Genomic DNA, 144,179 nt, shown 5'->3' on the forward strand with positions numbered 1-144,179 from the left:
CCGTGTTTCCCCACACATCCACACACACTATCTCAAATGATCTATTACAAATACTATTGATCTAATGTCAAAATTGAAATGCACTGAAATGCTTGTTTTTAACAATATGAAACGTCTTTCTGTTTTAAACATGATGTGGACAGCAGTCATGATTATGCAGATGGAAAGAAGTGAAAAATCAATAGGTAAATAGGTTACGTACAAAAGACAAAATTCATTTTGTTGGGTTACTCTTGAGGATTCAGGGTTGTGCTTGTAAAATTGAATGTCAATTTGCCCCTAGTGACAAGGGAGTCAATAGCAATAATACCTTAGTAGTTCTTGTGTAAATAATAGGATACATTTCCTTATGCGCGGCTACAATCCCTCCTATTGATTACAGATAATATTCTATTTATCACCCGTCTCTCCCCGGGCCACTCCGTTTTTGTTTTTTGTTTTTTTAAATAGTTGTAAGATCTTACAGTTGTCCTATTTTTTTGCAAATCATTCCATTTATTAAAGCAATACAGAACTCTCAAGTGCAGAGGCAGAAGCCTTGTCGTGATGTACTGCGCTGGTGCAGCTGACCTAATTTTGGAGAATGGAAAAATTATTTTTTGTCATGCTGAGATAATGAGAGAAACATGCAAAGTTTTACAATTGGGTGGTCAGGTTTGGGAAATGAAGGAAATGTAAAAAAAAAAAAAGAAGACACTTGGTAAAAGAGAGAAAGTGAGTTGTGACTTGAATTATTTAAGGCTGTAGTTGTTACTATTTGAGGCCAGTAGAGGGTGTCTGCAAAATTCATGTTGCCATTCATCACTGCAGTTGTTCAAACCACCAAGGACCATCAGTGTAGCTCCTGAAGAATATAGAAGATTCATTTGTCACCAAAAGGGCAATGAATCCCTGCAAAGACGTCCGATTCTAAGACGTGAAATCCAGTAATTGTCGTCAGAGTCATTTAATAAAGTACAGTGAAGTCACAATAATTGACTTGCTCTAGTCAAGGCCTTGCACGCTGGTGTCCGAAGAAAACAACCACTGTTACTTTTCTATTGTGACTTATTTATAATACTGGGCTTGTGAAACACCAATTCAGACCATTTTCTTTGTGGCTGTTCTCAAGACATAGCAACCAATTTTCAACACTTGGCAACCGCTCTGTCCTTTTTCCAACATCGAAGACAAACAAGCATCCCAGAAAAACTCAGTGACGAGACTCTCAGTTTGTGAAGTAAAACATCAATGTTGTCGTTTTTTTCCTCCTCCCTTTGTGGATCATTTCTACCAGGATCAGCAAAGCTCTGAGATCAATTTTCATTTCACTCGCTAATTTGTAAGTCAGAGAGAGATTGTTGAACGTTATCGTCATTTATCAAATGAGTCAAACTAATGTGGAAAAATTGAGAGTGGGAAGAAAGAGAATTTTTTATTTTTGAAGGAAACCAGCACGTGTGCATGGATGTTCAGTTTAATTGAATCCATAAGCTAAGATGTACAGTATGCTAAATGTTTATTATCCATGCAGAGGATAATAATACACATTTTTTTGCCATTGCACACCCAAGGTAATATATCACTTTCATTCTAAATGATGGCTGCAGCACTAATATCTTCTGGCTCCTGCACTGTCGTCATCAAAGCAGGGTTGTTTTTCATCATAAAATCTGGTTTTCGTTGCCATGGGATTGGCCCATTGTTAAATTAGAAGCTACTTTCATGTCCTTGTTCTGGCTGAAAAGAGCACTGACAACAGCACACCCCCACCCCCACCCCCCTCGATCCAACTCCTGTCTTGAGTCATTAAAATTAAGATACGTCTGACTTTTGTCAATAATTCACAAGTTGCTGCGTTTACCTTCCTCCTGGCAGTCGTCGCTGGCGTTCCCTTTAGGCACAGGGCGACTGCAGGAGTTGGCAGATGTTTGGACGCATGGCCACACAATGGTGAACAAAATAAGCTGTCAGAGAAATGTGTCCTGATAAAGGAAATCATCTAGTCAGCACCACAGCACAGAGATGCATCCTCTGTGTTGTACGGCACAAGCACAAATTGGTACTAGTACGAGGGCATAGGATTATTATATGAATGTATTACATAAACATGCACACATGTCGTTTTTTTTCCTCATTCATTTGTTCACATGTGTGCACATGCAGGAGTTTACATTGACTGAATGAAGTGCAATCTTAAATCTTAAACTGACAATTTTTTCACATTTTTAGTATTGAATAGCAATAATTGTGTAGAAGTCACAAAAAAGATTGAGTTTTTCTTTCATTTTTGTTCATAAAAACGAGCCAAGTGAACTTTGAACTGTGACGTTTTTCCAAATTTCACAAATTTTAAACATTTTGAGTACTTTTTGCTCAGGTGTGTTTATATAGTTGGTGGAATGACATTTTTTAAATCAGATTACCTTTAGTTGTGCTGAAAAAGAGGATATACGACACTACGTTGCACGCTCTTATAGCCTCTGTATATACTGTATGTTTAATCATAATGAAAAAAAAAGCAGCCTAAATGCTCTGTGTTCTAAGGGTTAAGGAAAATAACTTTTTAAAACAGCACATCTGCTGTGAACCATTCTAATCTCCAGTTCTCTCTGTGTGTGTCACTTATAGCACACACACACACAGTGATGCCCTAACGGATTTTTTTAAGTTCATTTTAATGTGAAAAAAAGACGATTGTTCTATTCAGTCAGTCAAAAATGAACGAGCCTCCATCTTTGAACTCATTCACTGAACTATTTCTAAACGATGACCAGAATCCACACTGAATTGATAAAAATGTCAGTGTGTTAATTACTTCTTTTTCCCTTTTGTGTGCTGTGATTGCAGCGATCAAACTTTCTCAAAGTCAGCGAGTGGCTTGTTGACTTATCTTGTCTTATGTGCCTCTCCAGCAAAAAACCCTATAAATGTGTCTAAATGGAGGTAATCACATTTGGTCTCTGACTTCATTTCAGCCCCTCCCTTTGTCTGAAACCTAACCCCCGTGAACCTAGTCCTCCGATTCATTCAGTCTCACCCATATTATGATGATACTGATTCCGACATGCCGGACCTTTGAAATGCAGAGGAAAGTGTAGGGAAATGATTTAAAAGTGACGCACCATTTCAGAAAGTTCTGTCCTCGTAAAACCCCAGAAACGTATACAGCTGTATGCATAATGAATAATTAGAAGTAATTCATGTAAAACTGAGTGATGAATATTTTAAAAAGTCTGCTTTTCAATCACTAATCTGAGTGTTAAAAACGCTCCGGCAGAATATGAATGCAGCAAATCACTGAGCACAAAGCCACCGCAGCCAAATAGTGTTGCTGGTCAGGTTCCTGGATTTCCATTTGCGCAAAGCTCTTATGAAAATTGAAGTTAAGTAGATGAACAAAAGGGGGTTTGCTGTTGGGAAATGTGTCATCATCATCTCTTCATATCGTGCACAACAGGAAACAAAGGGGGGGGGGGGGGAAGCATTCGGTAGAAACGGCAGCTCTGTGTTTGTGTGAATTGGACATAACGTGAAATATCTGTTATAATCGACCCAATCAAGTTAAAAGAGTAGAAAAAAAACTAAAATAGTTCTGGACAATGGCCACACTTGGCCGTCCCTTGTATTAAAGACAAGGTCAAACTGTGTTCGGAACTATATGAGTATGAATTAGACTCTTTAGTCTCATAATGAAGCCATCCGTCTTTTCTCTCTCTCTCTCTCTCTCTCTCTCTCTCTCTCTCTCTCTGTTGTGTTTAATTAAAGTAAATTGTCAAATGTCTGGACACCAAACTGTCTTTGTAATCTCTCTGTGTTTCTGTGTAATTTGAATATTCAAACCACAGGGGATGTTTTAAAATGATCAAAACATTTACATACAGAAGAAAATTAGGGTCACGTGTAAAAACAAACAAACAACAGCATGCATTCTGAGATTAAAGTCAGAACCCTGAGATTAAAGTCAGAATTCTGAGATTAAAGTCAGAACCCTGAGATTAAAGAAAAAGTCAGATTTCTGAGATTAAAGAAAAAGTCAGAATTCTGAGATTCAAATCAGAACTCTGAGATTAAAGAAAAAGTCAGATTTCTGAGTTTAAAGTCAGATTTCTGAGATTAAAGTCAGATTTCTGAGACTAAAATCAGAATTCTAAGAAAAATGTCAGTATTCTGAAAAAAAGTCAGATTTCTGAGATTAAAGAAAAAGTCAGATTTCTGAGATTAAAGAAAAAGTCAGATTTCTGAGATTAATGTTAGATTTCTGAGATTAAAGAAAAAGTCAGAATTCTGAAATTGGTCAGATTTCTGAGATTAAAGTCAGATATTTTTTTGTAATTCATAGTTTTCCTGACGTCTTCCTTTGACTTCAGGCTGTGGGATTTTTTTAAGGAATATCAGATAATCATTGTAGGACGTTACCCACATCAATCATGTTAGGATTAAAGATCACCTTTGTATATTTATGTCTATTTTATTTGGCTAATTTTTTAGTCCATTGTGTAGCAACAGTGTGAAAATAAAAAGTTTGAGACCACAGAATCTTGGCTCCCACAGTATATTATACTCAGAATGACGGGAAATAAAATCTCAGCTGAATCCCTCAGAAACTTTTTAAAGTCAATAAAACATTTTTACATTGAACTGACAATTGTGTCTTGACTGTGGTTTTTATGTTTCCCTGAAATTGGAGGAAATGGGTAACTGGAGAAACTCTTCCTCACATGCAATAATCTCCTGTGGAACAATCTGCACTCTTTCTTCATGGCTTCCTGCCGGTGTGTTACTGTACATAAAGGGCAAAGGAAGGATAATATGATATGATCACTCACTGCAGTGAAGTGTGAGGCTGCTCGACGTCTGTATGTGGGACATGTGATATCATTTAGGAGGTCAGAAATCTCTTCTACCATCGGTGCAGCCTTTACTGTTTTGTTTTACAGGCCATAAATTGCGGTGTACTCTGTTTCCTCAGTAGTTTGCTTAATGAAAACAAATTGAAATCTATGCGTGTGACCTTTTTGCAACATGTTTTATGCAGTGATGTCTGAACAGTATGATTTAACACCACCCTGCTCTTTATATTTAAAATATGTACATACAAATTTGAGGCGTCTTGCACATGTAATATGTGATGCCTATATATCTAAACACCTCGGTGTGTTAAGGTTAGGTGCCTTGACGAGCACTGTGCACGGTGCTGCTTCCACACATGCCAAAGATCATTTTCTGAGCTCCTCTGGTGTGTTGTGCCTCACATCCAGCACATGCTTTGTTTTAGGTCCCGGAGGAAAAAAAAGAGAGGGATCCAAAATCCAAAGAGTTGACAAATGGAAGCTTTATCAGCATGCCAGGATTCTACCTTCAATTGGGTTTAAGCTACATTATTGAAAGAACAGAGTAGTAGACTGAGACTAAATCAAGCTTCTATTGTACTTTGTATTGAGTACAAAACACGCACAAGAATACAAAATACTACGATGCTCCAATCTCTAATGCCATCCTATTTTGTTGCACTTAATGTAAAATTAGCTTCCAGAAAAAGCCTCACCAACTGAAGTAGAAATCTAAATGTGATGAGGAAGAAAGACGCTCACATTGATTCAGGTTTTAATGCCTTTTTCCTTTTAAAACATACAGTACATAAGAATGTGCACCATATAGAGTATCTTACTTCCTCTTTATCAGCACAACCTATAGGCAATCTGATGACGTGATGTTCACCAACTATAATAAACACACCTGAGCAAAAAAGTATTAAAAATCACATTGAATTTGTGAAATTTGTGAAATTTGTCCGCTTTCCTTGTTTTTATGAACAAAATTAAAAGAAAAACCCTCTATTTTGAGACTTCTTCACAAGTATCGCTATTTCCGGTTTAACCCTTAGAACACAGAGCATTTCCGCTGCTTTTTTCCATTACTTTGTTAAAATGTACAGTATATACAGAGGTTATAAGACAATACTGAGTGTCTTATATCCTTTTTTCAGCATCATTTTGGCAATCTGATGAAAATGAATTTCTTTCATTTTTAACTATATAAACACACCTGAGCAAAAAGTACTCATAATGTTTAAAATCAGATTGAATTTGTGAAATTTGGAAATATGTCACAGTTGAAAGTTCACTTGGCTCGTTTTTATGAACACAAAGAAAAGAAAAACGCTCTATTTTGTGACTTCTGCACAACTATTGCTACTTTATATCACAACTAAAAATACGATTAAATAAATGAATCATAACTTTTAAGTCAACTCATTAAAAAAATGCATTTCTTTAAAGCCTGAATATGTGACCTATAAACACACACTCCCAGGAAATCCATATAAGGACTTGTGTATTATTCCCACTGCGATTTACCAAGGGTGCGCCATTGACACAGATCTGTGAGCACTAAGGGTTAAAGGACAATTACTAAAATGCTCCAGTTTTTTGGTCGTTAAAAAATCTCTTATCAACTTGTAAAATAACCTCCAGGAAAAAGCCTCCTCCAACTGAAATAGAACTCTAAATGCTCCAGGTAGAAAAACAAACACATCTATTCCATGTTCAAGCTCCTCTCACAGCAAAAAGTCAGGCACACGTTGTTGCTGCTGATGCTGCTGCTGCACACAAAAAGAAGTATAGGGCCTCATTCTGCAGGCTTGCATAGAGGCCTGCATACTGAGTATAGATTCAATATAATCTGTGATGGCAGACGTGACAGCTGAGAAAAAAAACAATACACTCCTGATGCTCCCCGAGCCTTTGTTTTATCGACCAGCCTCCCCCCTGCAGCCGCTGCACAGTCAATAATAAAAATGCATCGGATGCGACTCCCTGTCCTCAGCAGAACGTCACTCAGGGGACGGCGTGTAGACCTTTATGAGAGCTAATGACCCACGACTTTTAGAGAACCACAGCCATCAGCATAATTAAGTTCGGTGTCTGTGCTCAACCTTTTGTTTATGCTCCCCCTGAAAGCAGAAATGGCAAGTGATATTGACAAATGAACAATGAGATCTGACACAGGTGGCAGAGACAGGGAGTATTTTAGGTGGTGCCGCTGATAACAGTGTAAACTGTGAGTTGATCACACTGAACTTTGAGATAACTAAATACTGTTTGGTATTTAGTTATTTATTAGACGTTTATGGAAATGTAATGAACTGGTGCCAAGAACAGAAGCAGCTCGCAGTTAGGACTTTAATTCTCAGTGCTCATGTGGCACGGATCTGTGCCGCAGGATTGCAGTGGGAATAATACACAACTCCTTATATGGACATGGGGTGGGGGGGTGTTTATAGGTCTCAAAAAATGCTTCTTATGTGTTGTTGAGTCAAAGTTATGAATTATTTTATATCGCATTTTTAGTAGTGATATAAAGTAGCAATAATTGTGCAGACGTCACAAAATAGGCGTGTTTTTCTTTCTTTTTGTTCAAAAAAACAAGCCAAGTGAACTTTGAACTGTGACACTCATTCTTATAGCCCCTGTATATACTGTACGTTTAAACATAGTGATGGAAAAAAACACCCACAATGCTCTGTGTTCTAAGGGTCAAACAGTCAGTGATTATAGAGTTACACACCTATATATAAAATGTAAATGGATACAATAACAACATTACTAAAATGTAGCATTTAAATGATAAAAAGTCATTAATCAACAATGCTTTATATTATGTGTAAATGTGAAGTATTTGAAAATGTGGATGTGGATATTATATAATATAATAATACTCATATGTCAGTTAAGGAATAAAGATAGATATTTAGGCTTCTTACGTTTTGACAGTAGTATATGAAATTATTGTGACATAATCTAGCAATCTTATAAATCATGCTTATAAAATCTAATTTCAGAATTCTTCAGTAAAAGTGATTTTTTTAACCCTTTAACACCCGAGTCTCAAAATATCCGTCTAGACTTTTTTTTTTTATTGCTTATTTTCACCATAAAAGGGTCAGAACATGTCCTGTGAGTAAGTGCTTTTGCCTATTTTTCCAGACTAACTTTCAATATCTGGCAGTTATATACAATTTACATGTTCATTTCAAATTTGAACAGTATAAAACATGTTTAAAATAACATTTGTTTGAGTTTAAAAACAGTGTCAGGTGATTCACCGGTTTCCTGCAACAGCACGAGTGAAACTACCTGAATAACCACATGTTGGCTTTGACGTGCAACTTATCAGCTTTCAGAAATCATTGGAATTTTTCCAATAGCACAAACCGTTGTAACTCAGGTAAAACTAAAATAAAGTTGATCTCATTTTATTCTGACTGTAGCTCACACACTTATTGACTCACTGTTAGAAAACGTACGTTGTTAATCGTCAACTTTTGTCTTTTCCTTTGATGAACAAAGGAAAAGCCTCAGTTACAGTGTTACAGTGCAGTCCATTAACACACGGGCAACAAAACAAAGTACAACAAAGTCAAAGTAATTATACACACTTACGAGGGCGTGTGTATAATTAGCTTCCACTGTGAGGAAAACATGTGCAGAATAATTAGTATTTTCTATAAACGGTGCAAAATGTCAAATCAATGAATCATCTCCTCATTTAACTCTGTGACACTCAATTTGCACAAAGTATACAAGGTATTAACGCATTAGCTGTTCTGTGCTGCTCACGGAGGAATTTATGTTTCTCCATGTGATCTAAATATATAGATTGCACAATGAATTATGGATGTGATCCCTCATGACCCACACACACATACACCATCATCAAGATGCATCAAGAGCAACAATTAGCACTGTGTACTAATCTAAGAGTTGCAAAGTGTTGCAATGCAACAATCTGTAAAGATAATCAGGTCATTTGTTGTTGTTGTTTTTTTTTTTAATTATCGCCTTTTATTTGAGTGTTTTGTAATTATGTCATTTTGGTAAAAGTTTGAACTTTCAGCTGCTTTTTTTCCATTACTATGTTTAAACATACGCTACAGAGGCTATAAGAATGTGCAACATAGTGTTTTATATCCTTTTTTCCAGCACAACCTAGGTAATCTGATTTTTTTTGAAGTAATTTTCACCAACTATATAAACACATCTGAGCATAAATTACTCAACATTTTTAAAATCAGAATGAATTCGTGAAATTTGGAAATACGTCACAGTTCAAAGTTCACTTGGCTGTTTTTTTTTAAGAAAAAGGAAAGAAAAACAGTCATTTTTGTGACTATTGGGGCTAAAAATGCGATATAAAATGAATCATAACTTGACTCAACAGGATGTCCATATAAGGAGTTGTGTATTATTCCCATGGCTAATTACTATGGGTGCACCTGCAGCACAGATCCATGCCACATGAGCACTAATACAAAATATTAATAGTCACGCAAATACAGACTTAAAAACAGCATTATACCCGTCAACCATATCTTTACTAAATGCTGCTAAATAATAACATGTGCAATCATTTCAGTACCACTACAGTGCAATCTAATAATGTGCAATATTCTCTTCATTTATTCGTCCATTTCATTCTCACAGCATAGAAGGTCATAGTATTGTATTTATATTTTTTCTACATTTTATTTTAACTTTTTATTTTTACATTTCTCTTACATTTTATTTATTTTTACTTTTCCTTACTTTTATACGTGTTTTTCCATACCGGCACTGAATGTTGACACTTTAAATTTCGTTGTGCAATGCGAGTTGGACGATGACAATAAAGTTTTCTGATTCTGATTCTGATAGTGACGTTAGAAGCGGAACGTTTTCACCCTGAGTTAATAATACTTATTTCATAGATTTTCACACTGAACTACTGGTCTTTTCTACATTTCAAGGTAATGAATGTGCTTTAAAAAATATCATAGTCTTAATACATTTGTGCAAGGCTGTTGAGAGATGATAAATAAAGCAGAACAGAAAAACTGTACTTTAAAAATTGATTATTTCGAACTCTAAAGTGATATTTTGCTTGATTGAATGTCTAATGTCGGGGTGTCAAACTCTCTGTTCAGGGGCCACATACAGCACAATGAACAACAAGAACTCCAATGTTTTTTCCCCTCGTTTTACATTTAATGAAAAGTATCTTTTTACAAAACATGACATTTCTTGAAAAAAAACAAGTGCATTTTTAACGTTGTATCGTGATTTTAAATATTGAGAATAAATGTTTTTCTTTAGCTCAGCGTCTCTTGTTCCCTCTCAATGAAGTTGAAACTGTGGCTGGTGCCCGTGGTGACCAACAGATTACATGAAGTCATTGTTCCAGTACAATCATGAGATTAATGCTTTAATAGGGTTTGTTCAAAAAAAAGAAAAAGAAAAGACATTTATACACATGTTTTGAGACATAAGAGCATAATTACAGAGCGCACCATGCGGAGACTTCACAGCTCCTTTTACATATTTTACATGTCGCATCAGTATTCTGACGGGAACCATCACGGCAGTCACACTCACATTCAGACTTTATTATATGCATTGTGAAGTAACACCGGCGCAGCTTTTAGTATTTCTTCTGCCATGGGGAGTTGACATAAATGCAGCTTTGCAAGAGTCGCTCGATTTTGCTGGAAGTGCTAATTCTCTAGTCTCTAGTTCTCAGACTTCCTTGCTCCCCAAACACCGGCCGTTTGGTACCGAGCCCACAGAAAGATTGAATAAATCTTTTTTTATTGATTATCAGAGTCTGAAAGAGCTTTCATTTTTGAACAAACGCTCCTCGCAGTCATGTGATATGGTAGCTTACAACTAGCAACAATTAGTAAAAAACAACACGTCTTTGGAGGGAAAAAGGCCCACGGAGGACACAGAAGACGACGAGCCTTCGACTTCCAAGAAAAAGTAAGCTGCATTTTATAGACAATATCGGGATTCCTACTTAAAATACAGGTTTATTTCGACAGGTGATTGTCACGCACCAATATGTGGCAACAGGCTAGCAAATGAGGCTATGAAGCCTCAGGAAACAAGCTCAGGGCTCAGTAGGAAGCTCAAGAAAACTGTTGAGATCTTCCTCTTCGACTTCTTTACCCTTCACGTGAGGGTAGCGCTGGTACTGATCTTAGCTGACAGAGTGAAAGGACAGGGATAAGAGACACAGAGACAAATAACCCCCCACTCTCACACCCATGGTCAATTTAGAGTGTCCAATTTGCCTTATCCCTAAATCTGCATGTTTTTGGACTGTGTGACTTGAAACTATTATGTTCATGAAAACATAATTCTGTCCAGAGGCCACAGCGACGTTGGCCTGTCTTCTAAACAATAATTCTGTCAGTCCAAATGAATATTTGGGCCAATTTTGAAATGATTTTCACCGCTATACTAACGCACGACGTTCAAAGAACGTTCCCCTAAGGTTCTCCTAAGGTTAGTTCCAACCAAACCAAACCAAACCAAAAAAGTTTAGAAAACATTCCCTCAGGGCAAGGTAGGAGCCTAAATGTTTCCCGTTTGGTTTGTATAACTAAAAGAGAACGTTCAGGGAACCTTTCGAGAACGTTCTCTAAAGGTTGTGACAAAGTTCTAACATTCTGGGAACCAAATGTGCAACCAAAAACTAACATTAGGAAAACTTTCCTTCAGTGACCTTCAGGGAACGTTCCCCCAACCAATAGGTAACTTCAGCATTCTGAAGACACAACCAAATTATTTCTCAGTCTTCATTTGAGAGTCCAAGTGAAAGTTTGGACTGAATCTGAAGAAACTCCCTCGAGGTAGAGAGTCATTGCACACAACATGCACGTTTCATAAGGTCACAGAACCCATTTTTTTCAGTTTATCTGAGTCTTCAAGTGACCATTTTAAATTTAAAGAAATTCCCCTCAGGGTGTTCATGAAATATCGTGTTCACAAAAAGGGAATGAACAACCTGAAAACTTTATGCCTTTGTCCACTGGCTGGTGGCAGCAGTGGTGGCATGAAAACAATAGAAACACGTCTGCTGTTATAGAGACTGCTCGACAGTTCGTGCAGGCGCTCGTTTTTTTCAGTCTCGAGAAATGTGTCTTTGAATGACATCTGGGTCTGTGCCATTAAAAGCAAAGAAAGAAAGATAATACTTACCATTACAATGCAGTTACAACATGGTCGCAGCAAGGTAATCATTTGTAAAAGGGAAGTCATATTATGGCGGTTTATAACGCGCCTTTCTAGTCTCAATGACAACTCACAGCTACTTTACAGTCTTTTCACACACAGCCATCAGGAGCAACATGGGGTTAAGTATCTTGGACTATAGCGCAGGAAACTAGCCGACTCGTTCTTACCATTTACCACCGAGCTACAAGTGAAATCATTAATTCTTGATCATTTATTATAGACCACCATTAGTGAAATAACTCCTCATGAAAATGTTTCTGAAACCATATTAATGCATTATAAAGTTATGTGTCCATAGGAGAGTGAAAGCCTTTAATATACAAATTCTCAGATGATTTCATTGACATTACTCACCTGTATTTCACAACAAAAATCCCATAATTACTTCCTAAATTACAGAAAAAAGCGGTAAAAATAACGACATCAGTGATTGAGCAGGAAAATTGTAAAAAAAAACAAAAAAACAATTAGATGGATCTCATTCGTGCAGCAGAATTGTGCATTCCCTAAATTATTAAGGTTTATGACAAACGTCGCTAGATTTGTCGCTAGTCGGCACAAACGGTCGGAGATATTTCCTGAAACGATGCCGTCTTTACTGGGATATTTTTGAAAACGTTTCCATATAGATGTGACCTCAGACTTTCAGCATATTCTCACATCACAGCTTCTGAAAAGGCAGAGTTTGCTCCTCTTTGCCATGTAAGAAAATAAATTAACATCAGTTAAAACTGTCCGAACCACCAGCAATACATAATAATGGTAATAATGAATTCTCTCTCTAATAATGTAAGTATGTAGAGATACAGAATACCTCCACGCACACACACAGCTACACTTTTAAGGACTAGACTTCTATTCATTTGGACATCCTAAACAAAGCATAATCCCATAATCTTCACAATTATAGGACCATGGTCTCCGAGAGGACAACTGGTCCCGACAAGATCCGTCTTCATGCCAGAGAAGGTTTCCCTGTGGGTCGCCTTTTAACAGAGGCAGACCTGACTGAAATGAAACGCAGAGAGAGCACAAAAACAGAGGAAGAACGGAGAAGATAGAGAGAAAGAAAGCAAGCATGAATGAAAGAAAGATGAGTCTGCTAACATCTGAGAAAGTTGTGACAATTAACAGGGGACTGAAGCTGAGAAAAAGACAAACATGTTCAGATCCAGTCTGTCCTGCTCTGCAGCCTCCTGATGTTTTTCACTCCAACAGATGTTACAAGCAGTGGATCCCCCCCCGCCGCCCCGCCTCCTCGCCTCCTCCTCATCAACCAACACTTTTCCCCAGACATCTCATTCCTCGGATGTCTCCTAGGATGTAGCTGAGAGCAAGAATGATGCAAAGGTTATTGGACTTTCATCTCGTGTGACGTGACGCGACTGCACAGGCGACGTAAGCTGTCATCTCAAGTGGTCCGAAGGTCAGGCGACCAAACGTATTTCACTGGAAGCAGCTCCAGCCCGTTCTCCACCGTCTCCTCCCGGCTGTGAGAAGGTGGGAGTTTGCAGAAGAATGGCTGTATTTTTTTATTTTATTTTTTATTTTTGAAGCATTGCACAAGCAATGCTGCCAGTGTCTCACTAATCACATTATTTCCTCCATCCAACCCTCCACTTTCTTTCCTTTTTTCCCCTCCTCCCCCGGCACAAACTGTATGACTGCTCTTGTTTCTCATGTGTCTGAATTCTGAGCCGTTAAAAAACAAGAAGTCATGCTCGGGGGTTGTTTATTTTTCTCAGTCAGAAATTAAAAAGAATAAAATAGATGATTGATGGCGTTCACCTCGTGCTGGTATGCGTTGATCACAGTGAGCCTCAGATCTCCTTAATGAGCACACTTAGTCGTGTGATACAGTCATTATGAAATTAAGTCTGTTTTTTTTTTCTGAATTCCACCACTCTATGGAAGAGAGTAAAAAAAATTGAAAGAAAGAAAAAATAAAACAGCTTGAATTCTGAGATTAAAATCAGAATTCTGAATTTTAATTCTTACTTTTTTAATCGGAATTCCGACTTTATTCTCAGAATTCTGACTTTTAAAAAAAAATCTCAGAATTCCGACTTTTCTTCCTCAGATTTCGACTTCCCAGAATTCCGACCTTTTTTCAGAATTCTGACTTTTTCCTCAGCATTTCAACTTAAATCTCAGAATTCTGACTTGTTTTTAAATCTCAGAATTTTGACTTTTTTCTGAGAATTCTGACTTTTTTCTCAGAATTCTGACTTGTTCTTAAATCTCAGAATTCTGACTTTTTTCTGAGAATTCTGACTTTTTTCTCAGAATTCTGACTTGTTCTTAAATCTCAGAATTCTGACTTTTTCTCAGAATTTCAACTTAAATCTCAGAATTGTGACTTGTTTTTAAATCTCAGAATTCTGACTTTTTTCTGAGGATTCTGACTTTTCTGAGAATTGTGACTTGTTTTTGAATCTCAGAATTCTGATTTTATTCTCAGAATTCTGACTTAAAAAAAAAAAATCTCAGAATTCCGACTTTTTTCTGAGAATTCTGACTCGTTTTTAAATCTCAGAATTATCACTTTTTTTGACATACATAGGACAGTTGTACACACAGTGATGGTTGTTTTGTGGGATCCAGAGAGCTGCAGTCCCACTGCAAGCACCTGAAAGCTATTCAACCATCAACAAATCCCCCAGTGAGAAAGGGCAATTGCAGAGACATTTACAGTAGACCCAGCCCCCCCCCCCCGCCGGTAGATGGACCCCTCCTTTTTTGCTGCATGTTTTATTTCCCTGTTGTTTGCCTCTAAAAGCAAGGCTACATCTCACTGTAATTTCCCCGCGTATGGGTGAAGTTTTACAAGTCTAATTTTTGCCCTTGGATTGAATTGCAAAAAGCAGCCACAGCCACACAGTGTGTTTGTATCTGGATAACTCCATATTTTACCATCAGGGGGCCATTAATCTTGCTCTTGTTTCACATACAAATTGTTCATCAATAATGTACCCAGACAGGAGTAAGGAGATATAAATCACCGGGGTGAGGTTTTTTTGATGTATCTCACATCTAATTTTTTTTAATCAGCAAGAGAAGTGCAAAAAAATTAACAAAGGAGTTAGCCGTGATTCGGCTCCCGCTCCCATTTAAGATAAATTATGTGGTGAAAACCCATGGCAGGTTATTTCAAACAATGGTGCAAACGTTGTAATTTGTTTTTTTTATTTTCCCGGTGCCTTTAGATAATCACAGCCCTGTGCAAAGATGACAGTTACATACAGCAGCCTTGCATTTAGACCCTTTAGCCAGCTCATTTACGGCTTAATTAGCTTCCGTCAGAATCATCTGCAATTCCGAGCGTTTTCGCTGCATCTTTTTTGAGACACATTTTCTCTGTAATTTAGTTGGCTACTAATCTAATCATTACTATATCTTGGGAGTGTTTTCTCACTTCAGCGGGCAGTTAGCTGTGATCTGACAGCCTGCATTAAAGCCGCCGCTGTGACAGCAGTGTGCGACGAGTGTGAGCCACTAATTGTGGCGGTGATTAATGAGCAAAGAGTGCGCAAGTTCTTTCATTTGGCGTAATCCTGCTGAAAGATATATATATATATTTATTTATTTTTCAGAAGCAGAATGTCTCAAGCTTTGCCTTGTTATGGTAATCAACATATTGATTTCTTTGTATTTTTCAAAGCTCACACCAAGACTCAGCAGGGAGGCCTTCTGATTCATGCTCGGTGGATAATTCCTATTCAGTTATTCACCTCTCGGGCTGAATTTCTTTTTTTAATCGATAAGCTTTCATCCTTATTTCAGTGATATAACTTTGAACCGAAATTGCTGAGATCTGTGATGAAACTGTGTCTTTTAAAGACATCAAACTGCAAGGAACACAATAAGTTAGACGGGGAATTTTAAGGCGCGTGTAAAGCGAAGGGAAGATGATACGAACCAACGGAGTATGTTTGAATGAAGACAAAAAAAATCAAATCATGGAAAAACAAAAAACTCTGCTGTGTTTGAAAACGTGTGTTGGAGAAGCTGAAAACCAACATGTCCTCAACTAGTTATGTGAATAGGTATTGGTCAGTATCGGTGCGATACTGGTCAAAAATCATTGGATTGGATATCAGACGGATAATAATATAAAATCCAATGCAATCCGAAAATCCTATAAATCACATGATTCACTATACAAATGTAAATAAAAATCAAGCATTTTATCCACACGCAGCTCCCCTCGGCACCACACGGCACGGTTATTTTCCACTAGCTAAAAGCACTAGTTTTAGTACCTGCTCTGGCGAGGTTCCAGGCGAGCTGAGCGGATACTATGACGTCGTCAGAATGCCGTGCATCGATTGGTCAGAGTGTCGTCACAGGAAGAGACACAAGAATCAAAGCCGAACAATGCCGAACTGTAGAACAGTTAAAAAAAGACGCAAAAATCCTGAAAATGTGTGTTAATCTCCAACATTTAGCAAAGGAAATGTCTAAAATCTCATTATTCAACAGGAGTCTGGTGTGTTTAGCGACAGCACTGCTGAAAGGTTTGTAATTCCTGCGTATGACCCATAGTGACGTTCCTCTGGAGGACACACTTTTGTGTTTTAACCATTTTAGTCACAGTTTTAACGGCACACTGTACACAAACAGAGCTGCTGTAGCTTCAGTCCTCCATCAGAGGCACCTGCAGCATCGAGACAAAGACGTCTCAGCTCGCTATAATTATTTACTCCATAGGTGTAGTTGTGTTTTTTTTTCACATGTTCCCAGACACTATTTTCTAACATTTATAATGTGTGAAGCGGAGACTCTTTGCAGTTGCATTGCACACACTATACACTAAACACTGAAAATGTATTTTAAAAACAATAAAAGACAATGAAAATCTAGTCTTAACCCTTAGAACAGAGCATTTCAGCTACTTTTCTCCATTACTATGATTAAACATTACAGTATATACAGAGGTTATAAGAAGGTGCAACATAGACTGTCTTATATCCTTTTTTTCAGCTCAATCTGATGAACAAAAATTCATTTTCACCAAACACACCTGATCAAAAAGTAGTTGAATTTGTGACTTGGCTCATTTTTATGAACAAAAAGAAAAGAAAAACGCTCCATTTTGTGACTTCTGCGCAATTATTACTACTTTATATCACTACTAAAAATGCAATATAAAATGAAATTAAAATGAATCATAACATCGACTCAACATACATAAATACATAAGATGATGGAGACCCTCCCAGGATGTCCATATAAGGAGCTATTTAGCACCTTTCACAGATAAAATCACAAAATGCTTTACAATAAAAGTGCAGAGTGGCATAAAAGGACTATTTAACACAACATAGCATATCATAAATACATCACATCAAAAAATGTAAAACATTAAAATAGAAAAACATACCAAAAAGATAGACTCAAAGACACTGACAGAGCATTCGACAGCTGGAAAGCAAGGTCACCTCTGGTTTGGAGTTGTGCATTATTCCCACTGCAAATTACCATGGGTTAGAGACACAACTTTAACAAACACACTTGGACATGCGGCAAAGACCAGATTATTGGACCATGATGCTGAAAAACAGCCAACAGGTAAAATAATGAAGTGTCAGGGTCATACAGTAGTAATAAAGTTTATGCAGCACATCAGAACTGATTTAAATCAAGTCCAGAACGATCAATATGAGTCCAAACTATTTTACAACCTCTCACACTGAAGACTCGTTTCTAATGAATCTTGCAGACTGGGCTCTATGCAAAAACAATACGTTTACAAATGAGCGCTAAGCCATTCTGTTTTCTTCAGCTTTTTTAAAAAAAATAATGATAAATATTGATGAGAAACGCCAGAATATCATTAGTGCATATGTACCCTGGTAAATCCTCTGTAATCTCCCCAGTTCTGTCACAGTCTACCTGTTCCTTTGTCTTAACACGTATTTGTTATATGCTAATAGCGTATTCTATTTTCCCATGCACAGTGGAAACATTCCCAGACTCATTAGTTAGTTGAGATAAATCCTCGCAGCCATGTTTTGGTATTAATGTGATTCTCAAATGCTTTATCTCACATCAAAGCGGAGGAATTTGGCCTGAGCGATAAAAGGTTTCTCTGAAGAAAACGATTCTGTTGACTTTCAAAAAAGATAAGTGTCTCTCTGTGGAGAATTAGACATGATTATGAAACATTAATGAGTCTATTGTTGGACGCGAGAGCACAGATGAGGTTGCGGCTCGGTGGTTTGTGCCCACGGATTAAATATAGCTCAATCTGATCAGGCGATAATTGAAACTAAAAACAATTAAATGTTGCGACAAATAAAATATTAACGGGACGAGATGACAACATCTGACCGGCTTTGAAATCAATGTGAAGATGAAGTACTTTAACGCTTTAACGCCGAGTGTATCGCTGATATTTTCCCACAATAACTTCCAATATCTGGCAGTTATTCACAATTTACTGCATGTTAAGATACTGTTTTTTTTTATTTGAAATGTATAAAAACAAAAAAAAAACACTGCAGTTGTACACGAACAACAGAAACGATGTACAGGTGTTCTTCCCACTCTCTCCTCATTTTCGCATGTTTTTGCACATTGAGAGACAAAGAGACTCAAAAAATTACAAATACAAATTTCAAATTGAATACACAAAATCAGTTTTTCTAAATAAACCTTAATAAATACCAAATAAACTTTCTGTTTTTCTTAATTTTATTTATTATTTAGTATTTTAACATGCAGTCAATTGTAAATAACTGCCAGATATTGGAAGTTATTCTGGAAAAATGGGGAAAAGCCCTTAGTGCAGGTGCACCCATGGTAATTCGCCATGAGAATAATATACAACTCCTTATATGGACATCCTGGAGGTGTGTGTTTATAGGTCACATATTCAGGCTTTAAAAAAATATGTTTTTTCCGTCTTATGTGTTGTTGAGTCTTAGTTATGATTCCTTTTATATCGCATTTTTAGTAGTGATGTAAAGAAGCAATAATTGTGAAGAGGTCACAAAATATTCAGATTTTAAACATTGCGAGTACTTTTTGTTCAGGTGTTTTTTATATAGTTGGGGAAGTTTGCCTAGTTTGTGCTGAAAAAAAGGATAGAAGACACTTTGTGTTGCATATTCTTATAGCCTCTGTATATACTTTATGTTTAAACATAGTCAAGGCTCCGTGTTCTAAGGGTTCATTTTAATTTTCTAAATTCATATTGATGCCCACTGTGCCCACGCATGTGTCTCTAATACAACAGAAGGGAAGTGGAGATAGTTTGCCGCTGAGCAAAGGTTTACAGATACTTGGACTTGCAGTACAATGAAGCACTAGTCGAACTTGATGTAGCTTGATTTATATTTAGTGGAGGAAACAGGAAGCTAATTTATAATAATGTGAAAACTGCCAAGAGGAGCCTAAGTCTGTCTACCAGTGCCAGGTGTTAGAGTTAGATGTGTTGAGCCGAAAACAGCTTGTATTCGTTTGCTACCGCAGCAGATGGAGATTGTTTTTCCTCCGAGTGTGTCGTGTCATACGCGAGCACACTTATACCGACAACAGAGAATAAGCGCACAAGTGGAGAAGCCTGTTTTTAAGCCCACCTCGTGTAAACATGTCAGTATTTATTAAATAAAATCTAATCATGCACACAATCAGTCATGGAAGAGAAGCTGTAAATGCTACTTTAACTTATAGCATGATGTCGCAGTGGTAATTGCAATATAGTGGGACATCTGTAAATAGTTTATTCTATGTTGGTGGTATGTTTCCGCCTCTTGTTTTTCTTTCTCGCTGATTTGCAACTTTACACGTTTTCATAATACAATCAATTATTCAGATGTATCCGTCTGATAGAGGCCTTGAGGTGAAATTAATTCCAAACAAAAAATGTCAGAAAAATGACTGATAGGTAGCTGAGAGTGCTGCGTCTGACTGTGTCTCTGGGATTCATTGGAACGCGTCACTGCTGTCAGCTCAGTTTAATCAGGGCAAAAATGGCAGGCAACAGGAGTCTCAATTAAAAAGAGCCAAACACTTCATTTATATGAGCATCAACACAACCAGTGTGAGCAATAATTTAACACTGCAAGCAATGTTCTGCATGAGTGAAAGGGCACCACAGGCCTCCCATCACCAGCTGATTGACATGCAGAAAAATAAGGACCTGCCAGTGTCCTCCTCTTCTTCGCCTCAATATTACTCGTTAGATACAGTAAGGACCACAGGTGGAAAGTAATGAATTACATTTACTCACGTTACTGTGATTGAGTAGGTTTTTTTGTGTACTTGTACTTTTTAAAGTCCTTCTTTTAAATTCTGTAATTTTACTTTTACTTACATGTGTTTTTTTGGAAGTACTGTACTTCATGAGGACAGGTGAGTGAATGAGGAGGACAGGTGAATAATTGATGACAGGTGAGTGATGAGGACAGGAGAATGAATGATGTGGACAGGTGAGTGAATGAGGAGGACAGGTGAATGAATGATGAGGACAGGTGAGTGAATGAATGATGACAGGTGAGTGATGAGGACAGGAGAATGAATGATGTGGACAGGTGAATGAATGATGGCAGGTGAATGATGATCAGGACAGGTGAATGATGATCCGGACAGGTGAATGATGATAGGTGAAGGACAAGGACAAGTTGATGAGGACAGGTAAATGATGAGGACAGGTGAATGTATTATGAGGACAGGTAAATGATGAGGACAGGTGAATGTATGATGAGGACAGGTAAATGATGAAGACAGGTGAATGATGAGGACAGGTGAATGATGACAGGTGAATGACAAGGACAAGTTGAGGAGGACAGGTAAATGATGAGGACAGGTGAATGAATGTGGAGGACAGGTTAATGATGAGGACAGGTGGATGAATGAGGACAGGAGAATGAATGATGTGGACAGGTGAATGAATGATGGCAGGTGAATGATGATCAGGACAGGTGAATGATGATCCGGACAGGTGAATGATGATAGGTGAAGGACAAGGACAAGTTGATGAGGACAGGTAAATGATGAGGACAGGTGAATGTATGATGAGGACAGGTAAATGATGAGGACAGGTGAATGTATGATGAGGACAGGTAAATGATGAAGACAGGTGAATGATGAGGACAGGTGAATGATGACAGGTGAATGACAAGGACAAGTTGAGGAGGACAGGTAAATGATGAGGACAGGTGAATGAATGTGGAGGACAGGTTAATGATGAGGACAGGTGGATGAATGATGGCAGGTGAATGATGACAGGTGAATTGGTGTTAATTAAGGTCCCTGAGTGAGTCCCCTTGTCCGTTTTGCACGATAAAGAAAGAACCTCAACCTTAACTAAGTAACTTTTACTCCTAACTTTAACTCAAGTACAATTTTAGACCAGTACTCAAGTAAAATGTTATCAAAATAGTGGTCCTTTTACTTGAGTAGAATCTATGAGATCTTAAGAATCTATTCTGCACCACTGCATCACAGCACAGAGGAGATGTTCATCCACTGCTGCTTCTGTCACTGTATTATTTTGTGACTTTGGTGTTTGAAGTGTTGTTGTTGTTCAGATTTATCTCAGTCGCACAAACACTGCAGCAGTCGACGAGCAGCTCCTGTGTCTCGCCTGCTCAAAACACTTATTTTCTTTGTGGACTAAAGTGAAGGAGAGAGAGCAGTTTACAGTGGAAAGTGGAAAGTATAGGTCATTTTAGTCCATTTTAGTGTTTTGTAAAGTGCATATGTGAAGTGGTCCCTCGCTGTTGCAAGGTTTTGGTTTTAAATGTGTAAAATTCCCCCATTTGAAAGGTCAGCCTGTGTCAGGAAGTCTTCACTGGATTTCACTCATCAATCAGACTTTTTTCTGTTTTTCTTTGTTTCTTGATTTTGAATCTTTGATGCAGCGCTCGACTGGTCGGGTGGAAAACCTTTACAACACACATGAGATTTAAATGACCAAATATGCATCATGTATCAAAGCATTTAAACTGTAAATTCATGTTTAAAGTCTAATGATTTAACGATTTTAAGTACACAATTGTTTAAAGCAAGTCTTTCAAATGTGTCACATGGTTTTAACCCCACAGGTGCACCCTTTGCTCCTTATATGGTCACATATTCAGGCTTTATATAATGTGTTTTCTCGGTCTCCTTGTTGAGTCAAAGTTATGATTCATTTTATATCGCATTTTTAGTCGTGATATAAAGTAGCAATAATTGTGCAGAAGTCACAACATGGAGCATTTTTTAGTACTTTTTGAGTGAATCCGATTCTCTAGGTCGTGCTGAGAAACAGGATATAAGACACTTTATGTTGCACATTTTTATACCCTCTGTATAAACTGTATGTTTTAACATAATAATGGAAAAAAGCAGCGGAAATACTCTGTGTTCTGCGGGTTAACGTAGATTAAAATGGCGTACGAGCAACAAGAACTAGCAAAAGCTCACCGGCTGCTTCTTCTTCTTCTTCCTTGTTTGAACAGGCTTTGTTCTGCACAAAGCGATTTTGGATCCTCATTCTTCGTCAGCTCTCAATCACTTCTCAAACTGCTTCTCCCACCGCTGTCAATCTGTGAGTGTGTGACTCCAAGACCAGGTGATCAGCAGATCACCCTCAGCTGGTGCGCTCAGGCTGGAAGGGGTGTGGCCCACAGTTTCACCTGAACAGTATATCCCCGTGTGTGTGTGAGTTTTCTCTGGTTTCTTCCCACAGGCCATTAACATGTAGATTTGGGGATTAGGCAAATAGTTGGATGGACTGACGACCTGTCCAGGGTGTGACCCCGCCTTTTTTTGCCCTATGTCAGCCGAGATTGGCACCAGCAAGTGGTAGAAGATGGATGTATGTAATGTCTGTGTACGCCTGAGTCTATAAACCAAGTTTCAACCCATCAGGGACAATGAAAATGACCAAACATATTAAAATATGCTGGATTTTATCATTCCACGCCAGTTTAGCAATGATTTCTTTGCCCTCTTTTGTGTATGCTTGTACTATATGTACATATGCAGGTACCAGAGGACTTCATATAAGCTCAGGCAAGTTTCCATGGTTACAATCTTCTTGGCGTATTTCTCTCTCTTTTGCACTATAATTATATTTATCTTACACCTCGTCTGTGTGTTATTATGTGTACCTGCCCTGTGTGCCTTTAATTGCCCCCCCCCCCCGGCGACAAATAAAGTTTTTTGAATTGAATTGAATTCTTCGTAGTCTGTTTTGACCAAAACAAGAGCACGTCAACAACTGGCCTGGAAAGTGTCAGTGGGTACAGCTGGCGTGAACTCAACACAGTCCACATGGACTGAAGTGGACTTCTGTGCACGCGTGGATGTGTAGAAAGTATGATCCAGGCCTAAGTGGCTCAAATCTTTGTTGTGTGTGAGGCTGCTGGCAGCCACTGTCCACAGCCAAGAGTGGACAGTGTAACAGGCTCGGTCTTGGCGACGGCGGCGAGCTCAGCGCTGCGCTTGGCCAAGAAAGTGGTGATGATGTGCCAGCACCTGATCCAAACACACTGCAAAATACCTGAACCATCGCAGTTACTATAATGAGAATGATGGCAGCAGCCTGTCGTGTTTGGTGCAGGTTATTATACAGCTTGAAACTACTATTGTTTTAGACGTGTGACTGAAAGCAGGTGGCGTATGAAGGGGTGTGTGAGTAAGACGGTGGGTGAATACACGGAGAAGAAAACTGATAAAAAATGAGTTGTTGCAGCCGAAGTCTCACCCTGCTTTATCATGACATTTTCACAAGATGCAACAATTTACAGTATTTCACATTTTACAGAGTAATTAGACGGGTTCCTCGTTTGAATCGGGTGTGAAAGTGTCCCTGAGCAAGACACAGAATGCCTAATTCTGTCCGTGTGAATGGAGGACGAGACGTGCATTGTGATGTATAATGTATGAAAACCCCAAAACATGCTGTGCCGCTCCACACCGGTGTTTGTTGTTGTTCAAAAGCATAAGCCAAAAATACTAATCTTTATTGAAACACACCTGATAAGAATCCAATGCATTCGCTTTTGTTCCCAAAACGCTAATTAGTAAACATTTATTCAACAATATGCATGTGTACTGTGTGACAGTGGAATGCGAGACTGTGCATAACATCAGGAAGTTATTTGTCGTGTTTGCAGGTGTTTGCTTTTGAATAAAAATGTAACGCTCATTTGCAAACATAATTCCACGCGAGGTGCAACGAGGGGTTTATGGAAGTTAGGCGAGTGTTTAGTGAATAAGCAGGACTTTGGGATGACAAATCGCTTATTCACCAAATCAGGATATAAAAAGCTTTGCCTGACACTCTGCAAAACAGTTCAGTGAGAAAATGCCAACATGCCACCAGTGTTTTTCTCCCTGGATGTGAGATAGTGCTTTGGAACGGTGCGTCTCCACCTGTGAGTCGATACCAATCGCGAGCGACGGCGTCAGAATCAGCCTTTTCAAGATGTTGGCGATTAGCACAGGTTGGCCCCTCCACTAATGGCATTTCGGAGCACACGCCAATGACAATACACCTGCACTGCTCTCATTAGCAATGTAGCCACGCAGAGCCGGGGTCAGAGGTGGACAGGCGGGCGGGCAACGATGTCTGACAGCATGCCAAAAGCAGCACAGCTGTCCACTTTCCTGTGGACCACAAAATACTTAGTCATCCTCCGGAATCCTGGCACGGTCTCACTCTCTGATATGCAGGTTGTTGCTGAGTCACCCGCCGCATATATTGGCCACAAGGAGACCGTGATAAATGACGAACGAGTCAGCCGACAGGGCCTCTCTTCCGTCTGAGTTATTCCCTCTGCAGATACGGACACATCATGTGTGAGTGAGGGAAGGAGGAGGAGTCATAAGTGGACGGTACAGGAGACGAGGGGCACTTGTCGCTGCTTTCTGAGAAACGAGGCATGATTTTGACATGAGAGAGAAGCTCCTTTTTTTTGGAGTCCGGTTTTGAAAAGAAAGAGAAAAATGGAGCATTTGCTTTGATGTGCAGACGCAGTCAGATTAAAGACAGAAATGCAGGCAGTGAATGACACATTTAAAGAACGCGTGCCAGACTGTTCCCATTGATCCCCGCTGTCATATCATGTCATAGAATGTTCCTTTCATAGTGTCCTTTCTACTCTTTGTTTGATAGAAATAACGCCTTATTAAAAATAATAATAACAGGCACAGTAACAGATGTGTTGACAGATGGCTTTTTAGTGTCCACTGAACACAAAAAAAAATGAAACAGCGTCACGTCAGAGAGTAGGTGTGACTGTTTTCAGCGTCGTCACTGAGAGCAGAACTCTTATCAATTATTTTCAGCAGCAACATTGACATGGAAATCCACCCTGATTATGAGCCCGTTACCGTGGTTTTTGACCCCCAAACAGGTGCCGGCGACACAACCATATGATGTTGAGCACTTAGTCAGAAACACGATCTTCACGGTAAAAAGGTTTTAAAAAAATATATAAACTGCAAACCTGTCCTTTATAACTGACCTTCAATTTGCATGTGCCCCCACCCACCCTCACCCTTCGTTTGTGTGTGTGTGTGTGTGTGTGTGTGTGTGGGTGAGGATGTGGGTGGATAGTTAAGGGAGGGCTGATGCTCAAAATGGTAATCACATATCTCTTTGCATGTATAATGAATCATCGACAGTGAAATTGGCAAATCCACTCAGCAGACACAGTTTTTTCATTTTTACACAGCTTATGTGGGAAAAACACATGAAAGATAATTCATTTGAACGCATATTTGACATAAAGAAACAACCAAAGAAGCCCAGACTGCATGTTTACTACCTCTGCTTGAAACACTATTAAATTAAATTAAATTAAATAAAATTAAAATTAAAAAGGTGATTTATTGATCAAACTATCTGAGCATTTTTCTGTTGATAAATTATTTTTTATAAGCAAACTTCAAACACAACATGGCTCTTTAAACCACTGCAAACAACGATACACTCTGCATAACCTTTTACAAAAACAAACTAACTACAAAAACACATGCAGTCTAATAGAATTGCTCTAATAATCATGGAAAGTTTAAGAGTTTACAATTGACAAACTTGTTTTGTAATATTGTTTCGTGCCAACGGCTTCCCTAAGGGCAGGAATCAAATGAGGCATACAGGGGTGAAGGCAATTTTTTTTCAAATACTGCAGGCTTTGTTTGAGTTGTGACACTGTGGTCTCCCAGTGACTTAACGAAATGTAGTTAAATGTGTTTTGTGTGTGTTTATGAGCCACCAACATGTCACATCATGGTGTGTTATTTTCTATTTGTTGATTCGGCGCGAGCTTTTATGCAGATGAAACGCAGAGTGTGTGAAGTTCAAGGAGGAAGACAATTGTCGTTCCAATTTGTTATCGCTGTGAATCTCAGATACGAGCCACTGTATTTGCTGTGTTTCTTCACATTATTGTGTTTTTCCTACTTCTGAGTTGCCTCGGAGCTTCACACACCGTCACCAGTGTCATGACCTCATCTTTCGACTGTTCTTGACAGATCCTCCGTATGTTGCTATTTACAGTTTGGTCTCTATCTGAACCTTCGCATGTTGTTCACATGTTGTTATAGAAGCTGTTGTTGCTTTAATCAAATAAATTACCAAGTGGCCTCACTGTTGACAGTATTTCATAGTAGATGATCTCGATCCTTATTTAAATGAATCCTCTATCTACTTATTTACTCTATAATATCTTATTTAAAGCTCCAGTGTTTAACTTCTGCTAGCGTTGCTAACTCCCCCAGACTTACCGCGTGCCTCAGGTGACCTTGCACTCTAGTGTCATGCCCCGCCTTCGTCTCCTGGGTCTCTCCTGCTTCCACCTCCAGCATGCAATCAGCTCACCTGCGGCAGGAGCACACCTGCTCCCAATTCACTCATCACCTCAGCGTACATATTTGCTGGTCCTGCAGTCACTCATGAGAAAACCTCGTTTACTCTAGAGCAGGGGTCTCCAACCTTTCCTTCTTCTGAGAGCTACTTTGACAAAATGAAAATGGCCGAGAGTTACTCGTGTTTGTTTTTAATACTATTCTAAATGCTTCTTTCAACCCAAACAAACTGAATACACTGAATACACAAAAATAGTACCTAATTCTATTATTTCATTAAAATATTAATGCTGTCAAAACAGAGATTTACAAATACATCATAATTTTTTCTTATTCACTTTTTATTGTGTTATTATCTGCCCACATGTCACTGTGTCACTGGGTATTTAAATGTAGTGCGCTGACTGGCGCTGCATGGATTCAACAAGAGAGGTGTACTGTACTGTATGCTGGAGTGCGTCCACTGAAGTGTCATTTAAACGTCCACGTCCTGACAGTCTTGTTATGAACTTTGATTTGACACACACACACACACACATCACACACTGACAGCAGCGCAACTGTTTGACAACTCATTGGCAAACAATCATTTAGAGTGAGAAGGGGTGGGACACGTCTGAGTCTGGATAATAATGTAATAATGTAAGCTGGGGTATGTTTCATTATTGAAACCTTTGGCGAGCTACTTGGAAAGGGACTGGGAGCTCCTGGGAGCTCAGGAGGCACTCGTTGGAGGGCCCTGCTCTAGTGCTTACTGGCTGCTTGTTATTTTTGCCTTGTTTGCTAATCCCTTGCTCTCCTGTGTGTATGCTGCTTTCTGACGCTGATCCTCACTGCTGTTTGGAACCGATCACCGCCTCCACGACCGACACCACCACTACTTCCCTCGCGTTTGTTAAACCTTCTTGAATGAACACTTAAAAGTGCCACGTCTCCTCGCCTGCCTGCTCTTGGGTCATAAACTGAATCGTTACATCTAGATCCATATTACACTTGTTCTCGTTTCAGTACCTCACACGTTTCAGAGAACTTAGGTTATCCCTTAAAGGCGACATAGAATGCTTGTATCACACATATATGTTAGTTATGGAGGTCTACTTACACATATTAACTTGTTTTCATGGTTAAAAACCTCCTAATCGCTGCAAACGAGCCGATCAAAATATCTCCTCACTGACGGTCTCATCAGCCGCGCTGTTTCAGACCAAAACCACACCCCCAGAACGTGGACTGTGTTGTGATTGGCCAGCCTACGAGAGCTTTCCCACTGTCCTGTGATTGGCCAGGTACCTGGAAGTGACGTAATTGGTAGGCCAGCTCTCAGATACACAGCTCCCCCTCTGGCACGGTGGATGCTCTGCATCTCAGCAGCTACAACGAGAGTAGTTCTTCTTCTTCTGCGGTTGAATGTACGCAACCGGATGTGCCCGGACTAGTGCCCGCACCAGGAGGCGCTACGGTGGTGAGAGGAGTGGTGAGGATTTCTGATGACATCATCAGCATAGGGAAGTGCCAATCCGCTTCGGAGAGCCTAGGAAAACAATACAACACTATTTTCTCAGCAGTGGCTGAACTGTTTGTTCTGACACTTTAGGGTTTCATAAACGAGGTAATGACGCAGATACACACACAAACGCAGCGTTAATTGGAGCTTCCGGTCTATGTCGCCTTTAACCTAAAGTCCACTTGCAACATTTGTTTCACCTCATTCTTTTTTTTTCCACAGGAATATTTCTCGACCTAAAGTTCACTACCGTCTCGCTTTACTGGGATAGTTGTGCTTCCACATTCCCCCTATCAGCCATGGTATAAAACGCATTTGTGTCTCCACAGACACGAAAACAAAACAAGGATATATTGAGGAAAACACAGAGAGTTGTGTGGAGCTGATATTGTAAAGTTACACACCACAGCTTGAAGTAGAGGACAGCTAGTGTGTATGGATAATGTCACTAAAGCCGCTTTCAGACATGACGATTATTCCACAGTGTGAATGGATGCGCCTTCAAACTAACTCATGTGGATCCTGCTGTGATGTGAAGGCAACTGTGCTCATCATATGTGAGCAACAGACTCTGCACAATATGAAAATGGCTAAATAAAAGTGACTCTAAGACATTGTGTTGATTCTTCCACAGCCCAATTTAGACAAACTTTTAAATCAAGATTAGCTTTATTAAAATAATGTGTTTCCACACGGAACATAGTTGTCATTAATTGGATTGTTTCTACTTGAATTGATTTGATTTGAGTGATGTCCTGATCAGTCAGGGCTCACAAGCAAGATAATGAAATTATGTTGTGTTTGCATCCTTTTCTCTTTGCTGTCTTTATCTCTCTTTGATGGGATGTGATATAAATCTACTTTTTATGTCTCATGTGAAGCGCTCGGAGTCAGTGATTGAGGGAAATTCATTTATGCCACACTCTTCTATGAAACAAATATTTTTGAAAAGCTCAACATTGTTAAAGTTTGTTTCACAAAATGTGTTTATAATGGCCAGAGTTCAGTGTATTGTTTAACATAGGATGTCGACTGGTTACATAAAGCCTGAGCTACATCATCCCTTGAGTTTGTGTCCTAAGGCCATGCAGATTAATATTTTTTACTCAAAAACAACTTTTGTTTTTTATCCCTCAGAACTGATTATGATCTTTAATGTCAAATGCTTTTAAACAATTAATTCCTTCCTTACGGGGCAATATCTGCTCATTTAACATGCGTTGCGTTCTTTTTTCTAAATGCTCATTAAAACCATGCCTCGGGTTATATACACAGGTACTGTACATGGTTTACAGATATGGTTCATCACATGCTGTGTGCATCAACATACTTTGCACCTTTGAACAGAGACTCTGCGTGACAAACTCTAGAAAAAACAATTTCTGTTCACTGAACCCCGAGCAAGGTCTTTGATGTGAGAATTTACAACTATGGTGATAACTCTGTGATAATAATGATGTGCTAATCGAGGTCCAGTTTAATGCATTAACACACATATTACAGTAGTATTGGGAAGACATGTAATGCAACATGTAATGCAAATGCTTCTAGAATTAGAATTAGCATAAGTTTTTATTCGCACACACACACACACCCACCAATTAGTGATATAGTGAATTTGACCTCTGCATTTAAACCATCCTTTTCACACACTAACAGTGAACACAAATTGGGTAGGTACATTTATGGTAAATGTAAATGTGTTGTCATTGTTAATGTTGCTACCTATCTATCTATCTTGTTAGTTAGCTTTCAAGCTATCAAGCTAGAATCTATTTTTCTTGCTAGTTAGCTTGTGAGCTACTAAGCTAGAATCTATCTTTCTTGCTAGTTAGCTTGTGAGCTACTAAGCTAGAATCTATCATTCTTGCTAGTTAGCTTGTGAGCTACTAAGCTAGAATCTATCTTTCTTGCTAGTTAGCTTGTGAGCTACTAAGCTAGAATCTATCTTTATTGCTAGTTAGCTTGTGAGCTACTAAGCTTGAATCTATCTTTCTTGCTAGTTAGCTTGTGAGCTACTAAGCTAGAATCTGTCATTCTTGCTAGTTAGCTTGTGAGCTACTAAGCTAGAATCTATCTTTCTTGCTAGTTAGCTTGTGAGCTACTAAGCTAGAATCTATCTATCTATCTATCTATCTTGCTAGTTAGCATGCTCGTTATCTATGTCATAAGCCCAATTCCCCTGCACTCAGCCATCATCCATAAAGGATGAGGTGAAATAAAATAGAGGAAAGTTATATACAGTATATAGTCAAATGTAATCACACACGAACACACACACACACACAAATATTGGCATTGAAGAGACAAAAAGGAATAATATGTGCAAATATGCATGTTGCATGTAGAAGATATTAGAAATGTATAAGTGACCAAGTGGCCTCACTTTAAACACTATTTCACAGTCAGTGATGAATATTTTGTATTGAACATGCAACTGCTTCTGTCAACACGAGGCCCGGCCTTTCTCAACAGAAGGACACATTTATAGCCGACTGCTTTGATAGATGTCGCTCTATATAACTGATTAATAACAAACTCAAATCCAGGGTCATTTCCAGGAGGTTGTGGGGACCGCTTACGACCGCACTCACTACCGCTTTCCATCCATTTCAACTGCAGAGTTGTCCTTTTTTTCCAACAGTCACGTTGGCTGCAGCTGTGAGGTTGTACTGTTGAATCCCTTTACTCATTATAACTGCCTACAGTAGAGACACTCTTGCCATCAGCGTTTGACGTAGTGTTGCCGGTGGTGTCACACAGTGAGAAACAAGGACTGGACCGCACACGCTTTTGGAGACAATCTCCGTTTCATTTTTGACGGAATGTGTGTGAGACAAAGTAAATAAATATCCATCAGAAGAAATGTGGAATAGTGAAGATAAATAAACGTATAGCAAGAGAGTATACAAAGTATATATAATGATATGGATGGTGTATCATAGCAGAAAGGAAGAGGTAATGCAGACAAAATGGACAAAAGTATAAGTATACAACTGCAACAAACGTCCAACCGAGCGTATAGCAGACGACGCGGTTGCTCAAGCGTACTTTGCATTACTGCAATTACGCAATGGTTGATTTTAATTGTGTTTTATACTGTTCAAATTTAACTGGTGTTAGTGTACAACTACAGTGTCTTCTTTTCTATATAAGACTTTTGGTTTTTCTTCATTTTAAATTGTTGATACGCTATTTTAACTTGCAGTAAATTGGAAATAATATATATTTTATTAATAATAATAATAATGCCAGATATTGAAAGTTATTCTGGAAAAATGGGCAAAAGCACTTAGTCACAGAATATTTTCTGGCTTTGGTTAAAATAAGCAAGACAGACATGGTGTTAAAGGGCTAAACAAACATGTATGGTTCAATTTGACATCAGAGTCACCAATCAGATCTCAGTTTCACGAGAAACATGGGTGCTAATGTATTGATTATAGGTGTGGAGAAAATCCTGAATGCCCCTGGCGAGATTAAACCTCAGACATTATTCTTCTCCTTGATCTCCACCTTTCTCTGAGAAGATCATGACTCTCAAGGATGTGACTGTCAGGTTTTCCCACACTTCGCTTGTTGGAATCAATGAATTTTCAATATAATTTAGCTAGAATATTTTGCAGAACTATTCCACTGGTATTAAATTCATAAAACAGTTTATAATCACAAATAATCTCCTCACAACACCTAATCTCACTGAAACTCTTGACAGTCAGCACATGATTCCTGAATTTATTTGTCTCTTTCCCCCAATTTTTGTTCTTGTACAGCTTCTAAACAAATAGCTGGTGATTCACAAGGTGACACTTGCAGACCTCAGAGGCAGCCCTCTTTCAAAAGTCTGAATGATAATCTGCACTTACTTACATCATTGATTATGTCTATAGAAGAGAACGTCCACCGGGCTTGAAATCCCACTTATTGCACAGACACAGAGAAACACGAAACAAACAAGATTAATAATAGCCTGTAGTGCTCATCCCTGGGGCTAAGCAGCTAACAACTCTTGACAAAACAGGGTTTAGAACGGCAGATGGATTGTCTGTTGAAATGAAGGGAATGTGCACTGGGAGTTTAATGAAGAGCGAGAGCTGGACGCACGCTTTTCCCAGAGTCCCTTTGAAAGGAGCCTATGGAAATAAAAATCAGCCAGTGACAGTTGGAATTGAGAGAATCCGCTTAGGGACAGTGACCACAGACATGAATATACACTAATCAGCCTCTGTTGCAGCTGCTGAATAAACAAATGCTTTTAATAATCACAAACAGCACTCTTGTGGTCCGATAAAAAGACAGCCAGTGCTTTGGAGACATACCTTTTGAGGAGAGAGTGAACACAGGCATCAAAATCTCTGCTGGATGTGACAACAAATGTGAGACGCATCTATTTATAAAAGCCAGTGGAGCTAAATTGTGGAAATTACACCTTTAAAACACCTTTATGTAATTTAAAATATCTACTTCGCAGTTCCGCTGGTTCTGCAGCCGGCAGCAGCGGGTCTATTGTATGAACATCATGGGTGATCCATTCACAAGTGGATTGGTGCAGGTGTGGCGCAGGCATGACACATTAGACGTGATTATTCAGACCACATTTTATGGTAATCCCACATCCAACAGCTTGGCTTGCTGAGCTGCCTACAGTTTAAATGCGGGTTAAAAAGACATTATGCTACATTATGGCTTTTATAAATGAGAGCGTGGAGGTGAGATGTGATCACTCATTCCAGTGGAATGTGCAGACGTTTGTACACACAACTTTTTAGGTACATATCAAGGTGATAGGCTCCCAAAAGTGTGATTGTCCAGCTTTTAAATGGTTTAATTCAAGCTGAATCTCAATGTTTGGTTGATTGTAGCAAAGATGCGGCTACGATTTTTCCAATCGATGTGAATAAGATCTGATTTTGTGCAGTGTGGGCACAGAAATCTGATCGACAATTCCTATTTTCATACCAGAGTTGCCTGAATGCTGCAAATCAATCAACAAAAACAGAAGAGAGCGCTGTTCTGCAGTTTGCACAAGTGCACTTTGCAGTACCGTAATTGTGCTATCGGAAAGATTCCAACGGTTTCTGAAAGCTGAGACGTTGCACGTCAAAGCCAACATGGTTGATCATCACGGTAATTTCATTCGCACTGTTTCAGGAAGCCAGAAAATCAGAGTCTTAGTCACCGGAGAGGAAAGAGTTGGAAAAACGCCTGAACATAGTTTCCATTGAGACAAAGACTCAAACAAATTCATTTTAAATTGTTTAAACAGTATTTTAACATGCGGTAAATTGTAAATAACTAAGTTATTCTGGCTAAAGCACATTTTCCTGGTTAAAATAAGCTTAAAAAATATCTCCTGCTTCAATATCATGTACAAGCAACCACACAGACTGTTTAAAAAAGGGAGTGACGAATGTGAACCATCAAATTCGATCTGTCGTGAATGAGATTTGAACAATGTGTGGAATCAAATGTGTTTTTTTTCCCGACATTCAAATGACTCGTGCAAATCCAGCAGCAGCTCACCGTGGCTGGTTTTCTCGGGAAGCTGCTGTAAATTGCAGCTGCAACACTTCAAAAACTAGGCAAATCAAAATGACTGTGGGATCAGTGTGACACATCTGCAGCAGCAGTGAGCGTGTGTGTGTGTGTGTGTGTGTGTGTGAGATACCATTCTCCCAGCTCCCTGTCTTCCTCTGGGAGCTGGAGATGGAGTTGGTCACCGCACCGGTATGTTGTTTATCGAGGTTACATGGCACCAGGGTCCTCTATAAGGCCTAACATGTGACTGGAGAGTGATTAGTGACGCAAGTGAGTTGATTGCACTCATTAACCGCTGGGTAAACAGTGCTTACACATACAGCAGCATTCACACATGCACAAGTGACTGTGTAAAGACTGTGAGCTTGTTTCACTTCTTGTCCTTCAACAGTATAGAAACAGACTCATAATAACATTTTTGTTTGAAGCACTTGCAGATTTTATGCAAATAAGTTATTCTATTTCATTACAGCAGTGCCAACAATTAGCACGTACTGTAGATACACACGTAGAGTTTTATAGATGAACACATACGGCACATTTATTTCCTCATTGTTGTAAAATGCAAGTGTTATTTATTTCTAAATCATATGAGAAATATTATATTGTGTCATAAATTAAAGCAAACACAGGTCTATATCATCTTCTTCACCCTTATCAGGTCACGGTCATTATTCAGACAAACAGATGTTGGCACAGTTTCCCTCATTTCCTTGAAATTAATTACAAGAATTGCACCGTGCAACAAATTGGGTTGGATTCTTCTTACTGTACATGCTTCATAGTTTGGAAAGAGTTATGGGATGGGAGAGTTTTACATGTTTTAGTACAAAAAAAACCACAATAAAATAAGGTTTCATGGATGACGGATGTGCAGGTGTCAGAGCAGGGCAGGGAAGAGACTGGTTTTCACGATGATACTCGAGGAGTCACGTTTAAAGCCTGCCCCACATTAGAGGATTTTCAAATCTGACTTGATTTTAAAAAAAAACGTAAGAGACCAAAGACACAAGGAACTTTGTAACCCATTTCCAGTGTTTTAATACAGAGAAAGCACAGACTACACAGGACCACACACTTGCTGTTTAATCAAATGAATTCACCGAGGAGATTTGGGAACTCACAGAAACTCGCGTGATTTAACGTGACTTCAGAATATAAATGTAATGTAAATCTAATCCAATTCATTTATAAAGCACATTTTATAAGCACAAGGTGGACCAAAGTGTAGTACACATGATACAAAATCAACAATAAGAAGACTAAAAAATATAAGTTACACATAAAAGACACAGTCAGCATAAAACAAAACTCACTCTGGGTTAAAAGCCAAAGACAATAAATGTGTTTTAAATGACATTTAAAGACATCTAAAGAGGAGGAGAAGGAGCTCATATCACAACTGAAACAGGATCTGAAATAGAGAAAACTGTCTTGTCTAAGCGTCCGTGATGTTTTTGGGATAACTCAGAGGAGCTGACGAGCAGATCTTACTGCAGTGAGGTGAGGGAAAACAAGGATCACAAAGATTGGGAGGGGCAAGTTAATGAAGGGCAAGACAAAATAGGCGACAGTTGTCATGCTCCGCCTTCTTCTCCGCCTACATCTCCTCCCTTTCCTGCATTCACCACAGCATGCAATCAATTCAGCACACCTGCTCCCAATCTAATCATCAAGACTCTTCTTATTTCCTGGTTCTCCAGGCTCTCGTCGTTTGGTGAACTCCTGTGCTTCAGAACCTCCTCCCGGAGAAAACCCACTCACACACAGGGAGAACATGCAAAGGCCCTTGTTCCGACTGGGGCTTGAACCCCGGTCTTCTTCCTGCAAAGGCAACAGTGCAACCCATTTGTCAATAAACTGTTAAACTGCCTGCTCTTGGATCCAGCACCACCTTGTCCTAACATCAGTAGCCTTTACAGATAATCTGTGAATGTCAAAACATGTTGAATACTTAGGATTTGAAGTAGAAAAGACTTTGGTGTGTCATGTCTGTTAGATCCTCACGCTGCAGGATAATCTGTTCAAAATCAGCCGAAAATCAGAAGACACCCACGGTTGTAAGAAGGGCCAGATCAAGACCGAAATCTGCTCAATTATCCTCTCTAGTGTGTGGCAGTCTTATATTACCAAATGAGGCTTTACTCATCCAGTGACATCAGTTACTTGGCGATACATCATTATATTATGTGACCGACCAAGACCTTTTAAATACAGGTGATACAACTTGAATCCTATTATTTCTTTCACTCAAACAGTAGTAAAAAAAGAAAGCAAACTTTCCTCAGAGTCGTGGCTACGTGTGACAGAAATGTGCATTCCATGTCATCTCGTAACTTCAATCTTGCCTCATTTAACACAGGGTCGCTCGCGGTGACGGCACCGATGTCCTCGTTACGAGCGTTGAGGACACTCGTCGGCGATGTTGTCTTTTGTTACCTGATTGAGGACATGATGTTTAGCTGCACACAATGCTGTCAAGGTCTCTTCAGTGGCTTTCATGCAGCAATCCGACCTAAATGCCACTGACGTTCAAAAAGACCACAGGAATTTATATTATAAATGTGCTTTCCTACGCAGATAGAGATTGCATACCTTTGTTTTTTGAATTTAATTTAAGGCTTTGACACGGCATTGAATAAATAAAGATAAAGACCGACTAAATTAAAAAGATAATGTCACCTTTGCCATGAGTAGGAGGGCTTTTGGAAAAACCCATACACTCAATTGCGATATCTTGTTGTGAAGCTTCCACTTTGTCTGTTGTAAAGCTGATATTTTCCGTCAGCAGATTCAAGTTATCTCTTTAAATTCTTGTTTCTCGCCTGACTGTGCACAGAGTCACAATGAAAACTATTTAGCGGCATCAACGATGCCTCCTTTATTTAGAACTCAGCCTAAAGCGATTGCTTTATTTGTTTCTGTATCTGTTATTTCTTTTTTTTTTGTTACTTTGCTTTTGTAAATCTTAGTAAGTCTATATCAGTTCCAGATCATTTGTCATCTCATCGCATCATTTATGATCAAGTTAATGAAAGAACATTGTTCATTAAACTGTCTAGATTAGAGCCTCGTGGTGGTGTGACGTTGTCGCAGCGCCGCATACATGCAGACCACAGATGGAGGTGGTGGGGGGAGATGGATCGACAAATCATCCGACCTCAGCATGGGAATCTGCTGTTCGTCGCACCATATTGTAGCACACAGACGTGTTTCTGCATAGACGCATGGTGGTGCTTTTATAGGAAGTGAAAGTGGAGTTCATTACTGAATTCACTGATTACTCGATCGTTCTCTTTTACCAAATGCAAATGCAGTGACAGTCAGAGATGGACGGAAAGTGTTAATTAGACTGCCAAATTGGAAGGGTGTTTTCGATATTTAGGTTTACATTTGACTAACGAACAAAAAGAAACAAGCTCTAAAAAGAGCAAAAATTACTTGTGTTTCAAAGTTTTAACTTTAATACCTTGAGGCCCTGATATACGTCCAAATTTTGCGTCACATATCACGGAGCCTGGTATACTCATGCGTAAGGGTCCTGTAGTTTCTGACTTCACCATTGGGTGGCAGTACAAGTCTGGACGCAGGGAATAGGACGCATTCCTACCAAAGAAGAAGAGAACAATGTTACAGCTCCCTTGTACACGTCTGGTTCGAGTGGCTCACAGCTGAAAGGCCCGTCGGGCAAGGGAGTCAGGGTGTCATCCTTAGTGGGCGGGGCTTAATACTCTACCTACTGGTGGGCAGATATTCAATTTCCAACTCACTCTTTGCGCATGGTTCCTGGGACTGCGCGTTGTGCGTTGATGACGTGCGCATTGTGTATACCAGGGCCTTTACACGAAAACAGCTTCCTTAGTTTACCTTAACTCACAAAACTTACCTATAACTAACTACTACTATTAGTTGGAAAGAGGTGAGGAGGAAGCGCAGACTGCAGGTTGAAGAGGGTTCATTTTGATCCAGGCCCCTGTCCCTTCATCCACTCACGGTGAGCCAATCTTCTTCAAATGAGACACTCACAGTGTGCCACCTGATTGGTGACATCCACCTGAGAGACTGATTCACAGTCACAAAGACACTCAAAGGAGGAGAGAGCTGCAAATAATAATGCCAAAAACAAACCCAAAAACATATGACCCAGGGTCATAACAGTCAGTCAAACAAAAAGAGTCAGCACACCAGAGGATAAGTCAATCATCGAAACAAATCCAGAATCAGGAGGTAAGCATTCAGCAGAGGTAGAAAGACTACTGATATATTCTACTCAAGTACAAGTACCACTATTTTGATCACAAATTGACTTAAGTACAAGTAAAATTAAGTAAGTTTTTTACTAAGTTAAAGTAATAAAAAAAAGTAGCTTGTTTAAAATTTACTTAAAGTAAAAGTTACTTTTTTTTAACAAAGTTGGGGTTCTTTCTTGTGTCGTGCAAAAAGAACAGGGGGACACAAATCTCAGATGAATTGCATCATCATTCACCTGTCCTCGGCATTCACCTGTCTGTCCTTATCATTCATTCACCTGTCCTCATCATTCATCCACATGTCGTCATCATTCACCTGTCTATCCTTATCATTCACCTGTCCTCATCATTCACCTGTCCTCATAATTCATTTGCCTGTCCTCATCATTCACCTGTCTGCCCTCATCATTCACATGTCTGTCCTCATCGTTCACCTGTCCTCATCATTATTCACCTGTCCTCATAATTCATTCGTCTGTCCTCATCATTCACCTGTCTGCCCTCATCATTCATTCACATGTCCTCATCATTCACCTGTCTGTCCTTATCATTCACCTGTCCTCATCATTCACCTGTCTGTCCTCATCGTTCACCTGTCTGTCCTCATCATTCACCTGTCTGTCCTCATCATTCACCTGTCCTCATTATCATTCACCTGTCCTCATCATTTACCTGTGCTCATCATCAATCACCTGTCCTCATCATTATTCACCTGTCCTCATCACCATTCACCTGTCCTCATCATTATTCACCTGTCCTCATCATTATTCACCTGTCCTCATCACCATTCACCCGTCCTCATCATTATTCACTTGTCCTCATCATCATTCACCTGTCCTCATCATCATTCACCTGTCCTCATAAAGTACACAAAAAACCCTGCTTAGTTACAGAAACGTGAGTAAATGTAATTCATCACTTTCCACCTCTGGAAGGAATCCAGGCATTAAAAAACAGTTTGGAATTCACACAAGACAGTCTGGCAGAAGTAAATGTGTAAATGTAATAATATATGATATATATATATATATATATATGTATGTGTGCACACAGTGGAGCTAATGAGCTGCAGGTGAGCAGAAGTGTGAAACGCCAGGTGGAACACAAGGTGAGGGGGAACGAGCCGACTGCACAGAGGGCCGGATCTGAAGTGACACGAGAGTCGGTGAGATCAAAATAATGTCAGAGAGGCAGAAAAAACTAAGAATTATTGTGACCTGTTACAGCTACATTCTTTTTTTGTACTTACTCACATGCAGTCTAACAAAAGAAGTATTGAATTATTCTCATGTCTTACGTCTCTTCCACAAACCTTAGCATAAAGATTGAATATGAGTACATTGCTGACTTTGCTCTGTGTGTGGGGCAGTGTAAAAATATCCACCCTGTAAAACTACACAGGAGATATTCACACCGCCTTTTATTGTGTCAATAAAACAAACGTGAGATAAGGTATAAAATAATATTACGTATTGATGGCAACCAACTCTCACAGGCATTGTGTGTAGTGTTTTTTTTCTGGTGTAATGATTCATTCTAGTTACAGACAGAACACTTAATTGCTGTTTGTCTGGTTCTACAAAGACGACGACGAGCCAATTGCTCTTGTGTTTTTGAACAAAGGAGGAAGATAATGGCGATAAAACAGTCGATGAACACGCATTCAAAAGAATTTTGTAAAAACAGTCGATGAACACATATTCAAAAGAATTTTGTAAACTGTTTATGACTCTCATCGACCATGGATATATATACAAATAACATCAACCCGAGGACAAATATCTGATTCAAACCCCTCATGCTATTTTTAGCCGGCACTTATTTCACCTAACTACACTATGTGTACGGTGTAAACTGAAGAATGGCCCATGGGATCACTTAAAGTGGTGCGCGGTGTGAGCACAAGGGTGTTTTGTGCGCCTACAGCAGGTGAAAGCGATGACCTTCCCTTCCCCGTACCTTGAAGAAAACATCCTTGGAGTAAAACAGCAGTCATGCTCTGGAGCTCGGGATAAATCTCCATCCCCCAGAAGAGACTTTGGCACAGGCAGACTCGCTGCTTTATAGGATGAGGAGCGGCGTTGGAGGGGCCCATGGGCTGATGAGTCACTTTGAGGCAGATCTGAGGATGCCGTTATGGCTGCAGGGGCGGGAGCATTGTCAACCATGTGGCCTTAAACCCTTCAGCAGCTGCAGGAGGGAGACTCCCCCTCATTTCCATCGCTAATATAAAACGATGACAAATTAATCTCTTTTTTTATTACAGTTCACACAGCTTGAGGTATTGTCATCAAGTTTCACGTGCAGTATCGTCCAGAGAGAACTTTTCCCCCTCACAAAAAAGATAATATGCTGGAAAATAATTTCTCCAACTCCCAGATTGTGAAGTAGAGATTCTGTTGGGCCTTATCGCTCTATGTTTTAAATGATTCTTTTTTTTTCTATCTTAAAACTGTAGAGACAGGTGAACTACAGTATATATGGAGTGCATAAGGTTCCCCCCCCAAAGCAAAGTCAAAGATCACCGTACTCTATTATGCAGCTACGTGAAAGCCAGGAAGAAGGTTAATGATGAAAGGAGCGTTTACTGTCTGAGGTCAAATAGCAGATTACACACAGAATGTTTCACTGAGATTATTTTTCCGTCAGAGACATTATCTCTCTAGTCTTATGGCTCAACCGCCTCGCCTCGGCACGGCACGGCACGGCACGGTTAAGTTGTGTTTCCACGAGCCTCGTACTGGTACCAGGTACTTTTTTAGTACGTGCTCTGGCGAGGTTCTAAGTGAGTTTACTATGTGTGACGTCTATATAGACATCAATGTACAGATTATCTATAATTAAATGACACAAATAACCTTGTAATTTCATTACAATGAAACGTGTTAAATTTGAATAACTTGCACATTACCAAATGGATGTTTTGTAATTTGCTTGTTTGTCTTAACAACAGAAAAGTGAGTGGCTTTTGTTTTTGTTTAATTGTTATATAGTTGTTTTATTTTGTGCATATCATTATAATTTTGTTTTATATACTATGTAAATTGATTACTTGGGGAAAAAGAGGCAGAGTGAATAAGGTTGTTCTTCTTTCTGCTCCTGCTTTTCATTCAAGACTTGGACAATTTTGTGTTTATATGAGAGTGTTTTTTATTATTATTATTATTTGTGAATGAAATGAAATAACTAAACTAAACTAAACTAAACTAAACTATAAACAAAACTTCACGTCACTTCTAAAAAGCATGAGTCAATATTCAGTCCCAGGTGCACAATGAAAACAGATCTTTGTGTTGAACACTCAAAGTCAGACCTTCTGAACATTTTGCTCTTAAATATTGAAATGCATGAACTCAGTGAATGCCAAGAAGTTTACTCTGTTTGGAACGTGGCCATGGTCTTCCCAATTTTTTAAAGTGGAGAAAAACCTAATGTGGCTCAAACTATGGGCCAGTCAGCGATGTTCCTGTAATATTACAGACTGCCGTGAAGTGAAGGAAGCAAAGCCAATGACTGTATAATTAACATGGTATGACATTTTGATTATGTCTTAATAGATTTATGGTATGTCATCAACTTAAACATTTGAGAAAACCTTTTCTAATGAATGACTTTCTACTGATTTATTTTCTTTTTTTAGGCTAGATTACAAAATATTGCAGAGAAAACACTGAAAATTGTCCTAATTACAGCTTTTATTTTTAGTATTGGATAAAAGTGTTCAGAATCAGAACAGAATCACATACTTTTTCATTATAGCATAAATAACAACAGCATGATCATTTGACATATTTGGTCATGTTTAATAGCTTATTTTAGTCACGACTTCATCTTTCACACCTTGTGTTTCAACCCTTAACCTCCTCCACCGTGTTGTGCGTCATGCGTTATTACTTACTTACACAACTTTATACCACTTAGGAATAACTATATTACATGAGATAATCTTAGCTCCTGGCAATGCAAGCATATTAGGGTGGATAAATTTCCCCAGTGGAATGGACATTATTATATGCAGGCATGTGCGAGATATAGCTTGCTTCAGCAAATGCCTCATGCTCAGTAGCAAATTAAATTAAAATGACCAACAGGGATTACAGGGCCACAAGGCTGGTGTAGTGGTTAGCACAGCAAGAAGACCTGGGTTTGCGAATTTGGTCTGAACAAGGACCTTTGTGTTTGTCTGTTCTCCCCGTGTGTCTGTGGGTTTTCTCCGTGTTCTCCGGTCCCCTCCCACAGTCCAAAAACATGCAGATTTGGGGATTAGGCAAATTGGACAATTGGCCACATCCAGACGTACTGAGAGAAGAAACAGAGAAGAAGGTGTTGTAAACAATAAATTATCATTTTTATAATTATAGTTTTCATTGACATACCATCTAAAGTCAATGACACAGATCATGGAAACATAACTTTGGCAATGCTTCAGTGAAGGGGTTAAAACCACCAGACACATTTCTTCCTTTTCTAAATCAAAACACAAAGTTTTGTGTGGATAAAACTTTATAAACTATAATGTGAAGGACAGCATTTAACATGAAAGTTAATCATTTAAAGACAATCTCCGCTCCTCCTACTTTAACAATAAAAGTACAGTTCGACCTTATTTTTAATCTACTCATTTATTTGTTTTAATAGGACAATGTGCGGTTAGAACATAAATAATAAAGTAACTTATCCATATGAAAACTTGCATTTGGAGTTAATGTATTAATTTCATACGCTGTAGATTAATTCAGAGGCACATGTTTTGTTTGCAGCATAAATTTAATTCCACAAACTTTTCGGCAATGTGGAGTCTCTCAGGAATCAGGGATTAGGGAAACAGTGCTTTCCCAAAATGTTTGATTTGGATTGCAGAACCAATTTTAAACTTGAGTTGAAATGATTACAGTATGTGAAGTAATCAGCAAAAAAAAGGATAAAAGTAAATAATTGCAGATGTTTATAAAAAAGCTATCTTGCAAGAAGCTACGGAGAACAGTGCCAAGTCCACCTCCACAGCTATAAACCCAAACATACAGACACTGACCTCTGCCATTAAAAACCCTTTAACACCGAAAAAAGCCTGTACTTACTTCCCATTTATTGGCCTGTTTTTGCTCATTGACACAAAGACTCATTTTATTCTGTTCAAATTTAAGACGAAAAATCTGGTGTCCATGTACATCTACAGTGTTTTTTTCTCAATAAAAACATTACAAAACTTGTTCGTATACTATTTTAACATGTAAAATTAAATTGTAATATAACTGCCACATATTGAAAGTTACTCTGGAAAAATGGGCAAAAGCACTTACTCACAGGACATTTTCTGGCCCTTTTATGGTTAAAATAAAGGGACCAGATGGACATTTTGAGGCTTCGATGTTAAAGGGTGAAATGGGGGGAAAAAAACAATTCTGCTTACATAAAGAGAATTATGTAGAGAATTAGAGATTATTTTTGGTCAAAGCACCGGTTTATAATGATGCCAACTGCCAGTGTGGAGTCACTTCTACGATTTTGAAGGAAAATCCTTTTTTTTTAAATGTTATACATAACAATTTAAGCCCAGGGTAACAGTCAGAACTGTTTTTTAAGTATTTTGACCAGATTCAAAAATATATATATATGTACAGTATATAATATTTATTAAATTGTTTAGCTTGAAACCATTTTTCTTACTGTTGTGGTTTAAGGATCAGCAGAGGAAAAGAGTAAATATAATTCATGCTCAGCTGCCACCTTTTCCAGATGAATAAGTTTCAAATAAATAAAAGAAGAAGTCTAGAGTTTGTCGGAAGGTCAAGTCGGAATCACAAGTACTATACAACTGTTCTGTTGGTTTGAATAGCAAGAAGAGGAAGAAGAAGTTTAAAAAACTAAGGCCATCTTTTGTATGGGGGAGTTTTGATTTGACCTCGGTCCTTGTAACGAGTGGGGATCTTGTTAAGCATGCATGTGAGTTATTTGGTATGTTATGTAGGATAAAGTTTGAATTGGGGTCGAGTGGTTGAACATTGATCAATCATCCATCGTTCATAATTTCCTTTTCTATTACAGCCCACTGCAGAGCTCTTGACTTATCCTCACAAAGACCAGAAAGGCAATGAATCTTCATCACGTGTCTCATGGTTCTAGTCAATTCACCGATCATCAGTCTGCATTTCACAGACGCCGTCATCAATCCCTGCAACTCCACAGCCAATAGACTCATGTTTAAAGACGTGAAACACACATGTCTCCGTCCATTGATCCGCGTCCCTGCAGCCTGAGCCACAAACCCCCCCCCCCCCCAACATGACAGACTGAATTATCCAAATTCACTACCTTAAGTCCCTAAACACTGAAGGCAGCTTGTCTGCCCACAACCATTGTGTGTGAATTATCACCTGTCATAGAAGTGACCCACACTTGCAGAACAGCAATGAAATGTAATTTGGAAACAGCACACTTTGATGAATTAATCAACACTCTCCCTCATGTCAGGGACTTTGCCGACTTGGGTTTCTCTGCCGCAGGCGAGTGCTGAAGGACAGTCCCTGCTCATTATCTGTTTCCATCTTACCTTCTTTGCGTAAAGGATTGCTCTTCAAGCGTGATTCTTGATTGCATGGTAGTCGACTGTTCTTCAAAAACGGTTATTATATGAAAGATAAAATAATAAAACAGTGGAATGAATTTTTCAGAAACTGATTCACGAGTTGAAGCCTCTGTAATGACGTGTCATTTACGGCTTCTGTTACATAATGAATTAAGACATGGCATTTTTAATCAAACCACACATGAGTTTCATTAACACAGGTTTCGGTACCTTTCACTTTCAGCAAATAGACAGATCACTTGTGCTGTTAGAAATTGTAATGACTGAAACCAATGTTTACACTTACCTGACTCTATTAAACTGTTGTGTTATGAATTATAAGTCAAGAGACAAAATTTGGAATCAACAAAGGAATGGATTTTCTCTAGTGTTTGTTTTGTTGTGGTTGTCTGAAAAGTGGTATTAGAAAAAAATATTTAATCTTTTGAGAATAAAGTCATGAAAAAGTTGTAATATTATGAGAATAAATTTGTAATATTATGAGAATCAAGTCATACTATTATGAAAATAGAGTTGTAATATTATGAGGAAAAAAGGCGTACTTTTATGGGGAAAAAGTCGTAATATTACGAGAATAAAGTTGTAACATTTTGAGAATAAAGTCGTAACATTATGAGAATAAAGTTGTAAAATTATTAGAATAAAGTAGTAAAATTATGAGAATAAAGTCATAAAATGACTACAATAAAGTCGTAATATTACGAGAATAAAGTCATAAAATATAAAATTCTGGGAATAAAATGATTACAGAACAGTTATTATGGATTATTATATCATTATAAGTAGTGCTATCTCACTTAATTTGAAAGGTACAGTACATTTTTACTGATGAAAAAAAGTATAAAGCTGATGCAGTCAAAACTCCGTTGATACTTGACAGGTTCACATGCATAAATTATAATGGAGCCTTTTCTCTGGCAGACATGTTCGCATGCCATGGCCCAGACTTTCATAAGAACATTAACAATAGCTGTGTTCTGTTCAAGTGTCCCAGTAAGTCGTGACAGGGAGCAGCATGCGCCATGACAGGGACCCAGAAACTCAAGCAGCTAAATGGTTTTCAGTCAGGATTCTGTGAATACGGCATATAGTCATTCACATACCAAATCTTAATTAAAAACCTTCACAAAAGCTTTACAAAACCCAGGCAATTTAATTTCCACTTTAATCCACATGGACATCAGCCCACAGGATCACACAGGAAGCAGTCACTTTGAGATTACACACGACACCTTTTTCCCTCTAGTTACCGAATAGCTTTCTCAACCACTCAGTGACACAACTTAACACCTTTAAAACCTGTTGTGTGTGTGTGTGTGTGTATAGTTTCACTGTCGTTTTCCATACACAGCTGTGACATTTCCAGAAAGCATTGGAAAAGGCTGCTCGGTATTTGGTTCACAGTCATCAGATACAATGACTGTAATCAACCGTGAATCATTAATAGACAACCCAAATAAAAACTGATGAAGAATATAACAATGTTGAGAGTGACCTAAATATGTCTTCATATATAAACACAACTGGCCTTTATGGTGTTGCAGTTTATTAGGCCAGAGGCTGAGCCCCTTCACTAGATGTATAGTTCTCCAAATATAGACTCTGACACAGTTTGTGTCCCATGTTTGATGCTACAAGAAAACACTGTGCTTCTTATTTTTTTTGCTTATCTATCTATCTATCTATCTATCTATCTATCTATCTATGCTAGTTAGCATGCTAGTTAGTATGCTAGTTAGCATGCGAGCTACAAAACAAGAATCGATCTATCTATCTGGTTAGCATGCTAGTTAGCGTACGAGCTACCAAGCTATAATCTTTCTATCTATCTATCTATCTATCTATCTATCTATCTATCTATCTATGCTAGTTAGCATGCTAGTTAGTATGCTAGTTAGCATGTGAGCTACAAAACAAGAATCGATCTATCTATCTGGTTAGCATGCTAGTTAGTGTGCGAGCTACCAAGCTAGAATATATCTATCTATCTATCTATCTATCTATCTATCTATCTATGCTAGTTAGCATGCGAGCTACAAAACAAGAATCGATCTATCTATCTGGTTAGCATGCTAGTTAGCGTGCGAGCTACCAAGCTAGAATCTATCTATCTATCTATCTATCTATCTATCTATCTATCTATCTATGCTAGTTAGCATGCCAGTTAGTATGCTAGTTAGCATGCAAGCTACAAAACAAGAATCGATCTATCTATCTATCTATCTATCTATGCTAGTTAGCATGCTAGTTAGCATGCAAGCTACAAAGCAAGAAACAATCTATCTAGCTAGTTAGCATGCTAGTTAGCTTCAGAGTTACCAAGCTTGAATCTATCTATCTGTCTGTCTCTCTGTCTGTCTGTCTGTTTGTAGATAAACCCACGATATCCTGTATGCTTAGTGTTTTGTGCTTATCTTGTATGGGGGAAAGTTATTTCAAAGTAACAAATTCATAAAAGCACAAGAACACAAAGTGAGAGGGTGAGGCTGGTACATGAGCCTGATCATGAACTCACTTGTCTTATGGCAAGTCTCTATAAATAGGTGTTGACTTTTCAAGGTTGCACGTTCATTATGAGATACTGTTAAGGTGACTGCATGTGTTCCTGCTTCTGAGACATTTTAATTAAGTGGGTCATTCATATGAGAGTGAAACCAGCATTTAACTAATATGTGTTTCTTTTATGGTTCATGGCATATAAGGTAGACAGGGTTATGGAAAGGCTTATAAATATGTTCAAATTGTTTGCTGTTTTGTGCACATTCTTTGAGCTCTGACATTAACTTAAATCTTAATTATGTTCAAATCTGTCTGGTGGCAAACTGAATTATGGTGAAAATTAGGGTTATGGAAGCCAACCTGTGTCATTATAGGCTACTTCACAATAGCAAAGTTTAACTATTTACATTACATTATTTACATTTTAGTTTATTAACATTTCTTTTGATTAAATGTTTTTGCTGATATGTATTTATTGGTCTTTAATTTTTAATTCTTTTTTTTTTTTATGCTTTATGTTTATATCAACACGTGAATTAATCAATACACAATAGCCTGAGTAGACAGTGCTGGTCATGGGTCATGTAAGAATGAATTGGCATTAAATAAAACACATAACAAATATTATTACAAAGCATGCAATTATGTTAATCACTTTGACTGGTGTAAATGTATGGAGACTTTATAAAATAATGACTGAGTCATTTGTCTTCATATGGGTTTATTAACTGATATAGCTATACCATATATACATACACATATATATGGCCTTCATTAGTGCTCACTGCATGCTAGGATTTATTTTAATGATGCTGTCCATCCTAATCAGTGTCAAAGCTTTACTGTAGAGAAAAAAGTAAGTTATAAACCTTTCACTGTGCCGTGGTCAATTGATGCTATTTCTATGTCCTGTCATGATAAAGCATCATTGCAGGAGTCACTCCTTATGACGACTGTAAATCCAGGTTTGGTGCAGTGTGCAGAGCTTAAGTTATGGGATCTTCATAAGAATTAATCCCATGCAGCGGGAGTAGCTTGGTTCTTTTTTATTATTAAAAAAAAACAAATAAACAAACAAACAGGCCTGGATTCTTAAGGACGGAGAGACCGGATTTAAAATTGATCATTTGCAGATCAAAAACACATTGATTAGTCTGGATTTTAGTCTTAAAGCAACTAAAAGGAGATGTACATGTAGCTCTGTCACGGTCCATGCCCATGGTAGGAAATGTAGGAGTTTTCACCATCAATGTATGGCAGGGCTCATATCTCATATCGGAAAAGATCAGAAAACAACCTCTGAATACCATTCACCAACAGATAACAAATATGTCAGATAACACGTTACTGATCAAACAACAATAATGGGAATAAAGTACTGGAAGATCACTCTGAAAGGTCAAAATTAGGTTCCTTAGGACCCTGTTAACAATGTTTGTCTCCAAAAACAGTCAGAGTAACAAATGATGGAGTAACTGCGTTTTGGTCGACTGCCCAAAAATACAAACATTTTGGAAAAACATCAAAGAAGAGCTGAAAAAAAAAATGTGACAACAGACCTCCGCATAGACTCTAGATTGTTTTTATTGGATGTGTTTCCCAGCCACCTGCTTACCACTGTTCAGTGTTAAATACTGCATGTGTTGTTAATGATAGTAAGAAAAATGATAACATTAACTGGGTGACGTCTAACCCTCCTACACTGCCCAGTTACAGCTAAATGTGTCTATCTTTTTTCAGATGATGGACTCCAGTAATGATCTTGCACCTTAACCATCTAAGAATTGTCTGAAACGTGATATTGTTTGCAAACTACTTTTCTTTGATCTATGAATTTTTGTACGTGCGCTCTGTCTCTTTAGTGAGGACAAGAATAGCTTTAGTTTTTCTTGTAAGAGGTTAATTGCCTGTTACTTTGCAAATAATGGCAATTATTACATTATCTACACTTGTAAAAATGTTCACTGCAGCAACCTGACAAACACAAACACTTTGGTCTGTCACGTAAACGGTTCTGATCCATGTGAGAAATGAATGTGAGATTTATAGTTTATCATCTGTAATCACGGTGTTATGAGAGGTAAGTCTAGCCCTGAATAGATGGTGTTCCTGTGGAGAGTCTGCAGTGACTCAGAACAGACAAATCAAACTAAGGTTATAGAGAAGGTCTTTTATGTTGTGGTCACTGCAGATACTATTGAAGAGGGTGATTGATTGGAATTTGTAACTTTGCTGGTAGATACCAGTTTGTTAAACCCCAGTGTGTCAAATCCAGGAGGGTGTATTGGCATACATTGAATCTACTACCCATTTGTATATCTGTTTGTGTATAAATCACTTAAAAAATAACAATTGTTTGATTTATAAAGACTTTATGTGTACTTTATCATCTTGTGCCATAATGGACAAACCACCCAGAGCATGACATTTAACATTTTGAGGCTGTGGGTTATTACACAAATGGGGAAAAAAAATGGCACCAAAGTCTCTGAAAAAAACAACTCATTGGATGAACACAAATTAATTTTGGGCAGGATTTCCATCCATTAAATGTATGTAGCCCCAACTCAAACCAAGTACCTCCTTATAACATGATTTCATTGAGTTGGTCAATCTCATCTTTATCAAGTAAAAAATAAAAATAATTACATTAAATAGCCTGAACTGATTTACATTTGATTAACTCAAACAAAAAAAAATTGTCTAAAATGAAATTGCACAAAATTATTTCATTCCGTCATTTGACCATACTTTTGACTCATAACACAAAATCTGGTTGATGTGTTTTTATTCAAAACTAAATATAAATATAACATATATACATACATATATACGTATATATATATGTGTATATATATATATATCTATAGATATATAGATATACATATATACATATATACATATACTTATATATTGAACATTAACTTGAAACTTATCAACGTATTGAGTACAGTGATCTATAAACGCATGACTAATGCTAAAGTCAGAAAAATTATCCTTAAAAGCCTCGATATCTGTGTAAGGCAGCAAAGCCAAGGCAAGTTGTGCCCAGTTTGGACCAACCATGAACATTTTGACCATTAACTACAATATGTAATGCCTAACTTATTGTATAACACATTCAGCACACGTATTGCAACAGTACAAAACATTGAAATTCTTTTTTTGAAATTCACTTTGAACTTGACTGAGAGCTTAGATTTGTCTCTGTGATGAAGCCAGTGTATGGCCTATCACATTTTACAAAAGAAAAAAAAGTACTACTAGTGCTGACTTTAAAACAGCTTCAACCAACATAACTAGTACCACATTTGCAAAAGCTAAGGCAAGGTATATCCAGTTCAGACTAAACATGAAAAGTTTGGTTTTACCATAAACCGCAAAGTGCAAAGTCACTGAGTCCAGTCACAGCCTAGTAACACACTTCAAGATGCACTACACAAGTAGTTAACACATTCTTAGAACTAAATCAAACATTCATGACTGTGTGGATGCATACTGTTTGCCCCCGATGAAAACAGCTTGATTTTCAGCTGCTGTATCTTTGCATTCAGCTTGTGTCCATCTAAGTTCATAATGATCTTCTGCAGAAACACAAAGGTTTTCAGGAAAGGCTAGATCAAGGGCATAAATGAGGCCAAAGCCCATGATGACAGTGCCGACATTGCTGAGGGCTTTAATGCCCTCAATCACAACTCCCACGTCCTCTGGCTCCTCGTGTCCATCTCGTCTGATTGTGTAAATCCCCATGACTGTGGCGCCGATGTCCCTCTCCGCATCCTCGGCATCAGAGCGCTGAACAACAACAACACGAACACACAGAAACAGAGGAAAAAGTCCTTTTGAACAACATATTCAAAATGATAAGGTGGACATCAGTTCAAGGCAGACATTTGAGGACATCACTTTGGGCTTTGGGAAACATTTTTCACCATTTTCAGACAAATTAAGTGATATTTTGCAGCACAGGACAAATCTGCTGTAAAATTGAAAGACAGAGCCTGGATATAATGTTTATGAATTATTAGAATTTCATCTGAAATTAATCGAATGAAATGTATCTCCTCCGATGCAAATGTATCTTGCTTCTGTCCATCAATCACACTGCCAAACACAAGCACATGACTCATTAATATGCAGAAATGACGTGTTGTCAGACATCAGTTCTGCATAAACAGATCTAAGAGCTCATAATTCATGTTCATGTGCACCTTTTCTATTAAAGAGTAACCACTGACACTACATTGTACCGCCTCGGCATGCCTCGCCTTGTCTCTACATGGTTTGGTTGGTTTTCCATTACAATATAGTGGGCGGGGTCATCACAGTGACTTTGTTTTATACGTGAGACTAACTAGTGACTAGTGACTTGTACTGAATCATTAGAATCAGTTCATTAAAAGGCAAGGCAAGGCAAGGCAAGGTAATTCAAAGTGCTTTACATAAAACATTAAAAAGCATAGAAAAGAGACGTTTATAAAATGGCATTCAGATGAAAACAAAACAGGTGAAATATATATAACAGATATTAAGTAATAGAAGATTAAAAATAAAAATACAAATAAAATAAGAAGATAAAAATGATAAGAGTATCAAAGGGACAGAAGTTACAGAGCAGTATTAGAAATGACTGAAAGGCAGCGGCAAACAGCAAAGTCTTCAGTCTTGATTTAAAAGAGGTGATATTTGCAGCAGACCTGCAGTTTTCTGGGAGTTTGTTCCAGATATGTGGTGCATAGAAACTGAACGCTGCCTCTCCATGTTTAGTTCTGACTCTGGGTACACAGAGCACACCTGTCCCAGACGATCTGAGAGTTCTGGATGGTTCGTAGCTAAGCAGAAGATCAGATGTACTTTGGCCCTAAACCCTTCAGCGCTTTGTAGACCAACAATAATATTTTGAAGTAAATTCTATGATACACAGGAAGCCAGTGTAAGGACTTCAGAACTGGAGTGATATGATCTTAGTGAGGACTCTAGCTGCAGCCTATAAGTTTTTAATAGATTTGTTTCAATACATCAAACAACAATTGAATGTGTCACATAAAAGAAGGGCTTGGACCATTTTTTTTTGCGTGCAACATCATTACCGGCGTATAATTCCATGTGAAAATGAGAGGCATATACACTTTTTCATCATGCACGACGAAATGCTGATGTGCCATAATTAAAGCAGGTAGTATATTTTTTTTCGGTTAAAAAAAAATGCATTTACATCACTGCATAGAATAATGGCTCAAGAAGAGGCAAACACAACAACTTAAAAATGCACAATATGAACCACAAGACGGCATGAGAAAATCCATTCGCAAAAAGCTTGGAGCAGAATTTCATATACATATCCATTGGCGCATCTTTAAAAGCAACCTCACTTTTTATTGTTGTTACAACATTTATCCTCCATCCTCACTTATTTCTTTATATATTCATAAGCACAACGGCACGCAGCATGTAAAGATGTTTCAAAGACATAAAAGAGAGGGTATTCCAGCCTTAATATTAGCCATTCAATTCTGTACTATTTACTGTATGTGCGTGTCATGGTGCTACGACATCAGAAAAGCTTTTCTTGGTATCACTATAGTGAGCCTGAATACAAATATGTATTATAAAAAAGGGGATTATGATAATAAACTTTAACTGTACTGACATTTGCTCAAAAATAATACAATTCAGTCACTGGCTTGTTTTGTTGTGGTCTCTTTTGTTCTATATCCATAAATAACTGATTGCACCATGTGTCAGACACATGCAAACTTTTTTAATAAGCAGTACGCCGTACAGTTGTACTTCCAGTTGCAGTCTCCCTCCGTAGCTAATTAAAAGGCATCTTTTTGATCTCATAATAGTCCTGGTAAACAAACCAAGCGACAATGACACAATAATGGATTTTTGCATTTCAAGGGAATATAAAAAAAAACTTTAATTTCACATCTATTTTTGTCTCTTCTGTTGAGCAACAGAGTAACATGTGATGTTTATTCAAAGCATCCTATATCCTAAACTTGTTGTTTGTGTTTTGGTGTGTGTGTGTGTGTGTGTGTGTGTGTGTGTGTTCATGCCTGTAGGTTTCATCACCAGTAAAATGCAAAGATATACTGTACATACTGTTTAGGAGATTTGTGGTGACATCAAATGAAGTAAAAGTATGAAGATTTGTATCCTGAAATACAACAGTATTTTCCAAACAATATACATTCTGGAAACTGTCTATAATATACATTCTATTTGAATTTTTTATAGTCTTTCTCTATTGTTCTTTTGAAATATTCTATTATATTCTTATTATCTTTATCTTTACCGTCTTTGCTGCTGTGACAATGTAAATGTCCCCACTGCGGGACTAAGAAAGGACTATCTTCTCTTATATAAATAATAAGTATAATAATAATATAATAAAGTTGTTAGGTGCCGTGTCGTCTGTCTTCATGTTGTCAGTGTTCAGGTGGGCGTGGCTCACCCATTTCTCCTGTTCCTGCCTACAAACACACACCTGTCATTCATTATGTCTCCCCACCAGTGGTCACCAGTTTGTAGTTGATGCTCCGGAGGTGAATGGCTTGGCCCACTTTTTATAAGCTTAAAACCTTTATTGAGGATCTTTTTCCGCTCACTTTCTGAAACCAGTTTCTCTTCTTTGCCTCTCGTTGTGCTGTTCACCTTCCCCGCTATGCCACGCTCAGCTTTGTCTTCACCTTTTAGATTCCACTGCACTCACACAATGACAACTCAGAGATTTGAAATGTTACCAAATAAAAACTTGTATTTATAATAAATCATTGACCTTTACTCTGCCTCCTGCATTTGCACTGTGGGTCCAGTTGCTCAGTTAAACTCACCTAAAAATGTTTTTCTCCTTCTTCTGCTTTAGTGTGTTATAGTGTCGTATCTGTTTCTTTGCTGATGCTTAAACCAGCGTGCTACAAACATAATAATGAACATTACATAGATACACATGTTTTGATTGACTGCTCTCTAAAATGAAACCACAGTGCAGTTAAATTGAAGTCTAGAATTGTATTGAGAGAATTTCATGAATGTGAGGTAAATAATGATCACTGGAGAAAGCGCTCTCTGCCAAGGTCAGTCAATTCCTCACTGAATCAATACATTCCCCTGTCTTGCAAGGTTAAATTGTTTTATTTTCATTTTTAATCTGGATCTGTACCTTTATCAACAGCAAACTTGTATGATGTGGAAGAGACAGAGTAAGAAAGACAAAAAGAAATAAGCCTCTTAACAGTTATTTCCCAGAGACTGGGTAGAGATCCACACATGGATCACCAAATGAATTTCCCCCCCTTTTCCCCCCTAGCCTTTTACTTAAGATTCATGAGTTTATATTTTATATGTCACATTTTTTTAATGCGATACATATCATTCCGGTGTATTGTAACAGGTTGTAAGACACCTACCTAAAGAAGTAAGCAAAAACAGTCAATTCAATAACTAATTCAGAGACAATAATATTCAATAATAAATCGAGTCTCGGATGATTCACCAACAAGTAATACATGTAGTTGGCAATTTTCAAATAAATGTGGCTCCATAAAATTCCCATGTCCATAAACATCACATTTTATTCATCACTCACATCAGGAATAGAACTTTCTCCTCTGCCCCTCCATGCTGACTCACTCTCAGTCTCAAGCACCTACAGTATATAAGCAGCATTGATTTTTATTGACAGCTGAAATAAAATTGCTTCAAAAAGTCAAGAAATTAGCATGACATAACATCAATAAATTGTTGTTGTAACAGTTGTTGTACTGTTTCTATGTAGAAAATACCCAATCAACTGTTCCTGATAATAAACAAATACCAGCTGATGGCACACCTACACATATATATAGTATATATACATATATATATATATATATATATATATATTTCTCTTTCACACTGTGGTGTCAAGGAGATGACCTCTGACCTATCTGCAGCCTTGTTTATTTTGTGTAATGCTACACGTTTGCCTTCCATGTTCTGAAAATCAAAAGGCTCCTAAGGCCTGAACAGTGGATTTTCTTGTACCTTTTTAACCATATATTTATTTTTTTCTTATATGGTTTGTTCTTGTTTTTATTATATGGAGTCAACAACTAACTATCTGTAATAATGATTATTATTATTATTACGCCGCAATACCATTTTAATGCTTAGTGCTTTTATTGCTTCCAATCGGTTTGGTTACCACAGTAGCATCGCGTAACCATGGAGACGTTTGTCCGCGTTTATTAGCTTCCGCCTTTCATCGCTCACACGGTAAATAAATGTGTTCCTTCTCTGCGTAAGTTGTCAAAACAAACGCGTCTGTTTTATTGTAAATGCTTTGTCGTCCACGTAAAGTCACGCAAGATGTTCAGCCGCAATTATCAGGTCAGTTTACGCAGTTAACGCAGGCTCCTGGTGACTTTAGTGTGTTTTCTTAAAGTGTGTACGTGAGCGTTAGCCTGGTTAACAGTTGTTAGTTAAAGACACCTGTGTGTGTGTGCGTGTGTGTGCGCGCGCGTGCGTGGTTTCTATCTTCAGGGTGGAGCTGTGGTGGAGATCTTTAGCGCACAGGGTAAAGACCCTGTGGCTAAATGGAAACTAAGTGGAGGACAGTCAGCCATACACAAGGTGAGTTACAGATAGTATTCGGCCAAAAAATGGCGATTAATCATCAACGACGTCATCATTAACCGCCTCACGTGTCCTGTAAATTAAGCTAGCAGCACGTAGACCCTGCAGTCCGTCCTGTAAGCTAACCATGAACTGAGCTGAAGGAAAGCAGTTAATTAACTGTTAATTAAACATAATATAACATTGAACATCACACAAAAGCAAGTCTGTGGATTTAAAAGGCCACTTCACCCATAACGTATAGTTTTTTGTTTGTTTTACTCATTTCTATAGAGGGAATGCATGTCTCATTCCCACAGCAACAGATGGAAATGTTTTCAATACATTTGACAAAAAGTCGATGTCAAAGTCACTTTCTTAAATAAAAAATAAAAGCCCTACACTGCTGCTACACGCTTCTGAAAATGATAGCAGTTTTTATGAATAATAATTAATAAAAACCTCATCAAATTTAATCCAACTCTGTATTAGAATTTGAATTAAACAAACACCGCAGCATTATAATGATTTTAATGTGAGGTAAAATATAAGATTATCGTTTAATTTGACTTTATAAATCAGACCAAGAGGATATGTGGTATCAGGTATATCGTCAGTAAAAGTCTGGAAAAAGCTCTGCACATGTTCATTACGATTCCCACTTGAATCATTACCATGTTGATGTCAGATCATCATGAAAAATTCCCTGTAAATGAAGCCGTGTTTGAATTGCACTGTTGCAGAGGTTAGAAGTAAACGTTTTATTGTCGTCGTCCTTGAATGTGACGTAGTTTAAAACATCTTGCTGATTTCTTTGTTGTGCATCAAGTCAAATAACATGGACTTAGACCTAACATGGCCTTCTCCGCTATTTCCACCCTCAGGAGTATAATAAAGAAGTTAAGGGGTTTGTTTACCGTCTGGAGGGAAGCAGCCAGACTGTCAAGATGCAAATGCCAGAGAATATGAAGATGTCTCGTAAGTCACTTCCAGTCTCGTACTCGTTTTTATAAAGTCTGTTTTGCTTATTTTGACCTTACAGTAAATTACTGCTTTGTTTGTTTTTCTTCATAGTTGGGCTTCTCCAAAGATTCTTAGTTTTACAAGTAAATATTCCCCAGGGCAAAGACTTTTCCCTTGAGCTGGTGTAAGTACAGCAGTCTGCTACCTACCTACCTACCTAAAGTGTAAAGTGTTGTTTGTTCATGGTTCTTCTTCATATTTACCAGTGATGATTGTGTAAACCACTTCACTGGTCTTTTGTTGATACGCCTGCATTGAGTCTCTTTGTGAGAAAGGAATGTTTTCCTGATAAATAAAACTGGCTGCAGAGGTTTTGAAAAGTTAATGTACAAAGATGCTTAAGCTCAATGTCATTATGTTATTAAATCATGAAGACCATATGGAAAATCAAACCAGGACAAATGTTATTTAAAGTTATTTATCTATGATTTTAAGAGTCTTGTTCCATTAGAGCATATCTTGACATATCTTGAATGAGAACAGACATTTAAATGGTTACGTCAGCTTTTGTCTTTTTTTTTGCAACCACATTTTTAAGTGAAACAACTGATGGTGATAATTAATGTTCTCATCTGTTGTTTGATATTCACAGAATAACTGACTCAGAGCACCTGAAAAGAAGACTTCACTTATCAACAGTGCATAAAGAGTTGACTGCCACGCTTTTACATGCCAGGGTACCTTTTGTGGGGTTGAAAAGGGATATTGTGAGTATCTCACTTATCCTTCACATTATCATTTTTTTAAGAACTTTCAGATGTACTTTTAGTTTTGATCATTTTCTATTAGATATTTAAAAAGTGATCTTGTACATTTTATGAACTGTGAAATCACATTGTTTCTTTTGCCTCAGTGGTCCACTTTGTGCATCGACCTTGTGTCCTTCACTGCTGAACTGTTCAAGGGCTTTTTGTCACTGGATGGCATCGCTGTGTTTGCGACGTGTAAAGTCCGCAGAATCTTCACCATGAAGACTGTGCCCCCATGGATGGCAGATGACGGTAATTCACTTAAACACATAGAGAAATAAAATTCAGCTTATCTTTTTTTAAAGCGATATACGACCTCATCAGCTGCTGTTCTGCCAGTCCTTTGGCAGCTTGACAGCTTTGACAGTTTTTCACCTGTCAGTTAATCAAAGTGATCCTTTTTGTATGATGTACTCTGGGATTATGACTAATCTGAGATTGTTTTCATTCCATAGTTGCGTTTCTTAGTGGACCTGTTCTCATGGACGAGATTCCACGCAGCTGCCAGTTCCCGTCGGGTGTAAACCATGTAACTCAGATGCTGAACATGATGAATTTGCGTAAGACGGTGCTCGGGAGCTCTGACTGTGGTAGGCAAAATCAAAAAATGTAACTCATGTCATGTTACATCCAACATTATACTTGGGGAACAAAACAAAATGGTCAAAAGTGGACATATTTTTTCGTTCTTTTGGTAAGGGTTCAGTTCTTTTTTTTTAGTGAGCTTTGATGATGTGCTGCCTGAATGGAGAAAGCTTCTGTGTTAACAAAGCAAAGCCCTCATACATAAAGCAAAGTCTGGAATAAATGTGTGGAAACAAATGTGAGAAAACGTGCCCCACATAGCCCGCAGAGCCCGGACCTCAATCAATGCATTTAGAGTGAATAGAGATTCACCCAGACTGTACAAGTCAATCTCTATGGACGACACGCATGGGACATCTCCTTTTTTAAAAAGAGTGTAGTGTAGTATGTGTAGGATCTGCACACTTTTTGTTCCTCCGTGTATCTTCTCAAATGCAGCATAGCAAGATCAGAGTATCTGGGAATAACCTTTGATGGGGTGTTTTCAAGGTGCACATTTTTATTTTATACATCCACCCCTGATGGAGAGACATCATGGTGGCAGAGATGGGATGTTATCTCCATAGAGACTATGATGATAATCGATTTGTTTTTCTCCTCGTGGCTCTCATTTTTGTGTTCATTTGCACCTCACCTGTTCTCAGAGAGCTGCAATTATCCCCTCATATAAAAAGGCATGCACTACTAATCTAGTTCCGCCTGCCTCCGTGGCCTTTTGTATCAGTGCTTATTTATTTGTTCTGACAGCTGTCTAAGTCATGTTGAGATAATGGGCAATGTCCATGGAGAGCAATAACCACAAGCAAAAATGGCTTTTCTTAATTAGAATGTGCATTATTAGCATAACATTCCTAATCATAATTAAAATGATTGCTATTTAAGTAGACATCCAATTTAGCCTTGACAAAAGTTGCTTTGTGAATAGTTTCTTCAGAACCCAGACTGTCAGAAGCTGTTAGAAGTCAGCTATAGCAATTTTTGTCATCCAAAAAAATCACCCCAATACATCAGAGGCTTTCTGTGATTCTCAAGGTCGGCGCATTTGTACAACTCAAGTTTCTTGCTCTTATATTTTTGGAAATCTCATTTTATTATCATTAGTCTTTTATGGGCTTTGAAAGCTTACTCAGATTTACTCACTCCTAAACCTAGGTGACTTTCAGAGTTCAGTTTTCATTTTTGAATGTGCAACATTTCTTTGTCTTCACTCTTTGCCCCGAGATTCAGCTTTGTCAGTGTTATTATCTTGTTATTTGCTGTGTGTTGTGGACCAGAAGTCTGTGCTTTCTGCTGTGTTGGGGCTCACACACACACACAGACGGTGTGTTTTACTGATAGCATGAGCGGAGTTGTCCTAATGAGTCCTTGCACAGATGCACCAGGGTCAGTTCATGGCTATGTCACGGCTCCCGTTGCAGCCCATTATTTTCACTTGATGATGTGGAACACATGGTTAGATTAAAGGGAAAAAAAGACATATACTCCATATTCAACTATTTGTGTGTTATTGTTTGTTTTAAAAGCATGTTTTGACGAAATCGGCTCTAATGCAATACCGTCTGCTGCAGCCTATAGATTTTTGTTGAATGACTTTACACTGAGGGCCACATGGTTTGTGTAGTGGTTAGCACTCTAAGACCCATGGAGTTTGTGTGTGTGGGTTTTCTCTGGGTTCTCTGGCTGGTCCCCGCCTATAGCCCTATGTCAGCTGAGATCATGTGGTGGATAAAGTGGTAGAAAATGGATGGATACACTGAATTGACTCATGCAGGTGACTGTAGTGGTCACCTCAGCTATTTGGCAACTGGACTCGAGATCAGCAGGAGTTTACAGAAGTCTAGTTTGTGAATGGAAGGACACATTTATTATATATATATATACATATATATATATATATATATATATATATATATATATATATATATGAAATAGTATATATGTACAGTATGTCATGCCACCAAACTCTGGGCGACCCAGTGTTAACGTTCCTGTTGACTGTGGTTGAAAAGCACAGGAGAGATGTTACTTCCAGGGCCGGAGCTATAAGTGCTTCAGGTGAACTCCCTTTTTCTAACAGACAGATAGTGAGCACACAGACTCTTGGCTCTCTGTTGAGGAGTCTAGGCATTTGTTTCCACCCACAGGCGAGTCACATGACTCTGCTCGCGTTGCCTCTGACTTAAGGCTCAACAACCAACGTGCCCCCTTGTGTATGCGCGTGCACACACACACAGTTGGTATTTTGTATTATTTCGGGTTTTCTTCACTAGGTAGAGCTTGCCTTTGTTCAGGGCTGAGGTCAGGGATCTTGGCCTGAAAAAGCTTGGTGACTACTGGTTCTGAAATTCTTTCTTCAGTACACTATGTATAAAAATCCCTGTCTTTAAAGATTCTTTTCACATAAATGAAAAATGGCTGAAAAGGCTTTGGTTTGTGTGGCGGCGGCGGCTTCTCATAAACTTAACATAACTTTTGCACGTTGCTCTGGTTACTTGATCATTAGTATGACTGACTATATAGATTATGGAGCATTTCCTAAAAATTAAAAAGTATGTTTGACTCTCATGGATGACTGATACTGTACCAAAAATCAAAGTCACAATCAAACAGCCTAATCATATACAAATGACACGTTTTGACAATAGTCTATGAATAACAGGAATTCCTTTTCAGTTCCTGATCCGTCGGGCACCGTCAGATCAACCAGTAATCAACAGACCAGGCTCCAGGGCGTTTTACACACAGCCTCAGGCTCCAAAGCTTCAGCAGCAACACCACAAACTAGAAGAAAAAGCAGTGTAGCCTCGGGCAGAATGAATAGAAGTGAAACCCAAATCTCAAATACGGTAATTGCATGAATCTCATAGTAATATATATCTCACTTAATGATTTGGGCCATCATTTCCTGCATTTCTGTGAACACAAGGTAGAATTATGTTGCCTTTAAACTTTGTCTTCTTTTTGCTGTTAGGAATCCCTGATCAGTGGAACGAACCAAAAGGATTTCACTGACGCTGAGAGCATTGGCAATGCGAGTGTGAATGCTTCACATGGAGAACAAAAGGGTACATTTGATAAAGTGTTGTTTTATTTCATTTTCTCTATGTCCAAGCATGATTTTGTAATAAATAATACATTTTAATACAATTTAAGAATATGCCGCATATAAATTGGTGTCAGTGGTGGTAAGTGAGTTTGCCACGCTAGCCATCTAGTAATCTAGTTAAAGTTGGTAGCCGTTATTCATGAACAACAGCTAATGTGGAGGCAGCTAATGAAAGACAGAGGGGCATGTATAGATTTATTGTTAGATTTACACTGACCCAGAAACAGGACGCAGAGACGGAGCATCTTCAGGAAAATACAGTGTTCTCTGTTTTCTTTCCTCCATAACAGAATACGTAATTTGTGAGCAATCAGAAAAAGCAAACAAATCCAAACAAAAGGTGAGAGGGAGGCATGTGACACAATGAGGCACGACAGACAATTAAACAAAGAGAGTATTATATTTATTAGTAATGCAAATGTATATTTTCGGACACATACGTATGCTTAGAGGTTCTACACGGAAAAATATGCGTGGCTTTGGCTCAGGAGGTAGAGCAGGTTCTCTTCAAACCACAGGGTCGTGTCAGTTTGATACCTGGCTCCTGCATGCTAAAGTATTTATGAGCAAGACCCTGAACCCCGTTTTGTGCTGTTTGAATGTGAAAGTAAACTGTGAAAAAAGACCAAGAAAGCACTGTTGCCGTACAAAAATAAGTGTTGGTGGTACAAATCCCAGACCGGCTAGGGGCCTTTCTCTCTTCAGTTTGCCCTGGCTTCCTCCTGCAGCTCAGTGACATGCAGATGGTTGTGTGTGTTTATCATGTCTTTGTATGTTGTCCAACATACAGGAAAGTCAAAATGGGCTTAGCGCTTACTCCACCTGCAGGACTCAAGCGTATGAGAATGAATATGTTTAAATGCTTACACCATGCATCTACTCTGTGGCAAAATATGAGCTCCAAACTCTGGAGTCTAGTTCTTACAGAGGGTTTTCTTTCACCCCATTAATAACATTTTTTACAGCTTGTAATTCATTTGAACCTGAATGAATGTAAAAAAAAAAAAAAGAAAAAGGAATAAAATAAACAACATGCCTTGTTGGCTTGAATGGCTTGATAAATAGGGTTTTTAAAAGAGTTGAAGGAAATGCCTTGAGCAAGCTTTAACTGCACTTTTGTGTGACTATTTTTTTTTTTTACATTTGTAAGGCTTTGCTGATGTTTTTTTTTTATTATTTTATATTTAGGAACACCTGGCAAACTACAGCCCCATCCACCAACAGGCAAACAGGGATCAAAGAAGATGCGGGTCCTCAATGCTTCAACATCGTCAGGTAAGCTTAGTGTGTGTTCAGTATTAGTGTCAGGTGTGTTGACTATATCGTGGTTTAGTTCTGTGTATTACAGTGGATAACTGTCATTTACAGCTCATTCAGATGCTGTGCCTGGTCGCTACAGAAACGGGGGTAAAAACAGGGAGAAGTGCCTTCTTTCATCCAGTGGGCAAGAGAGCAGACAGCAACCTCTGAGCCTAACAAATAAGACTGAGCACCTAATGGCAGGTGAGGCCCAGATCTGCTGTGAATGGAGAGGGTTCAGGACTGCAGGAGGCAGCAGCAGGACATGTGCACTATCACCCTGAGTGATGGTTAGGAAAGTGTGAAAAGACAGCACGCAATGGGAGTATGAGACAAAAGAGAATAATGTGCGTGCTGAGTGATAGTGATGTCAACTTTGCATGTCCTGATTTCACCAACTAGCTTCTCCATAATTGGGAGGGGGAAAAAAAATGTATTTCTGCTTTTAATTTATGAATTAGATCACTTGAAAATATTGCATGAATTTTAATGAGCTTCCTTCTGTGCTGCACCATTGCCTTTGTTCGCCTTTTTTAATTTTACATGACCCATGTTGAGATCATTTGCAGACTTTTTTTTGTCAAAGTGGCCCCCAACCCACAAACAGTCTCCCCTCCACTGCTGCACAACAGACACACACGCATACACATACACAACTGTGTTTTAAAAATGAGTGCCTATGCTCTGAAAGCTCATTTATGGATGCTTGTCCATAGCAGTAAGCCGCCACCCTGCCTGCAGACGGCAAGTAGTTAGTTCGTTAATGGTAATGTGGCACATTAAATAAAAGTCAGAGGGACATCTCCCAGGCCCAGGGTTTGCTTCACAGTGGGCAATTAGAGAAAGTGATTATACTGTCAAGTGGTTCAAATGTGCTCACTCATTCAGACAGAGGTGGCTCTTTCCTGGACTTATGGAATTCTGTGCTCCGTACTTGCACATTTGAATCACTGATAACTTTCACGTAAGCTTGAAAAAGCTTTTAACCTCCCCTGAATATACACAGTATATCAGGAACACTCCCATAAGATTGTGTGGTTTTCTTTCCTTGAACAAAAATATAAAAAACAAAGCTACATGAGACGGTGTTTGTTGTCTGTTTGGACAGAGCTGTGGTTTCATAAGCTGCTGTTCTTAGTCATGGTTGTGTTTATATTGTTGTATTCTCATTAAAGCATTTGCATAGCAGGGCTGTTAACGACACCCACGCAAATGTCAGAGTGAGAGAAATGAATGCTCATTTTTGCCTACCAATATATTCAAAGCTTAAACATTGTTTTATGACACTGGTGTGCATGTGCATCCTTTTCAAAGAGAACATTTACTCCTGCACATCTCCCTTTACTTCCCACCTCTCTTTTTAGATGAGTGCAGCATCAGTCCTACAGAGGATTCTGCTCCCACCCCAGCGGAGTCTCTTCCCTGCCCAACCCCACCTGTTTTGTCCTCAGACCTGCACGTCTGGAAGAGCTGGGAGAGTAATGATGGGTCCGAGCCCCAGCTCACTCTGCAAGAAGAGGTGTTTGTCTTCTCATCCCAGCCTCACTCACCCAAACGGGGGCAAGGCCACGGTGACCAGGAGAAGATGGAGATGAGAGACGACCAGGCACAAAGCGGGAGTGGACAGCGGTATGAGGCCCAGCCTGAAGATGACTTTATGGGCAGTGAAAGTGATGAGGTACTTTTATTCCCAAACATAAGTACACTGTACTTAAAATGCACGCACATTTGAAGTGCATGTTATGTTGATCTGACACTAAAGACTACTGGACTTAAATGGGCAATTAAGCTGCATTTCATCACATACACTGGTTGACATTTGAAGAGATTTGTTCGTTCTAGAACAGCAAGGTCTGTTTTAATCCCACTTGATGAGCAAATATTCAGCGCACCATTTAGCACACAGTTGGGTTTCCTTTACTTAAACATGATGAAATCTAAATGGAAGCTTGTCTTCTGGAGTGCCGCGTTTCATGTCGTACATTTCACAGTATACGTTAACTTCAAAGGTCAGTGAGATTATTCATAATGGAATCATTTATTAATGCCGCTCATAAAATATTATGTTTCTTTATGCTGAATAGGGAAATTAAACTGTTGAATTGCAAAGATGACTATCTTCAAAGAAATGCTAATTGCTAATTGATAAGTCAGATTTAAGAGCGCTGCTGATGAGCCTAAATGCAATTATTTTGGCATTCAAGTAGAAATGTATTACTCTATGAGACTTAAGTATAAAAACTAGGTCCATTATCGTGCATCCCTAATAAAAGCATAGGTGTTGGCAATGGCAATCAGGCACAGATAAGATCATCATTGATGCCTGTACCAAACATCAACCAAGATATAACCATATATCCATCACACTTAATTTATTGTGTTCAATAATGCGGATGGTTTCTCTAAATCTTTAAACAGGAAACAGTCAGGTTTAAAGATGCAGTAGTTTATTCAGTAGTATATTGTTTTTCTGATGAGCTGCTTAAACTGCAGGAATTGTTATTTTTTTCCTGCAACTCTCCACCCAGGGAACATTCATCTATATTTTGCATTCTTTGTTGGTTGTGTTTGTTACTTTCCCCTTTTTTTTGCTGTCATTTTGCATTGTAGGACTAATACAGTTTCTCTCTTTTTCTCTCTCTCTCTCTCTCTCACACACACACACACACACACCGATTTGCATGACTATTCTTCTTAGGAAACTGCATTGACTTCCATTCATTTGGTCAGATAAAGCATTATCCCTAACCTTAACCATAACCAGTTAAGGTCTAACCTTAATTTTAACCTAACCACGATTCAAATCTAAGCCTTCCTCAGAATGACATTTGGCCTCATTTGGCCTCAAGTATATACAGTACACACACACACACACACACACACACACATACAATTGCACACAAGTTGTCTAATGGGTCACTCTTCCTTTTCAAATGCTGATTTGCAAGGCTGACCTTCAAAAGTAAATACACCAACGTTCAGTCACAAGTATCCTGATATTAACATATACTAGTATACTATTGTGGATCAAGCCGTGTTTGTTTTGAGACTGTGATTGAAAATCTAGGTGTTTGGCAAACATGGTCCTGAGATATGTGTTGTGATATGTGACCTTATCTTTGCAGTTCTGTAAGCCTTACTAAGCCGACGAAGATTGGCCTGATTTTGATTTTTATTCATTCACGGTTGCTCAGTTCTCAACTTGGGGAAATGTAAGCTTTCAAGGTGTTGCATCAGGTTTATACAATTCTTTTGAGCTACGTTTGGCCTTAAAGATAGAGAAATATTAAACAAAAAACAAAAGCAAGGACATACAGTACATGGTGTATATATATATATATATATATATATATATATATATATATATATATATATATATATTGTTATGTTGTTATTGCACTGATCGCTGAGAAGTTGTGCAGAGAACTGCATCCATTGCAGCCACGCTCATATAAGGTCTTTCAATAATACCTTTTGTGAAGTTCATTGTTTATTCGCCTACTTTTATGAAAAGGAAGCACAGAACAGAAGTGAAAATAAACACTTGGAGCAGATGGTATAAGAAAAAAAGAACATCAAGGTTTTATGATAAAAATGTTATTCCAAAATAAAGCTCAGCACAGCACTTTAAAAAGACCACAAAAGGAGGAGAGTATTATGGAAAATTACAAGTTTAATTGAAAGTCTTACAATAACAACACAACCTTCATTATATACTACACTGCATATACAGTAGATAATGGCCGTCTAATTGTGAGTACTCCACATTTGTCCTTCATGGGGAAACAGTCCTGAAACTTGGAAGATGGAGCTTTTTCATTACAATACGTTGTGTTTTTCAGTCTATCGCTTTTAAATGTACAGTGTGTAACTTTAAGGAGGGTTTATTGGCAGAAATATGATATATAACACGTGTTTATAAGTGTATAATCACTTTATAGAAAAATCATTTGGTTTTTGTAGCCGTAGAATAAGCATTCTGTGGGGGCATTACATAGCTCAGTTGAAGGAGCTGGCGTCCCATGGGCCAAGACCACTGCAGCGACAAGGTTTGATTTCTCTGATCTCTCCGCTGTACAGAGGCCACCATCTTACACCGCCATGGATCAGAATCAGAATATTTATTTTTATCCCCGTGGGGAAAATTGGGTGTGTTACATGTGCTCCTTCAGAACTAAAATAACTCTCAGAAAGAAAATAAGGAATGAGATTCTCCAACATCCCAAACAGACCAACCAGGCAGAACTTTAATTTCATGTTTTGTTAAGAGAGAAGGCGTAAATTTGAACATTACCACCTGACAACGCTGTAGCACGCTTCTTCATGGACAATTACTGATTGGATTCACAAATTGTCCCAATAGATTCCAGCTGTGTCTCATTTCCATCATCACTCCTCGGCTAGGCTACATCACTTCTGCTCTGTCCACATTACTGTGCGACATGTTCCAATATACACTGGTTAACCAGTTTCTCAAAGCTGATTCTCGCCATAATGTTGTTGGTGTGGGATTAAAGTTAAATGGCTTGAGTGTCAGGTTTGTAAACTGATTGAAGATTAATGTGATTAAAAGTGAGGTTAATTTAGAAATAAGCCACCAAATCTCAGTGAATCACGAGGACTATTTGCCCTCTCGTCATCAAATTTCATTAAGTGCACATGAATTAAGGCACAACATAACGTTGAAGGTTAACATCACATCCATAAGAAACATTTTCGATGGTCATGAGTACTCATTCCTTTAACACTGTATCAGTCACTTAGTCCTTTTGTGTCTTTCAGGAGAAGAGCTGCGTTACACTGCAGCAACAAAGTAGTGAGTCCAACCCTACTCCTCCTCCTAGTCCTCCTGATCGTGCTCTGAACGGGAAAGTAGACGTCCAGCCTGAATCCCACAATATTGACACGGCATCTCCAGAAGACCTGTTCTCAGCCATCACCACTGGTCACAGTGAGTCTCCACTCAGTGGGAGGTCTGAATCAGCTATGGTCCCCACACGCTGCCTCTCACCCAGTGTAACAAGCAGCAGGCAGGAACACAAGTGTATACCATGTGGATCAGAGGGAGTGAACCAGATAGAGGATGCAAAAAGCAGAGTGACACTGTCCAGGAGTCTTCTGCATGAAGTCAAATTGGATGTGTCCCCACAGCACCAGGTACTGCTCACTATTTCATCCAACATCAGTCCTTATTCACTGTGCATTAGCTCAATACTATTTTGTGACACAGAGACAAAAGAAATCAGACAATTATTTAGATTTTCCACCTCATAGTTAACTTTAATTAAAACTGTAGTGCGTAACGTTTTGATTCAAACAATTGTCTGTTAAGCGAGACAGCTGCAAAAGGGTTAAAATGGGACTGAAAACAAAAAGAACCACCCAAGAAAAGTTCCAGAAGTGAAGTAGACTGCTCACAAAACCCAAATGTTCAGCAGTTTAAAGGTTGATGCCCCCACCCGTCCCTGCGCTGCCACTGTATACACACAAACGCTCCCTTAGGCAGGTCTGATGGTTAATAATAATTTTGCCCTGAGGCATAATAACAGTGAAGTCGTGTTTCCATAATGGTACACTTTGGTAGTAAAGCCCTCGGTCAGGCTTGTGTTTTGACTGAGAACAGTAGCTTTACTTGCTAGGCGGGGGGTGTCCTGTGCCCGATGGTCAGGCGTCAGTGACATATGTAGCCTGACGTTGTATGGGTGCGCTGACAACGAACAACGAACAACGACATTGAATGCGACAAAAACAACAAAGCGGACAACAATGGAGGACATCGAGTAGCTTGTTTTATTTTTGCTTATTTTGACTGCAGGCATTGAAGAAACACCAGTTGCAAGGGAGCGTAAGGATCATTGAATCTGTTGGGGCCAATGAACCGTTTCACTTGGTGGAAACACGCCATAACAACCCAAAAAAGAAGTTAACCACTGCATCTTTATTGTAATTAAAGATCAGTTCATTAGCCTCATTATAAAAGTTAACAAGTTTGACCTCACTAAACATCTTGTTTATTTGCAATAGCAAGCAGTGTTTTCTCATTTTTATCCATAATGTATTTTTTTTATCTGTGTATGAGCAGGGTGTTAATGTCACAAGGACTTTGCTGTGTTATTATCTGTAAGCTTCATATCATTTATGATAAAAAAAAAAAGAAAAGCAAACTGTAAAATGAAAGGTGTTGCTTTCCAAAAATCTTGTGGAAATAACTTTCCTCAGAGGTTGTAGCCTTTTTTCTGACTGTTTTGCTTTCATGGCTGACTCACAACCAAAGTTATTGAAGCTTTGATACATTTCCTGCACACTATTTGACCCACACCCAACAGCAGATACACAAACACCACAACAAAGGAGAGTGAATGTCCCCTTCTATTTAAACACTGATCCACGCAACTTTGTCAAATAAGAATATACTTCAGTTGAAACATGGTCATTGTCACAATAACCCAGTGTACTAAATAGATGTAGACAAATTCTATTCATTTTTAATTGGAATTATGCACAGTGGGTTCTTAACGTGAAGCTTATTGAAAGCCCTGATCGTTTTCTGTCTAGTTGTCTTTCTGTGTTTGGAATATGTGTGATCACCGCTGATTTGTACAGCTAAAAAGGTTTGTACTGCCTCGCTGAAAAAAAGATGAGACTGTGGTCTGTTGCAAATTGATGTAGGCCCCTGCTCCAGTTAAAAAGATTCAGGATCAGAGGATATTTCAACTGCAGTGATCAGAAGGCCTGAAGGGAGATCTGTCACTTGGCTGTTGCTTTCTGCATTTACACAACTCACTGCTGAGAAATATCACAGCATCCATCATCAGTGCAGCTCCTGACTGCTGATTCATGCCAACTCTAGCAAGCAGCATGCAGTGAAAGCTTTGACTGAGGGGTTGTCAGTGAAAAATGACATGGAGTTTTTTTCATTCCCTTTTACCTACTGCCATTGATTCAACACCATAGCAACACCAGTGCTTGCACTTTGTCAGGCAAATCAAGTGAGCGTAGCCCTTCAACTGAGTTTCACTGTTTAAAGACAAATCCACAGACATTCAGAGAAATGGCTCATGTCCAGCGCTGCCGTGAGGTCTGTCTGGGATGACAGTCTGTTGTTTAAAGATTTAAGCTACTTTGTTGGCTACACAAAACATTCTGTCAATTTTGTGGATTTAGTCTGTGATCAAGTGCAAAGTATTGTCTTTTGGATGGCTTCCAGAGAAGTAATCTTTGTTTTACGTGTGATTTTTTTTAATTTATTTATTTTTCTAAAGGAGGAAGACGAGACGCTGAAGACAGTTGATTCCAGTCATTACGACTTACACCTGCTTGGCAGTCTGACGATGCATGGGGATGATGATGAGGAGCTCCGAATGCTGGCAAGCCTGAAAAGGGAGCAGGAGGAAGATGAGTGTAGAGCCTCGGGCCTCAGTGCATCTCAGATTCACCAGTGTAATGTCAGCGTCAGCATGAGCAGTGACGACACCTCCACTTGGACCCACGCAGCCAAGGTTTGTGACATCATACTCGGCCACCTTTGTGCTGTTATCGTCAATGCTTCATTAACAGTCAACATGCAGGCAGCTTATTTACGAGGATATCATCATTAGTTGGATGAGCTCCTTTCTCTCTCTCCTGCCTGGAATAATTTCTTTCACCTTGATCCTGACCTGCTGATTTCCATTTTAAGCCTCAAACGTATGCCACCACGATGTGCTAATGCGCCACCGTGTGTTTTCTGCGTGATAAAAGATTATGTAGATAGAAACACATTAATTGGCCTCTAAACGGCTGGCACAATATCCACAGTTGCCCCATGAGACTGAAAATGATTTGGTCATTTGAAATGATCCCCATAAGTCTTTTAGAATTCAAAGATGGTATGCTTTGCTCTTGGCTTTTGAAGGTCATTTAGATCTTTGGGCCATTAGCATAAGCACATTGCACTTGTGAAGAGAGAACACTGCCCTGCCTGGCTCTACTGGGTCCACTGTAGGATCCCCAGTGAATGCAAACATTACAGATGCTTGAATTATTATAGTTCTGTTCCCGTTCCTGAACACATGCACATATCTGTTAATGTACTGGAATTCAAGAAGACAATGGTGGTGTACCACAGGGATTAACATTTTGTGGCTCCTTTTTGTGGTCACCAGTAAAAACTTAGCATTTTCCACAGGGACAGCATGACACTTATATTTGACTTCATTAAACCCAGAGGTGATGTTTCTTTCTTTTATTTAAAGTATGCTGTAATTTCTTTTTACAGTTTTATATATGGCAACAGCACCACCAACAGCATAGTAAGAAAATGATGAAAGGATAAAGCAATTATATACAAATATAGTGCCATTGAAACAAATAAAACGTAAGAAAATGGCAGAATATGTGTTTTGTTCAGATAAAAACAGTGTGATTATAAAAAGAAGACATTAGTTGCTGTCTGTTCCTGGGTCTCCTCCACTGGAAGTGAGAATGTTTGAATGTGGATGTTGAAATTTGAATGCCCCATGTTGTCAACCATGCTGCTTCTGCTGCCGTGCTAGCCTAGTAAGTTAACCCTCAGGCAGTTGCATGAGAAAATTGAAGGTCTGGGTCAAACACAGAAGAATCATCTTGTTTATTGGTGCTGTGTGGTTGTATGAAAATAGATTCCAGACAATTTTGATGTCCTGAACCCTCCAGAGCTGTGGCTAACGATCATTTTACTAATTATACTAATTTGTCGATTATTTTCTCGATTAATTGAGGAATCTTTTGGTCCATTAAATGTCAGAAAACGTTAAAAAATGTTGATCAGTGTTTGTCAAACCTGGAAATGATGATGTTTCTGAATGTCTTGTTTTGTCCACAAACCAAAATGATTCAGTTTCAGTGATTTCTTTGTTATATGGAGCAAAGATACTAGAAATTATTCACATTTAAGAAGCTGAAACAATAAGAACTTTTTTTTATATATATATATATATATATATATATAAATATATATATATATATAGATGTATATATATATATGTTTTTTTTATACATATATATGAAAAAAGTATGTATAAAATATACACATTTATACAATATAAATGTGTATATAAATACACATTTATATATATGTATTTTTTTTATGTAGATATATATATATAGATATATATTTTATTGATTTTTATCGAAATAGAACATAACCAACATACAAGTACTCTCTGTATTCACAAAGATATCAAAACAGGAAGGAAAATAAACCACCATCCAAACCAAAATGACCTCAGGTAGCTCACGACTGTCCTTATCCCAAAAAATAAATAAAGAAAGAAAGAAAGAAATTTAGAAATTTTGTTTTAATCATGAAAAAAGCTTCAAACTGATTCATCGATTGTCAAAAAAGTTGACGATTCATTTAGTAATCGATTAATAATTGATTAATCGAGTAATTGTTTCAGCTCTAGAACCCTCATATCATGTTTTTTCATACGGACCACAATCTCTTTTGTGAACAATTATTTTATTTTAATTATGTTCATTATAGGGTTGACAACATAAAGATATATCCATACATACATATATGCACATGCACATATATAAACATCTATACACACACACATAAAAATACATATATGTGACGCTTTGTAGAGAAAAAGAACATAATCTGCATACTTTATATAAAGCTACGGACCACAATCTGATCACACTATAGAGAACAGGCGATCCAACACACATATTATTTTGAGCTTTAAACATTGATGAAATATTTAAACCATATGGCTGTCATTATTCAAAGATCAGCACCTAGCATACAGCACCTACTTGTCACATACGATTCTCTATGTTAAAATACCACCACTGTGACCTGACCTTGGATAAGCGGTAGAAAGCTGATGAATAGATATATGTACAGTATAAAGATGATGACATAGTTGAGGCTTTTGCACATCAGCAGCTATGTGAATAAACGGCGCATAATTGGTAATTTGTAGGTTCATTTTGATGCACCCACAGTTTATTTTCACATTAAGAGAGTCATGGGTGATGATGAGCCGTCGCTGACTTTATTGAATACAAACATAATTATCTGGATACAGGTAACACTGAAGAAGAGAGGAGAGTTTTAACCCCAACTTTACCACGTTCGTGAACGGTTGTAGGGGAAAACCAAGGATTTGATATTTTTGTTCTCATGTTTTTGAGTATGAGAAATGCTGAATGTGAAACTGAGCTCATAACTTATCCTTGGAGACCAAACAAAAGTCAAGTACAGTTAGCGATGATGAATTTCCACTGGCATTTACTATTAGACCAACATAGTCAATGTCCTTAGGTGCAATCATTTGCTGTGAAACAGCCTTATAGATAAATCCACACGTCCTTTACTTTTCTTGTCACTTCTAAATTACTTATATGTCACAAAAGTTATATCTTAATTTGAACACTGACCCTAAGTCTATATTTTTATTAGAATAAAAGGGTATGCTACCTAAGTACATTTTACAAGCAAACTTTTCATATTTATGGGGGACATGCTTTGAATTCCAGGTTGGATTAATAATACTAGATGCTTAGATGAGAAGTAATGCATTTGGGAGGTAGAGTACTTTAAGGTGGAAGATTTAATAATGTAATACTGCTCAGCCTGTAATTCTACCATGGCAGACGGGATGTACAATCGTTAAACGACAGGAATTACATACACTGAAGACAAAAAAAAAAGAATAACAGGTACTAGAACAGAGGTAAATCAGGTGATGAGCGCAGTAATATGTTTTAAAGGATTTTAAAGACAGATCCAGCAGCGTTTGGTTTCACATCACCAAATAGGTGAGTGCAGTCTAGTGTAACATTATAGCCCGATGCTTTGAACCAAAGATTTAAGCTGAGTTTTTCCATAAAGAGAGCAGGTAAAGGGCCAGGCTCTGAAACAGTGTCCTTCGCAAACAACAGATATGTTCTGATTGCTAAACCAACTCTCAGCCATCACACATTAGGGAAACTATAGAGCAGTTACTGTGTCAGGCAATCCATCACACACTCTCTCCCTGTAGCTACAGGAACCCAACGTTGCTACCTTACCTTCACACTCCTGAATGTTTTGCTCCAGGATCATGAGGTGGAGTCTGTTCAAAATAATTGATGCAATAAGTGGCGTACTGCAAGCGAAGCTCGTGACTCAAATTCTTATCGAAAAAGTCTTAAGAAAAAAAAACCCAAAAACCTTTGAAAGTCTGGTTCATGCAGGTTTAAAAAGCCATGTGAGGTGCTGGGGAGGAGTATTACAGATGGTACAGAATTGGTTCACATCCAATCTTCCTAGAAGAATTTTCTCCATCACCCTACTGGTAAGTCATCATCATCAGTGCAGATTACCTGCAGAATTCCACAGGGTACAATTTTAAGTCTGACTTATTTTTAGAAGACGATTACACGAGGTAGGCACTGCGGCGCATGGATAGCTAAAATTGACTTAAGCGATGCTTCAACGACGCTGCTTCTTCATCAACATCATGCAGTGTAGTAGTGTTTAAACGGGACCTGTGCTTAAATGGTCTCCTGAGGCTGCAATGTGGTTTTTAGCTTCGACAAGATGGACGTGGTAATGGACTTGTTTTCTTATAGTCGATCGTCATTATGTATTGAAAGTGAAACCATTCTTATCTTCTACCTGCAATTATTCCACAGCTAAATGTCTCGCAACTAAATTTTACACGAACCTAAACACAAGACATTCTCAGCTTAAGTGGTGCAGGTGTTCTTGTTTCGTATTAGCTTGGTTGTTCATCACTGTTCGTTTCAGTGTGCTGGAAATGGGTTTTTCCACAAAGAAACCGCATATTCTTCTCACCCCGTATTTATAAGTGATAATTGGTAGAAAGGCATAATTGACATATGTAGCTGCTCGGCAGGAGACTTATTCCCACAGTGAAATACAAAGGAGCAATTGAACCTCACATGAATTAAAAATAAACCTTCTTTTGCGCAACAGTGATACAATTCCTTGTGACACTAATGTCTTCAAACAGTCAAACATAAATAGCCGTGTGACAGAGGGCTGTGTTGAATGAAGCAGGTCATTTTCAACCTGAAAAACATACTAAATAAATAATGCATTTTTGTTTGTATTCACTCAGCATTTGGTGACATTTTAACGTGTCCTTTTATTTGTTCCAGCCGTCTAATCAAGGCCACCACTATCAGAATGAGATGAACCCCCTCCTTCACTCAAACCCCAGGTGAGCAAGCATGTGTCACCATTATTACACTTGTTGTTTTAGAAATGCTATAATGACCATACAGTATAATTATGTCTCAATCACTTTATTGGAACACGTCCAAAACATGTGGGGGGGGGGGGGGGAAATGCATGCAATAGCACGACCCTGGCTCTCTTAAAAGTTGAGTAGAACACTAATTAATGTTACTGATGAAAACCTGTTTTTGTCCCTCTATTGCACATCAAGAAATTGAAGAAAGATCAATTACACCAGGTTTATTCAAGTCGTGCTTGAAACATTACAAACACGTGTGTTAACTGCTTGTTAATATATAAGAGCAGCTTTCAGTCTCGTCATTCTAATCTAAATGTCCGTGATCACAGAATATGACAGACGTAAAAACAACAAAGCTGGTGCCCTTAGACTTTTGCGCTTTATCAGAGGTGGAGGACTTGAGTCAAGTCGCGTGAATTGAGTCCGACGTACAGTAGGTCACAAATTTGACTTGAGACTCGAGATTTGCTTGACTAATGTTGGTGAAAGACTTGGCTCGACTTAGACTCGAGTAAAATTACTTGAAATGACTTTACATGTTCTCAAATATTGAGGAGTTAATGTTACAATTAGTTTTTGAAACATGGAAACATGGAAAACATTGGGCGTACAAACCTGGCAACCGAGCGACACCACTATGTGAAATTCCAGTTAAATCTCACAAAGGAAGGTAAGGCGGGAAATCACTTAGTTGCTATTTTAATCCAACACTAGTTAACGTCTCGGTGGGTCAAAAGCTGGTCAGGATTAGTGCTTGAAACAAGAAGTTTTTTCAGCGTTTCCACGGTTTAATATAGGGCTAATGTCAGTTTTCTTTACATTTTTGTCTCTGTAGTTTTATTTATTTTCATTTTATTGGTGTTACTTTTACATTTCTTTCAGTTAAGAAAGTCACGAATAATACAGTGTTTCTGTTACAGATAAAACTCTAGCATATTAAATGTTGGCATATCTGGGAGGTCGTCTTTATCTTCTGTATTCATACGACTTGACTTGTGACGTGCTCGATTCTTGTAAGAATGAATTTGGAATTGCTTTGTTACTTGAAGGTTAAGACTTGTGACTTGTGTGACTTACTCTCATCTCTGCATAATCCCGTCCTTTATAAATGCCCAGTTTTGTTCAGTTGAATAATAACGTGCACTAACCATGTGTTGAGAGTAGAAACTCTTTTCACCTTTTACATATTCATATGCACTGTATTTAAAATGTGCAGTTGTGTGAAAATCTGATTTATTTCACGTACTTCACAAAAAATGCATGTAACCTGCATTTGTATTTGGTTCCTTAACATCCTGTGAGATTCATAATCGCATGGTAACCACAGTCAACTGTATAAAAAGGCTAAATGTCAACTGTCAGATAGATCTGCAGACGGGGCTTATCTCTCACAGATGAGTATGAATAAATTGTGTTCCAGGCTCAGTACTCTGCTTCTCCCTTAACTGCTGTTGTCAGTTTCAAAAGTGCTAATTATATTTTATTTATTATTTTATACTTTTTTATGACACCTTTTTCGTTTCAGTGCTAGGTAGTACTGTTGTAATTAATTTAAATTTTCCAAGGTCTTTGTTCGTCTCTGTAAAAGACACAAAAATCAAGGTTTAGACTTTGGACTTAGCTCTGATTTCCAACTGCATTTCAGGGCTAAATCCATCATTGATGAGGCAGAGGGCAATTTCTGCCCAGTAGGAGCCTCTGCAATTCTATGTTGCTTTACGAAACAGCCACAAGTCAAGTTCCACCTTGTTTAACCTCCCTACTGGTTATAACAAGAGAAAAGTTTCTGTCCTCTAAAAGAAAACACATGGATAAATGAGCTACATTACTGGAGGAGGAATTTGCAATTGCTCAGTGGTGGAGTGTTTTCAAAACACACTGCAGGCTTATAAAATGCTAAGAAGAACACAGACGGTATACTGCAGCGGAAAACCTACATGAAACCAATCAATGGCGCAGTGGCTGTGGCCTGGTCCTGAACCCAAGTAAATCAAGATGGCTCAAAAAAATTGAGAAATTGTTTCAAATTCACACTGGAATCTGAATCTGTGTTATCCAACTTAAGCTCCTCTTTGCACTGTAACCTACATCCTCGGAAAGTTGAATCAAAATCAATCTCTTATCCTTTCATTTGTGGGGAAATACGCAGCTGATAACACAACCTCCTCTTTGTAAAGGTAATGAAATGGTGCAGTCTTCACCAGTGTTGGCCAAAGAGGCGAATATCTGACTTAAGTTTTGTGTCAAATATCTTTTAGAGGCAGATTTCATGTCGAATAATTATGTTGAGAGTAGTGCTTCACAATTAATTGCAAAATAATGGAAATTCCTATTTCCAGTGGTGCAATATCTAAAAAAGACTTGATGAAATATGTGACAAAATGTGTGAAATATGCAATTTTATGTGTGCAATTCACCGGCCTAAAAAAAATCTTCCTCATCAGAGGATAAAATGCTTTCTTTGTTCATACTCCAAAAATGTCAAAACTTTATGATCTTGACACATTTTTTTTTTCATGAAAATATGCAAAAATGACAATGTACCATATCATAATTTTTGGACCATATATTGGCGCTCTATCTGAAAAGCTCTGTTGAAATACCACCAATGCCATCATTAATACAACAGTATCCCATATTAAGTTGTTTATTAGTTGTTTATCGGATCTAGTGTTTGACACTGGATCAGCCCAGTTCTCCTCTAACGTTTGAGAACGCCCTGCTCAGTCCGTCTGCCCACTAATGCAGAACCCTCCGCACCTCTCTGCTTAGCTCCATCTCTTTGCGGCAGGTTACAGAAGAAGACAAAGGCGTTGCATCATAGCGCCGCTCCTCAAATGATATGATTTATTGATGAAAAGCAATGTGGCGCGGCGCGAGCATGTGCGGACTCGCACCTTTTTGATTATTCCAAGTAAACGTAGAAGTGTAGAATGTGTCTCGGGACTTTTTAAAATATTCACTTAGGTTATGTTCCAACGATTTAGCATCCGCTGAAATGAATATTGCTCTTATTGACACCTCAAACACAGTCTCCGGCTTTTCTCTCTCTGCAGCTGTACCTCTGAAATTAGACTTCGAAGCAAACCCCCATTTACATATTGAAGAGCAGCTGCACAGGATTTGTCCTTGTTTTTCCATTTTTCTTTTCTTTTCTTTCCTTTTCGGCATTGCATTCTGAGAAAACCCTTACAGTGAATTGTATCATGGTGTTTTAGCAGCATCCTGGCACCACTGCTCAGCCTCCTCACTGTCGAGCAGCTACAATAGCTCCTAATGCTGTATTGAATGTTGCCAGGGCTTTTTTTTCCCATTTAGTTCTTGTGCTTTGCCTTTGGCTGGCATACCAAATGAATTGGGCATGAATAAAGGTTATCAAGGAGACCTTGAGTAACATTTCAAGTTGTTACAATGACGACTGTTGTGAGCGACAGGACCGCCTGGCTCCTGTTCACTGGGGGACATAGTATAGTAACCTTAGATTCCGTGTGTTTCATGGCTGAGCAGAAACACTTAGTGCACTTAGTCACATTAAAACAAACTCATTTCATCCGTCTATTACGGCCTCTTCCACATCTGCATTATAATACCTTCAGAATCTAACAATTTAATCATTCAAATCAAGTGCCTCTTTACAGAGGGATTTTGCAAAAGACCCTTATCCTTGAAAATTGCATCTGTTAACTTTTGTGCGATGTTCTTGCCTATTACAGTCAAAGTGGTGTGAGAGAGTATGGTGAATGCTTTTGTCAGAAATGAAAAAAAAGAAAGAGCCTCAAGAGAGATAAGTCTCCAAATTACTGTGCAGGCTTTACAAGTACAAAATGAGGAATTTATTTTTGAAGTAAAGCCAAAAATTTGATGAAAAGAAAATGAAGGCTGATAGCTTTTAAAAAAAATACTATATTGTTTATTTAATATACTCTTGTTGGTATTTTTGTGTCACTGGAGCAGCGAGCTAGATCACTAAAAGTAGATTACGTGATTAAAGAATGATAACACATTAAATCTGCAAAGTTTATAGTGATCAATGTAAATATTTTCGCTTGCTGTATGAACATTACTATTTCTATTCTACCCTTAATGCTCACAGATCTGTGCCGCAGGTGCACCCATGGTAAATTGCCCTGGGAATAATACACGACTCCTTATATGGACGTCCTGTGGGTGTGTTTTTATAGGTCACATATTCAGGCTTTAAAAAATGTGTTTTTTTTTATCTCATGTGTTGTTGAGTCAAAGTGATGATTCATTTTATATCGCATTTTTAGCAGCGATATAAATTAGCCATAATTGTGCAGGAGTCACAAAATAAAGCATTTTTCTTTACCTTTTGTTCATAAAACGAGACAAGTGAACTTTGAACTGTGACGTATTTCCAAATTTCACAAATTCAATCTCAATTTTAAACATTTTGAGTACTGTTTGCTAACGTGTGTTTATACAGTTGGTGAGAAAAAAGGATATAAGACACTATGTGACTCTGTGAATGTACTCTACAGCTTTGTGAACATACTTTGTTTTAAGAAAGAGTGACAGTATCGGATACAAATGTCTGAATCGCCTGCTCTCGGCTGAACACTGGACATTTTAGGTCCTCATTAAATATGCGACAATGTGCGCTGAGATGTCGAGTCCGGAGGCAAAAGGCGTAAATGGATAATCGTGTGTCTTATGTATAGTCTGACGTGACTACATGTTCTGTTTAACCAAAGACTCTCACAGAGATCTCCAGCTATAATTCATCTTGTGGCATTTTCTTCTCCAGCTTCAATCTCTAAAATAGCAGTGCCTTCATTTCCTTGGAAAAATGACTGATGTGCACCATGTGTGCACCTCAGACAGGAAGATAAACTAATTTAGAGAGAGATGTCCGGCGCCCTGTGACACAGACAAGGTGAAGACACCTGGCCAGAATGTGGACATTTGAAAGTCACAGCTTGAATTGGCTCCTAATAAATGATCCTTTAGGTAAAAGGGAGAGGCTAAGTGTGCAGGAGGACAAGTGGCTCAAGGACAATGGAAGCTTAGATGGGCTTCGAAGAGCATGCAGCGATAGGACTCCATTGTTAGAATGTCATATAGAAGCAATTTGATGTGCAGGGTACAATGGTCGGATGGCAAGTGTAATGGTATGTGTTGTCATAACTGTGTGCCTTGATGGTCTCTTCCTTAGGGAGTGGATGGATGTGCTTAGCCCTCCTATTATGCCTCCCAACCAGCCACGAAGGTCAGGGAGCACACCGAACAACTGGGGGAATCTCGTTGAAGGTACAGTCACCTTAATTTTAGTCCCTTTGCCGACTTCACACATCCCCCGCTTTGTGTCCTTTGAAGTCGAGGAGGACGACAAACAGTCCTTTGCTTTAACATTATCCACTGTAATTGCACAAATGCATACAAGCAACGGCAACAGGTCATCGGTGTCAGGGAAATGTTACGTTTCCTCCCCAAGACTGTACAAAGCAAGAGGGTGAAGTGGTAAAGTGTGTGAAATGGTGTCTAATTAAGAGTAAAAACCCAGGAGAGTGGAGCGCTCTGTCCTCCACATAACTCCATAGGTCAAAAGAGACGGGCTCATTACAGGTCCGTACCCCCTAGACACATCGACAAGGTTAATTGATGAAACCTTTCCAGTTTACAGCATCATTTTAAAAACCTCTTACACAATGTGTCTTCTAATTAGTTTTCATTATCATTGCCCAAGTTCTGATGAGATAAAATGTTCCTCTCGGAGCGTTCCATAACCTTTTTAGCATTTAACTGCCTGTCAGCTTAACAGCTACATTCGCATGCCTTAAAGAAGTGGGGGATTATAGAGAATCTCTTTACAGCTTCATAATGTGGTAGCGGGCATGTCTTAGGTGTTGATTGATGAGGGGAAAAAATGGCCGTGACAGAAAACTTTTAAATCCACCTGTCTCTGAAGGTCACCTGAGTGGCTGCACTTCACATTTTATTCTAGTTAAGTTGATAAAAAAGTACAGTACACTGATTACATTTATAGATCTCGATCTGTGTAAACTTCACTCCTTTGAAATACTGTTGCACTGTGTTCGATGCCAAGTGGTTTTCTTGGTGTTATTTCAGGAGGTGAAGAGCCTGTGAATGGAGACGAGCTGGAGGACGAGTATCTGAATCTGCTCTATGATCCTTGCCTGAACTGTTATTTTGATCCAAAGACGGGGAAGTACTATGAACTAGCTTAACCAAGAGCTCAAGAGACTCGGGGATTAATAATTCACTTGTCATTGACTGTGGATGAATGGATATCCGCTGCACTGAGAAACCTTTTAATGTCGCCGCTTTTGTTTTTGGGCAAACTAACAAGAGCTTTTCCGTCGCTGTAAGTGAAGTCGTGTCACGCTGGCGAGCGAACGAGCGAGACTCAATAAATCGGAGACAAACTTTTTTTTTTTTTTTTTGCGAGAAGTGGAGAAGTTCTCGCACCCGCACATCTGATGATGAAAAGAGTCTTTTCAAAAGTCTTGGCCTATTGAACGAATACAGTACGCAGGAACATCCTTGAGCTTCTTTTTAGCTAGATGATGTCTTATATATAACTTTTGCCCTAGCTAACTAAATATCGCGGTTTAATACCAGTTTTCTCTTCATCATGTTCAAAATGGAAACTATATTCATTTGTGTATACATTATTTAAATTTAATTAAAATTGATGCCACTGTGGCTCTGTGTGGTTTTATTGTGTTTAATCTACAGCTATTGAACAGAGCTCTCACTTTCCGTGTATTTATTAACACGGAAACTGTAAAAAGAAGATACATTTTAAATGTTTATGCATTTCCAGTGTTGTAGTCATTTTTTTTTTCATGCTCTGTACTAACAACAGAAGGAGAGTTTGTGGGACTGGCAGGTCTTGATCTCACCTGATGAGCAGCTGATACACGACAGTCTCCTCATTTCAGGGGAGGAGTTGTTGCTTCGGATCAAAGCAAACAAATGAAACAACAAAGGGGAAAATAACAGCCTCCATGTGTCACAGTGCGATTCCCTGTAGGTTTAATGACACAAACACAAACCAACTGACCATTGGTCCAATAAATGTACTGGTAAAAAAGTGACCGCATGTGAAAGGTTTAATTTTTTGTTTAATATTTGAGCAAAACAGGCTGATGATGCTGGAAGATTTTGATGTTTTTTAATTTAGGTGTTCCCTTAATCCCTTCATTTTCTTTGCAATACATATATATAACCAGCAATGGTCATTTTTCTGAAATGGTTAATACACCAGTATGTTGAAGCTCTTTGCTAAAAAACAACTGAAAAGAATAGTAAAGCACATTATTATTTCTTGAATAAGATGTCAAATTATAGTAATTTTCTTGCATGCCTGGACAGAAAAATAAAATGTTAGTGGTTGAATGTTATGCTTGATTAATTTCTGACTTTGCCCAGTGAGCTGGCTCAAATGTGGCTCTCAAAAAAGTGAAATCTAGTTTTGTTATTCGCTAAATAAATAGCTATAACATTTTTAGTTTTAAACGAGTTCTTGAAAGATTTCCTAAACATTTGTTTTCTCTTTTGTATGACAGGTTGTCTGATTAATCTGTAAGCACTGTGTGTGTGTGTGTGTATATATACACAGCTAAAGGATAATGCTGTAGAAAATGAAGTGTGGGAAAACACTTTGCAGTCACAGCAGGTGAGAGCAAACGGGAAGAAAACACTTTTGGCTCCGTGCCTTTTCGATAGAAATGTTTGTTTTATTAGTTAGTTTTAAATGTCCTCCACCATTTTGAGGCTTAATTAATCTACTGTGTTCTTTTTGTGCGCATCCAGATATAAACATAGTCTGACCACAGATGGCACCGAGGTGGAGGAAGATGTCAGCACAACAGGTAAACACTGCACTTCTTTATGTCTGCGAGACAAAATGGCATATTTGGCCTTGAATATTCCTGCTGCTGTAATTATCAGGGGTTTGCAAACATAACGAATGGGGAAAATACAGTGTGAAATACAGAGACCTCATAGTCAATAGACAGGCAGACGTGTAGCAAATCAGAACCTGTTGACATAATGTGTGCTACCTCCACAAAGAGGTTTTTCAGTTAAACGCAGCAGGAAAGCACGACACGCTTGCTTTTAGAAATCACAAGGATCTGTCAACCCTCTCATTGCATTGTCTCGCCCTTCAAGTTACCAGACCCTTCACTTTCAGGCCCATAGGACACACAACTGTGTGGGATGAAATATCAGCACATATTTCATAAGTCCACTCTCGGTCCAGGGACTCAAAGTTATACAGTTATTAAGTTTTCATGCGCTGCTGGTGAACCGACTGTCATGAGTGTAATGTTTAAAATAAAGGTGACGCATGTATGACAAGGATGACGAGATGCATCACATTGTGCAGGAGCCAGTATTGAGTTAATTTAGTTCAATGATTAATGCAGGATTACTTGTTAGAGTGTAAAATAGTTGGCCTGAAGCCTTTGAGTAATTATTCTTTTAAGGAAAGGAATGTGATGTCATTAGATAAAGGGCACCATGGACCCTTGATTACTTTGAAAGATAGAGGTAGATGTGTACTAGGAAATAGCTAGCAATTTGGCTCGAGTAGGGACGTGTCCGTTAGGAGCTGGTTTGGTGTAAAAAGGTGATTTAGGTGATTTAGGAATTGAAGTCAAGCCCATAGGAACCTGCCAACAGCTAAAGACATTGGGTGGCTTTGGAATTAAGTTTACGTTTGCCACTACAACAATTTAGTCTGATTCATCCCCCTCGTGAAGCTTGATTTACGGTTGAAATCAGATATTCACCTGCGACAAGCTCCTTTATATTGGACGATTCCAGCTGTCAGTGTGTCTAATTGGGAACATAACTTAGAAATTTGACATCATGTGCTTTTGAAGAAGACCTGAAACATGAACGCGATGGATTGAGAACATGAACTCTTTAGGAAAATTAAGTAAATAAAGTGGACCTGTTTTTGCAGCAGGTGATCTGAGATAAGAGTGACCTGCTCCTCCTCAGCCTCTGTCTTACAGCCTTGAGGGAAATCTGACCAATCACAGGGCAGTTTAGCCAGAGTGCATACCTGCATTCATGTCCCTTCAGTGGGAAAGATTGCTGCTAACAGACATCTAACACAATGAAATGCACATCAGTGTCAGAATAACGTGGAGAGATTGCCATCTATTGCATACTGTCTCTGCTCAGGTGATGAGAGGAGCTCTGGACAGAGTTACGATCCCAAAATGTATTATTTTAAAGCTGCAGTGCATAAGATTTGACATCATTAGAATCAGTTCATTCAAAATATTTGTTCAGAACTCCTCCATGACCGGAGCACAGACTCCGGCTGACACAGACACTGGACTGGAATAGATCGGCAGGGTTTGTGCTGTCGCTAAATACACCAGACTCCTCTGTTAAATATTGAGATTTTAGACATTTCCCTGGTAATTGTTGGAGATTAACCCATGTTTTAAGCATTATTAAGTCTTTTAAACAGATCTACAGTTTGACATTGTTCGTCCTGATTCTTGTGTTGCACGTCGTGCTCATGACTCTTCCTGTGACGGCACTCAGTGGCCAGCAGTCTGGCGGCATCATGCATAGTATCGCCTCAGCTCGCTTGGAACCATGACGAAATAACCGGAAACACTCCAACCAATTAATTAGTTATCAAAATAGTTGAAGATTCATTTATTGCTTGATTACTGATCAAATCATCATTGAAGCCCTGTTCCTGGTCACATAAGAGTTGTGAATTCAGCTGTCGTCATTTTTTTCTAGTGATCGTGCCTGCTGCCGCTTTAAAGGTGACATCGAATGCTGGTATAGCACATATATGTTAGTTATGGAGGTCTACTTACATATATTAACTTGTTTTCATGGTTAAAAACCTCCTAGTCGCTGCAAACGAGCAGATCAAAATATCTCCTCACTGACGCTCTCGTCAGCCGCACTGTTTTGGACCAAAATCACACCCCCAGAACGTGGACTGTGTTGTGATTGGCCAGCCAACAAGAGCTTTCCCACTGTCCTGTGATTGGCCAGGTACCTGGAAGTGACGTAATTGGTAGGCCAGCTCTCAGATACACAGCTCCCCCTCTGGCACGGTGGATGCTCTGCATCTCAGCAGCTACAACGAGAGTAGTTCTTCTTCTTCTTCTGCGGTTGAATGTACGCAACCGGATGTGCCCGGACTAGTGCCCGCACCAGGAGGCGCTACAGTGGTGAGAGGAGTGGTGAGGTATACTGATAACATCATCAGCATAGGGAAGTGCCGATCCGCTTCGCAGAGCCCAGGAAAACAATACAACCCTATTTTCTCAGCAGTGGCTGAACTATTTGTTCTGAAACTTTAGGGTTTCATAAACGAGGTAATGACGCAGATACACACACAAACGCAGCGTTAATTGGAGCTTCCGGTCTATGTCGCCTTTAAGTTTCTTAAATGTGTTTCACAGGATACACAGGTTGAAAACTCGGGGACAGAGTCACGGCTCTTGCCGGCGTGGTGATAAAAACCCGTGTCTCTGCAGTCGTAGCTCATCCGCCGTTTCATCGCGTTTCGCGTCACCTCCTCCTCAGTGTGATGGATGTCGCGATTATTACTTTTTGACCACACGGATCCTAATTATCACTTCAAAGACATATGATTTCACACTCACGCTCGTGGCATTACGGCACGAGTGAGGTGTTTAACGTTAGAGATAATGGATTTGAAGTGGGGCGTCACAATTTACAGTGAGTGATAGTGAGTGTCAGAAAATGCTCCTGCTTGGCCGGAGATTCATGCCCCTGTTGTTGGGGCTTTTTTTGGTTGCACACTGCTCTGATCCATAACACGCTGCTCTGATCCATAACACGCTGCTGTTCGGCTGTCATATCTTCTGCTCGTATTTCCTTTTTATCGAAGCCACACATCATGAACTGAGCTTTTAGGTTTATGGGCTCTTTAACTACCGCACTGTTGGCTCATATTGGATTCATTTGTCTTTTTAGGCCAGGTTAAGGCTTCACCCTAGTGGGATCATTGCATCGGTAATCTTCGTCTCAGTGGCAGTGATGGCCACGGCTGTATTGATTATCCCAAAAGTGCTGCTTCTCAAGTCGAGACGGCAAACTTAATTAATGAGCCTTTTATTTGAGATCCTCAGTGCAGCAGAAGTTCATCTCCCGGGTCTGTCACGTAGTAGCGCGATACTCGCCGCTGAGGCAGGTGGGAGGGGTCACAGTTCAGCGTCACCTGTACCATGGCTGCATCACATCACATGTAACGTTTGCCAGCATCTTCTGGAGTAAATCTCACATTGACAAGAGGGAGAAAAATGGATGAATTTTCTTGTTTAGGGCCTGAAAGAATCTTTTGATTTGCGGTTTTCATCCACACAGCATCGCCAAATGGTCTTGATTTGTTTTTGAAAAGCAACAGCAAATTCTCACATTTTGAGGAGGTGGAACAAGCAAGTGTTTGATTGTCTTTATTTACTGTCTGATTTGAATTCTTATCAGTGTTGTCGCTTTATGCACATCGTGGTAAATGTTGAGCCGAGTGTGTTTTGTCACGGACTACTTTAAAGGAACACTCACTAATTACACATCAAGGTCTTACACAGCCCATGAAAAGAGTTGTTTCATTTCTTCTGCTCTTCTTTTTAAGGAGCTTTTTTTTTTAACTCCGTGAATACCAGAACGCATCTTTAAAATTAGTCCATTTTAATGGCACTTTCAATGTTGTGTTCACATAAAAACCACAGAATTAAAGAGTAGATAAAAACAGTATTAATGTTGCAGCAACAAGTTATAAATTAGTTTAAATCTGTTTAATTTGAGACCTATTTCCATTTTCATGCTCACTTCTTCACTAATTTCTCCACCTTAAATAAATGTGCTCCACTGACTCTTGGATATTTAACGGCTACATTTATGGCAGTGAAATGAAATAAAACGCTCACAGGAACGAACGCAAACTGAAATGATTTGATGAAGGGATAACACTTTACAATAAGGGCACGTTAATAATTAGCATTAATAAATGCTGCAATGAGCATTTACTAACTAATTCACATTTTTAGCCAAACATTTATTCATGCTATTCAGGTTAAATGCGGCGTGAATTCATACATTATTTAAGGATTTATAATTATTGCTATTGTTAAGAGGGAAAATACGTACAGACATTAAAATATTCTGTGCTTTGTTCTGTGGTGTAAAAGTATGGAATAGTTTGATATATAGTTTTTCAGTGTAAATTGGTCCATTTGTCCTTTTCTATGTGATGATGTGCGCAGCCTATTTCAAGTTGTTTATTCAAATGGTTCTAATTATCATTAGTATTAGCACTTATTATTAAGGAAGCTGGATAAACGTGTCATATAAATAAGGGAGAAGTGGTGTGATAGTTTTTTTTGTTATTTCTTGTTGACAACATGCTTGGGGAGGTTCAGTTTATCAAAGCGGGGTTAGTTTGGAATTCATTTTTTCTTCTTTACAGTAAAGTAGAGGGTTTAGGACTGAGGAGTATATAAAAGTTGTTTGCGCAGCTGATTGTTGTTGTTGTATTTATAGATCTAGTAACATGTTTCCTGTCTTTCCATTTCAGCAGTATTGTTTTCTTGCTATTGTAATTTGTTTTTTGAGTTTAGTGTTTAATCCTTAGAACACAGAGCATTTTGGCAGATTTTTTTTTTCCATTACTATGTTAAAACAAACAGTTTATACAGGGGCTATAAGAATGTGCAACATCCTTTTTTTCAGCACAACCTAGACAATCTGATGAACAAAAGACATTTAATTTTCATCAACTATATAAACACACCGTAGCAAAAAGTACTCAAAATGTTTAAAATCGGATTGCATTTGTGAAATTTGGAAATACGTCACAGTTCAAAGTTCACTTTGCTCGTTTTTCTGACCCAAAAGCAAAGAAAAACAATTATTGCTATTTTATATCACTACTAAAAATGTGATATAAAATGAATCATAACTTTGACTCAACAACACATTTAAAGCCTCAATATGTGACTTTAGAGCTGCAACTAACAATTATTTTCATAATCGATTAATCTGTCGATTATTTTCTCGATTAATCGTTTGGTCCTTAAAATATCAGAAAACCTTAAAAAATGATGATCGGTGATTGTCAAACCTTGTTTTTTCCACAAACCAAAATGATTCACTTTTAATGATTTCTTTGTTATCAAGAGCAAAGAATTGAAGAAAATATTCACATTTAAGAAACTTAAACATTCATAAATCTTGTTTTAATCATGAAAAAAAGCTTCAAACGGATTAATCGATTATCAAAATAGTAATCGATTCATCGATTAATTGTTTCAGAAAATGTTTCGGAAAATGTTAATTTCCACTCAGTGTGGCTCTCAAGCTACTGATGACGGTGTGAACTTACTGTGTGTGTGTGTGTGTGTGTGTGTGTGTTTTACAGCACATTCTAGTTTGATGGTTATTGAATATACTTGGAATGGATTGACTCGAGTGTTTTTATTGGCCTTGAACATCTACTCCTGAGTGTGTTAGAAAAGTCAATGCTTTTTGTTTGGCAGGATACAATTCAAAAGCCTTTCACAGCTATTCATTGTAGTATTATTTACAGAAAAAGGAACGAAAGATTGAAATACTACTTTATGTGTGTGTATGTGTGTTATTCAGTCCTTTGATCCACTGAACGCATGGTCAATTGATTAGCACATGGTACGTTAAGACCCTCTGCTGGTTCTCTTTAGTATTACACCATGTCATTATTTTTTTAAAGCCACACAAACTGTCATAAGTTGAATCTACTTGTATGTTGTGACATTTGTGGAGAATCCTCTGCTGTATCCCATTAAAATAAATTGAGTAGCCAAACGTGATACAAACACTTTGTCAAAACACGTCGATAAAATATAATAATAGAGTTCAACAGCGCCACAAAAATAACCACAGTGTTGAATTAGTGAGTCTTCTAAAAATGTTTCCGATTGTGATTAGACTGAAAACATGTGAAATAATTAGATAAAAAACACATTTTCAACCTTTTATTGTGTTGTTTGGCATTTATTGTATAAAGTAAAATCTACTGTCCTTTTAAACGTGCGTTCAGTCCTGCGTCTAAGGGTTCCTGTAGGTTTTATTCAAGCTGTGTTGTCAAGCAGATAAAGCAGGCTGGGTGCATTAGAGCAAATGTTTGATTAAATGATTACACGGTTACAGTCATTTGATCATTTAATGCAGTGGTTTTCAAACTGTTTCTACCAAGTACCACCTGAGGAAATATTGAGCTCTCGCAAGTAACACCATCATTACCACAGGAGGCAGATTTATTCTCTTATCATCCTCCTCTTCCTCACATTACACTTGCATAGACATATTAGATTAAGATGGAGTGAGAGATAAGGTGACTCCAATTATTATTATTATTAGGGCCCGAGCATGAATGGCAGGGGCCGAAGCAGCTCCTGACAAGAATTTGTATGCGAGAAACCTATTGTTATCCTTCAGATTAAGGGGATTAACGTGCATAAAAACTGTAAAATGCGATATTGGTACAGTTCCGAGACCCGTGCGTTGCTCATGGGCTCTATAGCGCCCCCTAAAGTAAAAACCGAGGCAAAATTGAGTTACACTGAATGTTATAGACCAAGACGAACAAAAAAGTCGACCGTAACCACTCAACTCAACAGGAAGTCGGCCATTTTGAATTTTGCTGTCCATTTTGGCAATTTGCACCCTACATAAATGAGCGAACTCATCCAAGTACGTTTGTCGTACCGACAGAAAAAAAAAATGCGCCAATTGGTACTAGAAACATCAAAGCTGAAAAGTTGTCGAAAGGTTTCGCGGATTCAAAAGGGCGTGGCCACAACAACCCTTGGCGTTTTGGCGAATTTCGACCATTCGCCACAAAACAGGAAGTGCCCTATAACTTTACATAACATACATTGACCGATCACCTCCAAACTTTATACGTGACACAAGAGACTGACCCAGAACACGTCTATGGACACAAATTTGAGCAAACAGGAAGTCGGCTGTTTTAAATTTAACTGTCATTTCGCCACAAAACAGGAAGTACCCTATAACTTCACCGTACTTTGACCGATTGCCTCAAAACATCATACGTGACACAACAGACCGACCCTGAACATCATCTATTCATTACTATTACGTGGCTTTGTAGTCATTTTGGAATTTTTGGAAAATTGGATTATCGAATACAAGTGAAGACAGTTGAGTGAGGGAGACGGCGAGGTCAGGGAACTGCTGCACTACCAGACTTGTGTGGGGGACACGAGGGCTCTATCATCAATATGTGCAGCTATAGTTCATTATTATTATTACTTTTTTTTAGTTATTTGTTTCATTTTGTAAAATTTGTACGCACCCTGGTCAAAATTCCTCAGCTCCACTTCACTCCCATCACATAGGCTGGTTTTTACAGTAGAACAGTATTTCTGATTTTCCTCCCAAGTACTATCAGAGGAGCTTGTGTACCACTGGTAGTACACATACCACAGTTTTAGAATAAAGGATTTAATATAAACTAAAATGCAAAAGGGATTCATCTCTCTTTTTAACATGATTTTTATTCATGATTTCTTTAGTTTATTGTATTAAAGTTTAAAGGGTTAGGATTAGTCCACTAATCTCTGTTTTGGTAAAAGAACTTTAACTTGATAGGAATTTCAAAATGAATATGGACCGACGAAGCAAATCCACATTATGATTGTGCGAATCATACAGCACCTGGAAGACTTTCTAAACTTGTCATGTCAGTTCAAAAAGTCAAACAGTGCTCTCTCACCACACCCTTATTTAAAAAAGCACCTCACTATAAATTTTTCTTTCCACCACATCCTTCTTTACATCCTTCTTTGTGTAGGACAATAATGAAAATTAGACCTCGAAGACACTGTTGTGTCCCTGCCCAGCTAATTACTTTGTTTGACCGTCTAACCGTGGGAACATAAAATGAAGGATGGATTTGTGGCAACAAATTTTCCGGGGATGCAGGAGGAATTCTGGAGGTGACATACAGTACTATAGATCCACATCATAGCTGCCATGGTGGAGGTTTGGCTGAGTCTGTAATGTCTTTGTTTGCTCTCTGAAAACACGTGCTTATGTGCTGTTTGATTGATGTTTTCAAGGTAGTGTTTGATTAAGATATTTAGTTAATTGGCTTGATCTGTATGTTCCTGGATACATATGGAAGCCTCAAAGGCATTAGGCTGATGAGTTTTTCTTATGACCTAATTACACTATTATTTAGGTACAGTGTATCTAATATTACAGTTAAAAATAAATCTTTTTATAAGACTTTATTGGTATAGATACCCATATAAAGTATCTAGCTTAGTCTAAATGCCTTAAAATAATGTAGTGAATGTTGTGTTTTCTTCAGCAGAAATGGACTCCTCTCATAACTTAAAGCTATACGGCTCAGTTACGGTACAGTGCTCAGCAGGGCGGGTGTTTGCCAACACAGGAATAAATGTTGTCTTTAGGATATACGTCTTTTCTCAATTTTAACACGTGTACTGACTAATTGCTGCTGACGGTGTTTCCGTGTTCTATAAGAAGATTTGTATGTAAGCTATAGCTCAAAGATAATGGCCAAATGAAAATGTGAGTGTCGAATTCCAAACTTTTGTTTTGTGTGTTTGATTTTAGTGTTTTTTTTTCCTGTAAAATTCGAAATGGTTCATTTCTGCTACAGTTTGATTCATTTAAATCATCATAGAGTGAGATATTCACAGTATTATTGGACAGCTACAAATACCTTTTGGATCTTTCACAAATCTACGAGGATGCCAAGTTATACGCCAGTTATATGGGAAAAACAAAGCCCAAACAAGGTCTGAGACATTAACATAATGTACCCGTGTGGAATAATAAGCATGGCCAAACGAGGAGATATAAGCCACTGACAGTGCATTCAGAGGATTTCACCTCAAATGCAGCATCCTGTGGCTGTACACTAAGAAGCAGAGGTGGAAAGTAATGGATTATATTTACTCGCATTACAATCTTTTTATTTATGTATGTTTTTTTTCACTACGTTTTAAATCACATCCGTCAGTGAATGTTGAGGACAGGCGGGTGAATTGACACTTTTATTTTGTCAGCACTTGAATTTGTAAAGGTTTGCCTTTAATGAAAAACAATTCATGTTTTATCATTTGTTAAAACGGTACCTTTGTTAAAGAGTACATTTTAAACAAGGTACTTTTTTTTTTTTTTACTTTAACTTGAGTACATTTTTAGACGAGTACTTTAACTTGTATTTCAGTCAAATTGTACCAAAATAGACTTACTTGAGTGGAATAGTTCAGTACTAATCCCACCTCTGCTAACATCAGGAAGATGGTATATGAAGATAAAGTTAATGTACATATATACAGTATATAGTCTGTCCTCTTTCTTATAGTGACATTTCTTTTTCCTCGTATTACACACCAACTAAAACCAGAGTAAGTTGTTTCTATTGTTCACCACAGACAGTATCTGTTACAACTAGAATGCATCCTCTTTTTCTTTTTCTGACATTGTATAAGAGTAATATGATATCACAGTGTTACATGTGTGTCCAAGGAACACTGGCGTACATCCAGAGGAAACAGGACTAGCTTTTGTGTCAACAAAGTTCATATTTATTCGGGAGTGTCCTCCGCTTATGCCAGACCTCAGCTTTGCCATCAGTGTTCCTTTATGACAGTTGGGAGCAGAAAGAGGGTGTGAGGTTTGTCGCTGACATGAAATATCAAGGTGAGATTTTGTCATTTTATTGTTTAAAACGTGTATTTTGTGTTGTTATACTGTATAACTCCCAAATCACCCATCTACACTTTGTGTTATACAGTTCATTGGTACTTAGTGGCTTTAATTGCTACCCTCGTAATACTATGGCAAATCTCCACTTTTACTGGATCTTGGAATTTCACAAAAATTCCAGGTCAGCCATTATTATTATTATCATTATTATTATTATTATTATTATTATTAGACCTTATATCTGAAGCTGCCTCTTTTCATTCACATTTTCATTTGTCTTACGTTCATTTCAGTTGATAATGGCTTGAATCGAGACACCCCTGGACACAGACTTCACGTGGGTAAGTCACTCCAGCACGCATAGTTATACTTAGAGTAAAAGTTAGAAGCATATATTCACAGATTCAAAATTTCGCGATCAATGACATTTATACGAAACATTGCTGAAACACGTGCGAGACATATTTTGAATCGTAGCAACGTGGACAACAAGCTACAACTTCGTTTTCAAAAAGAAAGCTATACTGACGTCAACGTGCAGTCAGCCCAGGGACCGTCTAAAAAGTGCATGACCCGAAAAAGATATTTACCATAATATAGTCAGTGTAGTGTCGTCGAACTTTCTGGAAGATGAAATTGACTCAAAATATGTGTTCGTTTGAATCTCTGAATATGTTTCTAACTTTACTTAACTTAAACATATGTATACAACAAATAGATGAGTATAATGTTTTAATGATATTTGCTTCACATTTTACCACGAGAGTTTGTGGCAAAAACGGCAGATAATAATGATTAATTCATAAATATGACTCATTTACAGGGTTTGATGAAGCTCTTCATGTCTGGGTTGAGACAGAGTGACTTTGACTGTTTCTGTCACGGTGGATGAAATAGTGAATGGAACAATAGTATTTTGTGATACGAGTGCGACACAGCATGAAGTATCCGGATGTTGTGTATAACGTGAGAACCTGTTTATGGACTCAAATTTTGGATTATCAATGCTTCTTTTGATTGCGGTGACTCATTTTCTCACGTATGGCGTATTTCCACTGGTTCTACTCGCCTCACCGCGGTGATTTACGTTTTATACGCGACACACACACACGAGTAACTAGTGACTTTACACCAGACTCCTGTAGTTGTTGGAGATTAACCCACGTTTTTAGGATTGTTAAGTAGTTTTAACCGATCTACAGTTCGGCGCTGTTCGGCTTGATTTCTGTCCACACGTCTCCGGAGCACAGCCTCCTACTCCACACACGACAGCGGCAGGCAGCATGCTAACCGGCCCCACAAATGCTCCTTTACCTGGAGAATACCTATAAACAAACACTTCCTGAACTATTGCTCCACCTAGTGGTCAAACACAAAAACTCCATATACACGCACCCATAGTCACCTATAAATAAAACAGATAAACAAAAACTATATTATGGAATCCAGCACTAAATTAATAGGAGTTTAAGCAGCTAAAAGTGCTTTAATGATCAATTCTGTGAAGGACAATGATACGTATGCAGATACTGAACTGGATTTTTAAAATACACAGGGCTGCCCAGAAGGGAAAATGAGTCTGACTTGTCATCCATAACAGGTAATGTATGTTGAGAGCCAAAGTCAGTTGGCATTTGCTTAAGTTCAATAACCCCCATGGACTTTATAACAAACTTAATAACCTTGAGTGGCAATAATACGCTTCCATATTAATACGCTTCCATATTAAACACTTGCACATTCACTGCACGTTTGGCCGCCGCCATCCTCCAGGATTAAAAATGTTTTTTTCAATCTTTATTGTCTGTGCTTTCAGCTCCACCTCCCGGGCAAAAGTGCAACCTCTCCGAAGCGTGTCCTGACGGCAGTTTTGCTTTCAGGATCAGGAGTGGTGCTGCAAATGTTGTGGGCCCAACGGTCTGTTTTGATGGTAAAATGTACGTGTCGTAAACGCCTCCAAGTTAAACATGATTCCTCTGACAAGAAAACTTAACCTGTGGTGTCTCAACAGCGCCATGAGCCATGTGCTGAATAACGTGGGACCAGGACTCAACATTGTGTTGGTTAATGGTGAGTAAAATGCTGTAAAGAACTCTTTTCTGGCATAAACACTGACTCTGGAGACCAAAAACCTGGTCCTAATTAACTGGTTGTGGTTAAGGTTAGGGATAAATTAATGGAAGTCAATGCAGTGGCCAAAGAAGAAGAATTGTGCAGATATTTATCTGTGTGTATGAGGGAGAGAGGAAATGTGTGTTTTTAAAAAAAAATAAATAAAAGTGAAATTACAATTCCATGACTCTGCAGAAGATCTTGGAATATTAGCAAAAGCTCCAGAACAGATATCTGATAGTCCTTGAAATGTCTAATGTGTCCTCTCCATGTCAGGCATGAGTGGAGTTGTAGAAGACACTATGAATTTTAATAGAAACCACAAAGCGGAAGAACTCGTGCAATACCTGAAGGATATTCAACCTGGAAAAATAGTTTTGGCGGCTTCGTTTGATGATTTGGCAGCAAAGTAAGTGTAAAACTCAGTGATTCCACACTGTAGTGGTTTCATGCCCCGTGCAATAACCACTTGTGTTCCTTTTGGTGGCAGATTGACAGACGAATCCCGGGAGTTGTTTGCCAAACTCGGAAGCAATTTACTCAAGTCGTTGAATAGTCGAGACAATTGGGTGTTTGTAGGAAGCACGAGCTCTGAGCACATATCGGCCTTTGAGAAGGTGAGTGATCCTTTCTTTTGCTGCAATTTGACTTGTGCCGAAAAAAGACCGATGGATTTTGAAATACGCTCAAAGTAACGTCACATGACGACTGACAGAAAAGTAACATTTCTTCTCTGTCCAACTGTCAGCTGTGTCCGAGTGATGAAAAAACCAACGTGTACGAAGGATGGCCAGATATAGTCGAGCTTAGTAGCTGTTACCCAAGAATCCAGACTGATGCGGATCGACCCTAAAGGACTGCTGAAGGACCTCCTTCCTCACCCTCACTGGGCTTTATGTTGACTCAGTATCATATGATTGTGGACTGTACTTTGGTTTTATTCTACCCCCTGCATCGTACGTTATGAGAGCACATTTAAACGTTAACAGAGGTGATAATTACTGGTGTTCTTTCACGTGTTTACATTCAGGGAGTAATGAAGTGTGTTTTCTCTGACTCGGTGGAGGACGCTTTGTTTTATTACACGTCGATGAAAGAGCGATCTTTTTGCGTCGTCGCATCTTTATTTTTACGCCTTCATTGTATTTATTGTGTACTTGTAAGCAAAGCTCTTGCATGTAAAACTGATTTTTTTGAATTAATACACTGAGAAGACCGAGTTTTATCAAAGTTTGCAAACTGTGAAATAATTCCATATCTATTCAAGTATTTGATAGTTGCATTGTATTTGCTGCATTTAATAAATCTGTGAGAATGTATCAAATCTCTTTATTCCCCTCTGAAATGTTGTCACGTCACGTAGATGTACACAGATAAATGAACATGATGTTGTTTGGTGTTTAAATTCAATACTTTCTCTCTATTACTGCACTGTTCTCCACAGTTCGACCACGCGGTTGATGGTTTTCCAGGGAGTTAATCGCAGCACAGATCAGCTCTCTGAGGCCGAGATGTGAAACCTGGAGTCACACTGAGGACATGTGAGTCAGCGTCAAAGAGGCCACAGTTTGTTTTTCCGATGACAGACTTTAGTCTCACCCCAAGACAAGCAGGCAGCAGCAGAAGTAAATAAAATATTTGTCTTACCTGATGCATCGTGTGCTTGAAAAGGTTAACCCTTAGTGCTCACAGCATGGTTCAGTGCCGCAGGTGCACCCATGGTAATTTGCTGTGGGAATAATGCGCAACTCCTTATATGGACATCCTGGGAGTTTGTGTGTTTATAGGTCACATATTCAGGCTTTAAAAAAATGCTGTTTTTTTTTCGTTGTTGAGTCAAAGTTATGATTAATTTTATATCGCATTTTTAGTCGTGATATAACGTAGCAATAATTTCAAAAATGTCACTCATTCAATCTGATTTGAAACATTTTGAGTACTTTTTGCTCAAGTGTGTTTATATAGTTGGTGAAAATGAAACATCAGATTTCCTAGGTTGTGCTGGAAAAAAGGATATAAGACACTCTATATTGCACATTCTTATAGCCTCTGTATGTTTAAACATAATCATGGAACAAAGCAGCTGAAATCCTCTGTGTTCTAAGGATTAAAATGGTGATCATTATGAGGAATATTACTTTCCTATGCGGTGTCTTCACAAAAAGAATCCGTGTTTGAGCTAAACCAAGTGTCTTTGTTGTTGGTGGAGTGTTTTCCGCCTTCAACGCTGATTATTATATCATGTCCTTTCAATTCATCCAAAGTGTTTTATTTTCAGTCAAACTCTCTGTTCATCACCCAAACAGCCACAAGCAGCAGCAGCAGCAGCAGTGATGTCATCGCCAACCATTCAAGTCACTGGGCTTCTTTTTTGTCTTCACAGCTGTTATTTGACCTGAGTGTAAACATGGCTTGGTGGTTGAGGTGAAGTGAAAAGGCTCCTCGCTTCACTGGTGGAACACAAAGTGACTCTTCATTTGTCTGACGCCGTAACAATGCGGCTTTGTGTTGCTCTCAACGCCCACAGCTGCATTGTTGGCGTGACTGCGACTGAGAGATTATTATCAACCTGTTTTCCCTGCACACTTATTTCACACGCGACACTGAGGAAGTCATTCCCGTCTGTGGCGGTGATTAGACTTCACAACTGCTCCCTCGTGCGTCAGGCAGTCCCTTCCTAATTTGACCGCGTCAGCACATTGCGCCTTAATTTATGATCATTTCTTTTTGTTGTACTACAGTGTTTTATCCCATTCTTAGTCTGCTTTTTAGTAAACGTAGCACAACAAGTAGAAGAAGCTCTTGAAGACCCATTTCTTCCAAGAGCATCTTCTGTGGATTTCTTTCCAAGACTTCTTCGATGTAGCTAATTCCTCTTTTGTAAGTCGCTTTTTGATAAAAACCATCTGCTAACTGCTTAAATGTAAATCTTAAGTAAGGACATTTGTGTTTGGTCGATTATTTCTTTGTTGCTTCTTGGAAATAAATCATATACCTTATTTTACTATTGACACCTTGATTGCACTTGCTCTCCTAAAGGCTTATGTTACCCCGTCTGGCGGTGCCGACGCCCTGCACAAGCCAATCCAGACTCTCTTCATGTGCTGTTCCTGCTGGTGGAATGACCTACCGAACGGCATCCCCGTCTATCTCCAAGAAGCTCTTGAAGACCCAGCTCTTCCAAGAGCATCTTCTGTCCTAGCACTTACCTTATCCTCCTTCTGCACTTGGATCCACTTCTGCACTCTCACCCTCTGTCAGTCCACTGCTTGAGTGGATTTCTTTCCAAGACTTCTTCTGTGTACGTAGCCTATTCCTCTTGGATTGGATGATTGAAGTGTGAAGAAGCGAGACACACTGGCAATTTAACAATGTAGTAGTTTAGCAGACCGGGGTGTCAGGAGCATGTGGAAGAACCATGCACAGCCACAACAGCCTGGCACCTCCTCCTCCTCCTCAGCTTGGTCACCAGCTTGGCCACAAACACTACTGTGGGATGACATCACATTCTTCGGCCACTGTGGTTGTGTTGGTCACTGTGGCACGAACAGCACAGTCTTTGGAGTTGAGGTCAGGACTACAGGCAGGTCATTCCATCCTCTCCACTCCACAAATTCTGGTAGGTAGTCTCTGATAAATCAAGCCCTGTGGAGGGCGAGTGTTGACATCTTGGAGGACAGAATGTCTCCAGACTGTGGAGATATGGGATCACCACTGGTTGCAGAATCTCCTCCAATGATGACAAGCCTCGTTTTCCCAGAGAGGGAACACAACCCTCTTACAAATGTGGCACCATTTGAAAGGGAAGTAGACAGGCTTTTCCAACTGCATACGATTTATTGCCAAGAAGCACTGTTACAGCAAAGAAATAATCACCCAAAATAAATAGAACGGTAACATTTAGGACCAATTCTGTGGTCTGTAAAGTATTTCTGGTTACGTGTTTTTGTGAGTTTTCCAAAAGTAAAGCCTAGAGTCCAGCGAGGTGTGGAGAAGGAGAAAGTGAGCAGAAGGAGGGCCCTTGAAAAATTGTTGCACACTAGAAAAAGCATGTAAGCTGTTGTCACGGTGACTTAAACAACACGAAATTGCCATAATGTGAAATATCTACTCTTTGGAGTGTGGATGTGGTAGGAAGTTGTTCTACAGTCAGTCAGCCAGCAGAGGGCGGTGCAGACCAGTTTAGATGTAGCATCAGTAACGCCAAAACATTACATAAATCCATACATGCTGGTTTAAGAACGACTAAATGTGATTCAGCGTATTTGTTGTAAAAGGATAGGCCTCCTTTAATCTGAAAAACAGCACGCGTCATTACTAACATACACGGTCACCTTTATATTGTAGGGCAAACTTTCATAATAGTAATAAAAATGAATTAATTTAACAATACACAAGTCACAGAACGGCTTAATAAGATTGGCCGACTGTTTCAAGTTCAGGTTCGGACACATTACTTGTATCAGCTGCCTAAAACTACCGGTCATACACGTGTGAAGCACCCAAACCATTGAAACAATGAAAATAAGACAACATAATAAATAAAACGAGTACATACAACTGAAAGCACAACCGAGGCCAACTATATAAAGACACCTGAGCAAAAAGTACTCAAAATGTTTAAAATCATGATTGAATTTGTGAAATTTGGAAATCTGCCACAGTTTTTATGAACAAAAAGAAAAGAAAAACACGTCTATTCTCTGACTTCATTGCTTCTTTATATCACTACTAAAAATGTGACGTAAAATGAATCATAACTTTGACTCAACAACACATAAGAAGACGAAAAATCTTTTAAAGTCTGAATATGTGACCTATAAACACACCCCCACCCCCCAGGATGTCCATATAAGGAGTTGTGTATTATTCCCACAGCAAACGTACCACGGGTGCACCCTTAGGGGGCACTAAGGGGTGAAATGACTGAACACACAATGCATAGACAAGGAAGTTTTATTTAATTTCCTGCAATCATATCTCTGTGGGTACAAATCATTGTATTTTCTTACACCGTGTCCAGTAACCCATGATGCATTGCATCCATACGTTTGTAGCTCAAAACAGCTTTTACAAAAAAGGATATACAATATATACTTATATTTATATTTATATATATATTTATATATATATAATATACATGTGTTTTCTTAATGCATTTAGATGTGGTCAAATAGAAAGGAAAAAAAAACAACAACAACAAAGACGACACTCATCTGTGGAAACAAATCCCCGCGTAAGATTCAACACAAGGTCATTTACCGAAGCGATAAATTAGAGGCAGGTTTTTTTTTTATCAAAGCTGACGGTGAACATGAAGCCCTTCACACACAGTTTTGCATATTTTCCACGAAAAATCCCGAGTGATGATTTTGCCCTCTTTTTCCTGCACTATGGACCTGTTCGTATCGACGGCTGATTGGGGGGGAATTTCACAAAAAAACAAAAAACATGCATGGATTCTCTACCGCTACGTCATAATACAGTTATCGTGTGACATGCCTTCATCAGCGATGGTGCGGTTTGATATTAGGATTAAAGTACATTTCGCTGGTTGAGTTAATTATGTCCGAGTCTCATGCAAGAACCCTTTAGTCGCAAATTCAAACGAGGACAGGGAGACATCTCCCCCCGTCTCTTGTATTGTATGGCTTTTAGTACTTAGAGTGCTTTTACTCGAGGGGCATTGGACGCTGGATTAACTGGGATTAAATGTCTTATTTCCATTTACTTCTTTTACTACGTGTGACTGGGCGTCAAGACGGGAATGTGTAGTTTTAAAAAAAAAAAAAATAATAATAATAAAAATCCATAAACTAAAAAGAAGAAACATCTGAGTTATCAATGCACAGAGTACAGGAGACATGTCACTGACATGAAGAGACTCAAAAACAGTCCACTGTGCTGTGTTGCACTTTGTCAACAACGTTACATTTCTGGTGTAAGTCACTTCACATTATAATAGCTCAATATTACAGTATTACATCTTTTTTTTTTTTCTTCAATACAACGATAATAATAATAAGAATAAGAATAAGAATAAGAATTATAATCATATGTGTTTATACTAATTGATCATCATCATTCATGTAAACATATTTAACCAGATCATGCAAACAGTATAGACCAAAACTTCTTCCACTTAGAGGTGCACAGCACAGAGCGGGCGGAGCTCCCAGACTGAGATCCCGCCTGACTCGGTGTGAGACGTACAGATCTGTGCCGGTGTTTTAGACACTCGTCAGAAACGGAACAAGGGGGTTGAGGATGAGGGTCTGACGTTAGCGCCATCGCTCGTCTTCCCAATCGTGGCAATAACTCTCCTTGTCCAGGCAGCAAAGTAAGATTCTTACACGTTACAAACTAACAGGGATCTCAGTTTGAGCCTCTGCTAACAGAACAGCCATGGAGGGGGCGGGGGCGGGGGGAACAAAAACAAAAACAAAAACAAAAAAAGTCTCCTTTTCATATTCATACACTTGTGTTTTTTCCTCGAAAGGAAAGGAGAGCATGCAGGTGCTACCCGGTCAGAAGCACTCTTCACAAACCCAGTCTGAGCCAGAATATAGAGTCCATCGCCCCAACAACAACAACAACAACAACAACAACAACACTGCACCACTTTCAAGTGTCTCCTGACACCAAAAAAAACAGAGGGACAGGAAATACTGCAACACTTCATCATGAGGGATCAGGTTAACATGGCAGTCATTTGTTAAATAGTGACTTAGTCAGTGCTGCCATGAGTCATATTTGGAGGGGTGACGAGCGGAGAGACATGCAGGAGTAATCGGGAAATCGTTTCCCTCCTCTTTGTGTCTAATCCGGCCAGATTATTTGTTTGACAGAGAGCTGCCAGTAATGCAGTGAGGGTGATGACAGAGGTAGACGTGACGGATAATGTGAGGAGAGACCCCGGGTTTTGAGCAAGTTGCTGAGTGACGACGACGACGTGGTATCTGGGGACACTGTCCTTATTCTGGACAAAGACCTGCAGTGCGTTTGTCCGCACCCCCAAAAAAGTGACCTGCTCACTGCGGACGGACTCTGATCGATGGACGCTGCCTGATAACTACTCTGCATTCCTGGCCAGACTGGGCGGGGTGGGCTCTGGGCGCTCCGGAGGGGGGGGGGGGATACAGTGTCACCATGACGATGGGAGGTTTGTGTGCTCAGACACGACTGGCTGGCCTGCAGCAGTAGGTGCAGCTCCTCAGGCTGTCCCGATCTGTGCTACCCTCATTGCTTCCGCGGCGGCCGTCCTCATAGTGGGACACTGGATGTGAGAGCAGAGCAGAGCAGGAGTTATTTCATGTTTGCTGAATACTAAATTATAAATACCAGACGTAGGAAAGTGGGCCACACTCTCGCCTTTGCAGCTAGAAAGACCCCGGGTTTGCCACGCGGTCGGAACAACCTGTGTGTGTGTGGGTTTTCTCCGGCTTCCTCCCACAGTCCAAACACATGCATTGGGATTTTAGGTCAATTAGACACTCGAAATTGACCGTAGGTGTGAGTGTGAATGGAACTGGTGATCCGTCCAGGTTGTTTCCCGTCTATCGCCCTCGTGTGGAGGATAAAGTGGTAGAAAATGGATGGATGTGAAAACTAGAAAACATCCCTCAAGCCACTCACTATCTCTCAGGGTTCTTTGAGTTGGATGATTCCTGAATGACCACAATTTTAAGGATTTTCTTAGACATTACCAATGTCCACCTATTAAGCCGGCCCATCTTCTTCTATTCGACCACCCCTTTTCTTTCTCTTCATCCCTCCTTTCGTCCCACATCCCTCTTTAACATCTTCGTCCCTGACCTGGAAATGACATGCCCAGACTAAATAGTAGCAGAGTGTATCTCTGCAATGACACAAGCTCTACGTGAATTATCTTGGTATCAAAATAAAGACTTCGACACTAGAAGTGCAATCATCACTGTAGAAGTGTTATCTGCCACTGTGTCAGAGTACGTGCAGATGGAACGCAGCATCAATGAAGGAGTTATTTTCCCCTCGCCTTAAAAAAATAGTGCATTTTAAAGTAAATATCACCTTTAAAAATAGGCAGTAGGAGCTTAAAAACTCAAGGAAGCCGTGTAACAACATGCTGGAGTGAATTACAGAGGTTTCACTAAAGGCGATCTCTGTGCCATGTGATTTCTTAAGTAGCAAAATATTGAACTCATTTCATTTTATTCACATGTCGCGATTGGTCTAAAAAAAAAACTTGTTCTGAATAAAAAATAAACAAATAAATAAATAAAAATCCACACATTCACTCATGAAAAACAAAGACAAAACGGATTCAAGTGAGCGTGAGCACTTGTTCGTTCACTGTGAACACATAACTTACAGCTCTCTTCCTCCCCGTTGCCCAAATCCTCCTCCTCGTCCTCCTCCTCTTCCTCTGGGAGCAGATGTCCATGGCAGGGACTGGTGGGAGTGATCTGACTGGGTCCCTCAAGACTCGTGCCCAGCTGCAGCCTCCGCATGTGGCGCACCACCGCTGTGGCATTAAACGCTTGCTGTGCAGACAGAGCGAGAGAGAGAGAGAGAGAGAGAGGAAGGGAGAAAAAAAACATAGCACATGAGGACCTTCTGTGTCTGACAGCTGCTGTGAGAGGGAAAAAACAGCAAAGGCAAACACAGTGTGGTCAAACTCCTGCCAGTCTCTCAGCGATACTGCTCCTCCAGCAGGCTGTGGGTGTGATTCAGTCGAGCCACTGACCTTCCATTTACTTTTGGCGAAGTTCTTCTTGATCTGAGCGCTGACAGATTCGTGGATATTCTTGTCCAGAGCCGTGTCTCCACAGATCCTGCACACAGTCGACACACGTGTTATAGATTTTACTTACTTTTTTTTTTTTTTTACCTATAATTACAAACATAGTTTTACATGAGTCCGGTGATGTGACAGAAGTCAGGACACAATCAAACTGAACAAAAGCAGGTTTAAATTCAGTCAGTTGTGGCTTTGAGTAACATATTAAACATCATGTGTTTATGTTTATATTTAATGCCATTTAATTGTACTTCTATGCAGTCATTTTGTGCGGCTATTTTGAAAATAAGTGCACTACAATGTTAGTTCTAATTCTATTTCTAATTTCTGTTCTATTCTAATCTCTGTCGTTTAACTGCTGCAACAGTGAATTTCCCCATGTGTGAGGTCAATACAGTCTAATCTAAACTCATCTAAGTGAATTGTTCCAAACTATTTTCCAACAAAATAAGCCTGGCATTAGTTTCATTATCTTAAATTATTATTGTTATTGTTATTATTATTATCAATAATAATGATAATAATACTTATATCTTTGAGTTTCTAATCTTGTTTGGATGAAAGTAGAAATATTATGTCACCTTTGGCAAAAAGAGAAATTATTATCTTCAAGTTTAACAACTGTCTCACTTTTTTCTAATCCAAAAATATCAATAACTTGTAGAGGACATAATCAACCGATGAACTGATGATGTCAATAAATGTTAACTGCATGTTTTCATTGTTTTAGACTTAAAAATCCCATTAAGAGCCCAATATAAGGTTAAATATCAGCATAACATCACCTACCTCCACTTAGGGTTAGGGTAAGTTTCTTTTTGCACCTCTATACTTATAATTGTCATGTTTCATAATCTATAAGAGACTATTTCTGTTGTTGGGTGTTTATTTTATTATTTTAACTATTTATTTATCTAATTCTTTGACTTTTAACTCTGCATTTGTATGGACAGAGAAATATGTTTTTCTTGCCGTACATGTGAAAATAAACTCCCTAAAATCTCTTAATTGATTCAGTTGGTAAAACAGTTTTCTTTCGATCAGTGACGTCTTACTCACCATGGATGCTGGAGTGCCTGTTCACATGTGTATCTCTTCTGAGGGTCTTTCTCCATCAGGTGACAGATGAAGTCTTTGGCTGTTGAGAACACAACGCGACGTTGTAACACTCCACCACTGTCTTTAATATTTATATATAATATATGGTATATATAATATATATGTAATATATGGTATATATAATATAATATATAGAGATCATATTTCAGAAAACTGACACTACCTGAGTCTGAGATGTCGTCCCAGTACGGGGAGTCAAACTCGTACTCTGCTTTCAGAATCTGCTCAAATAACTTTGCATCGTTTTCATCGTAAAACGGAGGATACCCGCATAATCTGTGAGGGTGTCATAGTGAAACATTATTCAACGGAAAAAAACTGTAAGAAACACAAGAATCACAAGAATGAATAACTTACAGAATATAGGAAATAACTCCTATGGACCAGCAATCCACTGCTTTGCTGTACGGCTTCTGGGCGAGCACCTCCGGAGCTGTGACACACACACACACACACACACACACACACACAGAGAGAGAGCAGGAAAACACACATGAGCAGCAGACAGTGAGAGTGAATTCAAGTAATCTTGACCTTTCAGTAATCGGGTAATTCGGGCCACGTTAAACAGGTAGAGAGAGCACTTCTGAAACACTTGCAGTTGACTCAGTCACGGATGAACGAGCCTCTCACAGCACAGCGCAGTGAATAACGACAGGATGTGAACACAAACGGCAGGTGAGGCTGAGCACACATGAAAAAGGGTGGGGGAGGCAGGGGGGGGGTTAGGTGAGGACAGCCAGAGAAATAAAAGCTACCGACCCACATATCCGGGGGTGCCGCAGGCCGTGGACATGACGCTGCCGGATCCCTCGATCTTTGAAAGTCCAAAATCACTGATCATGATCTTGGAGTCTTCGTCCATACTGTAATACAGCAGGTTCTCTGGCTGCAAACACAAGGAAACACACAAATGTGAAAATTGAATGCGTCGAATGCGTCATTTCTGTCTCTCTCTGAGTTACCTTCAAGTCTCTGTGGACGATGCCCATGTCGTGGAGGTATTTCACTGCATCCAGGATCTGGTGGATGAGCTGACTGGCATCTCTCTCCGTGTAAAAACCTTTCTCCACAATCCTGTCAAACAGCTCGCCTCCTGACACACTGACAAAAAAAAGGACTTGATGAGTCATTTCACGTTCATGTTTCCAAATAAACCCACAGAACGTTATTTAAGATGAGATAAGATAAGATAAGATAGTCCTTTATTTGTCACGTAGTCGGGAAATTTACATTGTTACAGCAGCAAAGACAGTAAAGATAAAGATAAATAATGAACGTGCATTACCAAAAAAAGTACAATATATAAAGATATTAACACTAAGACTATATATACTGTATATGTGTATATATCTTTATATATATATACAGTATATACATTTAAAGAGTTAAAATAGAATGTACATTATGGACAGATTGCACAATATACACAGTATGGGCTTGATATTTACAGTATAAACAAAAGGTTGAACATGGGGAATTATAAAAGTATAAGTATATTTTTTTACCTAATAATTATTATTATTACAATATGTATTACCTAAAATAAGAAATGCTATTTACTAATTAATTTGCAACTCTTTAACCCTTTAACACCTAAGCCTCAAAATGTGCATCTGGACTTTTTGTTTTGTGCTTATTTTAACCAGAAATTGTGCAAAAAAAAATCTAAATATATACTAGTGTAATTGACTTGAATTCAGTGCATTTATCTAATCACACCATTTATTTTTGGACTTATTTACTTAGTCAGGCTGAAGATTACTTAAGATAATTTGACTTGTTTCAAGAAAACTTCATTTAAAGTTCAATTTTCTTGCTGCACTGGCAAATACTTTTCATTTTCATGCCATGTTTTTTTTTTTTTAGAAGTATTTTTGGCCATAGGTGCTTTTGCCTATTTTTCATAAACATCTGGCACTTATTTTACAATTTACTGCGTGATAACATGGTGTATAAACAATTTAAAATGAAGAAAAACAAAACCTTTTGTTGAGCAAAATAACACTGTGTTAAATTTGAACAGTGTAAAACATATTGGTTAGACTTTATATTAGGCAACACATATTCACCATTAACTGTGTGCTCACTAACATATATAATAATCTACATAACCTTATTCTTCCTCTGTTACGACATGATTTTTCCTAAATAAGGTGTTAATACATGCTTAATATTTACTAATAAAGGGCTAGTATGCTACTTATATGCACCTAGTTAATGCTGAATATGTGTTCCCTAATTTAATGTGTTACCAACATATTTATTAAAATAACATTGTTTTTGTCTCAATGTCCAAAAACAAGCCACAAAATGGAAACAATATACAGGCGTTTTTTCCAACTCTCCTCTCTGCTTACAAAGACACTGATTCGTTTACCGTAATTACCGTAATAACCACACGGTGTCTTCTCAGCTTTCACAAACCGCTGCGTAATCACAATAATGCACAAGTTTAACTCTGTGTCAAAGGGTTTTCCCTAATTTACAAGCAAAGTGTATTAAATCCCCGGCTTCTGTCGTGCAGTTTCCCTGTTGTGACCTGAAATAAAGACTAGAGGGGAACTCACAGCTGCATGACCAGGTATAGGTGAGATGTACTTTCAAAGATGTCCTCCAGTGAAACGATATTGGGATGCTTGATTCTGAGGAAGACATTTGAACACAGAGTCAAACGCCAGTGCATTTTCCATTTGTGCCGCACGTTTCTCTCGAACACTTGTAGTCAAACGGTCACCAGATGGCATTGTTGCATAATTCAGGTTGGGGGAACGGTCTGTTCTCAAACCTACGACTTCACCTCATTCCCCAAATATACTAGAATCGGCTCAATCTGACCCGAGACTGTCTGCAAGCTGAGCCTGTGAACCAGCAGCAGCTGCGGTGATGATATGACTCTGCAGCAGAGACGGGATGACTGTGGAAATGACTACTCTCGCACAAAAAGCATAGATTTGGATGATTTGCTGTTCGTCTGCAGTCAAACAGCTCTCGGCTCTCTCGAGTCGAGCTGAGAGCATCTGAATCTGCCATCACTTCAGCTCAGTGGCAGCTGAGAGAGGCGAAAGTGACTCGGATGAGAGAGAGATGTTTTTTTTTTCTTCCCTCAACATCCTTGATGTCTGTCGTCCTCGCGTCCCTCATTTATTTCACGATGACTTAAAATGTTTGGACAAACCCCGTTCCTACCGTTGTCCCCCCCATATTTCTCCTCCTGTCAAACCCTACCTCTCCTCTCCTCCCTCCCTCCCCCTCTACACCTCTCCACACTCCATGTCTCTTTCTTCAGTACACTGCTGCGGGGAATTCCACACCATCCCCGCCTCTGTGTGCTGTTGCCCTGGCAACAGGGACACTAAAAATAGGTCTATCTTCTTTATGCCTGACATTTCCGGTGCACAATCCAACTGTTTCTACTGACACCGTGCATTTAGTCACCGGTTCAATTGACCCCCCCCCCTCGCATACAGTATATGCAACGCACGCGTTATGCATCTGTGTGTGCAGAGGCTGCGCCGATCCTCGTGCCGGACCTCGGTGGCGTCACCTGTGTAGTACGGCGATCTCATTTTCAATGTTGTTCTCTTTGCCTTCCAGTGCTTTCTTGGGGATGCACTTGATGGCCACCAGCCTCTGGGTCCTCTTCTCCTCGGCTAGAACCACCTCAGAGAACGCGCCGCTGAAACAGAGGCAGAGGAAAATGGAGAAACGATGAGAAACGTGTGGAAGCCAAAGAAGAGGTTGCTGACGTTGTTGAGATGAAGACTTAAATATCGTGACCTTGTCACAAAAACAACAACTTTCTAATCCAGATTAGGTAAAAGCAGTGCGAGCTTTCTTTTTCTGAGGGAGACTAGACTGCATTATGGATTATGGTCTGGTGATGATGAGAGCGAGAATAGCGTGTATTTACACAGTCTCCCCACAGGAGCGTGGGAGTGAGCTCAGGAGGAGGCCTGAGCGTACAAACAATGTGAGCAGCCACATGCAGGGATCTTTTACACGTATATGAAACAGCCACTGTCACGCTGCAGCCTACATAAAATCGTGCAAACTTTACGGTTTTCTGCTGTTGCCAGCGGCAACCATGTCATCAGAAGCCAAATACTGTTATTGATACTTAAAGGGATAAGTATTAATAGAATAGGGCGAGTATTTTTGGTGAAGTATTCCTTTGACTTATATAAACAAATGTCCTTTACATTCAAGTCTATCAGCTCGACACAACTCTCGCTGTTTGTTTTGTTGTCACTGTGTCTGTGGTGACACAGTGTGAGGCATTTTAACATCATGACTGACCGGGTTAAAGTAAAGTGAGACATCAGTTGTAGTAAATGACTTACTTTTACTCATGTTACTGTAATGGAGTAGGTTTTCTTGTGTACTTGTGTGTAATTTTACTTTTACACAAGTATATTTTTTTGGAAGTGCTGGACTTCACTACATTTTAAATCACTGAGCAAAAAAAAAAAAAAGTTGGCCTTTAAATACATTTAAATGAATTTAATATTTAAATAAATAAATAACGCACCGGAAACTTTGGCGGTGAATGATGAGGACAGGTGAACTGGTGCTAATTAAGGAGAAGGTTGAAGCATTTGTGACCTCTGACCCCTTTCGACTGACACATTACGTGTTTTCATATTTTATTTAAAGGTTTCCCTTTAATTACTAACCTTGTTAAAAAAGTAACTAAGTAACTTTTGCTGCGAGTACATTTTAAAGAAGCTACTTTTTTACTTTAACTTGGGTGTATTTTTAGGCCAGTACTTCACTTGTACTTGTACTTGTACTTGATGTTAAGGAATTAACCCTGGTTCTCTGAAACAAATGCTGTGGTTGGAATATGGACCCTCAGGAAGGTCCATATGTGCAGGCTCACCTGAGGGTGTAGCGACACGAGTAATGCTTTCATGGCAGAAGTCACACACTGGAGCATAGTAGAGTACAGAGCTGAAGACTTAATGTGCATCCTGACCATCTGTCAGTCGACCTCCTTGAGTCCGTGAGTGTTTTCTATCATTATTCCAGTATTCCAGTAAATGCTCAGCAGTGTGTGTCTGTGGTAATCCTTGAGGTGGCTTTGCATCATCACAGCAAAACAAACCAGTGGAGCAGAAACTTTTCAACAGTGAATCTGACGCAAAAGAGATCTCCTGTTTCATTTTTTTGTTAAGCCCTTAAAATAAACACTCTCCAAGCAAAATCAAATAAAGCTCCGGTTTCCTTCCACCCATAAAAGCATTTTAATGTATTTAAGGATTTCACCACACGCACGGCTGACAGGAGCACACACTGTCACGAGTCAGTAAAAATCTATTTAGTCTAAAATGGGAGAGTAGACCGAGACATCTAAAGGTGATAACTGCTGTGTGTGTGTAAGCATCACTGAAATGTGCCACGCTACAGTGTTTCCTCACTAAAAAAAAAGTAGCATGTTTGCTTTTCTTGAAATTTGTTTGTTAGCTTTCGAAATTGACATATTTGGAGTAAGAATAACACAAACTGTCTGTGAGATAGGATGCACTGTTGCCTCTTCTCAGTAAATGGCAATGTTAGGTGTTACGGTGTTTACAAATGTTTGACAATTTACATGAAATCTGACCTGATCCGTTTAAAGCAGACTTTTGTCAATACTTGTACAACTACTTTTTTACATAAAAGACATAAATATTAAGTAGTAATGCTTTTATGACTACTACAATGAGCTAGAATCATAGTTGCAGCAGTGTCTGCATCATTTCACCCCATATGTTAGTCACAGAGTGACAGAGAGCAAATGAAAGCGCGAGAAGACACACTAACACACACACACACACACACACACACACACACAGGCTCACAGTTTTCTACTGTTGCTGCGCGACACATTGTAATTAACCATCAAGTTGCTCATTTCTCCTAGGAGACGTAGTAGGGGTGGGCTCTGAGGGTTTGACGGAGAGAACCGGAGGCGGGAAGTGCATCTGTTAGATTTGCACAAGTGCTAATGTTTACATCACACACACCTGAGTAAAATTGGTTTATGCCACTGTCCAGCCTTCTACTCACATGACAGGAACGTACACTTTCTTCTTGTACTCTTCTACCGAGCAGCAACAGACTGCTGGTGTCCTGACGCACAACATTTTATCTGTTTTATACTAGTACATAATTCTGGCACAAACACGCGATAACATGCTGCTAACAAAATTAAAATAAATAAGCTTTACATGAGTCACTGGCCTCAGTGCAGGAACATAGCTGAGGCTTCTGTCATCGCTGCTGTTTTTGTGTCCACGAGCACGACTGTCAGATAGATAGATAGACAGATAGACAGATAGACAGACAGACAGACAGACAGACAGATAGATAGATAGATAGATAGATAGATAGATAGATAGATAGATAGATAGATAGATAGATAGATTCTAGCTTGTAACCTTGCAAGCTAACTAGCACACTAACTAGCAAGATAGATAGATAGATAGATAGATAGACAGACAGACAGACAGACAGATAGATAGACAGACAGACAGACAGACAGACAGACTGACCGACCGATTGACAGATAGATAGATAGATAGATAGATAGATAGACAGACAGACAGACAGACAGACAGACAGATACATTCTAGCTTGGTAGCTCACAAGCTAACTAGCATGCTAGATAGATAGATAGATAGACAGACAGACAGACAGACAGATCGACGACCGATTGACAGATAGATAGATTCTAGCTTGTAACCTTGCAAGCTAACTAGCAGACTAACTAGCAAGATAGATAGATGATAGATAGACAGATAGATAGACAGACAGACAGACAGACAGACAGACATACAGATCGACCGACCGATTGACAGATAGATAGATTCTAGCTTGTAACCTTGCAAGCTAACTAGCCCACTAACTAGCAAGATAGATAGATAGATAGACAGACAGACAGACAGACAGACAGACAGATAAATTCTAGCTTGGTAGCTCACAAGCTAACTAGCATGCTAGATAGATAGATAGATAGATAGACAGACAGACAGACAGACAGATAGACAGACAGACAGATCGATGACCGATTGACAGATAGATAGATTCTAGCTTGTCACCTTGCAAGCTAACTAGCACACTAACTAGCAAGATAGATAGATAGATAGATAGACAGACAGACAGACAGATAGATACATTCTAGCTTTGTAGCTCGCAAGCTAACTAGCATGCTAGATAGATAGATAGATAGATAGATAGATAGATAGATAGATAGATAGATAGATAGACAGACAGACAGACAGACAGATAGATAGATAGATAGATAGATAGATAGACAGATAGATAGACAGACAGACAGACAGATAGATGGACAGAGAGACAGACAGACAGATCGACCGACCGATTGACAGATAGATAGATTCTAGCTTGTAACCTTGCAAGCTAACTAGCACACTAACTAGCAAGATAGATAGATAGATAGATAGATAGATAGATAGATAGACAGACAGACAGACAGATAGATAGATAGATAGATAGATAGACAGATAGATAGACAGACAGACAGACAGATAGATGGACAGAGAGACAGACAGACAGATCGACCGACCGATTGACAGATAGATAGATTCTAGCTTGTAACCTTGCAAGCTAACTAGCACACTAACTAGCAAGATAGATAGATAGATAGATAGATAGATAGATAGACAGACAGACAGACAGACAGACAGATAGATAAATTCTAGCTTGGTAGCTCGCAAGCTAACTAGCATGCTAGATAGATAGATAGACAGATAGATAGATAGATAGATAGATAGATAGATAGATAGATAGATAGATAGATAGATAGACAGACAGACAGTCAGAGATAGAGAGAGAGAGTAAATATACAGACAGAGAAAGAGAGAGTGAGAAGTTGTTATGTTATGTGACGCTGTAATCCCAGCTGTCTGTTTGGGCAAATATTGATTCACACGTTTTCATGTCTGTATCACCTCTCAACACTTTCACTATCATCACTGTGTTGTTATTTCAGTGGCTTCTCCTGACACTTTATTACTATGAACTATTATATAATGGGCTGCATAAACTACACAGACAGACAGCTAAACAGACACACTCTAGGCTGGAGGTACTGGACTGGGCTGTAAATCCACTACTTTAATTTATGCAACGTCTGTCCTCCTTAGTAACACTAGCTTTAACCAGTGATTTATGCTGCACCATAAAACATAAAAAACATGTCTCATGAACTAATAAGCATACCGATACTAAATGAAATGCAGTCAGCTGTGTAAACAGGAAAGTACTGTACTATCACTTCTTTTTAAGGATGTTGTTTTAAGGGGCAGATAAGTTAAAACATTTACTGCCAGTCATTTTTGAATGCCGGTACATCTTTCTTTTCTTTTTTCTTTTCTTATTTATGTGCCCGTGCACGGGGTTCAGACGGATTATATTAACCTTCCTCGCTGACATTTTAGTAACATAATGCTTTTTTAATTTGAGGTATGTTGTTTTAAATCTTCCCAGTCTGACATCACATAACTAGGCTAAGATTAATCTTATGAACAGCTGGTTCAACTGGCTCCTGTACAATACCTGCTGCACAACACAATCAAAGAGTGTGTTGTAAATTGACAACCACCGCGTCTCGCTCACAATGATGGATGTTGCCCGCAGTGACAAATATCATCCATAGTATTCTTTTTGTAAGATTTAGAGGAATGCACCATTAATCAAGCCGAGCCGGGCCCCTCGGACCTGTTGCGTGTCATCCATCTCTCTATCGATTGAAAAAGCTTTCTCCTTTTAACCCAAGCCATTATGTTTGTGTGCTTAAGAAAGAGCGAGAGAAACAAAAGAGTGGGTATGTGTGGTCATGCTGTTTAATCCCATCCAGACCATTTCAGATCCATTCTTACATTAGGAAGGTTCACATCTCTATATTCATATAAAAAAGCATAGAGACTGGAACGGTTGTGCAAATGTGCTGTAATTTATGTTCTGCATCCACTCTACTGACATTAGGTCAACCCTCTTAACTGCTCGGCCTTTCTCTATAAACAAGCCAACCTACACAAGTGCTTTCAAACAGTGTTAGTACAATGTTTACGCTGTCCACCTGGACCCAAGTCGTTCTTAAACCTGGCCCGCGCTCTGTGTTACATTACGTTTTATGTCTTTCTTGCTTTTTACGGTTAATTTTTGGCACCCTAAGGTCTAATATGTGTTTAAATATAGCCACGTTTGTGATACAGAACTCTGAAAGCAGATTTGTTTTTTAGTGATGGGGTTTCCAACCACTGTGTCACTGCAGGACCCTGTAGCAGATCATGCAATTTTAAAGGGTTCTCACAGAACTGTGTTTGCTGTGGGATAACAAGCTGCTACAACTCATTACTACGTACGACTAACTAACACTTTAAGTACACAAAAACAAGTCATTTCAGACTATGTGCACAAAAGACAATACACCAACATGTGACGGTTGTTACAGAAGCTAATACTTAATGTATCATTTCACTGATAGCACTAAATACAACACTGTAATAGTAAAAATTGTTACATTTTCTGTTTCGTTTAATCCACAAATTACATTGTTTTACATAAAAACGTATTTCTGGGGATGTTTTCTATGTGAACTTGTCCCAACAGAGGCTTAACTCTGAGACTTGGGTCGATCTGAATATAATATTTTCAACATTTATCAATTAACTTCACACACTGAATTCCTGGATAAAGCTCCACTGTAATCTTCTCTCCGAGCGTAAGGAGCTTTGCGTCAACACATTAATTCCGTCAGGTCCAACTTCTCTGACAGAGGGAAATAATAAGAATATTACTGCAGCTAGTTCCTTCTGAAATGAGAAAATAGCCTCCTATCCTGGCAATTGACCTCTACAATCCTCGTTACATAACTCTTAATATCATCCATTTAAATTGCAGTTATCAGTTCTGTGAAGTCTTGGTGGAATCAGAACAGATATTATCAGAATTTAGCAGCAGCCGTGAATTCCCAAATGATGCAGTCTGGCCGTCCAGCAGTGAGACAAAGACTGACAGCTTCTCATTTGACATCCTCGCCCCAACACTCAACGTAAACAGTCAGCTTGATCATCAACCCGCTGGGATTTTACTGGACCAGAACGATGCAGTCGCTCATATCTGATTGTGTGCGGCTTCTCTGGGACAGCAGGTGAGATTCCAAGAGAGACAGAAAACAACCACACTCCATATGGCACACTTGTGTCATCACAGGTGGACATGTGCTGGGTCACTTGTACTTAGTTTGGGTGAATGGAAAAAGGTGCCCCTTGACCATCTGGGCTCAATCCTGTCCCTCCTGAGTTGGCAGTCACACCTCCATGTGTGTGTGTGTGTGTCCAGCCCTCACCATTACTGTCCAGAAGCCAGCCTTCCCACCGGTGCAAGTTGATTATTCATTTTGTAATTTTTGAATTACAGACTGCCTCGCGATGTCAAAATATAATTAACGTGAAGGCCAGCACATTTCACATAGATGAGTCGAACTCTGGTTTTTTTAACAATGTATGAATATCAAATTGGAAAGAGTGTGTGTGGAGTGGAGCTGACTCAGCATCCAACAGTGGCAAAGAGCAAGAGGAGTGACAAGTAAGTGAAGGGCACTTACAAAAACGTTAAACAGTATTGTACTGACTCAAATTCCAAATTCCTGGCAGCGTGGATGCAAATGAGTAATGTCCGTAAGTAATGAGTAATGTCCGTAATGGCAGCTAGACTATATTTGGACTCAAACTTCCCAAACTAAGCAGTCTTGGTGTATGGGAACTCTACCTTGTCTAATGCCTGGTAGTAATCCACAAGGGAAACTAGATCTCTAATAATAAGGGACCAATTTCACAAACCACACCCTCTGAAACCCTCTGTTTTTATGCAGTCGTGCAGATTGCCTTTCTGCTGCCTGAGGAGTCTCCACATTCTCTCCATGTCTGTGAAGGTTTCCTCCATGTACTTAGATTTCCATCCTACATCGGTCCAAAGACGGGCAGCTTGAGTTAACCTGAGATTCCTTTTTTTTTTGCTTTCAGATATGTGAATAAGAGTGTTAATTATTGTTAATAGGCCCTGTGATAGATGGGCGACCTATTCCCCACTGTGCCCTGCCTGCGGTCCAATGTCAGCTGGGATTCCTTCCAGTTCCTCCATAACCATTGAAGGATTAAGCGATTTATATGTTGGACTGACGATAAATGATAAAGGGATGAAGGTCGCGAAGGCAAGAGTGCAAGAGCAACAGCAAGGGTTTGCAACTCGGCCTTTGTGCATGGAGTTTGCAAGTTTGTGGGTTTGCAAAAACATGCAGATTTGGGGATTAGGCAGATTGGATACTCTAAATTGAATCGTGAATGTGAGAGTGGATGGTTGTACCCTGCCTTTCACCCCAAATGTGTCACCTGGGATTGGAAACCAGCGATCCCCTACAACCCTCATGTGGAGGATAAAGCGGTAGAAGATGAATGACAGTGCATGGCAGCATGATAAGGTGATACGAGCACTAAACTATACATATATATATATATATATATAAATATACAGTATATTATTACTTTTTTATAATTTAAACTTGTATGCAACTTACGTTCCCAGCACTTCTTTGAAGTCATAGTGTTCTTTGATGTCTGACGTCTTCTTTTTCCATCCATTTCCATCCTCCCCAAGAGGCATCCTACAATGCTAATCGAGTTTGCCACACTACAGCTAAGGGGCAGAAGAGAACAGGATAAAAAAATTCATTAAAAAAAACGTTATATATATATAAATATATATATTTGCACAATTAAGTCTTAACCACCCCATGATATACACACACGTGAATCAGGGGGACTATGGTAAATTGAAGCAGATACAGTGAGTGGAAACATTTATTTTATTAAAATAAGCGTCCTGATATTGGTCAAAACATTGCTTGAGCATGCAGTGGGGAATTGAAATATGGAGAAACCGAGTTAAAATACTCTAAAGTGCAAGCAATATTGTGCCTCTGCATCATATCAGTAGATTCAATACAGTTCAGCTGCCTGCTCTATTGAATTAACCATGTTTTTTTTTTTTTACTGATTAAGTGCTGTGGTCAGGAAAACCACTGAGTCTGATGAGTTATGTTCCTCCTTATAATCGTGATCAAAGCCAGTATGGATAATTGTCTCTGTAAATGCCAGATAATTAAAGACTGTTTTTTTTTTTGCTCCTGCAGAGAATATTTAACAAACCAGTGAACTATTACAGTTTTAGAGAGAAGACGCAGATACACACGTGAGGTAAAACATCTTAGTGTTAGTCTGAAAGTGATATTGAACATATCATTTGAGACATTTCAAGGCACTGATGAAAGATTACTCTAAGTGTTTCTTTGCTGACATGGACAAACCAGTCCTGCACAGATAAATAACAACAACTTTAAAGTAGGGTAGACAGTGCAGCACAAAATAGGGGAGCAGAGGCACAAACAAACGCATGGTCAGTAGTGCCAGATTCCACCTGGAGGACTTGTGCTATATTTAACGTCCGGAGCTAGAAACATTTAGGTGGCTCTGAAGACAGAGAAATCAATCTGGAAACACTTCTCTGAGGTCTGGTCAAGTGGAAACGTTCCACCACAACCTGCTGTGACTGCATTAAGGCTTGCAGGGCGTGAATGACAGGAGGCAGCAGGATGAATGGAAATGATTAACATACACAAATGCGTGTGCTCTGGTGAAATGTGTCCGATTTTCGTTGGGGTGCTCATCATGCATGTGGGGGGGGGGGAGAAAAGACGTTGATGTGTGTGTGTGTGTGTGTGAGCAGGAGCTGCTGCTGCTGCAGCGCTCAAGGGTATGTATGTGTGTATGTGTGTGTGTGTGTGTGTGTGTGCATGGCAGTCAAACGGAATAAAGACAGCACCCTTTAAAACAGGAGGCTGCAGACATATGGAAGGCGCACCAAAGGCGCACCAAAGGCGCACCAAGTTCCATTGCTTAAAAGAGGGAAAATACACGCGTTACAGTGGTTATCAGTGTAGGTATAGGCGGATAAAAACCTACCTAAATGATGCTCAGTAGTTGTGATGTGTTTCTCCTTCCCTCTGGGAGCGATGTGGTTGCTGTGCTGCTTGTGCGCAGCGCTGGTTCGCTTCTCCTGACGTCAAGAAAAGGCGTCTGTGGACGTAGTGCAGCAGAAAATCACTCTCTGTTCTCCTAACAACGTGATCTGCGATTCACCACGCGATCCACCACGCGAGCTGGATTCTATGAGCTGCTTTTTTTTCTTGTACATCTGCTGCTGTCTGTGTGTGTGTGTGTGTTTCTCCCCTTGGTTGTTCTGCACGCTGTGAAGTGCAAAGTGTATACAGGAGGATATTCAGACCTTTTATTGAAGTTTAACAAGGACTACAGAAGCAGTAGTATTGGTGCCAATACTGAAATGTGTCCTGGAATAAAAGTGGACTTTGTGGCCTTGAGAGACGCCCTATTTCACAGCATCTCACATAGGATAAACAAAAATAATTGGAACTAATAATAACACAAACAAAATCAATATGTACCCCCAAAAAACCTGGATTCAGTGACTCCCTGACAGACTGTTTCACAATCAACACAAATGAACAATAAAGTGGGCTATTTGTCAATGTTGTCAATATAACACATCAACAGTCTGGTTAAGATTTCATAATCTTTCCTGGAGGTGTTTAGGTTGATTAGATAAACAACAAAAGCCTAATATGGATAAGCATGCAGGGACACAGTTATTCTAACTGTATTACTACTACTCCAACACTTTAATTTATACTTTATTTGGAAGGGACAGCACAAAACAACAAGACGTAAACAACATTGATTACAACATGGAAAATGTTGTCAGAACCCAAATGTTTATGCTCAACAGTTTACACTGTGGCCTGGACGTGATATAGACATCATGTTCCATTATGTCTATATCACAAGCTGTTGTCAATAAGATCGCAAGGTAATGAATAATCTATTTTTACTGGGACTATGTTTTCATAAATAATACATTTGGTCTTTAGTGCATGCTTTCATAGGTTAGATAGATCAAAAACAAGCTCATGTAATTAAATGTGTTTTGCTAAAAGTTTAAAGTTCAGTAGTATCCCAACTGTATAGTGAACTCCAGCACTTCATGTTTGGACCTGGATGTTATTACAGCCAATAATCAGTGATAATAATCAATGCGTAGCACAAGACTGTAAGATTAGAACCCTTATAAATAAATAACTCAGGCTGTATGTAAACACTGTTGTAACACAAATGTAATGTGTTTTTAATATCAAGAGTCATGCTTTGGTTTTATGCATATTATTATCTATTATAAATATATCTCTAAAGAGAAAGGCCTTAATGTATAAGTTTCAATCCCAACCAAACACAGAAATCCAAACATTCATTGAATAAATGGTTTAGACTCTTCACACACACACACACACACAATACAAAAAAGAGAGAAAATATAAAGAAAAAATAATAATAACAACAGCTATGGCTAGACAATAATTCATTAGAATTATATATTGTGATATATGTTTCTTTAATATTATTATAACAGCATTTATGCAATATTCAAACACACTTTGAGACACGGCCCCACGGTGGTGTAGTGGTTAGCACTCTCGCCTTGCAGCGAGAAGACCCGGGTTCGAGCCCCGGTTGGAACAAGGGCCTTTCTGCATGGAGTTTGCATGTTCTCCCCGTGTGTGCGTGGGTTCTCTCCGGGTTCTCCGGCTTCCTCCCACAGTCCAAAAACATGCAATGTGGGGATAGGTAAATTGAACACTCTAAATTGACCATAGGAGTGAGTGTGAGAGTGAATGGTTGTTTGTCTGTCTCTGTGTGTGGCCCTGCGATGACTGACTGACTTTGAGACACAATACTTACTTAAAATGTTTTTTTTTATCCTGATAACATTTTTTGCATGTTTAATGTAATGTATTATTATATACTGTACATGCATGCAGCACAACTATGTAATTAGATCCATTATTTGTTCATGCTTGCACTAATAAATATCACAATCAGACAGAAATATTCTTGTAAATTCACAATGTGTCATTATTTTACGTTCTAAAAATCGTATGTAAACTATTTCACGTGGGCTTTGTTTTTACTCTAGGTGCATTACATCTCCGAAACTCTAGGTGGCAGCCCTACCTAATGTGGCGTTTTACTTCACTTCCGGGCAGGAGTTTTCAAACAACTGTGGCTAGCTAGCCATCTACTCGTTGAATATTTTTGCTCAGGGAACTTCGGTGGATTTACTGCAGTTTTGGGTACGAATTATTTTAAAGCTGTGTTCTTTCTACATTAATCTAAGCTCGCATGTGCTTTTGAAATAACTTTCTAAAAAAATGTGGACTTCTGTTTTAACAAGAAAACGATTAGCCTGTCAGGAAAACATGCTAACTGCCGCACGTCTTAATCGCTTTGTTTCCATACATTGAAGCGGCGCTAATGCTAATGCTAACGCTTCACTTCACTTCACTTCACTTCACAGTTGTATTGTAGTTAAGATAGAGCAACGAGACGATCGATTTCCCATTTAACTTTAAGTTAACCAGGTGCAGATTGAGTTTGCGGTCCACGGTATATTAATATATTTGTATTGTTCAGCAGCTAGCGGCCTTGCTTGTTGATAAGCGATGTCGAGCTCCAAGAGGAGAAGAGCCACTTCACCCTCCAGCAGTGTGAGCGGAGGGGCAGACCTCGACGATACCTCCTCTACTCCTGGAAGTGGCAGAAAAAGAAGAAAAGTCTCCAATGTTCCTCCTGTCGACATGGTAATATCATTTCCATGCGTTTGCAATGTATTACTTAATGAGCGAACATTTAAAGTGTTGGTGATGGACCACTTTTTTGTGTCTCATATCACAAACTCGAGTATCTACCATCCTATGCAGTCATTTTAGAACATTTATGAACTATGAAGCTGTCATTTATACTGAGTCACTTCAAATAAATAATTCTCTACCTGTATAACAAATATTGTTCTCCCAAAAAGAAGAAATAAACGGCCCAAACATGACTGAGCTAAATCTGTATTTACATTTCTACAGCCTGTGCATAGTGAAGCATGCAATATATAGGATTTTTTGGGTTGTATCAGATTTTAGTTTTTTATCTGACCGATTCCCATCCCTAGTTGGTAATCTCTGTTTTTTTTTCTTGCTCTCACAGATCGCTGTGTGCCACGAGCTGTTTAATGCTGTCAGGGATCACAAGGACGATCATGGAAGACAACTCAGTGATGTTTTTCTAAGGGTACCAAAGAGAAGGTATTACAACATGAAAAACACTTTGCAGTTAACATGACAACACTATTTACTATACCAACTGTATAGTGAACTCCAGCACTTCATGTGTGGACCTGGATGTTATTACAGCCAATAATCAGTGATAATAATCAATGCGTAGCACAAGATTGTAAGATTAGAACCCTTATAAATAAATAACTCAGGCTGTATGTAAACACTGTTGTAACACAAATGTAATGTGTTTTTAATATCAAGAGTCATGCTTTGGTTTTATGCATATTATTATCTATTATAAATATATCTCTAAAGAGAAAGGCCTTAATGTACAAGTTTCAATCACAACCAAACACAGAAATCCAAAAATTCATTGAATAAATTGTTTAGACTCTTCACACACACACTCTTTATTATTTATTATTATGTTTCTTTAATATTATTATAACAGCATTTATGCAATATTCAAACACACTTTGAGACACAATACTTACCACAGATTTATTTATAGATTAAATTCAATAATCTGACATTTATTACAGTAAATATCAATATCAACTGATTTAAAATGTTTTTTTTATCCTGATAACATTTTTTGCATGTTTAATGTAATGTATTATTATATACTGTACATGCATGCAGCACAACTATGTAATATGTAATCGAACATATTCTCCTGTTAGGATTGTAAATAACAATTATTGTGTTGAGTAATGATCTGCTGTTTTGTCCAGAATTGTTGACATAAATGTGTTCTTTTGTCTGCTAACCAAACATAAAAAATTTTGATTATCAAAATAGTTGTTGATTAATTCAGCAATCATCATTGAGTCAAGCCCAGTTACACACTGTAGATCACTGTATATTATTGAGATGTGACCACCTGACTGGTGTGTGGTTAATCGCACTAAATATGGTATGTAAATGAGAATGAGAATATGCAATGTGTGCTCTTTTGTGCTTTTTCAGGAACCAGCCTGATTATTATGATGCCGTGGCTCAGCCAATCGATATGACAAAAATTCAGCATAAACTCAAGTCAGAAGATTACAGTGATGTGGAACAGCTTACTGCAGATTTCCATCTCATGTTCAACAATGCCAGGTCGTTCTATAAGGTATAGAGAAAAAAAAACTTCAATTTGAAAGCATTTACTCATGTATTTTATACATATCATTTATGAGATTACATGTGACTTTTTAATTCTTACTAAGTTTTGTCTTCAGTAGACGTAACATAATCGCTGTCAAATAAAAAAATGTTATTGAACCATGGAATAGTTTTTTAATTAAACATTATCATCTGATATTTGATGTTTTGGCTCTGATTAGTATCAGGTCCCCTCCACTGTCTTTGTTTATTCTATATGAGTTTTCATGTTCCAAAATCTAGAGTGACAGTGAGGTGTATCAAGCTGCATGCAAGCTGTGGGAGGTTTATCTACAAACAAGGAGTGAGTTTGTGCAGCCTGGTGACGGAGATGAGGATGATGAAGATGCTGAGGATATGATGGATACTCCAGGAATGTCAACTGAGGAAGAGGTTAGTGTTGTGGTTAATACGATGCATTGTTGTAAGTTGTCTTGTCTTTATATAAAGTCCTCACTTACTTGCTTAATGGATGTGTTTAACTTCTACAAAGATTATAAGAATGCTCTTTTTTCCACTAATTAAATGCACATTTTCATTTTATTTGTAGATCTTTTTTTGAATTTTGGAAATGTGTGTTTATTAATGCATAGTGAGTACTGCCACGTTACACAAAGCCTTATTTCTGCTCTATTACCATTTAGACCTCAACTGGTAGTTTGAAGGAGGTGTTGGAGCAACTCTTGGAGGCTATAGTGTCACACACTGATCCCTCAGGGCATCTGGTCAGCGAACTGTTCCAGAAACTCCCTTCCAAAGTGGTAAGTTATTTTAGAATGTATGGACTTAAGATCAGGTCCCTAAATTTATTATGTGTTTTCGTTTTTGTAGCCCTCCAACAACAGTGCATTCAGTTTATGACTCATTTATTATCATAGGGTAAAACCCTTGTTTATCTAGGCATTTGTATGTCATCAATTTGTATTTTTCTTTATTTTCTAGCATTACCCAGACTACTATGCCATTATAAAGGAGCCAATCGATTTGAGGATAATTGCTCAAAGAATACAGGTAGTCATCAGACTTGCATATTGAATTCACCAATGTCAGAACATCATGACATTTTATTCCAACAAATGATAACTTATTTTTATGTTCATAGATTGGATACTATAAAAGTATCAATGCTATGGCCAAGGATGTTGACCTCATGGCCAAAAATGCCAAAACTTACAATGAACCAGGATCTCAGGTTTTTAAGGTAAACTTTTTTCTTTATTTACTATTTTCAAACATTTGCAATCTGAAAAACTTACTAAATATTTTTTATTCTGTGTAGGACGCCAACACCATAAAGAAAGTCTTCATCCAGAGAAAGACTGAACTTGAACATGCTGAACCCACTAAATCCAGTCTGCGCATCAGGTATTAATAAAAAGAGTTTTATTTTTTTATCAAATCAGAACTAATTATTTCCTGATACAAATATTATTGTTTTAAGACTGCCAATGCTGTATGCCTTATGTGTTTACTGCCACTGTTCAGAAATCGCAGGTCTGGCCATGGTGACCGGCTTTCTGGTGTCAGTGTAGCTCTTCACTATGGGTCAGAGAGTGAGGATGACCCTGTTCTCTCTGGTAAGTAGGATTGCTGTGGGTAAAGTAAAAAAAAACCTTGTGGTGTATGTACCTTTGCGTAACCGCTTAATCTGCAAATGTTTGCAGGCTCTGTGTGCTATGATGAGGGAGAGTCAGAGGCCGAGAGTCAGAGTTCCAGTATGGAGATGAGCAACCCAATCTTCCAGCTGTATGAAGCTGTCAGGGGCGCGAGGAACAGCCAGGGTCAAGTCTTCTCTGAACCTTTCCAGCAGCTCCCTTCTCGCAGGGAATATCCTGATTATTACCAGCAGATTAAACAGCCCGTCGCCCTGACGCAGATCAGGTAACCCACAGCCATGGCAGCAGTTTGTGATATATGTGATATGAACCAAATTTTTTGCTTAAACGGAACTGAACCCACTGATTTGGAGAATGTTTTTTATATATTGTTTCCTTTTTAGGGCAAAGATGAAGAATGGGGAGTATGAAAGTGTGGAACAGATAGATGCAGACCTCAATTTGATGTTCGAAAATGCAAAGCGCTACAACATGCCCAACTCAAGCATTTACAAGCGGGCCTTCAGGCTTCAGCAGATCATGCAGGTAATGACTTGGTAAAATGGTAAACGCAGACGGTAGTATTCTTTGTAGGCATAGATGAATAAACAAATGTGTTGGCTAATATTTTTTCTCTCTTCTGTTGTTGGTACAGTCCAAAAAAAGAGACCTTCTAAGGAGAGATGATGTGGATGAGGACAGCATTCTGTCATCTGATACAGGAAGCGTCAAGAAGAAAAGGTAAAGCAGGTTTTATTTTTTCAAATTGATCTTTTGCAGTTTTGAACACTCAAGGAGTTCAGTTCTTGCATTTACTGACTGTATTGCCCTCCACTTATCCTCATTATGTCTTTTTTTTAAGCCACAAGAAAAATGTCAAAAAGAATCGAATGAAAGCCCTGTACGCTGCAGTGATAGAGGCCAAGGAGGTCGGCACCAATCGGCGTCTCTGTGATCTTTTTATGGTCAAACCTTCCAAAAAGGATTACCCTGACTACTATAAGGTCATCCTGGAGCCAATGGACCTGAAGACAATTGAGCACAACATTCGCAATGAGCGCTATGCCACCGAGGACGCTCTAATGGACGGCATGAAATTGATGTTCCGCAACGCCAGGCATTACAATGAGGAGGGATCTCAGGTAGACGGCATGAATCTATGGCTGTATGCATCACGGTCTTGCAATGAGCTCAGTTCTAAATTACCTCATTTTTTTTAATGACATAGGTTTACAATGATGCTAATGTTCTGGAGAAGATACTGTTGGACAAACGCAAGGAGTTGGGACCTTCCCCAGGAGAAGAGGACATGGGCTCTCCAAAACTAAAACTAAGTAAGTTTGATCATAGTAAGTCGTTTGTTGCAGCTCATTTACTAAAATCTAGCTACACATTACATTTTTGTTGATGATTTCCCAAATGAACTACATTTTCATGAACATGACCATGACCTGGCTCAGACTGTGCATATTTGGCCTACCGCCATTTCACCATGAAGTAACTTTTTTCACTTTCCTTAGTAACATACCTCCTGCCACAAATTGACATTGTGTAGCCTATGTTTTGTTTTTAACTATGGCAACTGTGAAAAGGCGAGCTAATAGTTTATTAGGTCTTTGCATAGGCCTGTGGTTTGGTTTTTGTTGCTGTAGGGAAATATTTTTTGGCTTGAGTTTTGTTTTTCACAATTCAGTAAAAAAACAAAACATTTCTGAGTGTAAGATTCTTTGATTCATAGGAAAGACTGGTGTTTCTCCAAAGAAGTCCAAATACCTCACACCCCTCCAGCAGAAGTTGAACGAGCTCTACGACGCAGTGCGAAACTTCACTGATCGCAGAGGACGTCGCCTGAGCACGATATTCCTTCGCCTGCCATCTCGTTCCGAGCTGCCTGACTACTATGCCACCATTAAGAGGCCCATCGACATGGAGCGCTTGCGGAGTCATATGGTGGCTGGTCGTTACCAAGATGTTGAGGCGCTAGTGGAGGACTTTGCTGTCATGTTCAACAATGCCTGCATTTACAATGAGCCGGAGTCCCTGATCTATCGGGACGCTCTGGTATTGCACCGTGTGCTGCTGGAGACGCGTAAGCAGCAGGAAGGAGCCGAGGACTTGGGGCCTCCTGCTGTGGGACCTCTGGTGCGGGAGCTGATCAGGAACCTGTTTGTGTCAGTGTTAGGCCACCAGGACGAAGAAGGCCGATGCTACAGTGACTCACTGGCCGAGGTTCCTGTTGTGGATCCTGCCACTCCTGAGAAGCCACCACTTAACTTTGATATTATACGGATAAATGTGGAGCGAGGAAGATACAGAAGACTGGATGTTTTCCAAGAACACATGTTTGAAGTGTTGGAGAAGGCACGGAGGTTAAACAGGTGGATATACACATTAATTTTACAGTGCATAGTGTATATTTTAAGTGATCTAAAGCTAAATTTGTTTTCTGATGAGCTCTAAAAAAAAAAATCTTTAATTTTTCATTTCCTTTTTTGCATTTGCAGGACTGACTCGGAGATATTTGAGGATGCAGTGGAGCTGCAACAGTTTTTCATTAAGATCAGGGATGAGCTATGCAAGAATGGAGAAATTCTACTTTCCACTGCCCTGAACTTCACATTAAAACACCTGCACAATGATGTGGAGCAAGAGAGGAGGGAAAAAATTCCAAAAGAGCTTGAGGACGACAAGGAAAAAAAGGAAGAAGAAGAGGAGAAAAATAAAAGTAGGTGAACAGTTGGCATAACACACAGATTTTTTAAGAGCAAGTCTTAAATCTTGGTGCAGTTTTAATTTCACATCATTTCCATCCAAAGATGAGGAGAAAGCAGCAGACCTCCCGGGAGAAATATGGCAGCCGGAGTCGGAAGAAGAGCTTGTTTACAGCCAGCACTGCAAGTTTGAAAACACTGTCTACCATGTGGGGGACTTTGTCTATGTGGAGCCGTCAGAGCCGAATCTGAAGCCACACATTGTCTGTATTGAACGCCTGTGGGAGGATGATGCAGGTATTCATCACTGCACCATTCATTCATTGAAGGAATGATTCACTCATGATTAATTAATTCATTCAAATTTTATTTACTTGTACTTTGTCTTCGCAGGTGAAAAGTGGCTCTATGGCTGCTGGTTCTACAGACCCAGTGAAACCTTCCACCATGCCACACGCAAGTTTTTGGAGAAAGAGGTCTTCAAGGGCGATTACTACAACAGAGCATCCATCAGCAAAGTCCTAGGCAAATGTGTGGTCATGTTTGTGAAAGTAAGATGCTTTACAGAAACTCAACCACGTTACAAGGCACTTACTTACTAGTCCTCACCTAATCAGTACCGTTTCTGGTGCCCATAGGATTACTTCAAAATGCAGCCTGAAGGGTTCAGAGCTGAGGATGTGTACATCTGTGAGTCCCGCTACACTGCCAGAAACAAGTTCTTCAAGAAGATCAAGCTGTGGGCCATGCCTGTGAGCTCTGTGAAATTAGTCCCTCGTGAGGTGCCTTTGCCTGTTGTCCGCGTAGCCTCCATGTTTGCCAAGCCCGATCTGGACAAGCTCACAGTTTCATGTGCAGACGGTGGCAGTTTTGTGGACAAGGTAAGGTGACGCCGTATTTTCAAGAATTCATACGAGGCAAATGTCCCACTTTGTACTTTGTGTCTTGCACAGAAAAATGGTCATGACACTTTGCTGTCATTGGAGCTCTCTGTTAATAAATCACTGTGTTAACCAATTATAGCTTGATTTGAAAAAGATTGATTGGCTGTGATGCTCCCGCCAGTTGTTGATACAGGCTTTGTTATACAACCATTTTATATCTCTTCACCCAAACCAAGGATAAATGTATGTTTATCACAGTATAAACTGTCTGTGTGCGTGTGTTTGTATCTTTTATTTATGTAGGAGAAAGAGAATGTCCCCATGGAGATGAATGGAGCTGAGCCTGGCTGTCAGTACTATGAGCAGTTACTCTGCAACAACATGTGGTTTAAAGTGGGCGACTGTGTTTACATCCAGTCTCACGGTCTGTCAAAGCCCCGGGTTGCCAGGTGGGTGAAAGCAAATATTTCCCTAAGCCCTCTTATCTAAAGCGGGTTTAATTTGACATTGGGTGCAATATAATTATTAAACAGTCATTAACTCTTGATTTTATGGTCTCCCTTGAACTTGCTGCAGGATAGAGAAGCTGTGGGTTCAGAAAGGAACTACTTTTTTCTTTGGACCAATCTTCATTCATCCCGAGGAAACTGAACACGAGCCAACGAAGATGTTTTACAAGCGAGAAGTTTTCCTGAGCCTCCTTGAGGAGACCTTGCCTGTAACCTGTGTCATAGGTTCTGCTTTGATTACAAACTTGTAGAAACACATAGCATATTTTATCAGGAGCGTTTTATCAACATACCTGTTCAATCTTCATTCTTTGCTCTCTAGGCAAATGCATGGTTTCTTCCTTTAAGGATTACCTGTCATGCAGACCCACTGAGATTTCAGAAGACGATATCCTGCTGTGTGAAAGCCGCTACATTGAGACCGAGAAGCAGGTGAAAAAGTTCAAGGGTCTTAAACGCTTTTCATACACTGCCAAAGTAGTGGAGGATGAGAACTACTACTTCAGGTTAGTCTGGGATCCGGACCACTTCTATCATTTTCGAGGTTTTTGGATATTCTGAGTCTAAGCGTGTGTTTTCTCTGGTAATGGAATCATTTAGGAAAGTGATTGTGCCGCAGAAGGAAGCATCACCCTTTTTGAACAAGAAGATTGAAGAGCTTGAGGTTAAACTGGCAGACTTAGAAGATGCAGAGGATTTGGAAGATATGGACGATGAGGAGGATGCTCCACAGACACCTTCTATGCCTCAGATGCAAACTCCACTTGCTAGTGATATGGACAGTATGCCGTACACTCCTTCTCAGGTAACCCACCACCTCCATAGACCATGAAACCTTCATCTTGTTGTTCATCTTGCTACGAATATTAACACAATATTTATATATATGTGTGTGTGTATATATATATATGTGTATATGTGTGTGTGTGTATATATATATACATATATATATATACACACACACATATATACCCATATGTATATATGTGTGTATATTTATTTATTTAAATATTCATAACTTCCATGTTTGTTTCATTTTATGTAGTCCACTCCTAAAGTGAAGGGCTTATCAAAGAAGGAAGGAGCTAAGCGAAAGATCAACATGAGTGGCTACATCCTGTTCAGCAGTGAAATGCGAGCAGTCATCAAAGCTCGGCACCCAGACTTCTCCTTTGGAGAGCTCAGTCGACTTGTGGGCACCGAGTGGAGGAACCTTGAAGCTTCCAGGAAAGCTGACTATGAAGGTGAGAATAAATGTCATGTAAGCGTTAAAGTTCTTTTGATGCGAGCCTAGGTCAAAACGTAACGTCTTTCTTGTATTTTGCAGAACGTGCAGCCAAAATAGTGGAGCAACAAGATCGTGAGAGGCCACCACAGAAGCAAGCGTCCCCTAGAGCAGGTACCCCTGTAGGGGCAATGATGGGAGTGGTGCCTTCGCCTAGCACAATGGGAATGATAAACCAGACCATGACACCTGTGTCAGGTAACCCCTCTCAGAGACAGCACGAGTGTTTGGCAACAAGGCAGCAGAGTAATGAGGCAGGACTTTTCAAATCTCAACATTTTCTAACCATTTCAGTTTTTTTATGAAACATTTATTTAAAGTCTACGTTCAGAAAGCAAACACTTCTTCTCTTGCTGCTGTTTTGTGTTTTTGTTTGGATGTTTTGTAGTTCTCTTATTACTAGCATCATATTTGAAAGTGCATGACATTGACTGCATGATTATTTTTAACCATGAATAACTTTTTTTCAAACTCAACTTTCATTCTTGTTTTGCCTGCTAACATTTTTGAGACACATTTGTATTGTCTGCCCCTTTCACACAGTGAACCTTTTACATCACAAGGTTTTATGATTCATACATCCAGTAAGACATCTGTAGTGCTACTGTTTAATGCACCGCACCACTTTATAGCTAAGAGCTAAATTGCATCTGTGGTTCCATGGCAGGTCAGAACATCTCAAAGCCAACACATAGTATGGTAAAGTATGCAACAATTTAAGCACATCATAGATGTATGCTTTTCAAAATAATAAAGTAATTAGGACCAGTAAGTGTACAGAGGTTTTTAAGTTGATTTTGTGCTAAAAGTGCTGAAAGTCATCGAGCAGGTTCTTCCATTTAGAGGAACTAGTATAGCACAATCTATGACTGAACATTGTCATTTTTGCTAGTTTTATATATTCTTATTGCCGCTTCTGTCGCTTGTGTTACAGTTGCGAGAAGTCAAACATTGAATATATTCCCAAAGCATTCGTGTCTTACACGCCACTTGTGAAAGGGGCCACAGTGTGCAGTAGTTGTGCATGTTATTTTAGAGTCACCTGCATGTCACTTATGCATGGATATGTTGTCCTCTCCTCACCTTCTTTCCCAAGGCATGATGGGAGCTTATGGCCCACCCTACATGTCCATGCAGGGCCCCCACGAGGGCTTGTTGAGTGTGGCAACAATGTCACCTCACCCTGCAGGGGGGCCCTACCTGCATCCTCACCATCTCCAGCAAGGTATGCCCGGGTACCCTGGCATTCCGTATCAGGGTAAGGGCCATTGTCCTCGCCGCACTTGCTCGGTCACATCCAGTCGTGTCTCTCCTGCTGGAGGGGTTTACCTGGTCCACAGGTTGCACAGGATTAATATTCTGGATTCATGTTCCACGTCCAAACATACAGTTGAATGCATGTTAAAACTGCAAACAACTAACAGCCAATTGATTTTCCAGCTAACATTAAAAAAAACATGGCCTTAAAATTATTGTAACACATTGTCCAAGATCCTAACATCAAACAAACAAGCTTGAGGAACTAAATATTGTCAATTAACAGGTATGATGGGCGCTGGTATGAACGGCATGGCAGGAAGTCCTGCACCAGGAAACTTTATGCAACAGGTGAGCCCCATTCTGGAGAAATATTTGGTCATTTGGGGTTCATGTACAAATAATTGTTTAGTGTCATTTTGTAACTGATGGGTTTTCACTAATGCAGTTTTACAAGATGTAATTTTTTTTTAAATTATATAGTTAGTAAGAATACATATTAATTATTTTATTGTCTTTGTTTCTAGCCTGGCATGTTCAGCCCGGGACAGCATGCGCCTCCTCCTCCTCCATATCCAGGACAGGGCCAACCCTCGCACCTGCAGCCCACCACTCCAATGTTTGTGGCTCCACCACCAAAGACCCAAAGAGTGCTTCACTCGGAGGCCTACCTCAAGTACATCGAGGGCTTGAATTCAGAGTCTTCCACTGTCAGCAAGTGGGATCAAACGCTTAAAGGTGGTGTACATTAAATGTTCTTTTTTACATACTGCTTCCTGGGAATGTTGTTGCATCTGCCTTTGCACTGTATGTGTTCAAATGTTGTTTTGTAGTCGATTACGATGATTACAGAATTTGATAGACATAAAAAAACCTGGTGGTGCCCTGAGGCTTTTGCACAGTTGTGTGTGTGTGTGTGTGTGTGTGTGTGTGTGTGTGTGTGTGTGTGTGTGTGTGTGTGTGTGTGTGTGTGTGTACCAGGTATTACTAATGTTGTGGGGACCAAAACCTGTTTACACAGTCACATTATGGGGACTTGTCCTCCTTGTGGGGACAAAAAGCAAGTCCCCATAACGTAAATTACTACATTTTAAGGTGAAGATATGTTTCATGGTTAGGTTGAGGTTAGGGTTAGGGTTAGGATTAGGATTAGGCCAGTAGTAATTGTGGTTAAGGTTAGAGTAAGTCTCCAAGAAATGAATGTAAGTCAATGCAATGTCCCCTCAAGTCATGAATGTCGAACAGCGTGTGTGTGTGTGTGTGTGTGTGTGTGTGTGTGTGTGTGTGTGTGTGTAATTTGTTATTTTTGCAAACACACAAATTAGTGATGGTGAATTTGACCTGCATTTAACCCATCCTTATTACGCACAGTAGTGAACACAGACAAGCCAGATGCATGAGCTGTGGGTGCCTTGCTCAGGGGGAGCCCCAGTCCTTCACCTGACAAACCTGGTTACGAGATCAATTTCCATCTAACTATTCCTTGAAATGGAAATTTTTCAATAAATATACCACACATACATTTGGTTTCAGGGAATGAATATGAACAGATAAAGTTGCTGTCAGTGGTCTGAGCATTACAAAATAAGAATCCTATGATATTTTCATTATGTTCGCAAAGTACATAAAATATAGTATGAATAAATAGTAGCTTTTTAGAATCAGTCGGCTTACATTGCATATATTGATATCAAACCCTGTGTTTCTGCACCAGCTCAAAGGCGAGATGCTCACCTGACTAAAGAGCAGGAGAGCCGACTGCCATCTCACTGGCTGAAGAGCAAAGGAGCCCACACCACGATGGCGGACGCACTGTGGCGCCTGCGCGACCTGATGCTGAGAGACTCTCTGAACATCTGTCAGGCATACAAACTGTAACCCGTAGGACACTCAAACCACTATAACCAGCTCTCACTGCTCTTATCCTCGATCGTTGGTGTTTAGAAAGGATTATAGACTGTAGAAGCAATATTTTATAGTGAATCATGATGTGTTTTATATTTATTCGCTAACATAATGAACTTGATTGTGATTTGTGTGCGCGTTTTGATTTTCTTTTTCACACTATTTAGATGAGTTATTTGTGCTGCAAAACCAGTGTTTGTCTCATTGTTATCTACAAAATAAAATTGAGAATTACCTGTCAATACAGTGGTTTTAAATTATTTTAATTCTCAACAACAAAATTGGGCTACTTTCGATTACTCCTGCTTTATTTTTTAAGTACTTCCTGTCGGCTGATGTCATTTCCTGAAGACGGAATCAAGACGGGGTCCATTCTCTTTAGTGTTTGCCCTGTCGCCCCAATGTCCATCTCCTCACAGCCCGCATTTTGATACTAAAATAACAAAGACTGACCCCTGGAAGTGGTCATTATTAAAGGCGAACGTTCGTAAATCATCGTGCCCTATGGAGTAACTAAAAACCGAACAAAAGGAGCGACGAGGTGAGGTTTACTTTGTGCTGTGACTTGTCGGGGGCTAGCTAGCTAGCAGTTTCACCGGCTGTTTCCAGACAAGTAATAATTGATTTAATTCAAAAAATAACTTATGTCAGATAATCCTGTTCATGTCTTTAAGGTGCATTTTCACGGAAACGCTTTTGTTACAGTGAAATATGGTAATGTTCGTTTTAGAAAAAAAAATATCTTGTTATTTTTTCATCCATTCCAGCCACTGAAGCTAGCAAGCCATTTAAGTAACGTTCTCCTAAAGGGATTTCATTTAATGTCATTTTTTTATCTTAGGTGGTGATACCAGGAGTCTAAAACATTTAACTATTATCAGGGTTAATTATAATTACAGCCCTTACAACTATAACTGGTATTCCTGAACTATTTTAGCAGTCAAAGCTTCGTGTTTGTATAGCCAGCAAGCTAATGTTTAACAATTAAGTTGTTTTAGTGCAACCAACATTTAGCAGCAAAGGGGCGTATTGAAACATGCACTTTAATTGTGACCTCCTCAACAGCCAGACTGGAGTGGAAAACTCCCAACAAACTTCCCATCCTCTGCTAACTGAGTTGAATCAAAACACGTATGTTTCTGGGTCAGCGGCATCCTCGCTGACAACTAAACCATGAATCTGTTATGGCAAACAGGGGGCGTGTGTTCTTCACTGTTTGGGCTTACCTCGGTGCAGGTGTGCCCGACGCCGGTGTTGACAACACATTACTTGCAGCATCATTGCTCATGCGACATTTGGCCGTGTGCCCGTGTTGTTGCCTTCGGAGGATGCATAAAATAACATATAGTACCTTTCAGATAAAAAAACAGCTTCTACGGGTTAAAGAGTCAAGTATTTAGTGTGAACTACCCTTTATCAATGGTATGACCCTGGCTCTCTTAAAACTGCAGCGGGAGCCCTAATTAATGTTAATCAATAGTTAAACACATTCAATTAAGTATGATAATTAATAAGACTAACTTTCAGTCACATCATTTCTATCCAAATGATCAATGATCACAGAATTTAACAGACTTAAAACCCAGAAAGCTGGTGGTGCCCTGAGATATTTGCACAATATTGTGTGTGTATATAGAAATATACTTAATATGTTTTAGAAACTGAAGATTTTTGAACACAACCATCTCTAGAGTTTATAGAGAATGGACTGAATAAGAGAGAATATGACGTGAGGGTGAAAATGCCTTGTTGATGTGAGAGGTCAGAGGAGAATGGGCAGAATGGTTTGAAATTATAGAAAGGCAACAGAGACCTTATTGATCAAGTGTTACAACAAAGGTGTGCAGAACACCATCTCTGAAACCACCACACATTAAAACCTGAAGCAAATGGACTGCAGCAGCAGACGACCACACTGGACACTTTGTTGGGTACATGAAATACCTAATGAAGTGGCAACTGTGGTCAATGAATTTGGTGAACTGGAGAATTTTTATAGCCCAGTCTGAGGTAAAGGAGAAGTTCACAGGGCTTATCCTGTTGTATGTGGAAACACTCGTAGTGAAACTGATGGCTTTATTAAGATCCCTTTCAGAGCTAAGCTGAAAGTAACTGAGGTTTTATTATTTTGATATCTGATGCATATGTCACTGTTTTGTTATTTGTTTAAATCTCATCCTGTAAGGAAGTATATTTGTCAGTACCTATGCTTTGTATTGAACTCATGATATTATCTTGAATTGAAAAACCATGATTTACTGGCTCAAAAAAGTTTCAACTTTCAAGGTTGAAAGTTGAAGGATCAAAAACACAGCAGCTTCGTGCTGATATCTCACTGCAAGTAAGGTGCAACTTTCAAACTTGAGCTTTTCTGGTAAGATTTAGCATGTCCTTCCCATATTTGTGTATGTGTGGTGTACCGATTTATATTTTATTCTCTTTTTCCACAGAGCTTACATTCAGACCTCCTCAATCAACAGCACCTTCCCCATTTGGCATTCGTCATTCCTATCTTGACCTCAGCCCACTAAACTATACCTACAAGAATGTCCCAGCTCCAGTTCCAGTGTCCGTCTATCCCCATGCCTGCTGCTCCTGCCCCACTGCAGCTGGGGCAGCCGCAGCCTGGCTACAGCATCCCATGTGCATCAGGCACCTTACCCTCAGAGAGTGCCAGCCAGCCCATCAGGAGCTCTGCACTCCCCGCGGGCTCTGCCACTCCCTACAATACCACAACAGGTTGGATTGTTTTTTCTAAAGAAGAAGATCTTGCATATATTTCTATGAACATTTTCAGAAAGATATTACATATTATACATTATATATGATCCAAGCATTTATATATACATATATACAATATATATATATTTTAAAATCAACTTTTTTATGTTCTTACAGTATCTAACATGGCAAACCCTAAAGAGAAGACCCCCATGTGTTTGGTGAATGAGTTAGCCCGTTTCAATAAGATCCAACCTGAGTATAAGCTGCTTTGTGAGCAAGGACCTGCTCACTCAAAGGTACACTGAGACTATAACTCTTACAAATTGATCTGTGACATGAGTTAATCCTAATCGTTCTCCGAAACTGGGTCACAGGAGATTTTTGGGGTGAATCGCCAAATAAATTTGCAGAATTTCTTTCCTTTTAATTTAAGATATGTATGTGTATTTTTGAAATAACATGCGTTCTCTTGGAAACGTCTGGTTCATCTTTTCATATACAATTGAAGTGGCTTTAGAAATTGCAGTTAAGTAGTTTGAAACACTATATGACGCACAAATTTGATGTTTTCACAAGTGATGAATTGGTCCACGATGGTTTGTTGTCTTCAAAAAGTTCAGCTCATAATTTCGGTCTTTTTTTTTTTTGCCTTTGTCAGATTTTCTCAGTGAGGCTCACACTGGGAGATCAACACTGGGAGGCAGAAGGGACCAGCATCAAGAAAGCCCAGCATTCTGCTGCTTCCTCTGCCCTCGCTGAGACAAATCTTCCCAAACCCACCATGAGAACGCCACGCAACACAGGCAAGAACCCAGGTGGCTAATTCCCACTGATTTTGTCACTCACAGTCTCTGTCTTATGCTTTTTATACTGCTAGGGTGTGCTCGCATGTTATTTATCTTTGCTTTTTGTGTGTGTGTTGGCTGTACAGTAGATGGCATGACACACACCATGGAGTTGAATGCACTATGTATGAAGCTTGGTAAGAAGCCTCTGTATAAACCCATTGACCCGTACCCGGGAATGAGACCGCCAAACTTCAACTACAACGTCCGGGCTCCAGGACCTTATCAGCGCTCTATGCAACAGTGAGTTTCCTTTATTTAGAAATTAGATGAGGACGTTCAGTTGTCTTTTTCGTTATTGGGAGTAATTTCCCTTTGTCGCTATTTGAGATGGTAAAAATGGAGGGTCTTGTGTGTTCAGGTACTACTATCCATTTCCTCCAATGGGACCAATGCTATACCAAATGGAGCTTACCATCGGAGGACAGCAGTTTATTGGAAAGGGACGTACGCGGCAGTTGGCTAAACAGGAGGCTGCTGCCAAGGCCGTAAAAGTGCTGCAGAAGGAACCCATATTGCAACAGATGCCAGTGGTGGGTGAAGACACACATACACATACTTAGTGCCAGGAAGTCACTGTGTGGTTTTATACTGATTTGCTGCTGCTTTTTTTGTTTAATATGAATTCTGGTCTTGGCAGATGAACGGAGAGCCCGAGGAGGAGAACCTCAACAAATCAGAAATTAGTCAAGTGTTTGAAATTGCACTGAAACGCAACTTACCTGTCAACTTTGAGGTGATTTTTCTTTTTTTACACTTATTTTTCAGTGATGTCAGTGAAGGCTCTTTTGTGCACGATTTTACACTGAAAAAACACACAGGAAACACAAGAAACAGTGAGTAACCAAGTGTGCATTTGGTTTTGCATCCTTGCCGTGTGTTTGGAAGGATTTATCTCGCACACAGTTCTTAATGATTAACAAACCTGCTCAGATTAAAGTTAAGACCAGGTCGTCAGTGTTGGATCTCTTTAGTAACCAGAGATTAAACATTCTTAACTGACCAAATACTGCAGATGCACAGACCTGAGCATAGTCTCGGTCTAGATAATAAGCATAACCCTTATCCACTTCAGGTATTGAACAATGTTTTATTCTCTACTCAACTTTGAGAGTAATCTGAAAACCCTCTTTCATAGGTTTTAAAGGAAGAAGGCCCTCCACACATGAAGAGTTTCCTAGTGCGTGTTTTTGTTGGGGAGTTCACTGGCGAGGGTGAAGGAAAAAGTAAAAAGATTGCCAAGAAGCTGGCAGCAGCAGCAGTGCTGAGAGAGTTGAAGAGGCTGCCCCCCATACCCAGTGTGGAAAAGATGCTGCCACGCATCAAAAAGAAAACCAAATCCATTATCAAGGTAAGGCGTCTTTTATCTCGTGGTTCGGAGTGAGGTTCATCAGTACATATGTTTGTGATGACCTTGTCACCTCAACAGCTACAGACCAGCCCAGAGTACGGTCAGGGCATGAATCCCATCAGCCGCCTAGCTCAGATCCAGCAGGCCAAGAAGGAGAAGGAGCCGGAGTACAGCATGGTCACAGAGAGGGGTCTACCACGGCGCAGGGAGTTTGTTATGCAGGTGAGTCATCTTGTTTGCATGACTTATGCACTTTTCTCTGTTTATTTCACTCCTGTCCTGTTATTTGATTTGCATAAGCGGTGTGTGTTGTGTCGCAGGTGACCGTGTGTGGCCAGTCTGCAGAGGGACTGGGACCCAGCAAGAAGGTGGCCAAGAGGAACGCAGCAGAGAAGATGCTGGACCTCTTAGGATATAAAGTGCCTCAGCCCCAGCCCCCTAAACCGGCACTCAAAACAGATGAAAAGGTACAAGCAAGTCTTGAACTGTAAACAGTACAGTGTGATACACGGGAATATACTGATGTTAACTCGTTTTTGTCGATATTTAGACCCCAGTGAAAAAACCTGGTGATGGGCGCAAAGTGACCTTCTTTGAGCCTGGCTCTGTAGAGGAGGTGGCATTGGGTGAGGATTTTCTTTTTTTTATTTGTTTAAATAAAAGTAAGATATGATTGTATTAAGTTATAAGAATGGACGAACGAGAATGAGAAATCACAACTGTTATCTGCTTTTATATGGTATACAACCATAACTGATGCCCTGAACTGCTTAATTATTGTCAGTCACACTAATATATTAATAAAGATATACAGCGGAGAAAATAAGTATTGAACGCGTCAACATTTTTCTCAGTAAATATATTTCTGATGGGGCTATTGGGATGAAATTTTCACCAGATGTCAGTAACAACCCAAGTTATCCACACATACAAAGAAATAAAAACAAAGAAATCCATAAATGAAGTTGTGTGTAATAAAGTGAAATGACACAGGGAGAAAGTATTGAATACACTTGCTGAAATTTATTTAATACTTAGTAGAAAAGCCTTTGTTGGTAATGACAGCTTCAAGACGCCTCCTGTATGGAGAAACTAGTCTCACACATTGATCAGCTGTGATTTTTGCCCATTCTTCCACACAAACTATCTTGAAATCTTCTAGGTTCCGGAGGCATCTTCTATGAACTCTGATCTTCAGTTCTTTCCAGAGGTTTTCAATCGGATTCAAGTGGTGATTGACTGGGCCATTCTAACAGCTTGATTTTCTTTCTCTTAAACCAATTGATTGTTTCCTTGGCTGTGTGTTTGAGATCATTGTCTTGCTGAAATGTCCATCCTCGTTTCATCTTCAGCATTCTTGTGGATGGCAGCAGATTCTTATTAAGAATATCACAATACATTTCTCCATTCATCCTTCCTTCAATTACATGAAGTCTGCCAGTGCCAGATGCTGAAAAACAGCCCCACACCATGATGCTCCCACCTCCAAACTACACTGTTGGTATGGTGTTTTTAGGGTGATGTGCAGCGCCATTTCTTCTCCAAACATATTGTATGTTATGACAGCCAAAGAGTTCAATTTTTGTCTCATTTGACCAGATTATATTTTCCCAGTATAAAATTGGCTTGTCCAAATGTTGTGCAGCAAACTTTAAGCGAGCTTCCACATGCCTTTTCTTGAGCAGTGGTGTCTTGCGTGGTGAGCGTGCATAGAGGCCATGGCGGTGGAGTGCATTACTAATAGTTTTTTTTTGAAACAACTGTACCTGCTTCTTCAAGGTCTTTCTGAAGATCTCCGCGAGTGGTCCTTGGTTCTTGGACATCTCTTCTAATTATTCTATGGACTCCTCTGTCAGTAATCTTGTGAGGAGCACCTGGTCGCGGTCGGTTAATGGTGTAAAGATGTTCTTTCCACTTCCGAATAATAGCTCCAACAGTGCTCACTGGAACATTCAGAAGTTTAGATATACGTCTGTAACCAATGCCACCCGTATGTTTGTCTACAATAAGCTTGCGAAGGTCTTGGGACAGCTCTTTGCTTTTACCCATCTTGAAATGCTTCTTGAGTGTCACCTTGGTAATGAGAAACCTTTATAGGCCACCAATTAGGACTTATCCAGCTAATATTAATTTGCACTGATAGGGGGCAGGATTGCTTCCTAAATACTGAGATTTCAGCTGGTTTATTGGCTTCCTGTGCCTTCTTGCACCTTTTTTTCTTCATGTGTTCAATACTTTTTCCCTGTGTCATTTCATGTACTTACACATAACTTTTGTCATGGACTCTCATGTTTTTATTTCTTTGTATGTGTGGATAACTTGGGTTGTTACTGACATCTGGTGAAAATTTCATCCCAATAGCCCCATCAGAAATATATTTACTGAGAAAAATGTTGACGTGTTCAATACTTATTTTCTCCGCTGTATATATTCCCTCTAGCCTTTATTTATTTATTGCTTCTTTTTATATTATTAATTTACAAGTGTGCTTTTTTTCCGTTTAAGGTTCTAAAGAGGAGGACTACCGACTGCCTTACCTAAGCCATCAGCAGCTACCTGCAGGCATCCTTCCCATGATGCCCGAGGTGGCTCAAGCATTCGGCGCCTGCCAAGTATCCCCGGCCAAGGATTTCAGTCGAGCCATCCACAACCCAGGCAAAGCCACAATCACTGCCATGATTGCCAACGAGCTGCTTTATGCAGGGACGTCCCCGACCGCTGAGACTATCTTAAAAAACAAAAACAACATCAACCAACTGCCCCATGGACCCCTCACCAGGCCTTCAGAACAGCTCAGTTATCTTGCATCGGTGCAAGGTCTGCAGGTAAGCAGCAGTGTTTGTAATTTAGCGAGTGGGGCATTGTTATGCATGTATTCAATTTCGACCGAAATGTCTTATTTTGTTTTTAGGTGGAGTACAAAGATTTCCCCAAAAACAATAAGAATGAGTTTGTGTCGCTGATTAATTGCTCCTACCAGCCACCGCTCATTAGTCATGGAATTGGGAAAGATGTAGAATCCTGTCACGATATGGTGAGTCTTGGAATATTTACAAATTTCATGTTTATGCTTTTAATTCAATCTGTACCTTCAGTTGTTTATAAAAAAAAAGGTCATAAACATGTTCAACCCTAAAGCACCTCTTATTGGAAGTGTGGTGGTGTTTTGTGTCTCACAAATAGTTTATGTTATCAAGGCCCTTTCTGTTTTGTCCACGGGCAGATTATTAATTCATTTATTTTCTTTAGATACTTTCTAGTGCAGCCTTCAAAGATAGTTCTGTTTTCCATCACAGTGTTAACCTCTTTATAAGCAGCTACTAGACAAATAACCTTTTTTGTGCCACAGACAAATACAACAAAATAAAATGATACGACCGGCATAAAAACTGGTATTTTCTAAATATAATAATAAACGGGAATCCACGATGTATGCAAATGTGTGAGTGACATCACAGGGATCTGTGTCTCCAAAAGTAGGACATGTAGTACTACTACTACTACTACTACCACTACTACTAAGTAGTGGTAGTAGTAGAGTGCTCCCTTTGCATCAGTTCCAGAAGAATGAAGATAAGATGATAAACCTGCCTTCAAAAATAACTTAAATTGTTCTTCACTTCTGCAGGCTGCACTAAATATACTGAAGATGCTCTCAGAGTTGGACCAGCAGTCAAATGAAAGAGCAGGAAATGGACCAGTCTCTGGGTAAGCTGTGTCACACCGTCTCATGTGTAAAACCGACGTTTTGTCTGCTGAGGACATAATATATGCTCGAATGCTTGACCATGCATCGGCAGAGGCAGTGGACAGTAAAAGCCATCAAAGATGATTTCACGCTTTACCAGTGGGGGAGAATTGTTCTCGGTGCTGTCAATAACCAGTCAGACTGTGACAGGCAGGTCAATGTGTTTGTGTGTGTGTGAGAGAGAGAGAAGCTTCAGTTCAGAGTCATAGGATCTCTGTACGTCCTGCTCTACTTGGCTTGCTGTCATGTAGAGCTGAAACAATTAATCGATTATTAATCGATTACTAAATTAATCGACAACTATTTTGATAACCGATTCATCGGTTTGAAGCTTTTTTCATGATTTAGACAAGATTTCCGATTGTTTAAGCTTCTTAAATGTGACTATTTTCTTCATGTCTTTGCTCTGGATAACAAAGAAATCATTAGAAGTTCATCGTTTTAGTTTGTGGACAAAACAAGACATTTGAGAACATCATCATTTCCAGGTTTGACCAACACCGATCAACATTTTTTAAGGTTTTCTCATATTTTATGGACCCAACGATTCACAGATTAATCGATCATGAAAATAATCGTTAGTTGCAGCTCTACTGTCATGTGAGTTTTACACCGGTAAAAGGAGGTCACACACACACACTTATATATTTATTTATATATATATATATATATATATATATATATATATATATATATATATATGTCTCACTAAGAGGAGCCCCCTGACTGATATGTTGTCATGAAAACACACGGTCACAAAATCAATTGTGCTCAGTGACGTGGGCAATGACGTGAGAAAGCAGGCTTGATTTAGTTTGGTTTCACGTCTAAAGGAGGACAGTGCTGTTTGTGTTCTCTTTTATTTTTCTCTGTTTTCTCCCTCTCTGTTTTCTCCGCTCTTGTAATCCCTGGTTCACCCTCCGTGAACATTTTCAGATTGTGGTCTGCGATGAATCAGCAGATGCTCTTCATACTTGGCAACTGCAGATCGCGACTTTGAAAACACTTGAAAGCCTTGGAGATATCCCCACATCTTGTAGACACAACCTATAGCTTATATAGATTGAAAAATCTGCTTTGACGTTTGCAACTAATACAAATAAATACACATTTTTCAACATATGTAGAATTATCACTCATTCACTTGTATAAATGACGTCCCTGATGACATGACACATGCACAGCTTCTTTGATGCTTTTTGTTAATAGATGTGTTTGCAGTTATCCCTTTTTTCAGACAACTACGCGGCGCACAGGAACATTCACGGCTGATACAAAATAATCGGGTTCTCTGACTTGTTCTCCACAGGTGTGGCAAGCAGGAAATCGAAGGTGACATGCACCTCAAACAGGCTAACTCAAGCACATTGGCACAGACCCTGGACGGCACGGTTTGATCAGGTTTGGTTGCCTGTAAAAGCACTAGAGAAAATTCAGACACTGTGTTCTTTGTCCGTTTTAGAAGGCTACAGGAAGCCGCGGGCTTCGTCACCGTTCATAATCATTGTTCTGAAAATGTTCACAGTCGAGCAAGAACGACGAGGGAAAACTAGTTTCCTTCGCTGTTGTTTAATCGGACGCATTCTTTTGTTGCTTTGTAGAAGAAGTAGCTGCATCCTAGTCAATGAGTTGGGAGTTGAACTGGTTGGGGGTGAAAAATCAAAGGATTGCCTGTGAACTCTTGTTTTGACTAGAATTTGATTCCTCTTTGTGAGTCCTGTTAACTCTTTGTTTTTGAAGTGTGTTATGTTTTATCCCCCGGCTGAAGTGGTTCTCAAACAAGAGGTTTGGACCTTTTCTTTGTCTGGGGTGCAGCTTCGCACGAACCTCTGTTGATTTTCCTAGAGTGCTTTACATCAGCAACCACAAGTGACAAGTGTGTTAATGACATTACCATGTAGACTGGGAAGACTTTGTGACTAAATGTGACTAGCGTGTGATGTAATGTGATGTTGTCTCTGATGTGTGTGGCAAAGACTTGCTGCATCGGTTTCCCCACTTTCTCCTGTTTCATCCCTTATGTCATCCTCCCTTCTCTCTCTCTCTCCACTCCCCATGGTAATTAAACTTCAGTGCTTCTGTGCACAAAACAAAATCCTGTCTTTTCCTTTTCTTTATCTGTCAGTGGTGGAAAATGGAGATTAGCTCGGCCTTAGTGACCACTGTATGTTGTGGATGTTAGTGGTATCATATTGTTTTTAACAAACTCACAGGATGAGCTATTGAATCCGAGCGATGTCATGAATGATATCAAAACCTGGTCTGACTTTATGAACATGTGTAGGATCATAAATAACAAATATTTCACTCATTTAAATGAATTGATTATTTAAAATGAAACATTGATGCTGGGGAAAAGTCTCAGATATATACGACAGAAACTCGTTATGTTTGGATTCTGTGTGGCTTTTAATTCTTTTTTTTTTTAAAACATATTTTTATCCGACTTAATGAAAATACTTGTATCCATCAAAATGTGTAGGGTTTATTTTATAAATATGTATTAATAAATATTTGGTTTTCATACACAGCTGAAATCAGCAGTCCAAATTAAAATTTGTTATCTGAAAGTTTTTCAGGAGACATTTTAAATCATCGTCACTTCTGTTCCCATGATAACATCTTTTCTCAGTGATTATGATCCACTGCATCATCTCTGTATTTTGAGATAAGCCCCAATTGTGTAACACAGCGTGTGTAAAGTAGACACAGAAGGTACACAGTGCAGTCTGGACGTGTGTGTGTGTACGTGTTTTTATCTTAACATTTTTAATCACTTTATCTTACGTCAACATAACGCAGCACAATATTTTGTTTACATGGTTTAGTTACAGATATTCGAGGCTCTTATGTCTTATTGTTGCACAGTTGAGAAGGGACTTGACACTTTATTTTATTGTGTACTGTTGACACTTGGCAGAGTCGTCATTTAGTACAGGAATAAAATCTAAAGTCACACAATTCTCACTCTGTCACATAAATCGGCCTTTTTTTTTTTAAACAAAAATGATATTTAAACTTAATATTGATCTTTTAATCCCAACATTGTCATAGGTGGGACTATTCAACCTTAATGCAGCCATTAGACACTTGTCTCTTATTGTCAATGAAGTGGTACATGCACTTGTCGGACCCCATGAAACGATACATGACCACGTTGGATTCCCATGGCAACAGCCTGAAAGAGAACAAGGGGAAAGTGAGTCACACCTTTGGAAAAGTAGATTTATTTATGGTTTTTTTTTTCTTCATACAAAGGTGAGAGGCTTTTATACTCACGCTCTGGCGAGGAAAGGGAGGTAGGTGAGACGAGGGATGCACACCAGTGGTTGGTCTATGAGGATGGCGTTCATGGCCTGCTCAACGCAGTACTGGGGCTCTAGGGGAGCGAAG

At 39.1% G+C, this 144,179-nt stretch overlaps 6 protein-coding genes across 10 annotated transcripts in view; 4 read left to right on the forward strand and 2 right to left on the reverse strand.

Annotated features, from left to right (window-relative positions):
* The first annotated feature begins 55,474 nt into the window (after positions 1-55,474).
* cfap20dc (CFAP20 domain containing) lies at positions 55,475-92,528 on the forward strand. 3 transcript variants are annotated; one of them, XR_009240476.1, is made up of 19 exons: positions 55,475-55,599; positions 55,753-55,842; positions 56,709-56,802; positions 56,899-56,971; positions 57,440-57,554; positions 57,701-57,848; positions 58,052-58,186; positions 60,855-61,027; positions 61,153-61,246; positions 62,476-62,562; positions 62,656-62,790; positions 63,951-64,264; positions 67,369-67,743; positions 69,849-70,085; positions 74,725-74,786; positions 79,999-80,093; positions 82,376-82,485; positions 82,623-82,681; positions 92,391-92,528. XR_009240476.1 is itself a non-coding variant. In XM_058632688.1 (17 exons), the coding sequence occupies exons 1-17, from the start codon at positions 55,579-55,581 to the stop codon at positions 81,029-81,031; spliced, it is 2,367 nt and encodes a 788-aa protein (XP_058488671.1). In that variant the 5' UTR covers positions 55,475-55,578; the 3' UTR covers positions 81,032-81,882. The 3 variants fall into 3 exon arrangements, 1 of the variants encoding a protein (XP_058488671.1); XR_009240477.1 differs by having other exon boundaries at positions 82,429-82,485; XM_058632688.1 differs by lacking the exons at positions 82,376-82,485; positions 82,623-82,681; positions 92,391-92,528 and adding an exon at positions 80,913-81,882.
* Positions 92,405-96,027, forward strand: si:dkeyp-67f1.2 (uncharacterized protein LOC556106 homolog). Its single transcript, XM_058632689.1, has 9 exons — positions 92,405-92,564; positions 92,659-92,751; positions 92,864-92,911; positions 94,126-94,170; positions 94,387-94,507; positions 94,582-94,640; positions 94,959-95,091; positions 95,173-95,299; positions 95,431-96,027. The coding sequence occupies exons 1-9, from the start codon at positions 92,552-92,554 to the stop codon at positions 95,533-95,535; spliced, it is 744 nt and encodes a 247-aa protein (XP_058488672.1). The 5' UTR covers positions 92,405-92,551; the 3' UTR covers positions 95,536-96,027.
* Positions 96,028-99,622: 3,595 nt separating this feature from the next.
* Positions 99,623-117,780, reverse strand: camk1a (calcium/calmodulin-dependent protein kinase Ia). Its single transcript, XM_058632727.1, has 12 exons — positions 117,609-117,780; positions 116,165-116,283; positions 108,128-108,259; positions 107,151-107,225; positions 105,546-105,684; positions 105,343-105,469; positions 104,938-105,013; positions 104,744-104,856; positions 104,521-104,599; positions 103,408-103,495; positions 103,033-103,204; positions 99,623-101,958 (listed from the first exon to the last, which is right to left on the reverse strand). The coding sequence occupies exons 2-12, from the start codon at positions 116,248-116,250 to the stop codon at positions 101,855-101,857; spliced, it is 1,191 nt and encodes a 396-aa protein (XP_058488710.1). The 5' UTR covers positions 116,251-116,283; positions 117,609-117,780; the 3' UTR covers positions 99,623-101,854.
* Positions 117,781-119,738: 1,958 nt separating this feature from the next.
* LOC131460664 (protein polybromo-1-like) lies at positions 119,739-132,360 on the forward strand. The gene is made up of 30 exons (XM_058631334.1): positions 119,739-119,848; positions 120,192-120,355; positions 120,753-120,850; positions 121,793-121,940; positions 122,216-122,365; positions 122,617-122,733; positions 122,915-122,983; positions 123,075-123,173; positions 123,252-123,337; positions 123,458-123,549; positions 123,637-123,853; positions 123,972-124,113; positions 124,223-124,308; positions 124,430-124,709; positions 124,796-124,901; positions 125,306-125,945; positions 126,072-126,292; positions 126,384-126,575; positions 126,672-126,829; positions 126,917-127,159; positions 127,466-127,611; positions 127,739-127,896; positions 127,994-128,177; positions 128,272-128,476; positions 128,717-128,915; positions 128,999-129,154; positions 130,053-130,214; positions 130,500-130,564; positions 130,741-130,951; positions 131,928-132,360. The coding sequence occupies exons 2-30, from the start codon at positions 120,218-120,220 to the stop codon at positions 132,089-132,091; spliced, it is 4,932 nt and encodes a 1,643-aa protein (XP_058487317.1). The 5' UTR covers positions 119,739-119,848; positions 120,192-120,217; the 3' UTR covers positions 132,092-132,360.
* A 114-nt stretch (positions 132,361-132,474) lies between these two features.
* On the forward strand, positions 132,475-142,881 carry stau1 (staufen double-stranded RNA binding protein 1). Of its 3 annotated transcripts, none has more exons than XM_058630994.1 (15): positions 132,475-132,659; positions 134,569-134,857; positions 135,017-135,138; positions 135,501-135,657; positions 135,774-135,930; positions 136,049-136,220; positions 136,328-136,423; positions 136,826-137,038; positions 137,117-137,260; positions 137,359-137,505; positions 137,589-137,664; positions 139,544-139,863; positions 139,950-140,072; positions 140,667-140,746; positions 142,096-142,881. In XM_058630994.1, the coding sequence occupies exons 2-15, from the start codon at positions 134,665-134,667 to the stop codon at positions 142,181-142,183; spliced, it is 2,088 nt and encodes a 695-aa protein (XP_058486977.1). In that variant the 5' UTR covers positions 132,475-132,659; positions 134,569-134,664; the 3' UTR covers positions 142,184-142,881. The 3 variants fall into 3 exon arrangements, with proteins under 3 accessions (XP_058486977.1, XP_058486978.1, XP_058486979.1); XM_058630995.1 differs by having other exon boundaries at positions 135,777-135,930; XM_058630996.1 differs by having other exon boundaries at positions 135,501-135,645.
* An 899-nt stretch (positions 142,882-143,780) lies between these two features.
* Positions 143,781-144,179, reverse strand: part of rdh20 (retinol dehydrogenase 20) — a 2,420-nt gene continuing 2,021 nt past the window's right edge. The window contains exons 4-5 of the mRNA XM_058630997.1: positions 144,066-144,179; positions 143,781-143,964 (exon numbers count right to left, since the gene is read on the reverse strand). The exon at positions 144,066-144,179 is cut by the window's right edge and continues 18 nt beyond it. Of these exons, the coding sequence (XP_058486980.1) occupies positions 143,847-143,964; positions 144,066-144,179 (232 nt within the window). The 3' untranslated portion in view covers positions 143,781-143,846. The remainder of the gene's footprint in view (positions 143,965-144,065) is intronic.

Source organism: Solea solea, chromosome 6 (genome assembly GCF_958295425.1).
Source record: "Solea solea chromosome 6, fSolSol10.1, whole genome shotgun sequence".
Lineage (NCBI taxonomy): Eukaryota > Metazoa > Chordata > Actinopteri > Pleuronectiformes > Soleidae > Solea > Solea solea.

What these genes read in the sequence shown, in the direction of transcription:
- stau1 (XM_058630994.1), top strand. Translation starts at nt 134,665, where the DNA reads ATGTCCCAGCTCCAGTTCCAGTGTCCGTCTATCCCCATGCCTGCTGCT. An exon ending in CAACACAGGCAAGAACCCAG is followed by an intron (nt 135,658 to 135,773) that starts GTGGCTAATTCC and finishes TTGGCTGTACAG; the next exon opens with TAGATGGCATGACACACACC. An exon ending in AAACCAAATCCATTATCAAG is followed by an intron (nt 137,039 to 137,116) that starts GTAAGGCGTCTT and finishes TCACCTCAACAG; the next exon opens with CTACAGACCAGCCCAGAGTA.
- LOC131460664 (XM_058631334.1), top strand. Translation starts at nt 120,218, where the DNA reads ATGTCGAGCTCCAAGAGGAGAAGAGCCACTTCACCCTCCAGCAGTGTG. An exon ending in AGAAACTCCCTTCCAAAGTG is followed by an intron (nt 122,734 to 122,914) that starts GTAAGTTATTTT and finishes TTTATTTTCTAG; the next exon opens with CATTACCCAGACTACTATGC. An exon ending in TCAAAGCCCCGGGTTGCCAG is followed by an intron (nt 127,612 to 127,738) that starts GTGGGTGAAAGC and finishes AACTTGCTGCAG; the next exon opens with GATAGAGAAGCTGTGGGTTC.
- si:dkeyp-67f1.2 (XM_058632689.1), top strand. An exon ending in GTCTGTTTTGATGGTAAAAT is followed by an intron (nt 94,508 to 94,581) that starts GTACGTGTCGTA and finishes GTGTCTCAACAG; the next exon opens with CGCCATGAGCCATGTGCTGA. An exon ending in CAACATTGTGTTGGTTAATG is followed by an intron (nt 94,641 to 94,958) that starts GTGAGTAAAATG and finishes TCTCCATGTCAG; the next exon opens with GCATGAGTGGAGTTGTAGAA.
- camk1a (XM_058632727.1), bottom strand. Translation starts at nt 116,250, where the DNA reads ATGCCTCTTGGGGAGGATGGAAATGGATGGAAAAAGAAGACGTCAGAC. An exon ending in TTCAAAGAAGTGCTGGGAAC is followed by an intron (nt 108,260 to 116,164) that starts GTAAGTTGCATA and finishes CCTCTGTTTCAG; the next exon opens with CGGCGCGTTCTCTGAGGTGG. An exon ending in CGGCACCCCCGGATATGTGG is followed by an intron (nt 105,014 to 105,342) that starts GTCGGTAGCTTT and finishes TGTGTGTCACAG; the next exon opens with CTCCGGAGGTGCTCGCCCAG.
- cfap20dc (XM_058632688.1), top strand. Translation starts at nt 55,579, where the DNA reads ATGTTCAGCCGCAATTATCAG. An exon ending in GACTTTTCCCTTGAGCTGGT is followed by an intron (nt 56,972 to 57,439) that starts GTAAGTACAGCA and finishes TGATATTCACAG; the next exon opens with AATAACTGACTCAGAGCACC. An exon ending in CTTGGACCCACGCAGCCAAG is followed by an intron (nt 70,086 to 74,724) that starts GTTTGTGACATC and finishes TATTTGTTCCAG; the next exon opens with CCGTCTAATCAAGGCCACCA.